Source organism: Chelon labrosus, assembly GCF_963514085.1.
Source record: "Chelon labrosus genome assembly, chromosome: 14".
Classification (NCBI taxonomy): Eukaryota; Metazoa; Chordata; class Actinopteri; order Mugiliformes; family Mugilidae; genus Chelon; species Chelon labrosus.
The window spans coordinates 20,865,182-21,009,360 of NC_140347.1; the positions used below are offsets into that span (position 1 = coordinate 20,865,182).

General features: G+C 42.1%; 5 protein-coding genes and 1 pseudogene across 8 annotated transcripts in view; 3 read left to right on the forward strand and 3 right to left on the reverse strand.

Annotated features, from left to right (window-relative positions):
- tbx18 (T-box transcription factor 18) overlaps nucleotides 1-5,840 on the reverse strand; it is an 8,348-nt gene extending 2,508 nt beyond the window's left edge. The window contains exons 1-6 of the mRNA XM_084559758.1: nucleotides 5,420-5,840; nucleotides 3,981-4,143; nucleotides 3,587-3,688; nucleotides 2,315-2,486; nucleotides 1,662-1,829; nucleotides 750-814 (exon numbers count right to left, since the gene is read on the reverse strand). Of these exons, the coding sequence (XP_084415884.1) occupies nucleotides 750-814; nucleotides 1,662-1,829; nucleotides 2,315-2,486; nucleotides 3,587-3,688; nucleotides 3,981-4,143; nucleotides 5,420-5,648 (899 nt within the window). The 5' untranslated portion in view covers nucleotides 5,649-5,840. The remainder of the gene's footprint in view (nucleotides 1-749; nucleotides 815-1,661; nucleotides 1,830-2,314; nucleotides 2,487-3,586; nucleotides 3,689-3,980; nucleotides 4,144-5,419) is intronic.
- Nucleotides 5,841-36,119: 30,279 nt separating this feature from the next.
- LOC311499847 (uncharacterized protein) lies at nucleotides 36,120-48,649 on the forward strand (the record flags this gene model as incomplete). Its single annotated transcript, XM_084560986.1, has 13 exons — nucleotides 36,120-36,176; nucleotides 36,448-36,452; nucleotides 37,025-37,316; nucleotides 38,631-38,753; nucleotides 38,855-39,024; nucleotides 41,430-41,485; nucleotides 41,619-41,757; nucleotides 41,845-41,972; nucleotides 44,718-44,853; nucleotides 45,434-45,611; nucleotides 46,639-46,722; nucleotides 47,048-47,345; nucleotides 47,432-48,649. The coding sequence occupies 13 exons, from the start codon at nucleotides 36,120-36,122 to the stop codon at nucleotides 48,217-48,219; spliced, it is 2,454 nt and encodes an 817-aa protein (XP_084417112.1). The 3' UTR covers nucleotides 48,220-48,649.
- A 9,083-nt stretch (nucleotides 48,650-57,732) lies between these two features.
- Nucleotides 57,733-69,944, reverse strand: selenoi (selenoprotein I; the record flags this gene model as incomplete). The annotated part of the gene is made up of 10 exons (XM_084560823.1): nucleotides 57,733-61,117; nucleotides 62,169-62,348; nucleotides 62,467-62,647; nucleotides 62,740-62,788; nucleotides 62,869-62,977; nucleotides 63,503-63,765; nucleotides 66,519-66,593; nucleotides 67,221-67,329; nucleotides 67,794-67,862; nucleotides 69,888-69,944. 10 exons carry the CDS (start codon nucleotides 69,942-69,944, stop codon nucleotides 61,010-61,012), a joined length of 1,200 nt encoding a protein of 399 aa, XP_084416949.1. The 3' UTR covers nucleotides 57,733-61,009.
- Nucleotides 69,945-70,474: 530 nt separating this feature from the next.
- On the forward strand, nucleotides 70,475-71,738 carry ost4 (oligosaccharyltransferase complex subunit 4 (non-catalytic)). The gene is made up of 3 exons (XM_084560009.1): nucleotides 70,475-70,478; nucleotides 71,177-71,314; nucleotides 71,614-71,738. Exon 2 carries the CDS (start codon nucleotides 71,178-71,180, stop codon nucleotides 71,289-71,291), a length of 114 nt encoding a protein of 37 aa, XP_084416135.1. The 5' UTR covers nucleotides 70,475-70,478; nucleotide 71,177; the 3' UTR covers nucleotides 71,292-71,314; nucleotides 71,614-71,738.
- A 279-nt stretch (nucleotides 71,739-72,017) lies between these two features.
- agbl5 (AGBL carboxypeptidase 5) lies at nucleotides 72,018-87,894 on the reverse strand. 3 transcript variants are annotated; one of them, XM_084559837.1, is made up of 18 exons: nucleotides 87,812-87,894; nucleotides 86,132-86,426; nucleotides 85,725-85,896; nucleotides 85,419-85,585; nucleotides 85,103-85,280; nucleotides 84,819-84,997; nucleotides 82,634-83,183; nucleotides 82,301-82,470; nucleotides 81,939-82,074; nucleotides 81,577-81,794; nucleotides 81,237-81,469; nucleotides 80,469-80,645; nucleotides 76,376-76,512; nucleotides 76,190-76,242; nucleotides 74,989-75,182; nucleotides 73,244-73,377; nucleotides 73,037-73,131; nucleotides 72,018-72,828 (listed from the first exon to the last, which is right to left on the reverse strand). In XM_084559837.1, the coding sequence occupies exons 2-17, from the start codon at nucleotides 86,344-86,346 to the stop codon at nucleotides 73,054-73,056; spliced, it is 2,991 nt and encodes a 996-aa protein (XP_084415963.1). In that variant the 5' UTR covers nucleotides 86,347-86,426; nucleotides 87,812-87,894; the 3' UTR covers nucleotides 72,018-72,828; nucleotides 73,037-73,053. The 3 variants fall into 3 exon arrangements, with proteins under 3 accessions (XP_084415963.1, XP_084415962.1, XP_084415964.1); XM_084559836.1 differs by having other exon boundaries at nucleotides 72,018-73,131; XM_084559838.1 differs by lacking the exon at nucleotides 80,469-80,645 and having other exon boundaries at nucleotides 72,018-73,131.
- Nucleotides 87,895-90,374: 2,480 nt separating this feature from the next.
- On the forward strand, nucleotides 90,375-94,399 carry LOC311499848 (poly(A) polymerase type 3-like; annotated as a pseudogene). Its single transcript has 12 exons — nucleotides 90,375-90,414; nucleotides 90,775-90,882; nucleotides 91,188-91,358; nucleotides 91,423-91,489; nucleotides 91,595-91,676; nucleotides 91,831-91,940; nucleotides 92,029-92,082; nucleotides 92,184-92,289; nucleotides 92,427-92,516; nucleotides 93,201-93,339; nucleotides 93,446-93,518; nucleotides 93,849-94,399. The product of its transcript is annotated as a poly(A) polymerase type 3-like (transcript).
- Nucleotides 94,400-144,179: the final 49,780 nt, after the last annotated feature.

The following is a 144,179-nucleotide window of genomic DNA, read 5'->3' on the forward strand; positions in this document are numbered from 1 at the left end:
GGGGAGTTTTTTTTCAGCCTTCCTGAGTTTAACTTTTATAGGGTCAGCTGTCAAGGTCCCTGGGTTATCCAGTTTGCCGTTCTCTACCTACCTCCCTTTCAAACTTTCTGTCTCACACACTCCCTCTCCTTCTCTCTCTCCTGCCCTCACCCCTGCTCTCCCCTCCTCTCTAATGATTTCTGTGAGGCCTCAGGGGAGTGGCCGTTCGGAGACTGTTGGAGTTTTACTGCTGTGTTGTTTTAATGCTGTGTTTATATATGTTTAGAAATGTGTTTATACAGATTTTCTTCAGGACACTCTCGACTTTTATTATTTTGCTGTTGATGTTTATGTTCCTTAGGCCGGCTGGAATCTGACGCTCCATTTATGTTTGCAGTCGAGGTTCCTTTTTTTTTTTCCTCTCAAAGCATGTGCCCGTAACTATGCAACTGTAGGAATTAATTTGCCTTTAAAGTTAGCACATTTAAATGAAAATGTATCACCAACTAACCATATAAAAGCCAGTGCCACGTCTTTTGAGTTTCGCCAATTTCTTTTCTGCCGTTTAGGATAGATTTAATTGGAGGCCGTTGCACATTTTCCATTTGAAAAAAAATAAATAAATACATAGCTTTACTCCCCATAAAATCAGACTGAAATAAGTAGTGACAAAAACCACGACCAGGCCAGAATATAATGCAGCCATGCATCCCACACTACCCCTAATGCACTAGATAATGTGAAAATCTCTGCGGTTGAAATGAACTCACCGGTTTCTGCCAGAGTCTCTGAAGCCTTTGGCAAATGGGTTCCTGTCAATTTTCAGCCTTGTAATCTGAAAAGCAAAATAAGACTCTAATTATTTTCAAAAATCTTGTTATTACAAAGTCCAAGATAACACACACACTGTGTAATGGAAGACTTTTTCCAGCCAAAATAATTTTGTTCTCTGTAATCTTTCAATCACATCTTTAAATAAATACATTCGTGTCCACAGTGAGCTGTCCTTTGTGCTGTTTGCATGCATGCGTTTTCTTGCACATGTATGTGAATTCTGTGTGGTTGTGGGGGCTGCCATAGGGCCGCTTGAGGCTGTGGGTGGCGTTTAAGGCCCAGATCTGTGACCCGCATCCAAAAGGACTTTTATAGGTAACGCCACCATGTTCTGACTCCAGCCATCATGTGCTGTGGGCCAACCTCAGCTAACATCCTACTTCAAAGCTCACACTAACTGGTCCAGTGCAAAAATCCAACAAAACCAATCAACTTTTTCTTTTATAAAATTATGACACACTCAAACAATAAACGAGTAAAAAAAAGTAGTGAGTAGTGACTAGAGTGAGTAGCACTGTCATTTTTTTTTTTTTTAGCAGTTAGTCCAATAAGTTTTTCATCGGCAGAACTGGTTAACCACTCTCTAGGAAAACATGCACAGATTTACAGTCACAGTCAGAGAGGGTTCAACATGAAGTTCTCATCATACAAAAATTTAAAGAGCTTCTCTAAATATATTGTTTTTCATTTTATGTTGCTGCAGTGTGACCAGCAGAAATTTATTTTCAATTTTTATCAATCAAGCAACAACAAACAGTACAAAACTACATTATCTGTAGTGGAAATGTGGGGTTGTCGGTTGAGGCGGCTGTTACATTGGAAAATATGTGGCAGTTCGGTTGTGCTACCTGTTGGTTCTGATATGCTGTGACGGTGGTGAACACAGTCTCTGGGAAGGAGAAGGTGCGGGTGCCTTCCCCGGCAGGAATGGCTTTCACTGGGGACAGCTCCTCTCCACACTCCTTACGGATTACATGGACCCGCGGCTGGTACTTGTGCATAGAGTGCAGAATGATCTGAGCAAGGAGGAGAAAATGACTGATTGAGTCTTGACTTACACAACAGCACTTTAATGTTAGTCATAAAACATGATTGTGGGAAATTAAATTGCACTCCTGTTGGTGCATAGATACATGCACCTGCACACACACACAAACATGCACAAAAATGCACCGCACATTACAGAGCTTATAATGTCAGAGCTTTTTTCACCTTAACAAGAAAATGTTGGGCATCTTGCATTAATTACACAATGCAGCATAAAAACGCAATTGCAGGATTTTATTGCCTTGTAAATGCAACGTTTTAATGATAACATATGCAGAAATATTTAAAGAATACTGCAGAATTATCACAACAAATATAAAATCTTAATTTTGAATTATATTATAATGTAGATGAAGCACGCTTAAAGTATCCACAGTGAGGCTGCTTAAGTAACAAATGTATATTATAAAAAAAAATATCCTATATTATTATAGTATTATGTCGTGATACATACATGTCCCTGGTCATCCAGCTCGTTATTGGTCAGTTTGAGTTTGTCGAAGCTGACAACCTGACGCATCCACGTCTCTCCTGAGGCAGGGGAGTCCGGGTGGATGTATACTCTAGGAGGCACAGGGGAGTCCGCATTCCCCGCTACCATCCACTTGGAGCTGTGATACACGTACCTTCACAATTCACACACATACAGGAAGAGTCAGCGCACTGTTCGTTTGATTTTTAAACATTGTGTGTGTTTTGTTTTTTTTTGTTTTTTTTTTTAGTTGAAACTGGAGGTCTATTATAAAAAACTATATTTTATTATTCAACTCAGAACTGCAATCTTTAGATTGCAGCTCTTTTTGTGAAACTAAAATTATGCAGTTTTAAACAATTACATCGGACTGAAAAAAAAATTATATCGAAGCTACATTTTATATGAAATTATATTACAGAGCCAGTAAGTCGCATTTTAAAGCAGGCTCAGAGTAATTTTTAATGTTTTATCTATAATCAGTTGAATATGTCTTGGGTTAAGACGATGCGAATACACAGCATGTTGTAGGGTTAATAGCGTACGGCAACAAATTTTTACAAACACTAATCCTTAGTGTGTTTGAAGGTGTATAGGCTACTGTGAATCACCAGCTTTTAGGGGTAAAAACCTGCAGAGTTCAGGCTACATCCTCTGCCCAGCTCTGCGTGCGTTGGGGCCCAAAAATGTGGAAATCAACTGCTCTCTACGCTCTATCTTGTCAGTCTTACCGAGTAATATGCTCTGTTTATATAGTGTGTTCACATATAAACGGGTTTTGATAGTTTGAAATGATAGGTCTGTAAAGTATAGCATGCAAAGACTTGGCTGCATGAAACAACACGCCGTTTTCTTCGGCTTTATAACGACGTTTGTTGGTTTGACCTTGTAGGGTGGAGAGGTTAGGCGTCCAAAAGGCCCTTTCCAAAAGGGACGGCAAAACCGCCGTGACAAAACACCGGTGCCAAGCGCCATTTGTGGAGAGAGGAGCTGGGATTTGCACAATTGAAAAATCTTGGGCTGTCGTATATGGAGTCTAAATAAAGACTACATGCTAACGAAAATGACTGTGCCATCCACATTCTTATAGGACATGCGTGTGAGGTTGGTAATTTACAAAAGATTTTTATTTTATTTTGCCTTTTGTCGAATGGCTTTTTAAAAATCCATAAAACGACCACAAGGTTTTTAGTAGCTAGTTGTGCCATCGTGGTATGTACTGCAGTGTGTGAGCATATACTTTGTGCATCTTACCTATATCGTTTGTTGTCCACGGGGATTATATCCATGGCAATGTAATACTGCTGATGTGGGTCCAAGCCCGTAATCTTCACACGCATAGCGGGGAACATCCGCCTGACAGGAAAACCAAATAAATCTTCTGCACTGGAGATTTCAGCCAAACACAATACACTCTACAGACATTTTTAACTAGTAGTATAATAATAATAATAATAATAATAACAATAATAATAAGAAGAAGAATTCGGTCCAAAGCCAGTCATTGATTTATCCTGATAGATATATTAAACATTTTACGCATCATTTTCTTTAGCCCCGATATAGCATAATAATCTCTCTACTTCTTTTATTTCCTTCTTTTTCATCTAATATTAGGCTGACCATAGACGTGTGAACTCTATTTTACCGTCCGGCCTTGGTGATAATCATCTCCGTGCCAATCTCGTGGAACCGTTTCCACAGGTCTGATCCTTGCAGGTCCACGCGGGTCTCCTCTCCAGTGCCGGTTACCGGCGCCGTGCACAGAGCTGCGGGCTGCGGGCTCTCCAGCAGCGCGTCCTCGCTCTCAGCTGCATCGTAACGAAACAAGATTTACTTTTTTTTTAGTAGGCCTATTTATTTTGGTAACAGCAACAATCAAAGCATCATACACTTAGCAAGGCATTGCACTTCGATTTGAGTTCGACTCATATACGTCTGAAATGTGAATAAAAACAATAGCATTACAGCAGACCTACATTTGACGTCTAAATAAATAACCAGAGACTTATGATCAACTATATTGTCACAAATACCCAACTCAGGGAAGTACTGCTATAAAAGCACTTTTTACAACATTATATCATATTTTTAAAGATTAAAAAGTTAAGTAATTCTGTGGTTGCATTCGTTCAATCCTTGTGCCCACAGTCTGTTACAATATTATAGTTATGAGTGTTTGTAAAAATTAAGATTTAACCTACACTTATTATTCAATATGTATCAGCCTAACACAACCAGTTTTGTGGCTGACCTCAGATATAAGCCCCAGGAGGAAGTGCATCATGATTTTCATCATCAGCACTTGGGTCTAAATCTATTTTAACATTGAGGATGTGTTTACAGGGCACACTAACAGCAGTGTTTATGTGTCTCACCGCTGTTGTTATTTGCGCTGTTCAACAGGCCTCCCCAACTAGTGGAAATTTATGGACAATAGACGTGGGCCTAACAAGCCAAACTAACGCAGAAACGACTCCTCGGCCAAACGCATTTTAAACACGCAGCAGATTTAAGTCCCAATTTGTCGGGGCCAGCCGGTTTACGCTCTCTGCAGACCTCTTGGTATCCTTTCCGTGGCAGTTTCCCTGCCTTTATACGCTGCTAATTGGCGTGTTTATGATTGCAACACAACTCATAAAGCCTCTCACATTAGTCACACTCACACCGCTCATATTTACTAGACCAGGGCAGTGATATGATATCACATTCCCATTGAAAAGCTCAGACTAAAGCGTATCATTGCTTTAGTTTTGAATCTGCTGTTTATTTGTTGCTGCATTTGCATTCGCAGTAAACAGAAGAGAGTGTGCGTAATCCTGATGAAAATAAAATAAAATCTGCTTTTGATTAAAAACACCAGCCAGTCCAAGGTAGGAGGTTTTTCCCTTAAAATATAGCATCAGAGCAACACATTTTTTCGGCCTATGGTTGATCGAATAATTAGAAGCAAATACAACCAGTCAATAGTTTCAGTGACAAAATGATAGGGCATGATTTAATATCAGTGCGCACTGCTAAATTGATAATATTTCTTTCTAAATGCAGGTATGGTAATGTCATTATTATTATTAGTTATTCACTTACGGGATCCGTCACATTCAGCCTCGCTGCCCCGGTCGCTGGTGCACGCTCTATCGGCCCTCAGTCCCGGGCTCCCGGTTAGATCAGACACATCCGTACCGTCCTCGTAGCCGGGAGACGCTGCATCCTCCTCGGCCGTCCTGCGCCGTTTTTCCGCTCCGATCAACGCTTCCACGGAGAATGCGTGCGCTTTGACACTGAGCGCACACGGCGAGCGCCGCTTCTCTGCCATTTCTCTCGGTCTCGGGGACGGAGAGGAGCGATGAAGGAGACGGCGTCACGAGTTTGCAGGGAGCAAGAAAAGTTCAAAACCCCGGCAGTCAAAGAGAGAAGGAATCCACGACGGGAGCTCCGTGCTATCGGTAGGACAGTCTCTCTGTCCTTGAGCCGAACAGCAGTGGAGACAGAGGGACCTGGGACGAGCTGCGACAGCGTCTCCGTTATCCGTAGGTGCCGTGCGGACTTTTGGAGAGTGTCAACAACTGAGCTTAGAGGAGAGCCGGGGAGAGGGACCTGTCAATCACAACGCAGAGCAACCAATCACGAGTGATCACAGCCCCCCGGAACATTTCCCAGGTCCCGCCCGCCGTGGGGGCCGCTCGTGCCGCCTTATGTGGTAAAAGAAGAGCTGGTGAATGAATCATATCTTCAGGCGGAGGAGCGCGAGGAGCGTCTGTCCGGGGCATTGCGCGCATTTTCACACACCGGTCCGACATGCTCTGCATATCTGGCCATTAGTGCCTAACGCACGGTGGTCACTTGGGGGCTCCATCGTAGAAAGAAGCATATCCCACACAGCATTAAGCTGCAGATTGAAGAATTACCTCAAACGCTTTTTGCACATACGATAATTTAAAGTGACTGACTAAAATAAATGTAGTTACCAAATGTAAAGAACAAGTCGCGATTCTCTTTGTTCTTTTGTTCTTTTGCGTGTGTGTGCCTTTCAAAATAAGTTTTGCAATTTTGAAGTCTACATGCCAAGTTGTCATGCAGCATGTTTCATATCTGAGGAACCTGTTTCGGACAGTAACACGCAGCACAAACTTTGTCGCACTATAGCAAACTTAAATTTTTTCAAAGTGTAGTTGTATATAAATGTATGACTTTAAGCCTAGCCCTAGTCTAGTCCTTGTCTCACTGCAAATGAAGTGCCCAACTGAAAAAAGAAAATGCCTACTGCACCACACAAAGGCCCAGCGATAAATCACATACATACACATCTATAGGCCACTTACGGGCTAGTGCAATAACAAATATATGATAAGTGCATTAAATGTTTATTTTTAAAATGTGAATTTAATTATGCTGGCCATAATTTAGCTGACCCAGTCTGTGCGCTTTATTTTGAGAAAATGTATCTGCGTAATAAAACATCCCAAATATGTTATAATTTCAAACTTGGAGTCATACAGGCCTAAACTGAATTCACTGAATGCATGGTCTGGTTAGGACGTGCTAGTTACGGAATCACAGAAGTGATATAAAATACATCCAGCTGAAGTGGGTTAAGAGATTAGTCGGAGTCTCTCACCACGTTTGGAAATAATCTTCCACACTTTCAAGGCCGCGTAAATGAGCGTGTGGTCACGCCGGGAATGCGTGTTGGTGCGTAGGCCGTTAAGATATGGAGGGATGAAGCTGGCTATAAATAAACAAGGCACTGAGGCCAATTGTGTGTGCGGGTTTCTTAATTTCTTGATGACCGTTTTAAGAACTGGTAGATTCCTTTGAACACACCAACTGACCGCAGAGCAGCTTAATATGCGCGGCTGGAATGTCTGGATCCAACCTGTGACTTAATTAATCTGCCTGTTTGTTAATTGTTACGGAATTTGACCATGTGCAATGTTATTATTAACATCAGGACTGAATTATTTGACGTTTCCTCCGCTGGAATTGTGAAGCTCGAGGCCTCGGCTCGCTCGTTGGTTAAATAAACAACGTGTCGTCGTCGTTTATTGGCATAAATTCAGCCTAAATGATTGGACGTCAAGGAGAAGCTCGTGCCCCACGTCCATGGGGCTTATCAGATCAAAGGTTCCGCGTTCCGCTTCCCTTTCTATTTTTCTAAAAGTCGCGTTACTTTGTAATTCCGTGAGAATTAAATAGGTTACGGTTTGTTTTGAATAAAATTCACTTTCAATCCAACATGACACTAATTTGGACATAAAAAGCCTGCACGCTTACAGAAGTGTTTAATCTCTCAGACAATACAAAATGACAGATAATTATTATTAGAATATAGAACAGCGGTTAGTAATGGCACCACGTTGTTTTGTCTTCATAAAATTTAAATGAATGTTGAGTTTATATAGTAAATTATCAAAAACCTAAAACCTAAAACTTTTAGTAATATTTGCGCTAAACTTCGTGTTATACTTAAGAGATTAATTTTCATTGTTTTGTTATTATTTCTGTGTTTTCGTAATTGATTGGCGGTGCATTAATATCATTCAATATAGCTAATCTTTAACAAAATACTGATTGGCTCAAGACATTTCTGTTCACATTATTTTATGGGAAAACGCTAAAAGTTCTTAAAAGGCGAACAAAATACGCACAAATGCCGCCATCTTGGAAATTATAGGACCACTCCGTTCAGTATTATAATAACGTCGTTTAATAACAACAAAAATAAAATAATGGTAATTTCATATTTGAGCTGCATTTCCCTTTTTATTTTTTTAATTTTTAGAAAAAAACTAATACTGCATGAAACTGATAAAAAAAAAGCAACAAGCCTTTAACCATAACATTTTAGGTAAGTGGTTCGTAATAGCCAAGACTCTGGGTCTGATTAGGCCGCATAACTGTAAATAGGCGTATAGCTTTTATAGCCTCATGATAAACCTGGCTTCAATCAGTCATCGCCAAGAAACACGAGAAAAAACATTTCGTTGTCTTTAAATATATACAGGATAATAATAAAAAAATATATATTGATAGGTAATTCTTATGTTTTGTCAGTATTTATTTTTCTCGTTAGCAGGCACCTGTATTTCATTGGAAAGATCTGCTGTTGGTGTGATTACTCAATATCTTAATAAAAATGTAATACGTTGAACAGCCCTTCAGCAAAATATGATAAATAGGCTATATCTGACTCACTGAACCTTTAGATAAATACATAAATACCTGAGGCAAATTTCTAGCATCCTGTGGACATGTCCAGAATAAGTTCAAAGGAAATCGGATTGTCGAAAAAGCTCGTCTGAGAATCTAAAAACAATAATTTTCTCATGGACTAGTCTGGATTTCGATCATTTTGAAATATTGCTTCTTTTCCACATTAATTACGAAAATACGTTCGTCTTGACGGGTTTATACCTTCCTTCATGCCGTTTTTTTTAGATCCTATAATACAGCAACCTATAGAGCTGTGTCAGTTTTGTTTAGTGTCTCAATCTGTCAGTACGTGACCTTGATTCATTAACCCGTTAAGCAGTCAGAAATCACGCTATAAGTTTGGAGCAATAGTTCGCTGCATTTATATGCGTACATTTTAACATACATGCTATTTTGGTCAAACAAGTGTAAATCACAGGTTGCTCACGGCAGGCTTCCTTTCCATTCATGAAACACTGCCTGTGCCGCTGCGCCTCTGTAATTGGCTCGGGCTGTTGCTTTGATTTATTAGCCTACTAGCATCCAGTTTGAACGATAACCGACTTTAAAGTTAACGAATTAAATTGAATAAATAAATCCAAAATATAATATAAAAATATTTTTTAAATTTCATTTTCACTTTTCATTAAAAAGACTTAATAACATTAACTGCTATTTGTAAAAGACAGTTTATATTGAGTGTGTTCTGGTGATATTTGCTAATTAGCCTAAATTATACAGTCACGTACAGGTGCGTATTTACGTGATGACTTTTAAGGACAAGCGCGTAATTCAGCCAATCAGAGCCCAGCACATTTATGCAAGGACCGTTTAAAAATTACATTTTGCCACTCCAAAGGCAGGAGTAGAGCATTGCTCACCGAATAGGCTGTTTATTAAAAACCTTTGACATAATTACCTGCCAGCTTTGAAGGGGACTCGGTGCAGGGTAGAAGTGCCCGAGCAGGGGAGTCTGGGTAATACATTGTTAACAGTTATTTAGCGCGTGCTAATGGGCACGTGGAACACTGCCAGGGCTTTTATGGCGGAAGTGGCACGAGAGCAGGGAAGGTGTGCGAGTTTCTGCCTGTGTGTGAGCGAGGGAGAAATAGAAAAGGGCATACTGTACAGTGCAGTGGAGCTTTTTATAGGTTTCGGGAGTGATACCTTTCCACAGTTTTGCAGTGTGTGATCTTTCCGGAGGACAGGCTGGTTTAGTTCTACAGCTGACCTCAGGAAAGAGCGGTAGGGATGTGGTGATATATGCAGAGAGAAATGCAGCATTCAGGTTCAGCCATCTGTCTCCCTCAAGATTTAAGGGTCCCTTGTCACACTTCTGTCCTGGGTGGCTGATTCCTAGCTGTGAACTGTTGGGCCCTCCGTGTGGCTCCACTAGCAAAGCCATAACTTGAACTCCACGCCTATCTGCAGTTACAGCAACACTGCAAACGGCTGGGGGCCCTGCGAGCGTATCCTGCTTATGCTGGCCTAGAGTCGCTCGTCGTCCAAGTGAAGTGACCCCCGCGCTCTTTCATAAAGTTAACCTTCCATTGAAAACGTGGTATTTACTGACGCGCTTGATGGAAATTGATGGATCTATGACATTTATTGAATTTTTTTATGAGCTGGTTCTGGTCTTGACGCCGTTTATTCAGGCCTCTGTGCGCCTCGGATGTTATTCAAGTTGAACTCCTGCTCTGGCTGCAATACACGAGAACACAGGCGCACACACGGGCAGACAGACAAGAGAGAGACAGATGACTCTGAGCAGCAGACTGAAACTGCTGGACTGGTGTTCGACTCATTCTCTTATTCACAGATCAAATATGCACTGTTGGGCTAAGCCAAGCTGTTGCTACACATCGTTATTTTCATGGGATAATAATGAAAGGCCTTTAGTATGATTCTTTCAATGTCTATAAATAATGTCAAAGGGAACTGGATTAATAAAATATCTTATATATCCATTAAACAAACAGTGTTTAGATGAGCAGACAGAGCTGTTAAAAATAAGGACAATGGTAGAAGGTAAAGGAAATGAGAAATCTTGACGAAAATAGCTGTTTATCTGATGGCATTGCATAATACTTTAAGTTATTCACAACACATCTTGCAGGAAATTTACCTGGTTAATGCACACATGCTGTATATTATTTCGGTCTCTTAATATGGGATATCACTGTTGAACATCTGAGAAACCAATCAATGTTTTTTGAGAGTTTTGTAATTTTTTGAGGCACATTAACCAAAGGAGACATGATTGTCCTTTGCTCCACTTTGAATCAGGCATTTATTTTAACTGTTGATGATGATGATGAACACTGTTTTTAATTGGAGTTGAGAGCATAGGATTGTGGTTTCATGATGGGAGGACATGCCGAATGACAAAGTCTGTATGTGGTGACTCTGGAGTGCTCGCAGTAGGAACAAAAAGCGCCAGTATTCCTCTTACTGATGTTTTGGCTTGTCAACAAATCATCAAGCATTACATTCTAAATTTCTACAGTGAATAAAAGACATTAGAAGATACTGCTCACGTTCATGACATATGTTTACATAATCACAGGGGAACATTTTTATTATTAGACTTTATCATGCAGGCTAGTTTTAGTGCGTGGAGCACTGATGCTTCCAGACTAGGATGACTACGTATTAAGAAGCATATGTGATGTCAATAGCAGGATTCTTAGAAGGTGGTTTTGAAGCTCAATGTGGTGGCTCTGGCCGTTGCCTTCTTGGCAGTGCCTGATTCGCCTCACTTCCGTGTTAATTCAAAAATGTGTGAGGTGAAAAATGAGAGGTGGACGTTGAGTGGAGCTGAGATGCGCTGGCAGACAGCTAGTAATCTCTGAGGGGACCCACCTGTCACTCAAAGTGGCCACGCACTTAATTAACGAATAACATTAACCCTTGAGAACATTTATGGTATATCAGTGAGTTTTGAAAAATCACCCCCCACAATGTTGTCATAAACATAGCCTAGATCTTTGATCAAACTGAACCCTAGTACAGCAATGAATGTCAGTGGCCACCTTTGCTGATGATGCTACATTTGTCCTGATTCCCTGAAATTCTATTTTTCCTGCAAAATTATGATCAGCTACAAAACTGATTGCATGAACGTAATGTTGAGGGCGTGTCAGAACTTTGTCTCAATTGCTTTGTCCTGATTGCCCTGTGAACACAAACAGATCCGAGGTTAAATACAACATTGTAACAATAACTAGCTCTGGGAGTAGTTGCCTCGTGTCATAGGCACTCGGCACTAATTATTCTGATTTAGAACGAACAAAATATAGCTGCAAAAGCACCTTTAGTGTGTCGCACTTCTGCACGGCCCTCTAAATGTCCAGTTGCCCCTCAGGTGCTTGTTTTGATCTGTGGTGCAGTCATGGTTGGGTAGGATTTGACTTTCAAAGCTCTACTGCGCCATCGTCTGGTTCTGTTCGCGTTCCCTTTGCACCCTTTTGGAGCCAGAACAACTCCGAAAGGTGCAAAGAGTACATTGGAAGGTTGACGTGATGTTAGGCTGCATAGGCTGCCGCAGACAGCGGAAAGCAGGCAGGCGAGAACAAGAACAAGGTCGCATAGTGGCCCCTGGGTGATGCAGTTTATTTTGGGCCATTAAGAATGGCAAAGGATATGAAGAGGGCAGCTTGTGAGAAGCTCCAATGCGCAAGAAAACATCATGGTTCACCAAAAAGTAAAATGTTGAGCCATACCAATGAATACCGGCTCACTTCAAGAACTGTGTCTGTACACTTAAAAAGGAGAGCGAGGTGCAGGGCTGGCAGTGGACACAAGTGAAAAGGAAGAGGGGAGTCACTTTGCTGAGAAGTAGCTAAACTTTGGTATTTGGATTGGATCACCATCATTTGTATTCGAACTGAGTGTTAGGAAACAGACGCAGATTAAGCCAAAGCATTTCACAATGACTCGCACAATATTCAGAGTCTGGGAACTGCCGTATTGAACATCCTCTGACTCCATATTTTTCTTTTGCCTCTACAGTAGAAATGAAATTGTTACCGAAGTGTTCGTCCCTATGATGAGATCCAACTGACAAGCTTTCTTGTTAACTCATCATACATCACACTTTTTTAACCATTAGACATTTGAACCAGTCTGGCTTGTATCTGATGTATTTCTTCGGGGAAGGGCTAAATAGAGGTAGCCAGAGGTTTATCTAGTGCTATAACAAATGGAGTTTATTTAGGGGTGTCGAAATGGCTACAAAAACACATTGCCAGGATTTATATGTCTCAACAAATGTGCTTCAGTTGGTGTTTTGCACAAATGAGAACACGGTGATAGCATCTGAGCGGTCTTATGCCAATTCTTAACAAGGCGGACGGGGTGCCAAAAGCATTACGTTAGACTAGTAAACAACTATACTTTCTACGGATGGCATGGTTTAACATTTGGGTACCACTGTTGCGTCGTTAAAGGAGGGAGTTTAACGATGCAAGAAGTCCTTCCTGATTATCTGCAGAATGCTTTATGTAGCTGTGCTGTAAGTAATTGACTCTGTGCTTAAATCAGGTCAGCGGAGGTCAACAGCTCTGCAGGATTGGCTCCAGTCATATTTACCCAAGTCAGCAGGAGACGCAGTTATACATGCTTCTCGGGCTGATCTAAGGTCTATTAATTACAAAGCATAGTCATAATTTGCGGAAGTAAACCATTTACGTGCTGGCGTTGAACGCACCGTAAATCGAGTCCACTTGCGTCCAAAGGACTGCAGTGTTGCCAAGGTAACCTGCCGATTTCATCACCTCATAGAATTCGTATGGATGATTTAAGCGCGTAGAGATCGTCAGCTGCTCGAATATGTTAAAGCTAGAAATCCGCTCCCTTGAGAAAAGGCGCCCAACCCTTACTTGTGCAATCTTTTTAAGGCGATTTTGACGAGGGTGAGGCAGAATGTAATGTGCAACAACTCATCTCATTACCTCACTGCCTCTTTTTCTCCCTTCAAAGACGGAAAGAAGGGGGGGTGGCTGTCAGGATGGGGAGAGAACAGGCGAGCAGGTGCTGTTTTTATGGTTTTCTCCATCCAGCGAAGAAGAGGTGAAAACATTTTCTCCTCTCATAACCCATGAAACCACATGAAGCCTCCATCTGAAAGGTGTGTGTTTGTGTGTGTGTGTGCATGAGGTCATTAGAAGGAAGGACTGTGTGTGCAGAGGTTTTGATTACACCCCAGCGTTTCGTCGCCAGATAGTTTTAAAACACATAGGTGTGTGAGTGTGCATATGTGGGCAGTCTATGATTGTGTGTAATCACCACCCTAGTTTCCTGTGATCGGGCTGCGTAATGAGCTGCTAAAAAGCACACAGATTAGAACGATGGTTAATTAAGCTCAAAGCACTTTTTCTTTGGATGTCCCTTTCTTAGTCACAAACGCATACACGCAAACACACCCTCCTAACGAGTGCAAAGCTCATCACAGGAACGCTGCAATTTGAAAATAACAACAATCATAAAAAACCATACAAACATCTGCAGCTCGTAACTAGCGTCTCCGGCCAACCCCAGCACACGTGCCTCTTAAAACTGGAGAACAACGGTTATTTTCATCTCTTAGATGTTTGAGTTTTATTTCTTTTCTCTTTCTCTGGCTCAACTGGAACCATTTAGATGTTTTTTGTTTTTTTTTTAATCAAAGAACGAAGTCGTTAAAATTGAGAATTGGCGGCGGAGGCGTCCGGTAAGCCCGTCTCTCCTCCCTGCCTGCACTCAGCGTCCAGGCCAGTGCTAACTAGCATTTAGTGCAAATGTAAGGAATGTTGTTTTATTACTGTATTTAAGGAATGTCTGAGTTAAAGTGTGCACAAAACATGCATATGTATATATCAACTTTTATTACCTTGTTATAAAAAAAAAAACTGCGTTTTTCTGCAGCGACGGTTTCTATTTTTAAGCCTTTTCTGAGTATCTAATTGGTCATAATGACACAGTTTTAACTGTGGAGGGAACAAACTTTGAATGAAACTCAAACAATCAAAGCCTTCAGAAACCTTTGCCCACTCTGATTCACAATAGCAAACACTCACACATTAAGAAATCCTTCTCACATCTATTAATCTTTAAGATGAAAAACCACAGGCTATTTGTCAGTGGTCATTTATAAATCAATAACTGTTATTTTCGTGGGTTGCCTGTGATCAGAATGAGCAGACCTACAGTTACACACATTGATTTAAATACATTGTGTCTACATTTATGCACAAATGCAAAGACCAGCTGATATTATGATGTATATGAAGCCACCATTGAGTTGTTGGGGTAAAGTTGGACCAGGGTCCATATTTGTAAAAAGATCAGCATCGTCCGAGAACATTTTTACCTTAAGTAATCACCAAACTGAGTTGATTTCCACTTTTAAATACCTTGGGCTTTTAATTAAAGACCAGTTATCTTGTAAGGCACATTTCCAATATGTTGCATAAAATGATTTTTTCAGGATTTTATTACAGAAACAAGTCTTGTTTTTCTTTTTACATGAAACAGAAACTGATGGAGTCTACCTTTTTTATGGTGATGTGTTGTATGAACACCTCTGCTCACTGTCTTCATATCCTGGATAAGCACGTATCATAGGGCTCTGAGATTCATCGGAAATTGTGGCTCTCTCACTCAACATTGCGTGTTATATTTAAAAGTGAACTGGCCTGCTTTATGTGCACGCCTACTTAGTCATTGGTAAGTTTTTATTTACAAATCCATTCTTAGCACGATTCCCATGTGTTTATCTTCTCTTTTAAGCTTGAAATGTGGAAAATCCAGTCTCCGTTCTGAGGACATACGGCAATTTGTGGTTCCTAAGGTACGAACTGGATAGGGAAAGACAGCTTTTAGGTTTTCTGCTCCTGCTGCAGGGAACAACAGACAGTCTAATCTCAAACTTAAAACCTGGAACGAGTTTGAAAAGATGCTGACATCTGTTGCGTCTAGTCTGTCTGTGTGCAAATGTTTTACCTGGGTATTTCTATGTGACGCAAGTCTGTGATTTTATGTTACGTTTTCATATAAAGTCTTGTTAAAACTGTGTCGTTGCCAGTAGGCCAGTAGTTATTTACCGGTTTACGAAGCTCAAAAGAAGCCACAAATGAAGGTCACTTAAATGGAAATTGGTTCAAATTGAAACATGAATGAATACCTGTTCCACTGAAGCCGTTTTTTACACCAGACTTTTAAATCTGTTGTCTGTGGCGACATTACTGCATGGGCGCACATGTACCACTAGAAGTTACATCAAACGGCAATGACTGCCATGAGCTGAAGAGGGGAGCAACTGTAGTGACCGAGACAGGAAAACCTAGGAAGCGTCCAAGAAAGTTTTCTGAAGCTCCAGGAAAAAAAAGAGAGACTCTGCTTTGAAAAGAAGGATTACAGTCTAAAAAAGAAAGTGACAGATTAATGTGGCTTTTCCTTGTTGGAGAGGTAAAGGGACCGAGGGACTGTAGGTGTTTGTGAGCAGAAGAAAAGTGTCAAGCAAAAGAAGCTAGAATTGTATAAGTCTGGCCCTACCACTTCATGCACTGGCAGACCATTCTCTGTTAATTCTCTGATAAAGTCCGTCATTCTGTGCATGTGTGCACATACATGCACGTGTGCACACATCACTGTGTCTGTGGCCAAATTGCTGCAGTGATACAGCCTCGGGGAGAAATGTGTTTTCGATATAGAGTCTCTTCCTCTCCCTGCATGCGTCTAATACTCTCCCTCTTCCCAGGATAACAGGGTCACAGCATGGAGACCTCGACGACTCCACACCTGGAATAACACCACCCAGAATATCCGCTCTGCTCCGCCTGTGAGCTTTTGTGTGTGTGCGTGTGCGCGCGCAAAGGAGATAGGGAAAAAGTGGGGAGAGTGAGGGGCTTTATGAATGACAGAAAGGAGGTGGTCATGTGGTGCTTTCAAGTCATCTGTCTCACTAATTTCTCTTTCTTTTCTGTCTCTCTCTTTGACACATACTCAGACACAAACTGAGCCCTGGTGTTTTTGGGATGGCCTGTTTTGCAGCAGAGGAAATATGAAACACCCTAAGGCATTTGTCAGTGGTCAGTTATATGTTCTTGCTCTTTCTCGTGTGTGTGTGTGTGTGTGTGTGTGTCTGTGTGTGTTTCCACGAAGCACGTTTTAAACTCGCCTTTAAACCCGCGTGCGTCACTGTTCCCCCTGACACACTGCTGAGGTCTGATTAATAAAAGATGAGTTTAGGGGAAGTATGAGTGTTTTGATTGCCCCCCCTCTCTCCGCGGCAAAAAGAAAGGAAAAGACGGGATGAAAGACGGAGAGAGAGGGACCGAAAGCGGAGCGAGAGAGGGCAGGGTCCACTGCGATCACCCGAGGACCACACTGTGAATGGGCCGCTGACCCAGAGCCAGAGAGGGGACGGACAGAGAGAGAGAGAGGCATGAAGTGAGGATGCAGCGAGAGGAAGAGAATTCATAAATCCGCCGCCGTTTGATGCCTGTGGTGTGCCTGTGTAACTGAAGCCCTTTTTCTTTAGCTTGCTCCCTATTTTTCCCTCCCTCCTCTCCCCCTCTTCTTTTTTTTTTTTTTTTTTTTAATATCCCTCTCTTTGCCCTCTTCCTGCTGATCTGTGCCAACCACCATGAAACCACCGCCACATTAGAGCCTTTAACGGGCACTGCCTGGCATCCTGCTCTGTCCAAACATATTTTAACACACACACATGGAGGAGCGTGTACAGGCGGCGCTACATAAAGTTTCTGAATTCACAACTATAGGGTTTTGTCATATATTAAGGGCTGGGGGATATTTTTCGTCCCTACAAAACTGCCACGTGTCATTGCGACTCCAAATAAACTCCAAAGATGTTCACTGCTTCTAACAGATTGTGGACGGAGAAGGCGGCAAATAAATGGTTCCCATACACAGACTGAAAAATTATAATAAAGCTGGAGAATTTACTAGGAATATGGTTTAAACTGATGTTTATAGAGTGGAATATTATTATTACATTCCTACTCTGTTACATACCAATGAATAGGACTGAGCTTAGGTTGTGGCTTTTGCCCGTCCATCAATCATCAATCCATCAGTTTACCCTCCAGCTTCTTCGTAGCTCATCTGTGTCATACTTGTGAGAAAATCGAGAGTTAATTCCATCCAAACACCAGCTCATAAACTCACACACTCCTTTCCCTCTAATCACTTCAGAAAGCTACACATTTTAACTTCAGCTGTTTGCATGAATCTGTGAGCTCACAACTGTCCTCACCATGAGCTGGCCAAGTCTCTCAGCCTTTCATCTCTCACATGAACGCACAAACACACACAGCATGCAAACCGCACAAGTCCATGTGAGGATTTTGTGATTTGTTAATGAGGCGGCGAGGATGTTGCTCACACCCAGCTGAGAAGGGTGCAGCTGGACGGCACTGGCCACACCGGCTGACATCAAGCTAGCACCCCAAGTTGAAGCTTGTTTGTCTGCGTATTGCCTGAGTATTAGAGATTAGATAATAGTAAATTAAGAAGGAGCTTTCCTCTTACCATTTTAGCCCCCGCCGTGTACTTGATGTTCACCTTTGACCTCCTGGAGGACGTAAACCACAATTTGGTGCTGCAATCTGTACAAAAAAAATAAAAAGGTTAAATTCTTGACTTAAACATGTAAGATGCACAGGAGCTATCGCCAAACACTGGTTAATACACAGCTTTTATTAGAAATATATGAAACTGTCCACAGGATGGATAACATTATGATGTCTAATGTAAAAAAGCGCTTGCTTGCACTGTACGAGGCCACATATTTGTTAATCTGTAGTTCTCATCAATTCAATCAAATGTTAAAGTGTTGTTTTGCCTTTTGTTTTGGTTTGTTATTCGGAATACTCTTTTTTGATTAAAGACAAAGGGAAAAAAAAGAAAAGCTGACTGATGCAGTTTTAATCTTACTTTGCTTAAAACCTTTGCTTACAACCTGGACCTTATTTCTGGCATAAAATGCAATCGTTTACTCACCCATATAACTTTTGTGTCATCTGTAGTCCTTCGGGAGATAATTAGATCTGTGTACATCCATGTAGTGGGAGTGACTGGGGCAGCGAAACACAGCCTCTAAATAACGCATTATCTGCCACGAAACTCGTTCATTTCACCGATATTTTGTTATCCTACGCTAGTGCTATTCCCTGTTGAGTCCAGAGTTACCTGTCATCTCTGAGTGCTGCGCGCACCCGTGACGGTCAGCTTATTTACCAGTAATTTGCTACTGCTAGGTTTTTTGCAACATGGCTGAATATTTTTTCGATTCTGAGGTTGTGGACGAACCATAGCAGTAGCAAATTACAGGTAAACAAGCCGACTGTCGCGGGTGCGTTCGGCACTCAGAGATGACATCATCCAGGTCAGAAGACATCATAGGTCAATCTACAGACCCCAGATGATGATAACAGGAAACTCTGGACTCAAGGGGGAATAGCACTAGCGTACGATAACAAAATATTGGTGAAATGAACAAGCTTTGTGGCAGATAATGCGTTATTTAGATGCTGCGTTTCGGTGCCCCATTCACTCCCATTATATGGATATACATGGATCTAAATATCTCCCTGACTACTACAAATGACACAAAAGTTATATGGGTGAGTAAACGATCGTATTTTATGCCAGAAATAAGGTCCAGGTTGTAAAAAACAGTAGTTCCCCTTTAAAGCTGCAGAGTCTGCACTTTAAGACCATATTCATTGGATAAGTAAGAAAATGTAGCAGTGTTGAAAAATGCATGAAGCTAACTGTAAATGTAATGTAATGTACGTATATTAAAAACTGATACATACACGATATGATTCGTGCATGATGGATGGATCATAATAATAGTGAAATGGTCCGTTTATTACTCACAAACCATTTTCTTCTTTCTTTGCATGTGAGGTGTGTTTGATGACATAAAAAGGTACATGAGCGCCTGTGTGACATGGACAAACACACACGCTGCGTCTTTTGCAAATGATTCATCACACAGGGCCGCAGCGTCAAAGCTCAGAATCAGACACCCTTAAGTTAAATCTATCCTGACTGTGTGGTTCTACCAAAGCCCAGTCTCAGAGGTTTCTATTACCGGTGAGCCAAGACAAAGTCCTCTGGTTAGACATGCAGAGACTAACAGCCGGCATTACTGTCAGGGAGTATCACTGTCCATGTCCTTTGACTCTGTGGCTATGTAAACAGCATTTAAAGGTTTATTAAGAACACCCCCGTATTATTGGAGGTCATAGGAACAGTTAGTGGTATATGTGACAGTTTGTTTCCCTTTCATAATGGACTCTGAGCAGAGCAGGTAATTATAACAGGCAGTCTCCCGGGCTGCACAGACTTGAATGTGTGTTTACCAGCTTATAATATGAATGTCGGAGCCTTAAAATATTGGGGTATCTTATTACTGACAAACATGCCAAACACAGTACCTAACACCCTAATGATAGTTTATCCTTACTTATTATACTGTCCTGTCAGTCTTTTGATTGCTATCCTGCATTTATAGTTAGCTTTATTCATTTATCTGTGTTTATTTCATAACTCAAGTGTGTTGAGGAGTGAATACGGAGCAGGAGCAGCCATGCCTTCAGTGGCTATCCACAAGCCTTAGCATCTCCAACTATCCACTCAGGAGAGGCCAGTGACAGAGACAGAGCTCTGATATATGCATTTTTTCGTCTCACTATAATACGTTATATTAAATATTCTTTTGAAGCTCGGGTTATAGTCAAACCTATGATTTACAGCTAAGACCGTTAACCGTAGTTTACAACCTTAAATGGGTCACGCTTCTTTTCTGCTGAGTTTTAAAGTGCTTTCATCAGCCTTGGCCAAGCGGCACGAAACACATATTTTTTTATGCGAGTCCTGATTTGAAAATGTTTGGAAACCTTAACTTTATGGAGCACACAACTCCAGGACGTAGCAACAGAGACCGGTCGGGATGTTTTCCCCTGTGGGTTGCTCAGCAACACAACTGTTGCATGAGATGGAGATGAGTGAGAATAACAATGTTTTTAGTTTTGCTGGAATATCTGGGATTTATACTAAACATCAAGAAAGACAAGTGGTGAATGCTGAGCGGTAACTGTTGAAGGAAACATCAATGAGTCATCAAACAGAAAAAAAAAATGTATATATGTGCATATATCAGTGTACAAAGCAGAATGCATGATCCTCTCGAAAAATAAGTAATAAAGATAACTGCTTGCCTACATAGTTTTAAGTATATATATATAAATGCTTTCTATTATCTCATTGCAGGAAGTGAACTCTTGAGGTACTCTAGCAGAGACTGGAGTTTGAATTCAGTAACAGTCCAACAGTTAATGGCACAGGACACTGACTGACATTTAAACTAGACCAATGTTCACTTTTCTCATAATACAATATTTTCCCAATATCACCCACATCCCAGTGACCTCTTTAGATAACACTTAAGTACAGCCAGTAGCTTAGATTTGATTTGAAAAGAATAGAAACAGAGGGAAGCAGTCTTCTGGCCTTAGTCATACAAATGCACAAAGTGTAAGAATAATAGCTTGTGGTTTTACACACAACAGTGTGACTTTCTCAGCTTTGCTTTTAACCTATGGACGCAAACAGGCAAATTAGTTTCTCCTGCCACCAGTCTTGTGTGCATTCAGACATTAAAGAGACTTTGATATTTCCATCTGACTCAGCGAGCTCGTAAAATAAAATGATTTCCACTGACCGTATAAAAAGATGGACAAACCCTCCGTCACGTCACCCACGGGTTTCCCAAAGAGTGGTTTTGAAGCTCAGTGCGGGTGGCACAGACTGTGGTATTAGACTTCTCCTAATACCTGGGTCTACAAGCACTGAGTTGCCTTTGGAGGCAGCCTCAAATGGCCATTTGGTGATCTGCTTCCTTTTCCAGACTCGTGGGTCGCTTCTCGCATTTTTCCTGAGATGTCACACAATTTGTTGGACAATAAAAAAGGTTGTCACGCATCAACACCATCAAGGTTTACCAAAACGATCCAATATCAACATTACGTCTGGTTTCTATCCATCACTGAAACGAAATTTAATTTAGTAAATCTGCAACTATTATTAAGGATCACCAAACTCCACTCTGTAGCTGGTGACTTGGAATAGTTATTATTATTACTGTACATGCGTGGTACAGGTGTCTTGGAGGATGCAATTGCTTTTCCACGTATCTTGACAAACAAGAGAAGAAACTGAAGATTGGGTTAAACGCACTAGCTGGTTTGGAAACCACATGGGATGTTATCTGTCGTTCAGACTGCTCTGTGGCTGACTGCAGCAGCTGAATCCACCTAAATACTGTGAGGTGGTGAGAGGACCAAATCCAATAAGCAATCAAAACACGGCAGAAGAGGCTAAAATGGGAAAGGGAGAATCAACTCTGTGGACACAGCAAATTTACTCCTAATAGACTATGACAAGGACTCGTTTTTAGTCTTGCGGTTTTGGTTTTGAGTGTGCGACTGTGTAGACAGTCCAGGAAAAGAGATCATTGTCTTGCGATGAAAGATGGAGCCCGAGTGTGTGTGCGTGTGTGTGTGCGCGAGAAGACTACTCTTAAACTTGCTCACATGTTTTGCCATGAGTTCAGCGTTTGATATGAAGGTTTGCAGCAGCTCTGTTTTCCCTCTGTCCTCTCCTGGACATGATACGAGTGGATTTCTCAACAAACGGAGGCTTTTTCTTTAGTTTCCATCGTTTAATAGTCTCTGCAGAAACAGCCCTGCATCGCTCACGGCATTTGAACTCCTTTCGCTTTCCGCCTCTTCACTTTCTTCAGTGTGTTGGGTTTTTTTTAACTGTCAACAGCCAACTTAAAGAGCAAAGTAATAAAAGGATAAGAATTTAAATCAGGCTTTTAAACAGTCCTCTGTTATTTACCCTCCAAGGAAGGTTTCTAGACCTCCATCTGTCCCCCTCTGCTCCCCTCCACCGTTCTTTCCTCCTGCCCACCTCCCTGCTCTTGTTGAATGCACTCATGCATGATGGTCTGAACTTGATAGGCGTTCAGAGGGCATAGGCAATAGAGCTGTTAGCGTGTGCATGTATGCATGTGATGGATAAAGTATGTGTGGTCTCCCCGATTTGATTTCGTACGTGTTTTCCAACTCTTTCTTTTACTTATTGTGTTCCTGCACACACACGCACACATATATCAATCTCAGTCTCAGATCTCGCTCACTTTCATCTCTAGCTTTCGTTTTATTCTCATCTACTGCGAGGAATGTGTTAGTTTTATGTGAAGTCAGAACATATGCCAACGGGCCTGTGATGTCGATGCCAAAGTATGATGTCTCCGTTCGGGCTAGCTGTCAGACATTAGCTCGTGATGGATTTGCATGAGTAATCGTGAGGTAGTAGAGAGCTGTGCAGAGAGATGGGGAGTTTGGGTGTCTGCGCCTGTCATTGCCTAATAAAAGTTTTCATGCTTATCCTGGGAAAGGGGGATGGAAGACAGAGAGACAGGGAAGGCAGGGGCTGAGCGTGGGGTGTGTAATTTAGGCAGAGGGATTTTTAATGAGGGGAGATCTCTGCAGGTAACTTCCTATGCTCCCTCTCCCCCATCGTACCCCAGTGCGGGGGGGGGGGGGGGGGGGGAGAAACCCATCTGGTTGGACTAAACAGCAGATTAGCACATTAGCACTGGAAGACGGGCAGGCAGGCACCACGGGAAAGACCCGAGCTTACATATGACACTGGCGCACATGGTGTACGACTCATTAAAGGCAGACATAAAAGTTGCACTAAATTAAAGGCAAGCTCCATCCGCCTTCGTTAACAGATGGTAAAAGTTTGACTCACGAACGCAGATTTTATACTCAGTACACGGCGATCTCAAATGCTGCACACATCTAAAAGGGGGCTGGTTTTTTTTTTTCAACAAATGAGGTGAGCTTAGATTTTTGTTTTAAATCAAAGCGTATGTGATTTAATGTTTGGTGCACATTCAAAATGATCAGAGTGAGGAAACATCAACGGTGGAGTGATTAACCACATGGGCTAAAATACCTGTAGCACCCAAACCCTGACCGTCTGGATCTTTGCCACACTTTATCTTGCAGCTCTCTTTCTCACTGTGCTATCTAATAAAAGCAAAATCACTAAAAAATATTCTTTAAATTTCCTTACACCAACCTTGCTCACTACCAAATTATCAGGCAATGCACTTACAGATCCAGTCTTAAACTCCTGTATCACTCACATCATCTAGGCTGCCCTGGCTAATATCAAAAGTTAAATTAGTCTACAAGGACACGGAGCAACCTAAAGTTTAAGATTAGCAAGAATGTGGCTGACAGATACTTACACAGTCAGTTAAAATCTCACCTCCGGTTGTTGTTGAATAATAGACATCCTGTGTTGATCCATACTTGATAAGTCGGCCTTGTTTTCTTTTCTCACTGCAAAGAACTGACATCAAGTTATTGCACCGAGTTGTGCATTCAATGCCCCCAGATCTAGCATGATAATTTAGGTAATATTCCAACCATGCACTGTGCAAGTTTGCAGCCTGATTTAAAAATCAGATTGGATTTTTTTGGATTTTAAAAAGACTTGACGTGCACAAAAGGTAAGTTTCTACTCTATCTTTAATCTCTTTTATCTACTTAGAAAAACACATTACCAGTCAAGAATGGGGATGTGGGACAACTCTGCAAACCTTTGGAACATGTTTAAATTCCTTTCTCTCTTTGTGCAAAATCTGTGCATAGCAGCTACGGTGCTGAGGTTAGGGAAAGGTTGCGGTTACAGTTAAAACAAAACATACAAAAAGCAAACATTTAGCACTGGGTCGCGATGAGATTCAAACTCTGGTCTGGCTCAACGCGGGCCAGATGTGTTTGCATTGGAAATAAGTTATGGGATGCGGCATTGTCCAACATGAATGTTATTCTTAAGGATAGTGGGCTGCAGAAACACTGGTAAGTAGGATGTTATATATATTATACTGCTTCTGACCATGCCGCTGAAGCCACTGAAGATGCTTATTACATGGTTTTGACTTTCTGTGAACTGCCTGAATCTGGCAGGATTTTGCCTCACAGGTGAGTTTCTTAAGGAAACAGTACAAATGATACCTCCTAAACCGTGAGTTGGTGAAGGTGAGAAACCATTGGACTTGGTTCCAGGACAGTTTTTGTCCCATTTTGTCTATTCTCAGATAAACTCGAACTTGCCTCTAGATTGGTATGACTGAAGCCTTTTCTCAGAGCATCTGCTTATTTAAGCATCAAATAAGATTTTAAACGTGTAGCCGGTGGTTGAAGTTACTTGTTAAAGAGGACTGAATTAGTTAAGCGTAATATACACTTTTTTTTTCACCTTGCCATCTAAGTGTGAAGAGTGATTTAAGCTTTTCACAGGTTTGATTTTTTTTATTTTTTCCTTCTTGCCCTCAGTTTTAATGATTCCAGAACCGAGCTGTGAGAAACTACAAAGTTGCCAGGCATGACTGGAAGGGGTGCTGTGTGTGTGTGTGTGTGTGTGTGTGTGCGCGCGCGCGTTGTAATAAAGTGTATCCCGTTGCGAAGGTGTGGAGTTAGAAGCTGCTAAAACAGCCACATGTGAAATTGCAGCTGTGTGAACACAACATCATGTGTGCTCCTGGTGATAGGTGGGCTGTTGGGGGAAACTAGTCCCGCCCTCCTCATGGCTGCTAGTAGAGGCCCCGTGATACTTGTCAGTCAAAATTAAAGCTACCCTGTTCAACGTTTCTGTATCAACAAAGGGTCGGGTGAACATGTGTAATGCGAAGGTGGTCGCTTGTAGTGACAAATCCACGGAGACATGTCACCAGATTCTCCTTTTACCCATTTAGGGTCTTTCAGCACATTGTTTTGGTTCTAAGCTAACTGTTTAATTAGCTTGGGTAAGTCAGTATGCTACATGACAGCACCTGACGCTAATGATATACAATACTTTATACTTTACCTTGGCCTGGAAATCAATCAGATACAGGCCCATAACATAGTGTTAGCCAATCAGAATGTGTTACCATGGCAACTTTAATCAAGGTACACGATTGTTACTTTAACCGAACTGCTAGCTTATCATGCTATCGTCTCACATGCTAACGTAGCCGTATGAAAGTGTAGCAGTACTCACATACACACACGCACGACTTCTACATTCACAAACATAGGCCTGTCTTTGTTAAGTGTGAGTACACAAGCTCAGTTGTGCACCACTTTAACGACCTCATTTTGCCTGGCCAACGAGGTGTGCTATTAACAGCGTAACACATGCTTAATGAATGCACACTCACGCACAAGCTCTCCGGCGTGTGTTGTCACAACACTCCGAAATGTTACCTAGTTAACAAAGACACAGTTTAAACTCGCCTAAACACACGGACGCAAACTAATTTCGCCAGGCCGTTTTACCGCACGCTAATGAAAGGGAACCAGCTTTATTAGCTCTCTTTAACAGCCAACGCCCAACCCAATCATGTTCGCACAAACAGAAACACATGCACATTTTTCCTACACCAGTCAAAACAGCGATATTAAAGACGTGTAAGCTGAGATTTGAAGCTCAGATCGCTGTGAATAATCGCCCCATAATTCCATTTCCTGTCGGCTGAGGCATAGGAACTCGGTGCCATCCGAGTATCCATCTGGTTTCCGTTTGAATCCCACGACTCGGCGCTGCACCGCCGGCCCAGGCAGCACTACCATTACCAACACTGCACCCTGAAAATATTCAAACATGATGTACGACCAGCTTTTTTAGACCATGGAAATCAAATTAAAAGTAAAGTGCGATGAAGAGAAACATCCTGCCTCCATAATCTTGATCTGGCAAAAAAGAGTGCACTGTGTGCATTTACACTAATGACTACAGCTTTAATAAATTCAATGATAAGTGGACTTAACTAATCTCCATTTCTGCAACTCTAATTGCATTGCAATATTTGCTTAAGCCTACTCTGTTTTTTTTATTATTATTATTTCTCTTGCAACCGCACAGTTTTCCTTCAGGAATTGTTTAAGTTCCATCCAATCATGTTTTAGCTTATCTCATCCTCAGGCAGAGTCAGAGGTGCTAGTAGCCAGCTGTCAGCTGGGACAGCCTGGAGGGAGGGAGGCAGAGAGAGGGAGCTAGAAAAGTACTTATTGAATTTAAGTCCTCGCAGAACAGAGGCCAGATGAACATAAATCTCAAGTGATCGAAATACGAGGGTGCAGATGATGAGGGGAAAAGCGCAGGAATGCACAAATAAAACAGGCTAACCGCTTTGACTAATTTGCAGGGTAAAGACTCATCAAAATGTAATATCAATAAAAATAAAAATAATTTTGATCATCTCTGACATTTGCAAAGTTATCCATGCTTTCATCTATTTCTAGAATCTATTACTATAACTCTCTGTTTACCTGTTTGAGTGGCAAAGCCTGCTCACATCACAAAGAGACGTCACATAAACCACAGTTTCTTGGGCATCCGCGCGATTTTAAAATCTGTTCTGTGTTTTTATCCGTTACCTTCAAAGCATTCAGTGGTCTGGCGTCAGCTTTAGGCTCAGTTTTTTGTTGCACAAATGCCCACTCGCAACTTCAGATCTTGCAACAAATCTTATTTAGCAGTTACCCTGTCTATTAACTCAAAGCTGAGGCTGTGTATTTGATATGAGGGCCTGCAACCTCTGAACAGAAGTAAGTTTTGAACATTTATATCTCTAATGCATTAACTAATTAATTTCTAGTAAAATTATTTTTTTTATAAATTTGCATTGTGTCTTTCTGTGCCTCGTCTGTTTTAACATTGTGATTAATGTAAACCTTTTTGTGCCGGCAACTTTATCTTTGTATTGTCTGTACACTAAAGACTTTTTAAAAAGATTTTTCTTGAGATCTCTACACGGTAGGAAATTTGTGGTTGGTCCTACTGTGCCTCCATTTTGTTGCTTTATTGTTCGTATGTGTCCTTCTGTTGCTAGTTTCCTTGCGTTTCAAAAAACGCCATGCTGCAGAAACAGAGAAGAAGCAGGGTGCCGGGTTTTACTTTACTATGCTTTGAAAAACACTTTGAGTAATTTTCTGCACATTATTCACACCCTTTAAACAAAGACTCCTCACTCATGACACATCACGATTTTTGGAAAACAAATTATGGGCCTTGCTTTTATGGACACGGGGCGTAAAACAAAGTGTGTGTCTCGAGCAGTTTGTGCTCATGGGAAAAGAGTTAATATAAAGTGGTCACGGCATCGTGGCTGGCAGCGCCTTTACTGTCCAAATTAAAACAGCAGAAATCACCACAACAATTGAGAACAGATTTTCACCAAGGTGCCTTAATGACACTGTCAACTCCTTACCATACAAACACACACACACCGAGAGGCAACACATGCTAACGCTAATGATCCACTAGCTTTGAGCTTCAGGGCTATCTCATCAGTGAACAGGTTGTAATTCATAACAAATTGACTCGTTTCTGTGTGTGCGTGTGTTAAAGCATAGCCCATATAGGGATGTATCTGTGTCTGTAACGTGTGTGTGTGTGTCGTAGGCATCAGAAAACACACACCCGCTGTTCCAGTCTGTTTCCTCCCCATAAAAAGCAACACTTAGCACTTCATTCTCGAGCAGTTCTGACAACATTATACAGGTTAGTTTAAGAGAAGAGAGGGGAAAAAAAACAAAGCCAGAGAAACCGGAAAAAAGAAAAGGAATGAAGTGGGGAGGAAAAAAAAAAAAACGGAAGCTTGGTCACTCAGCTGGGAATATTCAGAGAATTGTTTTTAACGAGTTAAATAAATTCTCCCACAAATGAGGTGAGGGAAAGCGAGAGGGGCGCAGCAAGGTGGAGGGAGCTAGAGCGAGCGTGAGCGAGAGAGAGAGGTGAAACTGGAGTGAGTGTTTGGCGTGGTGTTGGGAATATTTTACAAGCTGCATTAATGGCTGTGCTTAAAACACGGCTATTAAGGAACGGCCATAATGCTGTATATCGCGGGTGATTATGTTCGCGTACACAGGCTTACACAGCTAAACACTCATTACGAAAACACATTCGCAGGAATGCACAAGCCAAAGCACTGCAGCGTGTGCTGGTCCAACACCTTTTGTGTAAATAGCAGCTTCCTCCGACCCAAACAATCTGCTCAACTCGACAACGCACAATGTGGCTATTCACACCATCCTGCTGCAGCTGAACACATTTCTGGAATAAAAATAAAATATTTGAAGACAGCAGCTTGATGACACAAGCTGACCCACATTGTGTTTGTCCTGTTTAATGTCAAGACTAAATGTTGGCAGTGTGATCCAACATGAGGCCTGTGCACATGTATGGCCACCAGATTTAGCTAGGTGTGTCTGTGAATTGCCAATTTGTGCTAACACTACAAGTGACAAAGTTACAAAATGGCCAAGCCTGGCTGGCTGCATAGTTGTTAAGTTATCAAAGTGTTGCTCAAAGAGCTCGTTGGTTGGTTGGTTGGCACCTTGTAATTGGAGCACTGACCAAATTTAAAAGTAGTTCATCTTTGATTTGTTGCGCATCACATCTGTCTAGTGGCTACAAGCGTCAGTTTGTAATTTCACCAGAGGCCTAAACACACCACAGTTCTATGTTGTGACTACTGCATTACAAAATGGCCGGGCGTGTCGAGCTACATTGTTGTCGAATTGTTGGTAAAGTGCTACTCAAACACTAGTTGTCGTCACGTCACCATAAGTTTTAGCTTTTGTTAGCATTCATCGAGCTAGCTTTGGTTCAGTGCTGCTACCTGCTAGTAGTACAACAATTGATTTTATTATCCAACAGCAGTAAAGCCAATTCTCATGGCTTACCATTAATTACAGAACTAGAAACATATTAGCCTACCTTAGCATGCTTAGCTAACAGTGCTAACAAAGCTACAATGTAACTTGAACAACATTTTCCAGTCCACCTTGCACATAGCCTTGTTGCGTCTCCGGGAAATCATTGCTCCCGTTCGATAACTCCCAATAAAACTACAACTTTTACTTGAGTGTTTTTCTACTTTAAAGAAAGTAACATTGACATAGCTTTCCCCCTTCCTTCCTCGTGCTAAGCTACGGTGCTTCTGCCTCAGTCGTTTATGCACACAGATGATAGTCAACACAGTTCTATCATGTCATGAATAAGGCCCACGGTGGATTCTCTGCCTTCCCAGCTATAACAGTGTTCTGGCCTTAGAAGAACCTGCAACACCCCTGCATTATTTCCCCCAGCAGTTACTCCTGAAACAGCTTTATTGAACTGGCAGAAGGATGACTGGAAAATGATCTGATTGTATTTCTAAGTTATAATCCATGAATCATGCGTATATGAGAACAGAAGGGTTGGAAATATTAAGACATCAGACATTATGGAGCAGTGAATATTTTCTTTGTTATTCTAGGCGCCAGGGCTTGCTCCTCGAGGAAGTGGTGGGCATTGTGGTCAGCAGCTGAGTACAGTATGGAACTGACCCAGTGTGCCTGTGTGTTTGTGTGTCCTGAGTGGTGATCGGAGGTGTGGCCATCAGCGTGTCAGGCTTCTCTCGCTCGCTCTCTCGTCTAGCTCCTGCTCACTTTCCTTCACTCTCTGCCATGTTGCAGACTTAAAAAAAAAATAATAATAATAAAAAAATCCAATTAGAGTAATAAACCACACATTGCATCCACCCCTAAAACACACACACACACATTTCCCCAGCAAAAATAAATAGCACACACACACACACACATATTTGTGCACACAGGTAAGCACACATGCACAAAAACACACAACCTCAGTTCCTGCCCCCTCCTGTCTTCCCGCCTCCCCTGGTTAAATATCCTGGTTATTAAGCAGAAATGTGCTGCAGATTTCTGAGGCTCTGTGTGCGACACATCTGGCCTGGGCCTTCAGGAAACGACTGGTTCACTTCACTCTTGTCATCACCTTCCAACACGTTTCTTTCACATTTCAATTTGGGAGCGGCACAGCAGGCAGCGAACAGCACACACATTCGCACACACGTACACACATGTGCAGTCGCACACAAGGACGCACATCTGGGCGCACGCACTCAGGCGCAGACACACACACACACGCGGTCCACATTAGCGACAGTGGGAGTGAACTTTCTGCTGCTCCATTTTCAGCCTCTCAGCTCAAAGGGGTGGGCTCTTGTTCATCCCATTCTTTCTGTATTATTATTTTTCTCTTTTTTTCTCCCCCTTCCTTTCTGTTCTCTCTCCCCGTCAGTGTTTTGTTGACAGTAGAAAACCTCTAAACCACCCGTGACACAAACTCCCATTTCAGGCTTGGTCAGGATTCTGTGGGATTAGCGCAGTGTGATGGATTGAAGCTCTGGGAAAGACATTTTTATGGATATGTATTGTGTTAGTGTGTTTGATCCACGACGCTAAGGCAGGACAAATAATTTTACAGTCAGTCAGAGCTTTAAAAAAACAAGGACGGCGACATAAGGAGCTAGATAAGATAGACAATTATCACCTGCAGTTACAGTTAAATTACACAGTGTCTGTTACTTTTTGGAGTCTGTATCTATAATTAGGAAAAACAGCTCATTTAAATTGATGAAGTGATTTAGTGTTCCCTTGACAAATACACAATATATAGTAATTGAACAGTAAAATGAATAAATGTCACGTGATAAAGGGTTTTTTGGTGTCTAGTCAAACATTAAAAGGCATGTTAGGGGCATTAATAGAACTGATACAGTACATTGTTGACTTTAGTATTTGAAACCGCAGCTCTTTTGCATTTGAAGTGATGCTGTAGACAAGACTGCCTGATGTTTAAACGCTTTAGTATCTCTACACTGTCTTTGTCTGGACTTCAGCAGCCTTAAATCAAGCCAGTGTTATTTAATTTTTTTTGCCCTTTCTTCATTTCAGTTTTTCTTGGCATGCGGTGCTTTCAACAAACACACTTCCCCTAACTGTTTAGAGAGGTAATTCAGTACCCTTTCTGGTTGAATTCATGGCTGCAGCAACCCGATCTCACTGAAATGTTTCTGTGGGCAGCGACGGTTTGGTCTGCGAGTCTGCCGTCACAATATGTGGGAGACACGCGGCTTAAAGTCTTAGAACCCCGGCTCGCCGAAGAAGCCGTGGAGGGCCAATTCTAATCGGCAGAGGAGACCGCAGAACATGAGAGGTTTAGACCACGGCAACATGCAGGCGCTGACTGATGACACGTCTGCTGCTCTGCTCTGACTGATGATGACACGGTGAACTGATGGCAGAGTGCCACTGACAGATGATGACATGTCAAGGAGGCCGCTGTCACTGAGGAAGCCATCAGGGATTGACAGCCAGCCGCTGCCAAATGACAAAACCGGATGAGTGATAATTCACGAGTGGGCAGTGACATCACCACAATAAACTCCAGTCTTAATTATACTTAATCAAAAGCATATGAATGACCACTGCACTGCTTTTGTCCGTCGATCCTTCTTTAGTAAGTGTTCTTTATCCCTGTCATTTGTTTTTGTCTTTTTATCACTCCCTCGTGAGTCCATCTCTTGCTGTAACACCATGTTTACTCCTCTGCAAGCATTATCTTGTGAAATAACTCACTTTCCCTCAAGCTGCATTGCTGACTTCATTCAGTTATTTCCTACATTTCCCCAAATCCCTACTGACAACAGACCTATCGCAATAAGTGTAAGCGTGTCAAACACTGGTTTCTCTCAGCTCCGGGCTGCATTTGTTCAACAGGTGTGAAAACTTGTAAAGCAAGAGAGTAGAACTGACAGTAAGCAATGCTATTCTCTTGTGGGACTGATCCTCTGACTGAATATGTTGCAGATGCATTGCCTCAGATTTAACTAATAAGACAGGCTTTCATGCCCAAGTTATCCGGAGGCACAAAAAAATGAGACAGTGGGAAGATTGGCTGTTGGCTGTTGCCTGTTTGTCTGCAAATGAATTGGTTCCCCTCAGCTCAGCAGTTTGATTTGCAAGCAGCGGCCTTGCATCAGTGTGCTGCGGCCACAAGAGGGCAGACAGGGACAGCAGCTCTGGAGAAAAACGGACAGAGGTAGACCAGAGGTAGACCAGAGAGGACCGGAGAGGACGCCTCTTTCTGACTAAACAGTGTCATTTTGTACTACATACAAACACAACGCCGGATGGTTGTTCGGCCCAGCAGAAAAATACCACATTCTGACAAATTTGCAGAATGAAAAATCGACTCCACCACATTTGCAAATGACTGTAAGTCAGTGTTCTCTAGGCCAGAGGGAGCCCACAAAACACTCGTAATGACTGTGAAAAAGCATAAGATTCCAAGGACTAGATCTGTTTCATATCATCATAATGTATAGGGTAATTAGCTCAACCAATAAACTTGTATACACGTGCATACAACAACCGATTATTTTGCAGCATTTGCACGGTATGTTAAACCGGTATTTTAAACCGGAGATGAGAAAAAGAATCAGATATTTGTTATTATTTGTTACAAGTGCATAGTGTATCTGTTTTTTTTCAAGGTGTGCAGTCTCTGACAGACTATGAGTTTCACACATTTGTGCGCACATGTTTTATCTGAATGGGTTGCAATAGTTCTTCTAGCATAATCATTTAACTGCACTTCGGAATCATGAACCCTGGGGGTCCTCGTCTTGTAATCAGAACGTGGGAATGTTCCTTTCATTTCACTGAAACCAGGGTAATGTGTAGTAAATTACTCCAATCCCATCGTTTTTTGTTTTTTTTTTGTGCTACACTGCAAAACTGATGCATGCCGTTTTGAAATGTAATATTTGCAGCTTTTTTTTTTGCAAAAACATAACTCAAATGTCTGCAATAGAATAATTGAAAAAAGGTGAAAGAAAAGTACAATTTTAGAGTCAGTGCCTCTCCTTTGCTGAGACAGCCGAGAATTATAACTTTCATTAAACACTCTTACACTGTACAAACTATGACTGTAAAGTACATCATGCTGTGGCACCAAAAGGATCTTATTTTAACATTTAGCTCCCCTTTTTTGCATGAAAGTGACACGGTAATAGAAGAAATGACAGAAAGAGAATAGAGAACAGAGAGAGTGAGAGAGATGGCGGGAGGGTGGGGGTCGACTGTGTCTGTTCTAGTGTGGTTTTGGGGAGTTATTTGGTGTTAAAATATGCCTTAATGGTTGCTGGGGATCCATTTATTACAGGCAGGAAGCAGAAGGGGGTTTCTCTTCTCATTTAATGTGACCGCCGAGAAGCTCGCCAAGTTCTACAGGCAAGCCAGCATTCCTCTGCACCAACGCTGCACACACACACACACACACACACACGCTGGACTATGTATATGCTGTTAATTATACTGTAAGGCGTGTAAATGAAGTTTATGCATGCATGTGTGCACTGTAGATGCAAATGCGCATCATCTCAAAAATATACACCGTTCGCAGCACTTTCAGAAACGGCTTACAAATATGTGTGCGCTCATAAAAGCACACACAAATAGACTGTGGTCTCTGGCAGTGAGAATGACCTTTTCTGAACCATGGAAACACACACATTAACACACACACATACGCACAGCGAAGCCTCTGCAAAACATTTAAGCATGGCAGTGCCGAGGTTATATAAAAAGTCTCTCGAGGGCTTATTAATTCACATTTGTTTTGCAGTTGTGAAGCTCGGTTTCTCTCCTTCTCACTCATCCTGTCTCCCGCTCTAGTTGCTGGGTTTCACCCACTTCCGGACCCTCAGCCCTCACTTTCTCAGACTTGGACAAAGCGCGCAACTTCTTCCCTCTGCCACCCTTCCTCCCCTTCTTTCTTTATTCCTTTCTTCTTCTATGCCCATACAGCACACAGCCAGATACAGCTTGACACCCTTCCTCGGCATTAGGGACGGTGTGTTAACACCTCCTCCTGCGCACACGCCAGGGCCTTAAGACCCGTTTATGAAGTGTATGGCTCCTGGCATTCATACACACGTGAAGAAGAAGAGAGATTTAGATGTATGATTTGACTTGGGTTGGGAAAGTAATGCTTTTCTTGAAGGGATGTGGTGAGTCATTTCACAGCATTTTGACTTCTGCCGATGTGAAACCATTAATGGCCACTTCTGTGTTTTGTGACTCATATCAGAATATTGAGAAAAAAACACTTTTGACACCAGTGCAGCTTGGACCTCATCTGGTCTGTGATAGTCATAGTATCACAAAGAGTTTTTAAGAGTTTGTTGGCATGGTCACCTAAAGGGAGAAAAAATGGCAGACAAAGTGTTTTGATTGTGATTATACTAAACTCAAAGCTTGAGTACGCACAAGATTGTCATAACTGCTACAACTGTGTATTTGGCCCGAGGGCCAAATCAGATTATACAGTATCAACGTGTTTAGAACAAGGTAACTCTAGAGGCTTCAATCGGTTACCACGGTCACTCACTTAAAGCTTGCGTAAGGTTGTGTGTGTGTTTGAGCGTGAGTGTATTGAGTTACATGGCGGATATAAGGCTCTATCCCTCCTTTCATCAGCTGAGTGAGGGAGAATTGAACAGCAACGCAGTGCAATCTGACTCTGACGTGCACACAGACGTGCACTTTAATACGCACAGAAGCAGAAAAGCAGACATGCTTCTGATCGTGGCTCATCGGCTTAAAGCCTCACTGCTGCTTTCCGTTGACCACAACCATCATAGCATGTGCTCCTATGGCTCTGATCATTTTAGACGGTATTACGTCATCAGTTCATGATATTTGCCAAGCAGGTATGTCATCTGATTAAGAAAAGTTGAGAAAAAGATGTTTGGTGATGTAGACACTGGATCTTCCCTCTGTTCTTAATCCAGATATCTACAGGGACACCAAAGCAATTCATAGGTCAATTCAGAGGATACGCCTAACCTTGAATCAAGAGATCTCCACCATCTTCGCTGCTATGAATGCATTTGCAACAATAAAGGATAGCTGGCTAGATGTTGATCAGCAAACACTAGCCAAGCATAGTTACATCACTCACAATGTTCAGTCCATGCATTAAATTTTGACGTTTGTAACAATAATGTATGAAATGTATTGCTGCATTTGCTTAGTTAATGTTAGTTGCCCTGCAGCTAACAGATACCCTTGGTAACAACAGTTAGCAAGAAGGTTCTGAGAGGAGTCTGCATGCTCTCCCTGTTCCTGTGCGGGGTTTGTCCAGGTGCTCTGGTTTCCTCCCACTGTCCAAAGAAATGCATGCTAGGTTCACTGGTCATTCTAAACTGGCTGCAGGTGTCGGTGCATATTGTTTGTCTCTGTATTAGCCCTGTGACAGACTGGTGACCAGTCCAGGGTGCACCCTATACTCTCTCCCAATACCAGGTAGTAGTTAGAGATAATCAATGGGTGGATGTTACTGTAGCTTGGAAGCGAAAGACATTCCCCAATGCATACAGTGATGCAGTGTTGTTCTTTGTCTCTAGCTTAAATCCATTGCAATTAATATGTTATACCTATTATTTTCAATCCAAACAAAAGTGTAAAACCCTTTTATAGTAAGAGACACTATTTTTGCATTGCTTTGTATTTAGCAGCATAGAAACATGACATGGGTTTCAATCTAATTTACAGGATGAAAGCTAATAAAGATAATTCCAAAAGTCTATCAAAAGATGAAGATGGAGAACAACTGGTTGGCCTGCCCTGGCCACCCGAAGGATCAGTCATTGGTATGTATACTTTAATATATATGAAGCAATAATACTTGGACTGTTACCTTCCTACATTTGTACCTCATTTGCACAGAGAAGGGCTGGTCCTTACTCTCTCTGTTCACAAGATCATTTGTTACTTTCTGTTTCATTTGCCTGTACTGAATCGGGTCAAAGGGCTTCTGTCCACACTTGAGGCCAACTACACAATATGCACTTGTTCTTATTTGCCTTTTGTTTATGTTTTAACTGTGTAATTTTGTAACCGTGTTTTGTATTTTCTCACCAGTTCAGGTGAGTTGGTTGCAGCAGGTCTGCAGCGCTCATATTGCAGGTAAACTCCTTGTTGCTTCTGATTATCAAACTGAAATGCATAGACATAGAAAATAAAACTTCAAAGGGGAATCAAGGAAGTGAGGTAAGACCATTCTAAGTGGTTACTGTGTAACTGTGTGCACCTTTACTAGGTAGGGAGGGGGGTGATCGCAGTGTAGAATGTCCTCCTCATCACTTGAGCTGACCTGAGAACACAACGGTTAATCATCCACTAACCGGCAGAGAGAGACAGAGTGAGAAAACCAGAGAGGAGCCAGCTGAAAGAGAGACACTTTGAGGCACTTCTGTTGGTTAAAAGCTAAAATGAAAAGGGAAAGAGAGAGGAGTCTGGAATAAAAGATATACTTACCTGAGTGTGGATAATAGAAATCTGCAGCTGAGGAGCTCCTCTTGAAGAAGGATTTGGATCTTACCTCAGTTTTAAGCGGCGGTCCACCTCCGTGTCCGTTTGTATGCACCTGTGTGTGTTGGCATGTGTGTTCTGCAAAGACTGTCCTGTTTTTGGGTTTAATTGTGCGTGTGCGTGAGAGGCGACCACATGGGACCCGGGCCTTGTCCGGGATGCCAGCAGCCGCAGTGAAGCCCGCTCTGGACGATATGGTTGCAGAGGGAGGGGGCGCATCAGAGCGCGGGGTGTCCCAGTGGGAAGCCCCTGGTCTCGGCCGGGAGCGGCTGCCTCTGCCCTCCCTGAAGGTCCCCAGGGAGCTGCTGCGGAGCTTCCCTCACTCCAAACGGGTGGGATCCTACCTGGTGGGGAAAATGATCAACAAGGGCTCGTTCGCCAAAGTGATGGAAGGGCTGCACATTGGCACGGGGGAAAAGGTGGGTGGAAGCCGACATGCTTCGGACTGTAGGGAGAAAAAGATCACACACACATACAAGATTATGATTACATGGTTACAACCAGCGCCTTGTAACTGATCATTACACACACTTAAGTTTAGGTAGTGGTCTGTAATTATTCTTGTTAGGTGCACAAAAAACTCTGTCAGTCCCATCTATAACTGCCTATTTCATAACTATGACTCTTTTACAAGACAACATTTGGTGAGCAGATTTAAGGAGGTCTGAAGTGGGTGTGTTTCTGCACAACATATTAGTCGTTATATTATGTGAGTGTTAGGAAAAGGTACACATTTCGTAAGTAATTTGAGCAAAAAAAGGATTCGCCGGTCTTTCCGTGTCTTCCGTGTTTGCATTCGATGTTTGATGGGGGCTCAGGGCTGGGTTCAAGGTTTTCCTTTGTCGCATGCATAATGCACAGCACAGGTTCAGCAGCAGTGAGATGACCGCTCAGTATGTGTGTACCTATTGTGCAGTGGAGCCAAAGCATGTGCGTGTGCGTGAGAGTGTGTGTACATATATGCATCATTTTCACCGGTCACTGAGTCCCTGACCCTGGCTATGTACCTGACCTGGTTGCCGTAGCAATGGCCAAACTCATCTGTGGGGGTGTTTGTTCCTCTTAGTCTCTGTTACCCTCGGTGAAGGTGAAGTCTGTGAATATGCACTCATTGGTGGTGGCGTTGGGGTACCTATGGAAAGTATTTTATTTTTTTTAACTTAAATAATTTAGCCTTTATAAGATAGACAGTTGCACATGCAGTTGGTTCTGTGAGAACACTTGTGAACTTTCTCAATTGGGAAAATTGTTGAGAAAACAAATAGTTTCCACAGAAAGAGAACTGAGCATCATAAAAGTTGATGTCATTATTTTGAACTCCATTTGCTGTCACAGTTCTTTATAGTTTGCTACCTGTAAATTCGAAAGTTGAGGGTTTATTGTGGAATGCAATACCGGTGCTTGAAATAACAACTGGAGGACGGCGCATGCCTGGAGGCTGTTGGCTCAAGCCTCTGGTTGGATGGAGAAAACGTAGGCTGAGAAGGCGATTGCGCAATGCGCTCTGTTTCCTAATGACTGCTGCAGACGTGCCCTTGAGCAAGGCTCTGCAGTAACAATGCCATCTATCATTAATGGAGTGTTATACCGCGCGTTCGTCGGGTTACGTCACGTGTGAACGGGCTGACAAATTTGTAAGGAGGCTTTAGATTAGAAAAACACATGCAGGCGGATCATCTAATTTGCTTTTAAAGTGAGGCAATAGATCATTAAAGCTCTGTACGTGTGTTTAGGTAGCCATTAAGGTGATAGACAAGAAGAAAGCACGGCAGGACTCCTACGTGTTGAAGAACATGAAGAGGGAACCCAGAATTCATCAGATGGTCCGACATCCTCATATAGTAGTCCTGTTGGAGGTAAATAAAGCACAAAACACATATTCACCTTCACAGATCACCACGGATTCACACGGATAAGCAAATTCGATTAACCACATGTGACTAACTCTGTGTGTCAGACCCTGGAGACAGAGAACAGCTACTACATGGCCATGGAGCTCTGTGCTGGGGGAGACCTGATGGACAGGATCTGCGAGAGGAAGAGGCTGGAGGAGAGGGAGGTGCGCCGTTACACTCGACAGATCCTCTCTGCGGTGGAGCACCTGCACAAACATGGCATCGTACACAGGTCACTACACACACACACACACCGGAGGAGCACGGGCTCAGAGCGCAGCACTTTTACACGTAGAGACATCTGCCTCGCAATGAGTTACAAACCAAATAAACCGTCGTAGAGGTCCTCTAGCTGCTGCTTTTCTTTATCTAGTCCTCTTTGTGATTGATTTTGTTTATCTTGTTCCCAATTGACCCTCCGTTGGCCTTCTGATTGGTCTGCTGACCACCAACCAGAGAGCCTACCCTTTGTCAAGTCATGTTACTGTTGCTAGGTTAGACAAACAGCAGCAATGTAGAGGTCCATTCCCACAGAGAAATGTTGAAAACCCGAAAGGCTATTGTTTATCTAACCTAGCAACAGTAACATAGGAGTTGGAGACCTCTGGTTGGTGATCAGCAGACCAATGAGAAGGCAAAAAAAGGGCAATTTGCTGAGATGCTTTTTAAGGTAATATAAGAATACAAGATTATTTATAATTATTTGTCGCTATTGATTTACTTTTCTTGGACACTTCCTTAGTTTTTGTTCACCGCTTTGCCACGCTTCTGTTTCCTCTAGGCTACTCACCTCTGTCCATTTCTATGGTTTCTCCTCTCTTCAGTTCTGACAAATCAATCATTGCGGGCTCATGTAAAAGGCAATGTTGCCAGTGTAGAAGTGTCCCCACTGACGCCAGATTTAAAACTCTGGTATACTGGTATACAGCAAAACATGTGATGAATCCATCTTGGTTCTTTACTAAAGCGCCCCAGCAGAGCTACTCATCACATGCGGTCATCACATCAAACTGGCTCCACTCTAGATAAAAGGTTGTCATTGGCCAGCAAATCTGTCTGAGATCTGTTTGAACAGGAGGGGGTCCAGGCCCTGTTCCGCCAGAGCAAATGAAATGAGCTCGGATTCATCTGGTTCCTGCGGGTAATGGAAGTCAATCATGGTCCGATATGTGATTTACACAAGTGGGTTATGAATCCTCTAGTGCACACACGCTGAGATGTCTTGGCATGAGATTTCCCAAAACCCTTCTTGGTAAGTCAGGATAACATCAAGGAAACCAGGAGACCTAGATTTAGAAAGCGGGTCTTCAGATTCAGATGTTGCTGTCAGTCTTATAAGTGACAAGAGAAAATCCTTTAGCAAGCAGCAGCTATTTGTTAGACCTTGTCCCACACATGCACGCAGTAATTTGCAGAGCATTAACAGCCTGCAGAGGAGGAAATGCCGCATGGAAGTCGTGTACGCCACAGTGCAGTGTGAGCGACGAGAGTGGCATTTGAGCGGCATGCGTAGGTGTTAGAGTCCCAAAACTCAAACACCAACACACCCATCCATACACACTTCGGTTTAAGACCTTGGCTCCTCTGAAGGTGGGAATGTGATTACCAGGCAATGACCTCATCATCCTGCGCCGGCGCCATGATTCACACATCATCACAACATCATGAACTTCCTCTCTAATGAAGTCCCTCAACGACGCCGACATCTCGACCCTTCAGCGGCACCTCCCTCTGTCACACACACACACGCCCGCGCGCTCGCACACATCCACGCACGCACTCGCTCGCTCTCACACACACATTCTGCGCCACGGTCCCACGCAGAAATGATTAAACTGGAAATAACTGGAAAATTTGCACTTAAACGCACCTCCTGCCACCCACGTTCAATAGGTTCACCGCATACATTTTCTCCTTTATGACAATGTCTGCTCTCGCTCTTTCTTGCCCGGTCTCTCTTTGAACTGTTCCCGGGGTTGTGCGAGCGGGGTTCTCTGGATTTTTCGGTGTCTGTTGGTTAGATGAAGGCGGATGAAAGGAACATGGCGGATTCCCAGGCTGCAGTTTATGGGGGCTCTCTCGCTCCTGACCGCAGATTTTCATTTAGCTGGGTAGTTTCAGAGCAGGCAGCAGCGTGGTTGGTGGTGAGTCTGGGGTACTTTTTGGGGGAGTGAGGCAATGTTTTCAGGTGAACACAGGGATAGTGCTTTGGTAGACTGCAACGAGTAAGTCAAGAACGGACTTGAAAATCACGACGACTGCAAGTTTTTAAATTAAACCATTAGTTTGTCCAAAACAAACTAATGTCCCAAATGACCACTAAATGTTCCTTCTGGGAGGAAAACTTCTTTTCAGCAATTTTTTTTTAAAAGCTTGAGCTTTACCCAAAACCCAAATTTAGGTTTCCTTTTGCTTCTGTGGGTCCAGTTTGGTCCCATCTCATCTGGTTAGCCATAAATAAACTGAACGAGCTTATTGAAGTCAAACACACACAGCAGGAGTCTCTAAATTGAACACCATAATGTCATAATGTCAAGTAAATTGCTCCAAAACACTCTGAAAAATAATATTGCAGGATTTAAGACAGAGCTCATCCAAATACTGCCACTAACAGATTTGACTTAATTTCTTTTGCAGAGATTTGAAGATTGAAAACTTCCTCCTGGACGAACATAACAACATAAAGATTGTGGGTATGTTGGCCTTCGTGCTTCCTCCTGTAACTTCTGACGGTGTTGAGTGCGTGTGTAAAATTGTCTCATCTGATGTATGTCAAAGTGTCCTGTAACAAGAGCTTACTGTAAAAACGGATGATGTTTCTCACAGACTTTGGCCTGAGTAACACTCTGAAGGCCGAGTCTTTATCTCTGGAGCTCCTCAGCACCCAGTGCGGAAGTCCTGCCTACGCCGCCCCCGAGCTGCTCGCACACAGGAAGTACGGACCCAAAGTGGACGTCTGGTCTGTGTAAGTGTCGGTTGAAGAGGCCTGTTTGTGAGGTTACTATACATTAGTGCGTATGCGCAAGATGCGTTGATGTTTTTCCTTGTTTAGAGGTGTGAGCATGTTTGCCATGCTGACAGGGACTCTCCCGTTCACCGTGGAGCCCTTCAACATCAAACATCTGCACCAGAAGATGGTCAATGGAGAGATCTGCAGCATCCCCAGCGACGTCAGCAAAGGTACCTGTTCCTGTCAGAGTGACTTCTTCACCAAAACAAAGGTTCTGTCTTTGTTCATATACTTTTAACAGGCATCCTCATATTTATTTGGTTTAATATTCAGTAATTGCATGCAGTAAGTTTAGAGTCAGCATCATTTCATTTGGATTAACTCACTAGTATCACTTGTTTCCTTGCACCAAGACAGTCCCATCAATGGGTGATGGGACAGTGTCTTTCCTCATGACAGTTCTCCCCAATTCACGGAGATGCTGAGAATGGAAAACAACCCATTTAAATCCTTTCATGGCTATTTCGGGATAATCAGTCTTGACTTGATCAGGAGGTCCCTAGGTCATGGATCCATCCCTTGGTATTTTTTGCATCTATTAAGTAAAGGTCATCATATGAGGATGGTCCAGCCTCATTCTCTCTCAACATCCCATCGGATATTGGAAACAAGTCTGATACGTGTCTGTCCACTCTCCGTCCCCATAGTTCTAATTTGGGTTTAAATGTTGACACTTCTATCAGCTTGTATACAGTTGCCATTCTCTCTTTGAGGTTTGCTAGTCCAAAAGCCAGACCAACTTCCCTAGCCACAATTGTTTTGTGGCGGAAAGTCAGTCTAGAGTCCGTCCACTGGGAACTGATCAGGCTCCAGCAAAGATATTTATGTGGTGCTTTAAGTGGTGATGGACAGGAGAGTAACAGCAGCCTAGACATACAGGTCACCTGATCATTGTGGAGTTGGCTCTGTTTGGTTGTGGGACAATCCAGTTTTTTCCCCTCAGTATTGGTGAAACAAGCCTCATAATGAAATCTAAATGCTGTGTTACCAGATTCATATTCTGCTAAGCCCTGAGTTTTCCTATTCACTCTTCATCACTGAATTGTGCAGCCAGAAAGAAATTTTCAAGCACCCTGGTCAGCCGTGGTGAGGGAAGGTGGCCATGCCATGTTCACTGTAATTACTGCATGAATTAGCCTATAATGTTATATTTTTATTATTCAAGGGTTCTTGGTGAATCATTCTCAAGGTTAGGCAGCTAATTCTTTTTAGCCTGCAGGTACTGGTCCGTGGTCGGGTATTTGTCACCTGTGCGCCAATACTTACTACAGATGGGGTTGATTGCGACGAGTGAAAATGAATAAAAAAAAAAAGAAGACTTTGAAATAACTGAAAAGTATATACTCTGATCAGCCACAACATTAAAACCACTGTCAGGAGAAGTAAATAACATTGACCATCCTGTGAAAATTCAGTGTTTTGCTGGGAAACTTTTGGACCATTCATGTGGATGTTACTTAGACATGTAGCACCCACATGTCTAAGGTGTTGACCTGGCCTCCAAATTCACTAGATCCCAATCTGATCAAGTATCTGTGGGACCCAAAGGCCCCCACTAACAACATTCTGTTGCCAGACACCACAGGACACCCTCAGAAGGACCATGTCCATTCTATGATGAGTCACAACTGTTTTGGAGGAACAAGGGAGACCTACACAATAATGTTGTGGCTGATCGGTGTATATACCCAATAAATGGAAGAAATAATCTGTAATTTTTGACTTCTTCTGCTTGTTCTCTACTGAGTACACCATGGCTTTAGCGTCTCAGTTTCCCTCTACTTTATTTTGGTCTCTCCCTCACACATAGTCACTCCATTACACTCTGTCACGGCGCCATGTCACCGCAAACAAACATAGCTCCTGTTACTGTGGGGAAAACCTGCACGGCTCTGATGCTCTGAAACTGTGACAACATCAGATTAGCGGCTGTGTTGCTGCCACGTGCGGGCATCCGAGTCGGACTTTATCGTGGCCCTAAATGGGGTTATTTGTCTCACCGTTTGTTCCGACACTTTTACTAATCGTTTTTCTCCCGCCACAGAAATTCTCATCCGACCGGCCCTCTTTGTTTTATTTTTTACTTTTTGTCTTTCTTTTGCTGGTTGGCATGTTTTGGTGATGTCAGCTTTGTTTTTTTTGTATTTCTGAAAATAAACTGTGTCCATAGAAATGTTTAGTTTATGTCGTAAGATCATCAAATAGCTGATTTTGATTCTATCAATTCCACAGATATTGAGTTGATCTTGGTGAGACGTGCTCCTCTGTCTCTGCAAGTGAGGATTATTGACAGCAGTAAATGGAAAGGAGCAGTCTTGGCTTACATGTCTGTGAATGTGACAGGTGTCCCATTTTAATCCATCTCTGCCTCCGGACTGTGAAGCTTATCTGGAATCAAACTCTCAGCCATGCTTGGCTGCCACTGGACAGCTTTGTGTCACCAGTTGGTTGGTTCACCTGAAGGGAAACCCTGCCTCTGACCACACTGTTGTCTCTGATACAGTTTCAGCGAAGCCACAAGGAGTGACATCAGTCTGAAGTAGCTGTGCAACAGTTTTAGTCACTCAGCTTGTTTGGTTTCGTCCATTTGTCCCACTGTCCAAAGACACGCTCGCTAGCTAAACTGGTGATTCTAAATTGTCCATAGGTGTGCATGTGAGTGTGAATGTTTATTTGTTTATTTAAAAAGGATCCCCATTAGCTGACGCCAAGGCGACAGCTAGTCTTCCTGGGGTCCAGTCAGTAATATTTAATAGAGCACAACAGGCATTACAATCTCTGGTTGTCTGTCTCTCTGTGTTCGCCCTGTGATAAACTGGCGACCTGTCCGGGGTGTACCCCGCCTCTGGGATAGGCTGGGACGTAATAAATCAAATAGTAAATAATTAACAGCTTTATCTCTGCTTTTGCTGCAGGTGCGGTGTCATTTGTGCTGTCTCTCCTGGAGCCAGACCCAGCTAAGAGACCCAGCGTCAGAGCGGCGATGGAGGAGAGATGGATCAATGAGGGATATGCCAAGAAGCCACTACACACACTCTCTCATAAGAACAGGTAGAGATCCACTGTGTGACAACAAACTGGCTACAAACACAACTCAAGTCAGTAGAAATACTGTATATTTTCTTTAAATGCAGATGTTATGTATAACACATGTATTGCTTTATTATTCGTTATATATTCTCTAAAGGCATCTAAGAAACATAAATGATATCATTCTAATAAAAACTGCACTCAATGCGTAATATAAGAATTCGTATGTTTTTACCGTGAGAGCAAACAGGGACACAAAGACTCTTCTCTGCTGAAGCTCTGCAGCGTTACAATGTGGTTGGAGGAACCAGCGGGGAAATCACTGCGTGCTTTTGAATAAAATGAACATTTTTGTGGCCTGCAGTGTAGAAGCTTTGTATGTTATAGCACGACTAAAAGGCTTTTATCACTTCACGCAGTGTGGAAATGTAATCATGTATGGCTCCTCCTGGCTATAAAGTTTTTTTCTTTGTGAAATCCACATAAATGATGCGAAACTGTTCCAGCCCTCAGCTCAAATCCTTAGCTAGAAGTCGTTCAGTACTTACTGACCCGCTGGATTTCTTTCCTTTGTCCATCTCCCTCCCTTGTTGTTTTCCAGGTTGTGTGCAGAGGACCTCAACTCATCTGTGCTGGCATACATGACAGAGACGCTGGGCTACTCCCTGTCTGAGGTCATGCACACGCTCACCACCAACCGACCCTCTGCCATCATGGCCTCTTATCACCTGCTGCTCAGCAAGCTCAACAGGAACCAGAGAGGAGCCAAGGCCAGCAAGGTTTCATCGCACATACCTGAACATCGTGAAATATTAGTAAACACAACTACTTTTAGGATGCAAGAAAAATGTGGTTTAACAGCACAATGCAATAAAAAAAATAAAATTTGCTTTCAGACAGCAGGAACGTTTTCATAGTTTAAAAGGTCAAAGGTCAAATAGGGGTTTTATTGTCATTTCACCCATATATAGCAGGTGCAGATCATAGTATGATTGGTCCTTCAGGACCGTGGAGCTACATGAAGACATAGAACTAAGCACAACGAAAGGGACTAGGACGTAATACTTATGTACAAGCTTATGCAGACAGATAGGACAAAACACTTGGGAGACAATGCACTTGCAAAAGACACATTTTCTCCCAAGCACGTCCTCTCATCTTACTATGAACCACACCAGCCATATTGTGGTTGAAATGACACTAAAACCTCTTTGACCTTTTGAACTATGAAAATGTTCCTGCATTCTGAAAGCAACAATAAAGAGTCCCCCCGCCTAATCAGCAGACTAAGAGAGTATGAGTTTGGGTGATTGTAAACATTTGACTGATTAGCAGCATTGTGTGCGCAAAAACGCAAAGTACCTGTAACTGAGAAAGTACCTCTTTTATTCTTACTCCTTTTGCACGTCTCTAGGGTATTTTTTTTTTTTAGCTTCTAGGTACATTCCCAGTACAAGAGGAACAAGTGAGCATTGCTTATTTGAACATGCAAATGTTGCACCAGTGTCCACTATTAGAAAGAAATGTTTGTAATGTTGGCAGTGTAAATGTTAGCCTAGAAAAATGGAACAAAACACAGAGGAATGGACCAACTGTGAGGTCAAGACGGTAGTTGTGTTGAAGTGTTGTTGTTGTTTTGCCGGCTTCCTACCAGCTTTAGCGCCACTTCAGAGTTCTTCTTAGCGGTTCTTGAGGGAGCTCTCCAGTGGCTAGTTAAACTCACAGGGTCCCCAGAACAGTTTGTTCCGAAAAGTGCCTAAATCACGCACAATTTGGTTTGCACAACAACTCTGATTTATTTGGCAGAAGCTGGAGAGCAATGACTGGACTCTTCCCAGCAAGAATACATGGAGAGAGAGGAATAACACTGAATCAAAGACTCAGCAACAGGTAATGCTAATGTCGTCAACACGACTCTTCTGTTAGAGGATGAGGCTGAATTACTCTGGGTTTTTCATCTTGTCATCATATCAAATGGAGTACTAGATACTAAGTGGGCTCTTCAGTAGAAATAGTGCATTAGGGTCTATTTTCAGCTGTGGGTTACTTACATGACAAATATGGGATATGTACAGCTGACTCAGGTCAATTACAGTTTCTTTGTTCATCATGGTAAAGGAACAAAGATTAGTGTCCCTCACTCATGTGTTTTGAATAGCTTTAGTACAATAGTATGGTTTTCAGCTCAAATAAGTATCAATTAATATGTTTTCAGAGTGAACCAACCAATGAAAAGAGCTCCAAGCAGTTCAGCAGGCCCCTGAGGGCCCAACAGGCAACTGAATGTCAGAGCAACAGGAAGAGGACTGAAGAACTGCACAGAAAAGACCACCAAGAAGATGATGAAAACCGTCCACCATCTCCCTCTCTGCCCTTGCTTCCTCACTCTGTCTCCCCCTCTTTGCCCCCTCGCCTGCCCTCCCCCTTACCTGCCCCTCCGTCTGCAGAGGATGGGGCTACTGATGAGGAGGTTGCCATCACGTTGGACACCAGAGAGACACTGTTTCCTGGAGGTACGGAGTTATAAGACGCAGAGACATAAATGCTGCAGCCATGCTATGGTGCATCCCATACTATCCTGTATGTTTGTGTGTTCTAGTGTCAGTGTTTGGAGACAGGGAACTGGTCCATCTTTCGCCTCCCAAAAGCTCTGCATCTCAGCTCTGTGACTCCGCCCCTTGCCAAGTCCCCTTACCCGCTGAGCCAATCAGAGACAGCAGCACGTCGAGACCGACCCGGCACACACACCTGCTCAGGACAACTCAGTCAGACGGGGCGGCAGACCCGGGGTCAGACTGCTTCCATGACAACCGCCACCAAGATGATTCTCATCGGCTGAGCATCAACGAACGGCTGGAGAAGCTGCACACGTTTTATTCTTCAGAGAAAAACGGCATCTCTCCCAGGATGTTCCTCGAGGTCGACACGCACTCCTCAGACAGAGGGCACCTGGGAGCCATGGAGACGACGCAGACCTCTCCCTCTTCTCCCCTCCCTCGCCTGCGCAATGTGGGGCTAAAAGACGGACGGGGAAGGAAGATGACGTGGGTAGGGTTGACCCGACCTGGGCCTCCAGGGCTCCTCGTGAATGGATCTAAACCTCCTGCTTTCCCTTCTCAGAGACAACATACTTTGGTCATCAAGAGCCTCAGGCAGGAGAGAGGGAAGAGAAAAGATCTGTCTGCAGCAGGAGGAGGAGGAGGAGGAGGAGGAGGAGGAGGAGGAGGAGAAAGAACAGGAGGAGGGATGAATGGACCCAAGAGGAACTCAGTTCAGTTACGTTCATCTCTCCAGAGGCGGGTGGCGGACCTGAACCTGCCGCTGCTTCCTGCGTCGCTGCAGGGGAAATCTGACAGGAAGAATCAGCTACACAACATGGAGTACTGACACACTGATGACAGAGTGGCAGAGAGAGAGGCCAGAAAAAAAGCTGCGACAAAAGAAACTAGGAGGTTAGCAATACGTTTGGAAGGAAGATTAGTGTTTAAGAATCACTGGCCTAGCAGCAGAAACAGCTGGAAATGGCAGCTACAAAAAAGATACGGTACTTTTTACTCACCAACAACAAGACTCCCCATCATCACACGACATGTATCATTTGTGCTGGAGTGCCAAAATACAAACAAGACAAAAAAAACAATATCCTTTAAGCTGATGAAATGAATACATGAAGTCTTTAGCAGCTACAGCAGGCTTCGGTCTAACTCATGTCAACTATTTCCAACATGCTAACCTCCACCCATCACAATGTGAAGTGCAGACTGCACGCTGTATTTTGGTTCTATTTGCATTCTTAAATACGTTTTTGTACTAACACTGAAAGCGAAAGTAAAATTCAAAGTCTCAGTTCTGTTCAGAGTTCAGAGTCTTATTTTTTTATTTATTTATTTTTTTTTTTGCAGTTATTGTTCAGTTAAGAAGGAAAGAATGAATTCAGAGTGCTTTGACAACTAGCTTGTTGCTCCAAAACCAGGAGCTTTTCCCCGCCAGGTCGGGTCATTTGGGCTTGTGTGGTCTTGCAATGGCTCCCATGAGCGGTTTGTTTGCAGATTGTAATTTTTTAACCAAAAAGTGTACCTGTACGCATCTTTGGGAGAGAGACTGTCAGGCGAATAGGTCGTCACATGCCTCCAGAGTGCGTCTTCGCGCCTTTAGAGGTATGATCAAGATTCAGTATAGTATGGGTCACGCCGGAAACAAAATTCAGCTTTCACAATATTCGTCGCGACTGGCTGTAGCTGAAACTTGACACAGCCAACCCCAGTAAAAGCCCCATGTCATTGGTAGCCAACTTAGGATTGTGTTGCCCCAAGTCAGATGTGCTGTTTGGGCATCAAGTGGAGGCGCCAAGGCAGGGTGAATTTGTTTTTCCACATTGTTTGCTGTCTTGTGGCCTTGGGGTCAGATTGCCAGTCTGAGCCAGTAGTTAGTTCACTTTAAAACTTCTGTGATCGACATTTGTTGCGTCATGTACTTAACCTTAGCAGTTGAATTTGACCTAGTCAGTGCTACCATACCTTCCTGTTTGGTAAACTGATGAGCTGACTCTTCTTAAATTACAGTTGGTAGTGTTTTGTGGTGGCGGCAATACCGTAGTGTGTAACAATTCAGATATTTTGTACACTTTTAAACCAACCTATGACCACACAGCTTTGATTTTTTTTTTAAATTTAATTTAATTTTAAATTTAAGTTGACTCTTTTATGTATTTAGCAGGTAATTGCACACAAGCAATGCTTTACTTGGACCACTGTGAGGTCATCGGGGGCCTTCTAAACAAAGAGCTACAACTGTGAAGCCAATTCACGTTTTGTCCCAAATCTCTGGCAAGTGTCTTCTTCCTCCTTCTATTCACTATTCTTTCCTCAAGTCAAGGTCTTTGGATCATTAATATTCAGATGCAAAGATGTGGAGGAATCTGGTTGCCGCTTGGTGGTACTCATCGTGGCTGCTAAATTATTGACGGGATGTTACCCGATATTCTGTTTGTGAGCATGCGTGTGTGTGTATTGGTAGCGTGGATGTTCTGTGTGTGCCCAATGAGGACAGATTGAACCACTGAGTTGGACACATCCCCACACTCCAGTTACCTCTCTGGCTACTTAACAGTGATATGAACCAGTAAGCTCTGATACTGTATCACGCACACACATTCACGCTGCACAATGGCAGTACGCTAAACAAGAACAGCAGGGTGACAGCAAGCTCGCCAATTCAGTGGAATGAGGTGACATAAGCTCTTTAAGTGCACATTAGCCACGTTAAATAAATAGACTGGATATAAAGTTTGTTTCAGATGCTGGAGATGTTGGTGTATCTCAGAACCAAGACTGAACCTGAACAGGCTGTAAGACATTGAACAAACACGGTATGGAAATATGATTAATAATGCATGGTGTTCATAAAGATGTATCCACGACTACAGGAACATTGCCTCCATGCTACAGTGAGCATTGTTAAGCCTGATGAGCACGTGCCCTTAACAATGACTTTCAAAGGGGATTGAAATAACTGCTTATCAGTGATACAAGTTGATCTGTAGTCTTAGGCGTAATCACCCCTTCAATCTGCTCGCCCTTCAACAAAACATGTGATTGAGAGTAGTTTTCAGCGCGAGTTGAGATTTGGCATCTGTGGTCGCCTAACTCTGCTATGTAACTTTAACACACCTTGTTGTAGATGCAAAGACTCATGTGGAGGCAGTCTCCTTTGTTATGTATGGTCCAAGTTCTTCGGCTTCATGAAGTAAATCACAATGTCATTCTTCTGCATCGGATCATACACCACAGCCCGACTTGCACATCTCCAGAAACGTAACTACACATCCTGACGCAGACCCCAATAGTAGTTATAGGTCCACAGTGCATTTCCTCATCCATGTCTCTCCAAACGTGGCCAAACAAATGCAGAAAATTCACCGTCCTCTTGTCTCTTTCATGTTCTTTCATGTGCTAAGATGTCATCTCTCTTTTGTGCGTTACAGTAAGTTCAGTAAAACTGTTCTAAAACTTTCAGTAAAACCGTTCTTTAACTTTTCCAGTATTAGCTCCAACATGAGCCATTCAGTTTCAATTGGTATAGTCTGAAGTACACGGAGAAACTAAACAAGCCACCGATCGCGCTCAAGCATCGATGCTTACGATGGTGTGGGCAACTTTTACAGCTTTGTGTAGATCTGTTGCAGAAGTATAAACCAAGCACTGTGGGAAATGTAAGATATTCTGGCTTCAACTGATGATTATTCAAGAGGGGAGACACGTGAACTTGGTTCTGTTCGTGGCTCCCAGTTGCTAATGCAACAGAATGTAGGTACAGTTGCGTAGATGCTATAGACATGGGCACAGTTGTGGTCACTGTTAGTTAGTCATCTGTGTGTTCACCAAACGTGCCTGGGCTTGTCTGCCTACAACTGCTTCTTTGTTATTTTTAACTTATGCTAGTTACTGATTAAGGAAGCCTTAGAACAAACAACCTTATTTGCTGTTGGAATCCAAACAATGGGATTTACACAGGTCCTAAATTATCTCTGTCATGCTTTTTCAACTTCCTAGGGGGTCTGTTGGTTTAGGCAATCTGGATGATCTCATTCCAGTCGAGTAAGGGCCGTAACATGCCAAGCTGAGAGTTAGTCATTGGCCACTGTTGTGCTGTCAGTGAATGTCGGTGACGCTAGGTTTGTGGTGTGTCCTACACACACTAGTTGAACCTGTGTCAGCAGCTTTTTGGCCAACTGAGCATGCTGAATCAGTGCCCAACCTGTCACTGAGAGAGGTCACTATGATTGACTTTTCAGCACTGTAAATTAGATTACGCAAAGAGAAGCCAAAGTCAGAAAAGCAAACAAACATCTGGCTTCTTGATCTGTTAGAAGATTTTAGATGGCGCTATCTGTTATGTCACTGAAGAAAGTGAAGACTGACTGGTCATATTATTACATCCATAGTCCTAGCCCTTCTGGGATGAATGGTGCAGGATGTACGTGCTAGTTGGACGTTGGTTGCAGACTTCATGGTGTGCTCAAGTTCAAGTTTTTGGCCCAGACAAAAGAAAAAAAAGACCTTCATAGCTGCTGGTTCTTTGACATTGGTTTGGTGTGTCTGGGTCTTAGGTATGTCTGTTTCTAAAGAGCAGACTCTCTAAAGAGCAGAAAAGCTCCATCTGCCTGTCAGTGGACAACATGAACTAATGCATTTGTAGTAACTAGATGTGAGTAGTTGCGATTTGTTTCTGGATGATTTCAAAGCTGCATTGCTTTTTATGAAAGGCTACTCTAGCGTAGGCAATCTGGCAGGTCAAACTAAATATCAGTTTTATATTGTGGGCGGTTTTGTAAGTGTTTTGTTGGTTTTTGAACATCTTTTGTGTGGGAGACCATTAGCTGTATCTGGCAACGCAGTGTGCAACAAGCTTGGGGTGTTTGTGTGGCAAATCCAAATGAATTAAGAACTCTGACTTATGACATTTTTTTTCCCCCAGTGTTTCTCCTATTTACACCTTGCCCCAGTACTTTTGTAGAAACAGATCAACTGTACATGCATTTTTTTGTTTATGTTAATATGTACACCACCCATGGCATACAACACTTATTTTACAGCATTTAGAAATGTTGCTTCATGTTCTGTTTCAGCACACAGTAGTCTACAGACAGACTAGCTGCTCAGCAGGTGCTTTGAGCTAAATTAAAATAGAACCTGCACATAATTACAGAACTACCCTACTGATGCACAGCTGGTGCATAACATGTTTACTATTTTAACTTATTGTTTCAGTTTGCCAACATTTGCAGAAAACATAAAGCTCTACAAGTTTTGCAAGTATTTGGTGATATACTACAGTAAAGTAAAGGACACATTTGAGTCTGTACCAAAGTGGTGAAACAACCAACAGTGCCACCCCTAAAGCCAAGAAAGTGAATAGAGACGATGATGGAGTGGCAGAAATGGAGCACACTGATAACTGACGTACCCGGATTTCAGTCTGAAAGCTGAGACCATATTGTAGGTGAAGCCATCATTTAATGCGCTGCGGCTCAATCCCCGTGTTAATGACCGACGAGAGATGTCCTTTGGTTGCGCCCCTACCTGGAACAAAGGCAGGATTAAGAGCTGATACAGAAGGACACATATGCAGCTGACCCTAATGTCAACTTAGAGATACAATGGATAAGAAACCCATATTATATAGTACTGGTTCTGTGTGAGTTATTAGTTAGTAGTATCATAATTTGATTTTAATTTGCTAATAATGACACTGATATGGATAATGGTGGTTACCTGGAGGCCACAGGGGTTACAGGTGCAGTGGTTATGGAATGAAATGAATGGCGTCACTCCATTAGCACTTCAATAGTCTTGGGTGTCTCTGAGAATAATCGCCGTGCCCATCACAGTGTTTATGTGTGTGTGTGTGTGTGTGTTGTGCCGTGTCTGGTTTCTAATGATGGTCATCCATAATTGAGTGTCGCCTCGCAGCGGGAGCAGTCCGGAGCTGCGTGGTAGTTAACTGGGCTCCGGCTGCTTGCCATGATTGTGTGTGCGAGCGAGTCACGGGGGTCAGCGGCACACAAAACGTCCAGCGCCACGGGGCGGCAACCCGAGCCCCAACGCTGGTTAATAGATGCCACGTCTGATTAACTGTCAGTTCAGGATCAACACCAGCTAATTCGCTAAAAGACGCGCCGACCAGAGGGACACTGTGTTACTCAAACCTCAATACATAGGAGCTTAACCTTTTCAGGAGGCTGACATGCAAAAAGAGCTTGGGCTATCAGAAACATATTTATCTCTGTAGCAAAAGTTTTTTTTTTTTTTCTATTAAGCACTACAAAGTTTTGAATTATAGATGAGGCATTCATAATATTCTGCACAAAGTTTAAGCTTATATCATCATTACTGAAGGAATTATCTTAAATGGGAACTACTGTTTTTTACAACCTGGACCTTATTTCTGGCATAAAATACGATCGTTTACTCACCCATATAACTTTTGTGTAATTTGTAGTCGTTTGGGAGATATTTAGATCTGCGTATATCCATATAGTGGGAGTGACTGGGGCACCGAAACGCAGACTCTAAATAACGCATTATCTGCCACTGCTATTTTTTTGCAACATGGCTTAATATTTTTCCGATTCTGAGGTTGTGGATGAACCATAGCAGTAGCATAGAGTTTCGTGACAGATAATGCATTTTTTAGAGTCTGCGTTTCAGTGCCCCAGTCACTCCCACTATGCGGATACATGCAGATCTAAATATCTTCCGAAGGACTACAAATTACACAAAAGTTATATGGGTGAGTAAACTCGTATTTTATGCCAGAAATAAGGTCCAGGTTGTAAAAAAACATAAGTTCCCCTTTAATATCCTGACCTAAGGCCACTGTTGAGAACTGAATAGCAAACTTGATGACTGCATTGTGTATAATATATAAATTGAATATATATTTTAATTATTTGTGGGATATTTTGCAGGAAAAATATCTCGTATTTTTAACTTCCTGCTTTTTTCTATCAACAGAAATATGGATCTACATCGCTATCAGATAATAGCTGCTGATGCAAACAGTTGCTGCAGTTGCAACTTTACATCACAGTCATTTAACAAACGATCATTTTATTTAGTGGATCAGTTTGAAATATTTCAGGGAGTAGTGGAAAAAGAAGGAGCAGCTGTTAGATCGCCTTTCACGTGGTGTGTGCAGCATAAAATCAAATCACAGTCACATTCTAGGCTAAATATAGTCTGACTTCTTTATTATTATTATCATTGACCTAATGCCCCACATTAGGTCAGTGTTTAAGTTAACCGGGTTGTGAAACGTCTCTTTCGCTGATGATCAATAATAGATCTTAATGACCTGAATGAATGGTAATTAGTTATATCCCTAATACAAGTTTATTCATTTTCAGCATCCAGTTAAGTCCTCTATTTTTAAATGTTCATAAATCACTCACAACATGATTTATTTTATTTTTTCAAATATCCGTCAGCAATTGCTGTGCAGAAGTTAGAATGATTGGATTGTAACTTATCTATAAAGCGCCATTAAATTGTGATAAGGTTACAATTTATAAGGTCATTATTAAGGTCGACTTCTTACAACGTCTAAATCTAGGTTTCTAGGAATAGATCACGTAAAAATATTATTTTTCTCCTAGACTTTTTGCTTGAAAGGGTTTGGAAGACTATCGGAATGTTTTTTTTCTCTCAGTAATTATATTCTTTTGCAGACTTCTTGGCTGTTTGAATCCACCCTAAATGTTACGAAAAAAGCTCTATTGTAGTCAGTAAAGTAGAAAGCTATAAACATTTTAGCAAGCCTGGAGATTGTAACAGTTGTTAGTCTGATTCTAAGAATGCAGATTTTTGTTGCTCTATTCCTTTAAGACTGAAAAAATAACATTTCTCATAGAACATAGTGTCACTTTTCACTGATCTACTGACATACAAACACATGTTTTATCTTTATTTTTCCCTCAAAGTGTTTTAATTGTGTGATTATGGTGCATTGGCCTTAGGTCAGACAGAATAACAAAAACACAGTGAGCCCTGCCGCATTAGTCCGTTCCCAGACAATCGAGTGGATCACATACTTAATGGAGCAGCAATCCCCTGGCTTGCTCTCAGCTCATTGTTTGGATGAATCATTGCTTGATGAGGCTTACATTTCTAGATGAAAAAGATCTTGAGCGGCCGCCAGCTGTTTTGACAGACCGAACTCAACACCTACACGCGCACAATAGAGGCTGATCTGAGACGGACGTGCTTGGGCCTCCACATTCAGATATGCTGACTGTTAGACGTAGAAGCATTTATTAACAGCAAACTCACCACTTAGTTTACCCCATTAATGCGCTCTGCCAGATTCTCTTAAAATTATTTAGGGGATTTCTTATATCTCTCTTTTTAAGTTTTCAGCACTCCCTTTAAATCTTCTAAAGCCAGGAGACATTAATTACTAACGAAGTCTGTAACAGAGAGCAGGGCCACATGAGTGAGAGGTGTTAAGTTCAACACACACGTTGCTCATACGGTGGAGAAGACTATAAAAATGCCAACTGTTACCTGTGAAACTCATTTTGGTGTGGACTGTTAGTTGAAATGAAAACTTTTATGGTTCTCAACTGTAGCGTCCAGATAACACAAGGCAGAGAACCATGTTGGGCACGCCATCTATTGATCTACAGCTCCACCTGCTGGAGGATCTATGTACTGCAGGTTGTTACTTCACTGCTTTTATTAACTTGAAATGTTTGCATACTTTTAATAAGAGCATCATCTTAGATTCTTAACATCTTTTGGAAAATTTGTGAAGATTAATCCACCAGAGTTTTGCCACTATTTCCTTCCTGCTTCCATATAACAGTTTATTTATTTTTAAAAGTCATTTATAGGTAGAGTCTGAAAATGGTCAAGTATTTACTCGTTTTTATGGCAGGATTTCTTAGAATTGCAGTTCTTGGGTATCCAATTTAATCTGAATTATTTTTACATTTGTATCCAGTGGTTTGTGATAGATGATGACTTCATTAATGTAAATGCAGATATAGTATAAACTCTGTGACACAGCTAGTATAATTCTGTAATGATGAGATTATATTGTTAGTATAGCTCACTACATCATACTGCATATCGTGCACACCTGACATTAAAATATGTTTTGTGTGAACCGGATTGTGATCCAACTGGCAAAACCACTTCTGGAGGCGGCTGACATTCTGACACTGGAGATGTACATCTACATTCAAAACTACTCGGGTGGAAGAACATGACTGTATGTGACAGTAGTGAAGGTAGGAGCTAGGTAGGCAGCTGCGAGGAGGCTAGCCGGTTGTACACGAATCAAACAAAGCACTCTTCACGTATAGATGTTAATTAAGACGTAGTCGGAGTATTCTGAGTGAGATGGACACAGCGATCAGATCTTATCACGATAATTTTTTTCCCTGGAAATATGAATATAAAATAGAAGAGGAATCAAGTATATAGAGGTGTGTCTGATAGATCTAGTGGGGTGGTACAATTTGACATAAGTTTGGAGTCAGTGGGTCACTTGACATGGAAGCTATTGAGAAAACTACTGATTCTTCCATAAGCACATGAATATAAAAATGAAAAACCCCTTGAATGCAGTATATAGAGGTGTATTTTTTTGTCCAGTGTAGAAGTACAATTTGGGATACGTTTGTAATGAGTGCAACACGTCCCATGGAAGCTAAATAGTGTGCTACGTGAGGCCAAACATGTATATTCTTAATCACAATGCTCACTAACATGTTTATGCGGGCATGAAGATATTGAATATAACATGGTTTTGTGTCATTTATTCTGTGATTTACTGAAGGCAACACATCTCTGGATCTGGAGTGAACGTCTGTCGAATATCCAACCTAAAACTTGCTTCACCGCGGCTATTATTAACACCAAGTGTGAAATGTAATCAGATTAAAATCCTATCAAGACACGATCAGGATGTTGTAAATGGACTCCATCTCTCTGTTCATATCCTGTTTACTGATCAAATCTACCCAGTGTGCTGTCACTAATCTGTGGTATAGATTACAGATACAATATAAATGACTGTTAACCACTTAATACCGAGCTTTTACGTTTCAGACAAGTAGCCAAGACACCCAGTCAAATGCTCTGTGCTATGTATTTCTTTTGACTATTTTATTTATTGTACTGCTACTATTTATTGATCCTGAGTATCTCTTTTCTCAAAGAAATAAGAGACAAGGAGTAAGTACTATTTTGAGATGATGTGCTGTAACTGCTTTACCGGTTGAAGTGTATCAGAAGGTCCAATGCTGCTCTCTGGTGGCCCCAAGGAGACAGACTGCAGGCTTTACTACACACTCTTCAATGAAGTTCACGCTTCTGGCAACACACTGCAAAACCGTTAAAGAAAACGACTTTTATTTATTTCTGAACAGTCCTTTCTTTCAGTGGTTAAGTACAACATCACAAGTAGCCACGTCGAAGCCCTGGAGTGTTTGCCAGAGCAGTATTACATACAACAGCTTAGTCCACTGATCCAGGTGGGGGGGGGGGCTTTTAGACTGTTATCCTCTGAAAGTGATGAGTGAAGCTGGGGAACACACCACGAAGAATGTCCAGAAAACTAGCTGTGAAAATGAACATTAAAATCTAAAGAAACTAAGGAATCCATCTGCAAACTGAGTGACGGTTTGAATGGCACGTTTCTCTCCCAGCTCTCATTTTTCTATGACATTAACTCCTTTGCTGCGTTTAGTTTGTAGTGTTTGTCGTTTCCAAAAAGAAAAGAAAAAAAACACAGAGCGTAGACCAATCAACCAGTAAAGCAGAAATAAAATTTAAAATTCCCACGATTGTTCAAAAAAAAACAAAAAACTACATTAACGGACTGTTAACAGCTTCGTAGTTTTCACTGCTGTTTGAAATCACATCCCAGTCAGGACCTAGAAACGATCTGCCAACCAGACAATGATCCCATTTGCAGTTTGCTTTTTTAAAAACAAACAAAAAAAAAAAAACATAAAAATGAAGAAATAACATATTTACACAGATATTCACACATACATAAGCAGACCTGTACACATGGAGCTGTACAAACAGTGCATATACACACACCACAGTTCACCATTTCGGTGTGAAATCTCAGTCACAGTTGTTGCCATGTCAATACAATCTACCGTCTGGAAAAGTCACAAATTGTGGGGCTTTGTTTTTGGAAAAAATAAAATAAAAATAAATTAAAAAATTAAGCTTCATGAAATCTAATCCAAATATTATAATGTGCTTATGGTTGCATTCAAGACTTCCCCACATGTGGTACTACTGCAAACCACATCGAACCGTTTAGCTGGGTATCATGGCAGTTACAGATCGTTTTTGTTCCTCCCAGAAATCCAGGGACATTATAGTTTTGATCTAAATGTTCAGTTCTGCGTAAAATCTGCTATGTACAAAACTTCTGGTTTAAAAAAAAAAAAAACATAAGTGAAGATGAAAGTAGGTTCTTCATGCCCAGTGTATGTTTGTTCCCTATGTACCTTTGATAACAATGCTCTAGTGTTTGAGATGATTATCACTGTGACTGGACACTCGTGTTCACCTAGATACAGGCAGACGTCATCAGCTTCCACATTAACTTGCCATTCCCAAGGCAAGCACAAGTTTGTCGAGTTTGTTTTAGCATTGTTCCTTCAACCGCTGAGACCCGTTTGTGTATAGCAGACTGGGTCCACCTACTGGACAAAACTGAGGCATTAAACGCATACCAGAACCTTGTCCCATCCCAATCTGGACTATTTTCCCCAGGTTTGGTTTGAGGACTTGAGTTATTTAAATAAAAAATAAAAAAAACTACAGAGGTGTCAAACAAGATATCCCATAGTTGTGACAATCTGATGTGAAATCTGAAACAGGACAATCTGCTCACACAAAACTGGTCACATTCAAACAACAAAGGTCAAGTTAGGCTCCAAGTAAGTTCCTTCCTCCAAACAGTCCATGTTGTTTAGTTACTGACTTTTGATATAAGAGGTTACACAGCTGGTAAATAAGGCCTAAGTCATTTTGTTTGGCCATGCTTTGAATACCAGGTTGATGAAAAGTCAAGTACTGCAGAGTGTTCTTCACCTAGGAGACGTAGTTTGAATCACACACAGGAAGTGTTTATCAGACTGGAAAAAAAAAATAAAATAAAAATCAACAAGACGGTATAAAGAGTTGGATTATATCTGTTCGAGCAGGAGAGTGTGACGCCAGGCAGTGTTGTAGCGTTTGTGGTGTCCTGTGCGACGGCTTGTTCCCTCAGAGTGAGCCCGCTCCGTTAACGGCTTTTGGAATCACTCTTCATTCAAGCCCTGCGCAGCTTTACCATACATCATTGCCATGGCAGCAGACAAAAAAACAAACAAAAAAAAGACACATGTTCGTATAAAAAGAAAACTATAGTATATATATATATATTAAAAAAAAGAACGAACCAGCATGAAGACACGACACCTCAGAGGGAAAAGAAAACCGAGAGGCCAGTGCTCAGACAGAGGTCAAAGTGGAAGGTCAGCCGAGGTTACCCTGGTCAAATCTCGCCCTGGTTAGTCAACTCTGTTCGTGGCAACGTCCCAACAGAGCAGAAATTAATTAGGGGGAGATTTATACAATGTTTTACAAGAGTAAATTTTTTCTCAAAGTTTCTTTTCAGTTTAGAATAAAAAGTCCCAAACCACCTAACCCATATAATGTGTGTGTGTGATTATATATATATATATATATATGTGTGTGTGCATATATATTTATATACAGAAATAGAAATATATATATATACATACATATACACACACACACAGCTATTAACATTTATCACGTTTCCAACTGCAAATCAAAACGCTGGACACAGATGTGTGAGCCACATCTGACCAGAGTTCCCGAGGTTTGGTCAAGTTTACCGTGACACCACTTGACGCAGTCTTGTTAATATAGAAAAACTGAAATGGCGATTCCCCAAGGCAAATCATACATTCATAATACTATGTGAGTATATCTGTGTGAGTTTGTGTCTGTATTAATACACCTGACACGAAATACAAATTATCTGCGTTAAATCAAAACTCTGTAGGTGTGCGTGTGTGTGCGTGTATAACCGTACGTGTGTACGTCTATTTTTGTGAGGACCGGAGTGAGTTTTTGACTTTAGGGACATTTTGGGTTACGACCACACAGGCAGTTTGGGGGTTAAGATTTGGTTTTAAGGGTTACTCAAATGTTAGGATAAAGGACCTAGGGAACCGTTAAGTGAATGAAGTCCTCACAAATATATAAGTACAAACGTTTGTTTTTAAATGGCTTGTCTGGGCTCCTGTCCTCATGACTGAAGCACATTTCCGTAGGAAACAATTGCACCTCATTGGCTCAAACAAAGTAGCCAATCACCAATGACGGAAGCCAGAGCCCCTGTGCCAACCCCATTGCTGAGACCAGAGTTTGGTGGCTGGTTGGGGAATGTGTGTGTGTGTGTGTGTGTGTGTGTGTGTGTGTGTGTGAGTGTGAATGTCGCATGTGTGTTTGGAGATGATGGAAATGAGGGCCACAGTCCATTCCACTTGCAGTGTCCTCATGGATGGAGAAGAGGGGATGCGGTTTCCGTGGTGATGAAAGTGAAGTGTCGGTAAGTCATACAGGGGAGAGGCCTAAACCTCTGCTCCTTTCAAGCCGATTCGCTCCTCCTCCTGTCAGTCGGTGTTGGGCTTCTTGAGGGAGAAGGCGAAGATGTTGAAGTGGTTGCTGAGCTGTTGTACCTAGCAATGAAAATAGACAAATATATCAAAACTGAACATATCATTTTCATTCCTGCAGAAGTCCAGATTCATTACAATGAATACTTACAAGTCCCACTGGATGTAAGGCTGCAGCCCACAAGAAAGGGTTTGACAATTTGACAATTTCCAGTGTCTGTCTTTTTACAATAGGCATCAGATATAACAGCACTCGTGTAAATAACGTATATGGTAACCTGTGTGAAATTACCCTCCACCGTCTATAAGGAGGATAACTCATTTATATGTCTACTTTGCCTTGATCACTATGCTTTGTGTTGGTTAAATCTGTTTTTGTGTGTTTATTGTGGTGTGATAAGTTTCTTTTTGCTGCCAGGTCTCCTTGGTAGCAGACACACTATCTCTCAATGGGCCCTTTTTGGCAAAATTATAGATGAATAAATAAAACTCCATGAGACGTGCAAGTCATAGTGGAGATAGTATCCGCTGAGAGACAAGTGCAGATGTTGCAATTGCTGATCATAAATTTGAGTATGACTCCCACATACATAGTCCCGCAGGGTTCAATGCTTGGACCACTGCTATTCAACTTGTACGTGCTTCCTCCAGGTTAGGCCTCACATGAAATGGCTAATCACAGTAATTCAATTCGACACTCAGCTTTACTTCGCTCTCTCACCGAGTGACGACGGCCTAGTAGACAGTATTGCTCAGGGAAGGTAAATGCTTAGAGCAAACTGCATCCTCCTCTGGTGTATTTTGCTGTATTTAGGTCAACTTAAAATGTGTAGCTTATGAAAACACTGTAATGGTTCCATCCATTTATTTCAGATTCAATAGGTGCCAAATACCATATCATTGTCTTTCCAGGTGCTTAAATTGCCTTTAAGAGCTGCGCGTGACTGCAGTGATATAAATGCTGACATAGCTGATATGCAAGTAGGACAAACCACTTCACTTTGTTTTCATAACACCATTCCCCTGTCCCATCCAGTACTTTTGCACCACCTGCACTCTCATTTTGACTCTCCTGCCCGCATAAGGTCACCAAAATGTTTGTGTGTGCTCTTACCACTGATACGCCGTAGTGTATGTGTGCTAGTATGACAGCAGCTGTCCATAAATAAAGCAGCAGAGTCTCGTTGGTGATGACCCCGGTCAATACTGACAGCACCACTGCCGTCATGGGCAGCAATAGCCAGGTCAGCGGCTGGCAACGCGTGTTACTCATTTGACACACAATCAGCTTACACTGAAAAACAAATACAAGCAAAAAACAAAACATGATTAAACATTCTACTCAACAACACACTGCAGAAATTGCGTTTTGGAAGGCAGTTAAAAAGCGCAGGAGAGAAAGAGAAGCTCACCGTGACATTGGCGAAGGCTGTCCCCACCATGAGGTAGAAGATCCTGGGCTGCAGCTCAAGGATGTTTGAGGGAGAGAAAACCACCCATGTGGTGGACAAGACAAAGAGGAGGACGGGGGAAATGAAAGGCAGGAATGCTTCGTACAGGCTACTGTGCTTCAGAGTATTACTCCGGTGAGCCCTGAAAACCCAACCCAGAAGGAGACAAGTTCAGAACACTGGGTTAAATACAATTAACACATGACATAAAATGCTAATACAGGCTGTACTTACTTCAAGACATTGTAGAGGCTCATAGGCAGGGTCACAGTGAAGGAACAGGCTGGAATTTAGCAAATATTAATGTTAGCAGCTGCTTCTGGAAGTGAACTAAGGTATTCAGAGTGACCAAACACAACTCACCTATGATCATGAAAGTAAAAAGGTCCCTGTAGAGAAAGCGCCACAGGACTGGCTGGTACCAGGTTTCCACACCCACCACAGCAGTGACCAAGTAAACAACGGAGATTGTCTGGAGATGGGACATAAAACATGAGGCAGTTAGAAGGTTAGCATGTCGAGATTGCAACCATTCATCCTTATCTTATCTTATAACCAGAGCCAGCAGGTCTGCCCAGCTTTGGATTCTCCACATTTTGAAAGATATGATTTAAAGAGATTAGTTAAATTTGTTCATAAGCTCTAACATTAGCAGCTACAGTTACAATAAACTAGAGACTAGAAAAATACCTGTTTACGCAAATACAGTCATGGTGTTGTATTCTCCCACAGTGGATGTTGGACTTGGATGCTATGATATCATGCTAATGTAAGATTAGCTTTTAGTTTTCACTCCATTTCCACTGTGGTTATTTCTCATTTCTTTTTTTTTGCTTACATTGTTAAAAACACATACAGTATATTATTATCAGAACTAACTACCTCTATACAGCAATACAGAGAACAATGATATTCCTTTGTATCCATGTCTTCTGTAAGGATCATCAACTGGCCTGAGGAAAAAAAGTGGCAAAAAGTGAGTTGTGCGTGTTCTTACCACTTGGCTGATGTCGTATCCCCAGGGCAGAAACAAGATGCCAGTGTTATATTTCTCCCAATGAGACAGGATGAAGGAGAACAGCACCACCCACAATATGTAATAGAGTGTGCCCACACTCACGCCGCTCTCCCCACGGCCAAATATTGAATATACAGAGGCCACAAAGAAGATGCAGGCCCAGCTGTCCAGACCGTGGTCAAAGAGCTCCCCTAGAGGCGTGGAGGAGCTGGTGCGCCGTGCCTGTTTACCATCAACACCATCTGTGTTAAAAAAAAAAAAAAACAAAAAAAAACAAAGACAGATATGGATCATTAGACACAGTACATGCTTATGGGGACATTTATGTATGAACTCATAAACATATAAAATACTTTTTAACGTATCTCACATCTCCACTGAGCTAAAGCTGCTACCCACACTCACATAACTGTCCAAAGTCAGCCACATTCCTTCTTCCCACCACTGAATTCAGTCTTCCAGCGACTGATCTGAACTACGCTCTTTTTATCCACACATGAAAGTATTCTGGAAGCACATCCCCACCAGAAACACTAGCACACTGTTTCATTTTAATGATTCACAAGGTACATGTCTACACACGAGCACACAGTGAGTTTGACAGTAAATTAAATCTGCATTTTCTGACTAAAGTCAAGATTAGCAGCCCGTGGCAAAATATGAGGTGATGTGAAGGTGAATGTGAGGGGATGGGACTAAGAAACTTTAGTCTTTGTCAAAATAAATTCTGTTCCTGTGGGCGTGGAGGGTTAAGTTCATAATTGTGAAGTGAATTTACACACAGCAATCTACCAAGTGATGAGCAGCTTTGCTCAGGGGCTTGCGCAAACATTTCAGCTTGATGTCACACCCTATTGTGTAAGTATTGCTCTGTTGATAAGATTAATCCTGCTTGAGACACTCGGGTAGAGAGTATCGGGGGTGCGGCACAGTCAAACATGTATCTTGTATGTTACACACTCCTTTAGATGTATCGGGGGATCAGATGGTAAACATTAAACTGACTGTGTACAGTGAATAGTGTGTTAAGAGTCAACTGGAGGTGTTTCAGGATGTCACAGTGATCAACATCCCACATTTGTAGACAGAAGTGTCTTGCTCAACAGCTGTTCAATGACAGAAGAGTAACTGATTTGTTTCCATGTTCAGATTTTTCCACATTCGTCTCCCGCCTTGTTTCTTCTGACACACATTGACACACAATGTAATCTTTTCTGAAAGCATGACAATCACACTATGATCAGGCCAACTCATTGAGAAAACCAACATATTGTGTGTCTGAGATCTTTTAACTCTATACACTGACCGAAGTGTCTTATAATAAGTATCTACACACTTTAATTTGACAGGCCGCTCATTTACACAATAAAAGCAGAATTACAGCAATGTTAAAAGAAAAGAAAGTATGTTGAGGGAATAAATATTGGTGAAATGTGGAAAACAGTACACATCAATTGATTAATACATTAAAATTAATTAATTAAAATTAAATAAAGAGAGGAATCAATGTAAAAGGTAAATTAATACAGAAGCAAATTATAAGCAAAATACAGTTTATGTATATATTAATGAATGAATGCCAACATTTATTTGTAAAAGGTGCTCAGATCAAATCGGCCACCGATCGTTACCGGCAGATATTCAACTTAAATCGCCTGATCTGCGACCTCCATAAAGGCTGATCAGATGACACAAGAATGGCATGATAACTTCCTGACACCCAACCAAAATGGCCTCAAGCTCCAGATATGTGCTCTGCTTTGTGATGTCCTGGCCACCGGACCAGAGCAGCAGAAAATTAGCAGACACTGGCACCTAAAGAAAGCACCATGAACTGGCTTTTTGCAGGCTGTGTATGCTGACATCAGCAGCCAAACATCATCACAGATGAACATCTACCTATCAGAGCCAGTCATCCTTCAAAGTGGACGCTTGTTTTTTGGTTGCTTTCTCACAGGACAACAAAAGCTGCTTTTCTGCTTTGGCCCAAGTAGATAGAGAGTGACTTCTCAGCATGGCAGGTCATATTGTGGATGAGAAGAGGACTGCTTTCCTTCAGCCAACAGGAATTCAAAGGAGTGAATAAATAAGACTGCTGTGTTCCCTCTTTTAGCCTACTGGAATTTATTGTTGGGGCTTCAGTATCATTTCTTTTTAAACTTAGTGTTGTGTGCAAAATTACAACACAGGAAGTAGGGTTATATTTGTCATGCTTTCAAGTGTTATAAGTGTGTAGGCTGCTGTGATCTACTTGTAACTTATTGTGAGAGAGATGTATGTGGTTGCATAGTTGCCTGTCCATATACTTATTATACACTTATATATGTCAATTCATGATTCTTCTTCACTCTCTTACCAACCCTAGCCTAAAACACTTACACTTTCTATCACCTATCAAAGTTTAGTATTCCCGAAAAATAACACACAGTAGTTTTTAACTCCTTATTGGAACCACACTCTGTGCGTCAAAATAAAGAAAGCAGCTCAAAATAAGTATTTTTTGGAGCGGCTTCAGGCAGACAGAATCTGGAGTGAAACCTGTTTTAAGAGCATCTTTGGTTGACGGAGATTAAATTAAATATATTAATGCTTTCAAGGATTTTATGCACAGTATTGAGAGAGATCAGCTTAGTTTTACCTCATTCTGCTTATGAATAGTCTTATTGTTTTAAATTTGTCCTTAAAAAAATCCTCTATACATGTTCAGCAAAGTCTGGCTTCAAACAAGTTGCGATGACATAAATCTTTCTGAAGTCCACACCTTGAATTCAGATTTAAGCCGACACACAATCCACTTTCGGCAGGGAGTATTTGGAAAGTTGTGTGGTTCAACAACTGAGAATACATCCTTGTGTACAGTTAATATCCAAGAAAAGTATGAATGAGCAAAGTGTAACTTTTAGAGGAAGGGAATCGTGCTTCCCCCGTGACTCTCAAGTCACTCTCAAGTCGAAGAACAAAACAACAGACAGGGGTCACTGAGGTTAGAACTCACCGAGTGTATAGGCTAAGAAGTTGAAGATCCCTGCAGCTACCCAGACCCAACTAGGCACGTGTTCATGTCCTGCAGCTGTGACAAAAATAAACAGCACATTATAAGAACACAGTGGAAAACTGAAAGTTATACATTAACCAGACAGATTTGCAACTATTTTAATTTAATCCATATGAATCTAATCTAAAATGGAAAAGGAATCAACTAATAATAATATTTTAGGTGAACCATTAACATGTGTGCTCAGTCTTGTAAGGACTCTTGTGGGGTCAGTGTGACTGACCTTGATAGGGATCGTAGAGCTTACAGTTGCTTTAGTTTATTTCATGTGTGCCAGTGTGTAACTAACTGGTTAGATGAGACAACAGACATGATAGAGCGCAGTATCTTAACAGAGTTGTGCGTCAGTCAATGTTTGTTTATGTTCCAAAAGATTGTGGGGTTACCGTAAATGTTAACAGTAACAGATGCGTAACAACACTGTGTGCTGTTGCGTGTGCGAAGGACATAATGGGTTGTGATTACCCTGAGCAACCATGGATACGTGTCACATTTCAGCAAGTGATGGACTTTGTCTTTCATAAACAAAGTTCCACGTGTCTCGTTCCCTCAGCCTTTACTAAAGAGCAGTGGTGAACTCAACCAGCTCGTAGTATGTTTTAGCACACGATAAACACGGGATGGATGATGAGAAGGACCTACCGGAGGCTGAGAAGTCGAAGTCAAAGAAGGCCAACATAACAAAGTTCAACACGAGGAACATAAAGCCTGTAAATGTAATGAGGTTTGGAGCCAACCATGTCGGTAGAAACTGTTGAGAGAGAGAAAATAGACAGTGAATAATAATTCATTAACATGTCGCTCAGCCATTACACAGACACGCCTCAGTTTATTAAAGACAGATTAAATAGCTGGACATTAAATACTTTGGGGACACTTTATGGACAGTTACACAGAGAGGGTTTTAGGGACAGTGGTTAATGTCAGGCAGACACTAACTTGAAAAACAAAGCATTGATACAGATAAGTAGATAAACATATCAGGGGCTATTGCATAAGAGAGGAACTGTCTGTCCATTTTATCAGGTACATGGCCGCATTCAAAACAATAACGTTTGTCCAAAGTCGATAACAGACTACAGCAGTCAGAGACTGAAGTGGTCTGACACAGATAGAGAAAGCGGTTGCGGTGTGTCAGGACGTCTGGTTACTGTATCACGGCTGGAAACCTCATTAATGATGTAGTGCACACAGAGCTGGACAGGTCTTTCTCACCTTCACCACAGAGTTCCAGAAAGGATGCATGACGTACACGGACAGGGGATTCGAGTCCACTGCGCTGTACTGCAAAAAGACACAGAATTTCACAGTTACACCACGCACACGCATTTGATTCATTTCATCTCACTGCAAGTAAACCAATGTGTTTTTAACCAACCATATGCAACATGTTGACTGGATAATATGGGGTTCCCTGTCATCACGCAGATCAAAACAAACCTGATTCCAGCGGCCAGTCTGTAACTTTACCCAGTCGTGACGAGCACGTGTGCCCGATCCAGCGTAATGTACCCTCACTATGGTCTTCATACAATTTAAGAAGCGTGTAAGGCTTTCCTATGAAGAGTAAATGCTGCCACTAAGATGTCGCAGTTATAGATTTTCCTTTATTGTCAGTTCGCTTAGTTCAATAGGGAAAGGGTCAAGGCTTTCATTTTCTAGTGACTACAAAAGGCTTGGCTATTGATTTATAACTGCAGTAAGCTCTCTGGAGTTCAAGTTAACCACTACAGTGTTTACTTTGGATATAATGTAGCGGGCGAACTAAGGTGCCACATTAATACTGCATAGCACTTTTCAAACACTTAATTTAGAATTCCCACTACAGATAATGATAGTCATAGTATTTAGCATTATACAGGGTGTTTATCAAGTAAACAAGAATTAGCAATGTGATTAATCATCACCACATATACAAAAATGTACTATAATTCACACCATCCTAGTGCACAGAGAAACGCACACGTGGCCACCAATGGGGGTGGCAGTGCAGCGAGGTGTGACAAAAAAAATGTGCGAAGCGGAGAGGTGGATGACAGCAAGAAAAACAAGCCACTCAGTAGAGGAGTCTTCACGCTGCTTTCCGCTTGTGTTGTGTTAAGTGCACATTAGTCCACCTTTTGAGAAACCAACCGCTGTGTGACAAAGAGCAACAATCCTTCCCTTCACTGTCATTTGTCCCTCAGCAACCAGTGTTTAAGGCACAGCAGCTTACGCGCATAGGGCGCCACTTAAAAGGCAATTATTGGGAAATAGGCCTCTCATAATAAATAGCTCAGGGGAGTCATTTCATGCAGTAATAAAAGCAGAAGTTAGTAAACAGGCAGCTGGAAAGGTTATTTTAAAGATATAAGAACACCACACATTATATAAAGTTAAATTATGGCCTCTTGTAGAAACTGATTATCACACTGATGCTCATCTTCCAGGGAATTAACCGAGGAAAATGTTTCAGTGACATGCAGATTATGTAAATCTGTTTCACCGCCTTTAACAACACAACTTCATGGTGACTGGAAAGCCTTTGACAGTGATTTCACATGACACTCCCATTTTTTGCTGGTGTTTCCCATCGCTGCACTGGTTCAAACTGACCAGTCCACTCCTCAGTTACTCATTCTTTCTGTATTTGCGATAGTAAGAAATAATACAAATAAAATAAAATATAACGAACTGGTTAATCACATAATAACAAAAATGACATGGGGCATCTGGAGTGTATGAATGGGCAAAGAAACATTATTTCAAAGCAAACGCTGGCAAATAAAGAGTCGCTAGCTCATGTGTGCCTTTGTAAAGCACCGCACAACAAATAATGACACTTCCGACCAGACCTTTCAAAACAAAAGTATTCAACATTATATGTAAACCTGTATTATTTAAATTGAACAACACTGTTCGTTCCGTGTGTTATAATCGACCTTGTTGTTACAGGCGAGCTACTGAAGTACTGAGCAACACTTCACAACTTCAGTGTTGCTTTACAGGTAATGCCCACGACTCGCGCTCACGCCAAACAATTGTTGGAGCCTACAAGTTAACCAAGCAATGTATATCTGTAACAGCATAAGAAAACAGATAAGAATGAACCAGAAATGACCGAACTGTACAGTGGTTATGAGTGACTACTTCTATTTTTTAACAGGAAATTAGTCAACATCCGTTAAGACTTTAGATAAGTCTGGCTACCTTCACACATTGTGACCAGGGAAGCACCCTGCAGATCGTGACAGCTAGCTGTTACACACACACACACTGTCTGTTCAGCGGCTAGCTGCTAGCATGCTGTTACACTCTTTTAATCATTACCTTGTATTTGTCGAAGCCCGCGAGCTGCTCCTGAGTGACATACTCGTAAAGAGCCATGGTGGTGCGGTCTGGCTCAACGACGAGATAAACGGATATCTCTTTCCTTTGAAAATGCAAATCCCCAACGTTAGCTGCCGAGTCGAAGCACCATCTAGCTTAGCCGCAGCCGTTCACGCCGGGTGAGGTGATGTCGAACCACAGAAGCCACTCCCACTCCCGCAGAGTCAAACCTCCTCAGATAACGTTAACCAGAGCTCACTAGCGCCCCTCAGGCCTGGAGGATAGCCCGCAGACACATCTGTAAATTATGTTTTATTAAGCCATATTATTGGGTATGGTGTCATCTAAAATAGCAAGAACATTTACTGTCAAATACCATACTGTTCCGTATAATTTTTTAATAGTAATAATAATTTAATAATGATAACTGACAAACCTGGTGGGATCTATCGTCTCTATTTCTAGAATGGCCTCTGTAACTTGACGTGGCTTTCCGCTTCAACCGGAAGAGACACTCTTTTTTTCCTGCTTGTTCCTGAGCAGCTGGAGTACCGCTCGAACCGACACTAAAAGCTCAATTTAAAGAAACATGTAAGTGTTAACAGTAGCTGAAATGTATTGAAATGGGGTTAATTTTGTGATTTTTGAGGGGAATTTTATATGCAGCGTTTGTTATAGTGTCGGATTTAACTACCTGGCTATGCTAGGGCTAACGTTGCACAGATTGATGGTCCACTCGTAAAATTGAAATAAAAAAAAATAACCGTCTGGTTGTGGTAATTGTTACTATTACTGTAATGGTTCCCCACTAAAATATTAGAATAGCACGTCTGCTGGCGTGTTAATGTGGTCAGAAGGTCAGGTTTGTCTTCATGTTGGTTAGGTGCGTTAGCATAGCTTCACTGCACAGTATGAACCATTTCATAAATTGTATGTGGAAAGCATTTTCACACCTTTTATGTAACTTGAAATTATACAAATGTCATACAGACACCTGTATCACTATAAATACAAAGCTTGCTATAGTTATTGTATTTAGTTTATAATTTAGTTTTGACATATTACTGTATACTGTCGTGGCATACCCGACTAAAGCCAACATCTATTCAAGTATTAAAGTGAAAGGTCCTCAAGTTTATATGCATTGTACTTGGAAAATGGGCTAAGATCTTACAACATAACCATGTCTTAATAATAAAGACCAAGACAAACAAATAAATAAGTCTCTACTCCCATCATCCAAAGACCTAACCTTGTCTTCTTCCCACTTGTTCTGTCTACCTTTGCAGAATGGTGACAGACGTGCAGCTGGCTATATTTGCCAACATGCTTGGCGTGTCGTTGTTCCTGCTGGTTGTATTGTACCACTATGTGGCTGTCAATAACCCCAAGAAGCAGGAATAGAGTCCCCCAGAATGACTGGCGAGGTGAGTGCATATACAGTTTTTGCCAGAATCTTATTTTGTCATTCATGCTCTGTTGTAACCGTAAACAAATCATGTTTAACTCAATGCTACAGTGTTACTGAAGCATATTAATGAGAGGAAGCAGCAATGAAGTATGAGCTGATACTTCATCACTGACCATTAGCAAAAAAATGTGGAGGAACTATATTTAAATGTGTAGTGATTTCCCACTTATATCTCATTCATCGATGCAAACATGGGCTTTATTTTCCTCTAACTCGTGAACCCACTTCAAGATCTTTTTTCTCCCCTCCACACAGGTGAGATGGGAGTGTAGGCCACCACCTTGGAAATGACATTCCCCCCCATCCGGTCCCCTTTCCAAAAGATGAATTTGTGTATGCACAATGTTTTTTCTAATAAAAATGTTTGACTTTCACCAACAGTGATGTTCAGTGAATTCCTTAAACTGTTCAAAATGCATGCAAGAAATTAGCGTACACTTAAAACATAAGTCATTCAGCATAATAATCTGTCAGTCACGATCAAATGCATTCAGAAACACCCAAACATAAAATGCCAGCTGGTGAGGATTGGCAGCTCTGTGGTGTGGATGGAACTGGACAGTTTAAAAGCATTGAATCTTATGCTGCTGCGTCACCCTTTCTCTTATTGGGCATTAAAAAGGTACATCTTATGTGGTAAAATAAATGTCTCAAGTCAAAGTATTATGAGCTAAAGTAGGTTTTACAGTTCTTCAGTACCTTACTGGGTGTAAATTCCTTCATTAATTTGAGCCTCTACTTCCAAAAGCCCCTCAGGGCCGACTACAGAGAAGCATTCCTATAACTTGATGTTGCTGCTGTCACAGTTCATTCATTTTAAAGGCTGTAGGCAGAATTTCCAGCTGTGCAACATTTTCTGGCATTTTTATGAACCTGCATTTAATACTGGTAGTTGGACCACAGCTGCATTAATCCTAAAATAACACAAGGTGATTACAAACTAGTATCAGCGTTCTACAACACCTTACAACCTTTTTTGATTTGAACTCTATTTCTTCTTTGGTGATTAGCGTCACAAAAACAAAGAGAAAGTCCTCTGGGATGAAAACATTTTTATAAAGCATTATATGCAAAACACACAGAATCTGGAATAATTACACACTTAACTCAAACATTTTTCTACACCCACAATGGATATAATGAGGTTAAAAAGGTGCCGTTGTGCTCATCAGCCACAATAAAAAACAGCCCTTTGCTGTAATATTACAAGTGGCTGACTGAAATTATTTACAGTGCGTTAAAGTATTGGTCAGAGTGTGTGGAATACACTGTATATTTGTTGGGAGGGGACAGCAAAAGGAAGGGACTAAAAACAATTCAGAAAAAGAAATGTAGCTGAAATGTTCAAGGATATTTCAAGTATAGATTCTTGCTCAACTGGAAAACTTCAAGGGGGATGTTTTGTGCTACTCCTCTACCCCAGCCACTTTTGTAGTGTCATGGAGCGAGGCACTTAACCCTGAGATGTTTCTGAAAAGAAAACAAAAGTTTGTACTTAGAGTTTGTAAAGACAAGTTTCTGATTCTGCATGGCTGAAACAACATACCTGTCCAGGAACAATAAAAATTGTTCTATTGCACATTGTCATGTCCCATATAATCCTTCTGTATCTACAATGTCCCCTCTTATTTTGAAATAATTTTAAATTCACTTCACACAAAGTTAAAACAGTACAAACAGTCTTCTTTGCACTTCCTAGGCTTCTCCACACAGGGTCACTGTTTCACACATGTTCACAGCCTCAGGCGCAGGTACCGCTTGAGTTTCTTCCACCTTCAAGAACAACATCACAAAGCATGGTCAAGGTTCAGTCATGCGATTCATTCATGTCGAGAATTAATTTCCATCTGAATATGTGATCTGGCTCGCTTATATCTGTTTTCACCTCTTGCTGTGTTCCATCTGTTTCTGCTGCAGATTCTAAGATAGCATTTCCCGTGTGGTGCAAACTCTTGTCCATGCTCTTGTTCATTAGAGTTTTAGAGGTCAGCTGTATGCCACCGTCTTTCTCTGATACACCTGTAGAGTGAAGTAAAAAAGTGATGTTGTGAATATGTGTAGTTCACATTCTGGAAAAAGAAACGTCATGAAGACTTACATAATGATGGGACTCATTTATGGGAATTAATAGTAAAACTGAGTGATCACAGGGTGGACATAAGAACCAGCAGTTAAGAATATCCACAGTGTGTTCATGAAATGTCACAGCCAGGGGCGAGTTTGAAGATTACATCACTTGATGATGGACTGAAACAAATCTTAGCTTGAAGTGTTAGCATGCTAACATTTGCTAATTAGATGATAAAGTTCAGGCACGACCAAAGCAAGTACTGGTGGGACATGAACGTCTGCGCCAAATTAAGTCAACGGCTATCAAGTGACTTCCCTCAAAATGTCCACCTAAACCCTACGCCTGAAGGACAAGGGACGCTGTGGACGTCCACATTTTAGCCAGAGAAGACAGATGAACAAAGGACAGGGGAACTGGACTGAGATATAGTCTGCCATCTGTTTACAGCACAGGCTTAACATCTGTCCCCAAAAGAAAGGGAAACACGATCAAAACAGGTTGCTCCAATTACAGGTGAGTATCTGGTCGTTACAGACACCAATCGTGTGAGTCTCATTTAGAACTGAACTGAACTGAACTGAATTGAACTGTCTTCACGAAACCCCACGATTTCTGTTGTTCTGTTTGTTTCAGCTTAGATTTATTTATTTATTTATTTTTAGATTTTTAGATTTACCTTCATTTAAATGAATGAAGTCAATACATGACATGGGGACCATGAATGTGCATACAAAATTTCGTGCCAGTCCTTCTAATGCACAGGTTTCAAACATACGGCCTGCGGGCCAAAAGTGGCCCGCCAGACAGTCTAATCTGGCCTGTGGGATGAATTTGCAAAGTGCAAAAATTACAATGAAGACATTAACATTATTTTTTCCAAAAAAAGTAACTGCTATTCCTAGGGTTCACACAATTTTATCAAGAGTTGTGGACATAACACAACATGGAGACATAAAACTACACAGAAATTGCAACTGTTTTTCTTAAGAAAATTATTATCTGGATAATCTTATCCGGTTGTTCAATACCTGTTTTGTAATAGTGCAGTTCATTAAACGTAAACACTTTCATAATGTTCTTCTTTGCACTAAAACACAGGGAAACATTTTTAGTTGTCGTTATTTATAGGTTAATATGCTATTGTGTCACTGGTCTGGCTCCCTTGAGATCAAACTGGGCTGTATGTGGCCCCTGAACTAAAAGGAGTTTGACACCCCTGTTCTAATGGATGCTGAGGTATGAGCTGATAGCTGAAAATATAGGGGCTCACCAAAGTGAGTAGGATTCCACCTCTAGGAAGCATAAATGCTTGTACAATTTAGGCAATCCACCCAAGAGTTTTTAGATATTTCAAACAACATATTCAACTGCAGGGTTCTTCAAAGTTTTTGCAGTAACAGTTCATATATTGTGGGGCGTTAAGGCTGTAGTCATATGTGACCATGAGTTGTATGTTACATAAATGGACAAATCTCCCTGTATGCTATGTACCATCTAACTTTCTATTAGTGACTGGTCAGCTATTTTTTAGGCAAACATTACAAAGGGGGTGTACATGCCTGACAGTGACTGGTGTTTGTGGAGACTGGGTCTGAACAGCTTCCAGACCTTCATGGTGGCTGACACCTCCTTATCTGCAGGTGGAGCTGGGTTATTGCTAGTGGGAGATGTTTTGCTGTTGCGTGTGGGAGGAGTGTCCATTGACCCCGCCCTCCGGATGGGGATGCGGCTCATGTGAGGCTGCAGCTCACACCTGGGAAGGGTCCAGAGAGGTTAACGTTTTCACCACTGCACATGACATGACATGAGGAAACAATATTAGAGCTGGCCTGGTGTAGCCAAACTCAACTCTTGTCAGAATATGAGTCTGGTAACACTTCTACAGACAAAAAAAAACAAAAACACTTTTGAATAGTCTTACAACCAGTCAGAGCCATTTTCTTGTAAACTAATTCAACTCCACGCCTCTCTGATGACATAAATGACTACATTGCTGTTACACCTCTGTTTGTTACCCCATAAAACACACACACATCATTTGATTGGCCAGGCAGAGCTTTGCAGGAGCATAATCAGTTCCCAATGGAGGGGTTCCAGGCCAACTTTCTGCCACGAAAATTTTGTGAGTGATGGAAGTTGGTCTGGTTTCCAATATATACTAAAGCTTTGTATTGGTGAGAATCTGGTGATGTGGTGACGATACATACACCAATCAGGCCTAATATTATGACCACCTTCCTAATATTGTGTAGGTCTCCCCTGTGCCTCCAAAACACTTGTGACTCATCAGAGAATGGACATGGGCCTTCTGAGGGTGTCCTGTGGTGTCTGGTAACAGAATGTTGTTAGTCCTCTGTGGATCATCCCACAGATACTTGATCAGTTTGGGATCTAGTGAATTTGAAGGCCAGGTCAACACCTTGTGCTGTTCTTCATGTTTTTTTGAGTTGTTCCTAAACTGTTCTTGCGTGTGTGCCTGTGTCAGGCTGCATCCTGCTGGAGATGGCTGCTGCCATCAAGGAGTGTCATTGCTATGGGGTGGGGGTGCTTGGTCTGGTCTAGGTGGGTGCTACATGTCTAAGTAACATCCACATGAATGCCAGGTCCAAAAGTTTCCCATGAGAACCTTGTATTGTCACAGTGCTGATGTTTTATCTATTTTTTTTCTTTTGTGTAAATTTTACATCATTAATTCTATTTTTGAGATGCCAACCCATAACATGAGAATGTTCCCAGATACACAGGAAAGATTGGACTTACTTGCTACATTTGATGGAGGTAAGGATGTGCTCAGGTCCCGAGTCTTTAGAAGTCTGTGACAGATGGAGACATTACAGCGAGAAGTCATAAACCAAGTGTGTATTGCATCTGCTGTACACTAGAAAAATTGGTAATTGAAGAAATGAGGCGATTTGCTCTGTGAGTGACCCGGCAAGGTAAGCTAACCTCTCTAACAGCCTCTGTGGGGTGATGAGTGATTGTAAGAGTTTGACACCCTTTTCCTCCACGCCCAGGACGCGTTGGCATTCTGGACCAGCCTGCAGAACTGGGTCCACCAGCCTGAAAGTCTGGACAGCTGATGCCTGTCGACCAGATGTAAATACAGGGAGTAGAGAGAGGAAAGGACGAAGAGTGGGTGGAAGAAGGGATATTAAGGAAGGAAAAACTTCTAAAACTTTAAATGTAACCCATGTACTGATGGCTGAAGGGTTATATGTCAGTGATGGGAAGAACTCGTCCCAACCAGTAATTTAACAAACTCTCAATCAATCTCCTAGGTTGGAAGCTGAAAAAAGAAAAAAACATTATTCATGCACAGTCCAAGGAGAGCAGAGGACCCACACACAGTACTTGCTTCACAAAGGGATAGTTTTTATTCCAGAGGTTAACAGAAAGGTAAAAGACAGAAGCACATTCAAGAAAGATGATAACTGTAAAGACATTACAGGGACAAACACATGACTGTAGTCTGGCATAGAAGGTTAGCACCACACTGAAGGAAACTGCACAATTCTCATAAGGGGTATAAAGCTGAAATACCTAGTGAGAATGTGACTATGCATACAGTGTTTCCACCTAAAGCTGATTTTGTTAGATAGATGAATAATCTATAAGACTGAAACAACTGGGACACAGGACATCAAAGATCACAGTGAGAAAGCTGAATACTACAGTACAGCACACTCTCTCCGTTTTGCGGAGCATTGATCTAAAATGAGAGCTCATAATACATCCTCCCCACTGTGCTGAGCGCAGTAGGCATAAGCTACATGCAAATCATCATAGCGATTTTAAAGAGCATGAAGATTTCACTCCCGGTGACTTCGTTTGCTGCAATTTCCCATTTTTCTCAACCTTCCCATTTATGTGAGAAGGGATGTTTCTGCTAGCCTAGCATAGCCAGACTCAAATGGATAGTCCTAGAACCAATCAGAGCTATTGTGGTGTCAACAAGTAAGACTCCACGGCGACTCCAGCTTTCTCTTCTGTCCGTCCAGCATAAAGCTCGCCACCAGACCAACTTTACCCCACAAAAACATTGTGGGTGGGGGAGGTTTGGGCTTACTTCCAAGCTATGTTTCTGCAATAGTTTTGCAACATTTGTACTTTTTTTTTTTTTTTTTTTTACAAAGGTCAACAAAAGAAAGAAATACGTTCCCTCAAGTTTAAGTTTTTATGTTTCGTTTAAGCATACAGTGTTTTTAATAAAGTTTCCCATTTTCAGTGCAAGTTTTTCCAGATCAACAGCAGATGAGAAGGCAAGATGGATACCCTACGAAATCACAATATGACCAGAGGCATGAAAACCTACTGATTACGAAAAAGCAAGGCACACCATAACTACAACGTGTCACAGCACTGGATCAGACAGTAGCTACAGTGAGGCAAGGTCAGGTTTTCTCAAAGCTATTTTGATCCAATTATTGAGCTGATTTACTTGCTTCTCATGAACCCTCACCAGGTCACAGATAATCTACCACTGCACCTTCAGTGAAACTAACAGGTCTGGTCCTACAACGCAGGCCTTTCGTCAAGTACTTGGACGAAAGCACACAAAACTGAATTACAGACAACGGTACAATAATTCCACAACCTATCAGCGAGGTTTATATATAAACCAATACAATGTGGTCATTTCTCATGTCTGCTAATACTAAATATACTGTATTAGCTTTGACCAGTCTACTACATATCTGCCATTTGCACAAGTAAAAACATCTATCTGCCATAATAAATAATGATCAACATGTTCTTCACCAGTTTCATGAAACATGTAATAAAATAAAATAAAAAACTACACTTTATTTTCACCAAAACCAATATGGAATCTTATTAGAAATGTATAAACACATTGACACTAGTTTGAATAGTTAATCAAACTTTTGGAACACTGAGCCATATAAATTGTATTTTAATCATATTGCTTGTCGGCCAACAGCTCCATAAAGAAACCCTTGATGCAACTCTAAGATTCCAACACCCGCTAGGATTTAATGATCCACACGAGGTGTCTGGCAGTAGGCTACTCTGTGAACATAATAACGTCACGACCAAAGCTGGTCTGACACTGGAATGGTACAGATTTCATAGTTATTACAGGATGAATCACTGATGCACATACAAAGATGAAAACAACAGACGCTTTAAAGGTAGTCTACTCAGCCTAAGTGAACTGACTTTGAAGGACTATAATGCAACGGTGCGATCAGTCTGCGACTTGCACTGTTTTACATAGGAATAGTAGGGTGAAATACACACACAATAAAAAGAAACAAAAGATAAGAAGGTGCTTTGAGTGATTTTACAGAAACTGACTAATTCTGCAAAAAAAACTTTCTCATATATAAAAATAAAACAAATAAATAATTCAAAATGAAAAGTGCAATACTGCAAAGGAATCTGATTTGTACACTGAAGCTGGTCATTAACAACAACCATTAAGATTTTGTGAACAAAAAGTAAATCTACTGGCAACGTATAATTCTGGCTACTTTCCAAAGATCAGCACAGTAATGTGGTAATGTGTCTTAACTTATTACTTGAATACAGACTGAAAAAGAAGCTTGCTCTGGATGTAATCCATATTAAAATATATCCAACATTCATACACACACCTACTATATATTCTGCAAATCCCAGGGGACAGTACAGGTTAGATAAGTTAGCAATGGTCCTCCTTCGCTAGACATATTCACACACTAACCACTCTTCCTAAGTTGAGAATTTTCACGAGAACTACACCAGGGTAATTGATTCAAAGTTGGTGGTAAAACGAACAAGTTTCAGTCATAGGTGAAATTAGAGAAACATTTTTATTCTCTATTGTATTAGTGAACTTAAGGGTAAATTTTGGTTACTTTTAAGTAGGGTTGTGGATGCAAAATGTATTTTAAAATGTATTTTATCCAGCTAAAACAGGGTCCATCTAAATAAATAAATTAATATCTAGTATTTAAGTGAAACTATATTAACATATTATGACCACTTTAACTATCCACCGAACGAGGAACTGCAGCTGTTACAGTACTCACTTTAAAGCCGCCACGACATCATTTTTATGTTGAAGAACTAGAGAGAATACCGCTGCCTTGATAGATGAGTTAGTTTGTGCTATTGTGTGATTTACACACATCAGCCTGGATCACAGTTATTATTAAAACACCAAAGCTACACAGCAGTAGAACAGCAACTCCTGTGTTCTCGAAGGTAAATTTACAGATTTTTTTTAATGGAGTCTGGAGGCTTGGATGAAAACATAGATAGTGGACCTTGTTTTATGTGGCTAAAATCCATTTTGTTGCTGACCCTGTACATTTATTGGCTTTTTGATAGCCCTGTAGGAAGCTGACTATGGATGTGTATACACAACCCCACTTGAAAGAAATCAGCCTGTCCCTTTAGAGGTGGAGAAAGCCATTTAATCCGATACACTTTTGCCAAATTCAGTGAATATCTCCCTACAGTCAGTTGACAAACCATTCTGTGTTGTGAAAAAAACTGTTTGTACACAGCCATGTTTCTGCAATTGGGGAACACATAAAGTGAAAATAATAACAATAAAGTAAAACTGTTCAAGCCAACCAGCAATAGGGGCCATCTGTGCTTATGCATAGGAAATAGGGAAAAAGCGAGGGAAAGGGGCCAGAGTGAGTGAGAGGAATGCAACAGAAGAAAACTTCTTCTTTCTCTGGAATGGCTTCCTCCACCTTTTAATGTGCTAATAATGTACGTACATGTAATAACTCAGATACATGGAGAGGAACAGAAATGTTTGAGGGAAAGTAAGAACTAGCACCAATGACGTTTATTTTAAGACTTACTCAATCTCAAACTTACTCTCTCTCACACACACACACACCCACATGGTCTCACAGCTTAGGTTAGATTCAGTCCGGGGTGGGCCCAGTTGGGGTGTTGGTGGCGGGTGGCAGGCTCTGAAGGAGCAGGGGACTCAGTTTGGAGAGCAGACCAGGGCGGGGCAGAGCCTGCAGGGAGGGGAGCAGGGTGGAGAGGCTGGGGGGCTGGAGGGAGTACAGACCTGTCATACTGACGGAGCCTGGGAGTGGACAGGAGCCTGCTGCACACACAGAGGAAGACGAGGAGGAAGAGGAGGAGGGGGGTGATAGTGGGGGATGGGTGGATGTGTGGCTGTTGCTGGGAGACCGTAGGATGGAGCGGTGGTGAGGAGGGCGTCTCTTCTCCTGAGGCTTAGTGTCTACAGAGAGGGAGACACACACGCACACCAGCTCAGAGACGTGCAGGTAGTGTGTGCTCACCCAAACATAGAGTGGTGACGGATCTCATCCTCTCGTTTTAGAGTCATGCACTGTGGCAGACAACAAATTAAAAGTGAGAAAATTGTTGGGACATGAAATCCAAAAACCAAATACAAAAGATGTTTTGGATCTGAATGTTTTAAGAAGTTTTAATCCAACAATAATTGGGTCTAGGTGCTTTAGAAGAAAACCAAAAAGTCATGAGTATTTTTTAGGATCGTGAGATGACAAAATACAATGTACAGCCAACAGCAGCAGGTCATGCTGAGGTCATGCAGGAGTCATGCTGGGGTCATGCTGAAATCTAACTAATACCAAGTCTGAGACCCATTTTAATGTGACCATTGCAGCAAACCTGGAGCTTACTGTCACACAGACAATGACACATCCACCAGCCATGAGCCGTTCTCAGCTCCAACAGCAGAAAGCGAGAGAGCACAAGAGAAATAGAAGACCAGAGAGTCACCCAGCCAGAGGCGATAGAACAGGCTAGCCAGCAAAACAGGCAGACGGTCGAGAGATCAACTTACCCCTGACTGGTCCGAGTGTCTTGTTGCCTCCACGTCCGCTACTGTGCATGCTGTTGTGCGTGCTGTTGTGCGAGCTGTTGTGCTGTGTGTGAGTTCGTGGTGGGGGGCAACCGAAAGTAAAGCTCGGGGAGCTGCGCATCTTTGGAGAGGGCGTCTGGCTGCTGCTGCTGTGGCTGTGGCTGTTGCAGCGAACACGGCTGAGGGTGTTCTCCGATGCTGATCCTGACAGACAGCTGCTCCACAAATCAGAGACAAAAGAACCAACAGTTATCTTTGAAAAGGGCTATTGAAGAGACGCGAGTTCTCTTTGGGTTTAATAAAGAGGTGTGTCTGAACTCACTTGTTGAAGCTCTTTGGTGGTGACACCTTGCTGCCATTGTGGTATATTCTTGGGGGAGGGTGAGCATTGACGTGCGTGTTCAGACCTTTGGTGTTGCGTACGTGCTTGAGGATCCAGGCTCGGAGATTTGCCAGGCAGGTGTGCTCAGACAGCACCAGTCGTGGCCAGGGGTTACACTCGGCCATATCCAGGGCAGAGATAGCCACAGCGCGTCCCACCTGATGCAAAACACCAACTGACTTTACTTAAGAAGCTGTGACGTGATCTTCACAGGTATTGCGGTTGTCAAATTTCAAAGATGCATAAAAATAAAAATAAAAAGCCCGTGCAAGAAATTACAGATTTGAAATGTGACTTCCTACCTGCTCAAATATTTCTGGAGTGTATTTTGGAGGGAATGATGGAGGTGGAGGAGGGGTTGCCCGTCCGTTGTCATGGCAGGCAGGAGGAATAGTGTTCATGGTTTTTCCTGTGTTATAGTTGCACTCCAACGTGTAACTGGTGGGTACCCAATAACAGAAACATGACAAAAATACATTTATTGACATTCCAGGTAATGCAAAGAGAAAGAAATAGTAGTTAAAACAAAAAATCCTTGTTTTTGCAAGTTAATTTGCACTGGATCCACATGAAGAGCATTTGGACCTTAGGACACAGCTGAGTTAAAGCACGGTCAATCACATTTATTTTGATCCAGACAAAAACTGATTTGATGATGTCTGACCTGTGAAGCAGCCCTATTGCCTTGTGAATGGCCACCCGACCGCTGCCTTCTTTAGACTGGCCGTCTCTCTTGTCTCGTGCATACATGTTTTTTTCTGAGAAGTTACAGCCCAGGAAATCAAAGTGTGCAGAGTTCACAGCTATCAGCCTCGGATACAGCATGTTCTCTACCTTTAAAGAGACAAAACCAATGTGTCAATGGCACAGCAAATAGAAATCTGACAAAATAAATATGTTGCTGAAAACAATGAATTGAACATTATTTGTTTATATTTTTCCAAAACACTGCAGAACGGAGGCAATTAAAATGTAATAGTAATAGCTAATAATTCACCTGCTGGCTCTCATCAGTAAGGCTATTTCCATACATGAAGCATCCACGTTTTGAGGCATGTCCATGTAAGTCCACGTAAAATGCAACGCCTCCCTCACGGGGCGGCACTAATTCTCGTTCCTCCACCTGTGGTGCAGTTACCTCTACTGCAACAGAAGCTAAAGGAGCTACAGGCGCCACCGTCTCTGGTGAGCTCGAGGAGATATTCTGATCTCCTTTCCCCATGTCTGTAGTGGCCCAGGAGTTTTCCTCCATCACCATGGGAACATCTGGCTGCGCAGGATCTGCATCTTTCTCTGCATTTCGTTGGTTCAAGCTGACTTCAAGGGCAGAGAGGGGAGGAGCTTGATGCTGATTTGCGGGTTTAATGTTGAAGGGCGTAGGCTGTGAGTGTGGGGGGCTGGTGCGGTGAGTGCTGGACTGTGTACTGTACAATCGGTTGTGTGTGTGGTGGTAGAGCAACAGCGCTTTGGCTGCATAGATGGAAGGGTGCAGCTCAGGGCTGGGGTTCAAGTATTGTCTGTTCAAGTTCACACCCCTGGAATCGGTTCTTCGAAAAAAGAGAAAGATGGCAACATTAAAAACTGCCTTTTATCATTGTCATGACAAAGTACAACAGAAAACCTATTGCAACAGATGCACCCTATGCTGCACTTCAATGAAATTAAGTTATTACATGCTGGTATTAAGGTAAAGCAGAGATGCTACAGCTGTACATAGATTTGATCATTCAAAGTAGAGACAGCGCACACTGAAACACAGAAGAAGCACTGTCACTGTTCATTTATAAGCCCTATACATCATTATCTGACACACAGTGACGCAGGCTTAACCTGCATCCACTGAAAGGGTCAACATGTGTCATCCGACCTGACTCTTACAACCTCCTCATGACGATTATGTTGATGAAAGTGCTCTTAAGTCACCAAACTGCAGTCAGTTTTCTGTAGTAACTTAATTTCTTAAGGTTTCTACATTATGCTTGTAAAACTTGATCTCTCGGTTACATTTCCCCTGGAAATAGTTTATTTAAAATATTTTATTGGCCATATATACAGATGTATGGGTTTCTTATATGCTTTTAAATGTACGCTATGCAAGACAGGAAGTTGCAATGCAGCAATACTCAATGGAAGATAATTCCACCTAAAGTTAAATGAAAACCTATGAATATTTGTTCAATTCTGTCATATTTACAGACATAAAAAAAAAAACACTCAATCTTGTTATATCCTTTGCCATATCACTATGTACTGCATGTGTGTCTCATGTATAAAAGAGGTCTAAAATGTCCACTATGAAGTGATACCAGTGCACTACAATGCAGATGTGGAGCCCAACTCTGTGTTTTCTTGTCTTTACCTGTTGACTGATCGGCTTTGTGTTCTGGCTAAAACCACAAGACAACAACACTGCTGATTATCTCGTCTCTCAGTTAACACTTACATGGATAACGTCACCGGCCACATCAATGAGCACTTCAACTGTGACTCAGACATAAAGTAGCTAGTATGCTCACAGAGTTGTAATTTTTGTCACTCGTAGTGTGAATCCGGAATATGGAAACATTCTCACTAGCAGCAATAGTGCAACACGCTACGATACATTTTCAATGGATGTTGGTGATATTAAAGGTCACTTGTTGCTACGTGATGGGTGAGACACAATACATATTCAAGTTGAGCTGGCTTCAACTTTTTTTCAATGCTCCATTCATGTGGTGTGCATCAACCAATCACATAAAAGGATGATGTCATTACCAACATCAATGAGAATTTGAGCAGTGCTACAACTGCAAACGGGTTGGACCATCTGATGCATAATAGTGTTCATGTTGTCTTTACGAAATGGTCAGTGTAATCTACCAATATGCTAACTACATAGCTAGCTACACTGAATGATCAATAGCTTTCAAAGCTCCCCAGACTGCAGACTGTGGTGTTTAGCTTGTAAAAGACAGATTTTTTTGTCTAATCATCTGCCAATTATTAATTTGGAAGTGACTGCTCTTTTCAAGCAGTTTCTAGGCATGATAGACAAAAGATTAAGAGCTGTGCTGCATACTGCACTCATGATAATTACTGGGAGAATGATTTAATTACAAATGACACACCCAAAAGACAAGGGTATAAATGTCAAGAGTCACATGATGCATACATTATGGAGAGGATGGTGAGATTTTTACCTGTAGTGTCCGCGGACAACCCCATCTGGGTTGAGCATGGGAATGAGCTTGAACACAAACATGTTACGCAGCACGTGTGCACGTGGGTCATCTCTTCTTAGAATTAAGTTGAGGAAACCGTTAAACACAAAGGATGAGGGGGTTTCTCCAGGATGCACTCTACTGCTTAGGAAAAACACCTGTGAAAACACGCAAGGGCGTCACGCTTTTGCCCATTATTAAGTGACTTATATGCTGTCATTAAAGGGGAATGATTGTGTGTTTATATATGACTGAGGAATTACCCTTTTGCAGGGGAAGCGGTGTGGTCTTGGAGTGGTGGTGTCAGGAAACAGCTTAGGCAGACGGGCTTCTCTTTCATCCTTCATCCCGTTGCAGTTGGTCACAGTGAGCAGGTCCACCCTATTTCCATCTAGAGAGTGGCACAGCAACTCCCTATGGTAATACACAGTGCCTGGTGCACTAGTGGGAGCAGCCACGAAAAGAGATTGGTAGAAAAGAATTACACTGCCAAGTAAAGTACCCTGAATAACAAACGATTCAAACAACATGTACTGTGTGTTTGTGTGGGTGAGGCATTTGTGTATCTTTGTGTTTTACCTGCTCGGACTGAGTTGAGCAGCATTGGGGTAGTTCTCATCTAACTGCTGCAGCATCTCCTGGCACTCACTGTAAGAGAACGGGTAGCAGAAGGAGAAGTAGGTGGTTGCCCCTCGCACTTCCGTCACTCGGTGAGTGAATGAAAGGATGAACTGGTTATCCACAATCTGGAAAGCAGCAGAAGACCGGAAGAGGAAACATATTATTAGAAAGATAATAATAGCCCGACTGACAGTACTCTGCTCATCGCCCTCCTGATGTCCGTATCCTCTCCTTGACGGGCTCAGTGTGTGTGTCTGTATATACCTTAGATGTGGGTCTGTCCCGAATCCTTTCCCACCGGTTTTTGCCAGGTAAAGTGCGTACGAGAGGAGCCATGCCCTGGCTGTAGAGCTTCCTCTGGTTGTTCATGTTCATCACATTGATCTTCAGTAATTTGCCAGGTGCTGCTCCCCGCACACTGAAGTAAAACCATGATCTAAAAACAAACACATGACAGGGGACACAGTAAGGATTGTGTGCAAATAAACACATTATCTAAAAAGAAACATTTTTCATGCCATCTGTATTGACTGTATTTCTGTTAGTCATGATGCTCCTTGTCTTTGCCAGGACATTTTGTAAATTAGTTCAAGAGTTTTTATCTTGGTTCAATAATGGTTCTTAAACATACCTGCTAAAAAAAGAGATTTCTTTTTTTTGTTTGTTTTTACCTGTTTCCATTCTCATGCTCCGTGCCTGCGCAATCTGGCTGCGTCCATACGTTGAACTCATAGTCAGGGGTAAGGTTTGACCCTGAGGGGGAACTCCCACTAGAAGCTGTGTCAGAGGGAGGGCTGGATTTGTCTTTCTCCGCCTTCTCCACACGTGCCAGGTTCCCTGAGTCAAACTTGGAGCTAAACACAATATTACCAAAGCGAGCCTCCATGGCTCTTAACTCCGGCCTCTCTCAGTTTTCTGCCCTCAGCTTGTTTGTGAAGTGCCAGTTGGAGGTCTGACATAGACAACCTGTGATGGAATCAGGAAAAACAAACATCTTATTACTCTGAAAAAGAAATGTGGCACTCTCTAGTCTTGCAGAATGCAGACTACTACATGAATATATTGTATTAGCTTCTAACTGGGGAGACTAAATCATATTTCTAAATGATTTCTGTATCAGTGGCTGGAGTTAAAACTTATAAGCAAGCATAAAGATACTGCATGAATGGTCGCAGTAAAAAGTTTAACTGGCATATGCCACTGTAGATATCTGCAAATCAGATATAAGAACAACAGATACTTTTAAGCTCCAAGCAAAACTATCTTCGGTCTTACAATTTGTTAATCATCATGTAATTAGACTGCATACTCACTTACCTATTCATTAGGGACACCAGTGAAAACCAGTGTATTGAAATGTGTGTAACAGTGTGCTGCACTAAATCCTCTATTACATCTTCTCTTACAGTTTACATGGAAACAGTGTCAGAAAGGTGACAATTCACCCGTATGATAATTTTGGATGATATCGTTAGTGGTGCTGTTACACTGGATTGAATTAAAAAGAAAATTGACTAAAAACAGAGATACACTGACTGAAGTGGTGTGGTCAAAATAAAAGAAAAACGTGTCAGTACAGTACAATAAAGTTCAACAGTGCTACAAATGAAAACACCGGTGAACCAACAGGTCTCTCTGTTATTTTAAACAAATGCTGAATACCATAGGATTGAAGAAGCTAAGGTTTAGTGCAGGATATTAGAATGTATTTGTTTTTTTACTAACGTACCTAATGAAGTGGCAAGTGACTGTCCATGACAATGCAAACGTCTCTTAGAGGCAAATCAACACATAACAGCGACACCCCCAGGGCCGTGCATGAAACTACAACCATGGCCACAACCAACAACATACATTTTCTACAAACCCAATGTTAGCTCCATTCGTGTACACCCTATCACTGCTGCATGACTGCTAGCTTATCATTTAGGATAGCGAGGCTGCACTTCAATAATGGTCCTGTTTCTAGATTTAAACCAGAAACACAATAACAACCCCAGCTGACCGAAAAAAAAAAACGAGCTCATAGTGAAAGGGGGAGTGAAGGGGGAGTGAAGTAACGGCAACACTCGTCATACTAAATGCTTTTCGTTTCACATTATTTAAGCTAAATTGCATTGCGCTAGCTAATATTTACTAATACGGTAGTCTAGGTGGTCAATGTCATACCGTAAATGTTACACACAGCTAATGACGCTAGCTTACGTCTCTAAGCTACTGAGGCTAACCGAACTAGCAGTCGTTGCTCGAAACACACTTTTTGACGAATGCACGGTTTTTCGTCTTTAAATCGCCGCTACATGCAATGTGCTCCAGTGCCTTTACGTGAAAATAGGAATTAAAAGTCTTACAGGGCTATTTACGGCAGATGTCCATTTTTGTTTTCATCGTCCTTCTCAACCCTCAATTCATCAGTGCTGCGTTCAGGTTTCTCTGGAGAAATGACGCTGCCTGGAAATTTCCCTGTCGCTATGTAACATGTAACAGGGTGTTTACTTCCGATCTGGCGACCATTGTATTATTAAACTAAGCTGTAAAACTCATTCTGTGTTTTCGTCTAATTTTCTACAGTTAAAACATAGGGCCTAATGAAAAACTATAATTGTAAACGCATAATAGCATGGTAATTAAGTGACAAAATTAGTTGTTAGAAGCTATTGGAGCTTATGTAGGTGGCTATACAAAATACACCACGCCATCAGCAAATGCAATAAGAACTAAAACAACATATTGTAGAAAAAGTAGAATAGGAAGAATACAAATCAGATCAGAAAACTCTAAACCCAAGATAAATACACAATGAAAAACGAGACCTCCTTTCTGACCCCGAAGTTAGCAACATATGTGACTCCATTAGTTGATAATGATTACAGAAGTATTATGCCTAAACAGAAAACACTGAAAAGTCTCATCTACACAGAAGTCCTGCACATTGCATCCTCACCAAAACCCCACAGTCAAAGGTCAAAGGTCACTTCCTCTGGTCAGAGTTTACCAAAATCATTAACAGGTTTGAACAGATTTGTAACAAAGAAAGAAGAAACTGAAACTAAGGCGACTGGACTTGTTGAGTGTCTTCTAGACGTTACTCATTTAAGGGGCTTTTTTAGTTGTACCTGACTGGTGGGGAGTTTAGGTTTTATTATGAACAGCCGTGGGTAGTGCACACCGGAAACTCCCACCCTTACACACCTTACAAGTAACTTACAAGATAAGAACAAAATTGTCTCATAATAACACATTAACAATAACACACATAAAGAAAACAAAAGACATTTGGCAAGTAGTAATTTGAAATAAAAACTAGATGTTGAACTCGAGCGACTTGACTTAATAAATGATTCTCCTGCCTACATTACTGCCAATGTTTAGATAGATAGACGACTTTATTGATCCCTTTGGGAGGTTCCCGCAGGGAAATTGACATTTGTTTGACGTTTGTGCAGTGGTTATTTAAGACAAGGCTGGTTTTAAAATTCTTCTTCACGTAATCAATGTTGGAAGTTGGTCTGGTTTCCAACATATATTAAACCTTTGTATTGGTGATCCGATACATACACTGATCAGGCATAACATTACGACCACCTTCCTAATATTGTGTAGGTCTCCCAAAACAGTTGTGACTCATCAGAGAATGGACATATGTCCATATGGACCTTCTGAGGGTGTCCTGTGGTGTCTGGCAACAGGATGTTGTTAGTGGGGGCCTTTGGGTCCTTTGGGTTGAGGGCAGGGGCCTCTGTGGATCTGACTTGCTCCAGTGCATCCCACAGATACTTGATCAGTTTGAGATCTAGTGAATTTGGAGGCCAGGTCAACACCTTGTCCTGTTCTCCATGTTTTTTTTTAGTTGTTCCTAAACTGTTTTTGGGTGTGTGCCTGTGTCAGGCTGCATCCTGCTGGGGATGGCTGCTGCCATCAAGGAGTGTCATTGTCATTGGGGGTGGGGGTGTCTGGTCTGGTCTAGGTGTGGTACATGTCTAAGTAACATACACATGAATGCCAGAGAGCCCCCCCCCCCCAGCCACACAAACTGGAGATAAGTAATCTGCTAGATAAGTAATCAATAACAAGTAGCCATAAAGTCCAGAAACAGTCAGCTAAAAAGTGTAGGCTCAACATTACAAATGTTGTTCAATATTTTCATTTTTGCTGAAAATCCAGCTGTGTATTTATCATATGGGGTTTTGCTCAGTGTCATTATTCAATGCTCCTGATCACTGATGATTTGATATTTTTGCATAAGCATTTTTCTTATTTTCCTTAATTCCTTGAAAAATGGAATTACGAGTATTTATTGTGTTGTTTATGACTGTGGTCATACTGACAGAAAGTGTGTCACCTACACTACAGTCTGGTGCAACTGCTAGCTTTGATACTTTGCTTTGTAAAGGTGCATTGGTCCATAATGTTTTCATGAAGTAAAATTCTCAGTTTGTCAGCTGACCTAAACTATGGAGTTTAAAATGAGCTGATGTGACATATTAAAAAATGCACTTGTTTTTTGAAATAAGATTACATGATGAGAGCTGTATACTGTCTATGGATGAGAGACACAAACATATGAATGAATGGAGTGTATTTCAGCAGCAAGTTTAAATTAAAAAAAAAAAAAAAAAAAAAGGCTAAATCCATTTAATTTGGAATAGAAATGTATTACTTGCCTTGGGATAGATTGGCGTCCTGTCCAGGGTGTACCTACCCCGCCTCTCGCCCGATGGCAGCTGGGATAACCTCCAGCCAGCCTTCACAGGACAAGCGGTTACAGAAGATGAATGAATGAGTTAATTAATTTATTACTTGATTCTAAATTGTCCGTTGGTGTGCATGTGAGTGTGAATGGTTGTCTGTCTCTCTGTGTTAGCACTGCAGTAGACTGGTGACCTGTCCAGGGTGTACCGCGCCTTTCGCCCGATGACGAGACCGCCCGCCGCGGCCCTTCACCGGACAAGCGGTTAGAGAAGATGAATGAACGAACAAATATTACTTGCAGAAATATTTCACTCTATGGGTCCCAGATAGATGGAGCCATGTTTATTAGTAGTGGCAAATGAGTTAAAAATCGTTTTTATGAGAAAACTATTTTGCTGGGTATCATTTTGGTAAACGGAACGGTGCCAATAGAAAATGAAACATTGTGAATTATGTATTTATCACATTAAACTGAGGAATGAGACCTTAGAACTCTGCAGTGGGTGATGTCGTTGTTTTCAGTTGTAACGTCCATTAACTGATGGTTATAACGGTTATAATATAATAATATAATGAGGGCGCCCGTTACAAATCTGTACAAATCTCATCTTGTCCCTCTAAGTGTGTGAGCTGAACTCCTTTCGCTGTGTTTTACTCGGAGAAAACGAGACATTTCCCAAGACACGATGCCGACGTCCAAGCAAACGTGTTTTGCGACAACGGCTCTTTGGTGAGTACTTTTCTTGCTTTTTAGTCGCTTTTAACTAAGCTAAAATATAAGCTAATTCATCAATACAGGACATGTGAGGCCTTGTTTAATCTGTTTTTGTGATATTGTAAATGTTTTGGATTTGGTTTTGTTTCCTGCCTTATGATGGAACGACTGCACATGTTTTGCACAGTTTATTTCAGATTTATTGGCACAGTTAGCGCTTAGCATTAGCTCTCAAGTATCATTTTTTCTTTATACCATCTGAATAGTGCATTTAAATTCTTTATTATTATTATTATTATTATTATTATTATTATTTTCAGGCCAAACAACAGCCAAGAATTAACATCCTCAGGCTTTTCCAAGTGCTATGGGATCACCAGTCCCATCTGCAGTGATTTTCCTGAGGAGGATGAATTGATCCAGACCAGAAGACTCAGCGACACCATGAAGTGTTATGATGTGTATGAGAATTACTTGGAGCTTCAGCACAGGTATGATGCATCTATTACCCATCTCACCTTGGGCTAGACTAGCTACAAAATGTTTTATTTGCAGAGAGCTGGTCATGAAGAGACTGGAGTCACTCTTTAATGTGTGGCTGCAAGAAAAGTGTGAAGAAATGGTAAGAAACTGTTGATACCCTTTTCTATAATATTGGTCATATGATACTGAAGAGATGTAGTTGAATAGACGGTACAGTTTTATTATTATGCTTTTTGATTTTTAGAATATACCTGAAGTGGTGAAAGACAAGATTGGAGGCAAGATCTTCCCGTTTGGCTCCTATCATCTGGGAGCGTACTCTAAAGGTAATTCCTCACCTTAACTCAATGCACTTTAGAATAGTTTTTTTTGTTCATCAGCTGTTACTCATCATCTCCTGTGGTGTATATACAGCAGTAATGGCAGTAGTTGTCGATTTTCCTGACTTTCCTTTCATACGAATGGGTGTTTTTTTGACAGGTGCTGATATCAACGCTCTCTGCATTGGCCCAGGACTTCTTGAGAGGAAAGACTTCTTCACCTCCTTCCGTGAGAAGCTGAGAGCTCAGAAGGAGGTCAAAGACATTCATGTCTTCTATGTAAGTGATTCACTTAATACATGATGGAGTGTAATTTTCTCCTTGTGGTGCAAAAGACTCACTATATTGTTCTCCGTAGGCCACTGAAGAGGCGTTCGTCCCTGTCATCAAATTGTCCTATGATGGGATAGACGTAAAAATAAAAAGATCCACTGTCTACAGTATTATGCTATAAAATCAAAAAAATTTTGTTTGCATATGTCTAATATTTTTTTGTTTCCTGTTACTTTCTAGATTGATTTAGTCTTTGCCTGCATTCAACAGAGAAGCGTTCCTGAGAATCTGGACATTCTCGATAACAACATGGTGATAGATGAGCGTTGCATAAGGAGTCTCAACTGTAAGCATTCGATTAAAAACCCTAAAACCCTGCAGTATTACTACCCAGACAACTCTACTCGGTTTGCTCTTTTCTACAGTGACTGTTTCCATACTCATTCTTAATTTATTTTTTTTTTTCTATTTTTTTTTCTGTAGGCTACAGAGTTACAGAGGAGCTCATCAGACTTGTGCCAAACATTTACACCTTCAGGGATACTTTGAGAGCCATCAAGCTATGGGCTAACCGTGAGTTGAACACACGGGCCTAGTTAAGCTGGGTATTCGCGGAGCAGACTGTGAATGAGTGGGTGAAATATTGCTGCCTTGTGGTGACCTTCATTCAAAACATGTGAAATGAAGTGCTTTTCTTTCTGCGATTTTATTTTAGTTTCTGTTCAGAAGAACACTCAAAACTCCACGTAGTGCAATATTAGACATAGTATTTAGTTTACCAGGCCTCAGGTTTTTCCAGTGTCCAGTTTTTCCAGCTCTCACCAAAATTCAAGGATTGTAGAAAAAGTCAACACACTGGAAAAACTTTTGTCTCCCACTGATCATCTTACATTGCTTTTTACTTAAAAACAATGTCAATATTTCTTGCACCACTAGTCAGCAACTGTCTCACATATGTGTAGATGCACCAATGCCATGAAATGACTATTCAAAATGTGACGTTATAAAGTCAAATTTGATTAAAAAGTTTCTTGGATGTGTGGTTAGGTCTCCTGTTTGACAGATGTAGACCTTGTCTTAATCCTGCTTTGTGATACCATTAGGAAGCAGTGGGAATGTGACAAAAAAACAGAGCTATCCAGTATTTGAAACCTCTCACTTGGTAGCAGGTTACAGTACAAGCTAGAGCAGACCATTGTTAGCCCACACTGTGCTCACTAAAGTCCTTTTTGTTCACATCCCCTTGATTCTCTTCAGGCCGTAACATTTACTCCAACACGCTTGGCTTCCTGGGCGGCATATCATGGGCTATAATGGTCGCCAATATTTGTCAGGGGTACCCATACTCTACATCGTCTACCATCGTGGCGAAGTTTTTCAAGATCTACTCCACATGGTGAGTCGTGCCTGCACGGCAGCCTTCCTTGTTAAAATGAAAGTGGAAATGTGGATGCTCGGTAAAATCTGCTGATCTGACAAAAATATCTTGTTCTCTGCGTCAGGAAGTGGCCGACGCCGGTTCACTTGAAGGATGTAGAAAACTGCTACTCCAGCCCTCACTTCTGGGATCCAGTGGTAAGGCCTCAGCAGGTCTTTCAGGATTTTAGCCTACAAATACAGAATCGCTAGCATGGTGTAGCCAGACTCAGAATATGAGTTAGTATGAGTTAGATGCTGTTACTCTTCTGTCCATTACCACATAAAGACCACCTAAATGATTTGATTGGCCCGGTCGATCTTTGCTAGGACATAATTAGTTCCCCACAGAGGGGAAGTTCAGACTGGCTTCCAAGCTTGCAGGCTATGGAATTGCACAAGTCAGTTAATTATCACCATCTGATGTGGAGGTTATTATTTTTGAAAAAGCATAGCTAAGCTGAAATATGCACTGTTCTTCTCTTCTAGGTCAATCTCAGAGACCGCTGCCACCTAATGCCCATCATCACCCCAGCATACCCATGCCAGAACACCTCAGTCAACGTGTCTCACTCCACCTTGACTATCATGAAGGGGGAGATCCAGCGGGGTATGTAGAATAGTCTCTTACCTGATAACCACTGAAAGCTGACAGAAAGAAAAAGCCGTGATCACAAAAAGGCACTGAAACTTCAATCAGTATTCTGTAACTGGAATACGTTTTAGGCCGTGTTACACTCGCAATTTCAGTGATTCTGTTCCACTGTTTCGCTTACTTTAACAAGATTTTCCTTCCTCATTCACAGGCCTTGGTATTGTTGAGGAAATCCAGCAGAAAAAAGCAAAGTGGTCCAAACTCTTAGAGAGCCCAGACTTTTTTGAGAAATACGAGTATGTATTACATGAAAATCGACATTACCCTTCATGGATTACACTTGAATACTCACTACATGAACTTTTTTGTATTAGGCCTTTTTCTGATTGTTCAACATTCCCTCCACACGAGGAAGAGCTTTGTATGTGTTGCCATAATGGAGCTACATATTAATGTATAAAACTGCTTCTAAAATTAATTATTATTTAATTAATTTTGAAGGTTATCGCCCACATAGTGATAGAATAAGATTATATATTAGTGAATATCTATGCTATGTTATTAGTGGTGTGCTATGGCCTGACTTGCTTTAAATATTGATCAGAAAGTCACTCAGTGGAAACTATGGTTAAATTCCATCATATGTACAAAGACACAATGCTGTGCTGCCTGTTACCATTGTTTTTGTCTTATGTTTCAAGGCATTACGTCGGGCTGAAAGCCTCTTGTGCTAGAGAGAGCCAGCGTCGGCAGCGTTGGTGAGCACACACTGCAAGGCAAACCTGCAACACATATCTCTGTAGATAATTTCACGAGAACACTTGAATACTTACTGTATCCCGTGCTTCTCTTTGAGTGAGAAAACTGGCTGAATATTTCATGCCCAGCTACTGCAGTGTTATCCTCTTCCTGAATTATTTTCTCTTTTGTTCAGGATTAGCCTGGTGGAGCTGAAAATCAGGCTTTTGGTGGGAACTTTGGAGAAAACTGAGCACATTTCCCTGGTGCATGTCAACACCGCATCCGCGATGACCGACGATAAGTAATAACACGTGTTTGCTTTTTCTTTTTGTAGCTGTACGTGCTTTTGTTTTTGTCCACTCACTGTCCTGTGTTTTTATCTGCTTCAGAGATGGACTGAGCACAATGTGGCTGATAGGACTTGTCTTTAATATGAAGACACCTAATGAAAAGTCCAACTCATACAATATGAAAGAATGTATTTTCTCCAGCCTGAAGTCCTTCACTGAAAATAGTACGTTTTTTTTCTTTTCAGATTTAGTAAAAAAAAACAAAACAGCAATGTTGTCTGAAATTACGACGCATATCTTTATTGGGTGCCGTTTCAGTCTACAGAATGGCAAAGAACTGCAATGTGTATGAAAAGGGGATGACCATATTGGCCACATACAAGGACAACCGAAAACCTCAACAGAAGCCCGGAGCGAGCCGCCCAAGCTGTGGAACGCCGCCACCTAGTTGCGTGCCACCTTTCAGTGCAAGAAACCAAGGCACAAAAAGAAATGACACGCCTCCGTTAGGCTTGCCCTACGAGATATTCAATGCTGACAAGGTTTGCAGTTTATAACAAATAGTTTTCAGTGTGAAAATGTCAGAAAATACTGCCAGCAGCCAGTTAGCTTATTATATATTGTCACATTTTATGTGATTGGGAAATAATCTGGTTCATGTGTAAAACTAAGACATAATGCTTTTAAACTTTTAATTATTAAACGTTATAATCTTGACAGAGGTAGCTGTGTCTTCCTGTTTCCTATCTTTATGCTCTCATCAATTTCCCATCTAACTTTCCCAAAATTTCAAAATACTTATTTAACATGTTACTTTTCCTCCTTCCCTAAAGCCAATGGCGTCCGTGACAAACGTCCCTTTTGTTCAAGCTGCGTTCACTCCCGGCAGACGTGCTTCACACTCCGTGATCCCACAGGCTACAACGAGACCTCGCTCCCCCTGTTCTGAAGCTTCAACCGAGAAGTTCAAAGCTGCTGAGGAGCCGGCACAAGAGACAAAAACTACCTGCTCTGGCGAACCCTCTCCAAGTGTCTCAACGACATCGCCTCCTGGCGGTAGCCCAAGCGGCACCAAGAAGCCCCTTTCTCCTGAGCTTCAGACACCGGCCAAGAAATCCAGATGTGACCTGGTATGTTAAATTCTGCTCAAAGGTGTTGTCTTCTCAGCTTGTACACGGGTAAAGATATTTTGTGTTGATGAACTTCACTGTGTGTCCCTTGCCTCTCAGGACGTGCCTGTGCCTGAGCTGTGTGAGTCGCCTCCCCCACCGATCAAGAATGTTTCTGTGAGGCGCAACATCAAACTGATACTCAGGTACAGCATACACTTGCAAACAGAAATCTCTTAATCGTTCACTCTAGTCGCGCAGAATTCTTCTTCTACCTCGTCAAGACCCCCATACGACAGACAAGCTCACATCACAGCTCATGTGTTGACGTTCATGGAAGGCCTGTTGCAAGGTCGACCGGTAAAGCTGTGGTGAATTTCATCTTTTCACCACAAGAGGGCAATGAAGACTTTCTGCTCAATTATAATGAACCCATCGGTACCCAGATTGTCTGTTCAAAGCCCAGTCACTTGGTGACAGCAGAAACTGCTGCACATTAGAGAAATGGAAGTATCTGTACATTCAGAAATCGCCTTACATGTCCTTGGCTTTTAGGAAGGATATAAGGGTTTTAAATTCTTGCCTTTTTCACTTTAACACGCTAATTTGGAGACCAGATCCTCGTAATGACGTTCTGATTGATACTACTTTTCTGTTTATGAGGATGATCTATCATGATGTGTTTATTTATTTTTTTTCTTTCTTTCCTTCTTTCTTTTTTTTTTGGCGCCGTTGTTTTTTGATGATTTTCCTGGAAGCGCTTGCGCCCAGAAGATCATGTTTTGTCAGTTGACCTCTGCGAGCACTCTGCGGAGCGATGCTTTTAAGTCGTCTGTTGTCTTTGATTAACTGTAATTAATGACAGGGAGAAACAAACATCACTCATTATTGGATGGTAATTGTTTTGAGGACGATTTTTTTGGATGAAGAGGGATAATAGCAACTATGCTTAAGATTTGAGTTTGGCAAAAAATAAATAAATAAATAAATAAATCACACTGGAGCTACACACTGTAGTGCAGACAGCTAGATGGACTTTTGCACCACGGCAAATGTAAATAACATGTTCTAAGTTTAAGATTTTCATTCGAAGACATTTCCTGATAGATTTGGGTTTCACCAAATGACACAATTCTGTCATTCAGTAAGCCCACAGTAATGCACAGTTGTAAGCAGGACTCTAATAATTATGGGAAATCTGCATAAGACTTCTTTAATGCACCTGAGCCATCAGAATCTTCTCATCAGCTTGATAATGTGAAAGGGACTCTGAGTGCTTGAGGGAGAACAAGAATTAGATAGCAAGGCTGACCAATTTATGACCTTTTAAGTGTATGAAGAACAGCACTTTGTCATGTACAATTAAAATGAGAGCTTAAAAGGGAGTCTTGTGTGAGGGAATAAGACATTTAGTCCTGACGGATATTTGAACATTAATTATTTGATTTGCAATCACGCATGTACAATTCGGAACTGAACTGAAAAGCGCTGAGACTTGGTTTAGCGAAACACCACGAGCCGGCTTTTATTCTCTTTATTGTGTTTTGTTGATATGCAGTATGTATCATTAGGGGGAGATTTGTGCCAGGCGAGACACGCGGATACTCAGCCATAGGGAGCAGCCTCATAACATGGCCTAGTTAAAGGTTTTCTGTTGTTTGCGTCCCAATCCGGTCAAAATTTCCCAAGATACGGCTTGTAAGAGTGTGTATGTTGTTGCTAAGGAACAGTTTTTCCTGTGCCCCCAGTAGGTGGTCTCTTTATGAATATCATTACATATCCCCATTCAGGGGAGGCGAGACATCTTTATCCCTTGCAGACCATGTTTGTGACTATTTTTACCCTTAAATTTGGGAGGGATGTTTATGCTCACTGTGTAGAGACTCGCTAATAGATTCAGTTGTGATCCAAAGTAACTGCTGATACAGAGAAGATAGAGCGGCACTATACAACTTTTAAATAGTTCTACAAGAGGCTAAATGACCAAATCAAAAGCTAGCCTATTTCTTACAGTAAGCGCTTGCTTACATTTGTCTCTAATTAATCACGGACAACATTAGGACTTCATCCAGAGGTGTATCCACAGGAGGTCCAGTCTAGGGTATGGGTCTCCCCTATAGTTGTGGCCCCTCTTACTCCTGCTGCGTGCACTCTGTGTGGGGCAGAGGCTCAGGGCATGGCCCCCTGTCTTCCTGCTGGGCCTCCATCTGCTGTGGAGGTGGTTAGGTCCCCGGATTGATGGCGAAACAATGAGTTTATGACATGTGTCGCAGTGAGTGACAGAGGGTCCCGTCCCAACTGGGCCTCCCGACGACCACGAACCTCACATTTGTAGTCGGCACAATGCCAAGGCTAATGGGAGGAGTGATCCTCCTGCTGTGGAATGGGACTTGTGGTTTACAGCTGGCTGGTAATTCAGGACACAGAGCAAATCTCACTGGCTTCTGTCTTTGTGGAGGACTGGCACCGGCATGCTGTCAAGCCTTACAGCGTGCAGCAGGACCCGAAAACAATAATCTGTGGTAAAAGCAGGTATCCTTAGAAGCAAGCCTTCAAACTCCTGATTTGTACACGAGTGTTGATAGCTGCTCTGCTGCCTGTGAGTTGATCGCTCGCCTTCTTCAGAGAGACTTTATGAAGCCTTCTAAACTGGTCTCTGAAGTTCCCCAGTTGACCCAGCAGTACTCCTTTCACACATCTGTCAGCGTGCTGTTTCTTTCCACTTTGGTGGGTCCAAGTTAAAAAGAAATCTCTTCCTTCATCTCCCACTCCTCTCCTCCTTGCCCAAAACAGGATGATAAAAGCTAGAGTTTCACATCTGAGAAACTGCAACAATGCTACTGTACCTTCAAAGGGGAAAGATGCCACATTGTGAGATGACAGGGTATTGATATGAAAGTGTTGTCTCCTTCCTGGGTGAGATCAGAAGAGGCCTGGTAGATGTGTACTGTTATGTTGCTGTGAGTGATCTGACCAGTGTGGTGGAAGAGAGGTGTCAATCTCTGGGATGTGCGCCTGTGTCAGTTTTTCCTTGTAGGAATTCAGTATTTGGCAAAGGCGTCCAACTGCTAGGATTTATTTTTTTTCCAGCTAACTTTGTTGATGATTGTTTTTTGGCACAGTGAATTACTTTTAAATTTCTGGAAATCTCTGGGGGAAAATAACACAGTTAATACCACCAATGAAGATTTACTATCTGGTTCACACATTGTAGCTGTTAGTTCGTAACTATATAAGCCTGAAAAAGTACGCTAGTAGCTGATCTCTTGCACCCATAGATGATTAACTGAGCTCTGCTTCTCTTACAGCAAGCACAAGTGGCTGACTCGTCGATGAGCCTGAACAGGCATTTCTGCTTGCTTTTTGCGTGTTTTTTTGTGTGCATTAAAAAGAAAGAAAAAAATCACATCACGATTGGTACTTTGCCTGCAGTATAGGCCCTGGTTGTCTCCCTGGAGTTGCATAAGTCGAAGTCTTTCAAATAAGAAGTACCTATTGCATACCTATGGCTCCAAGGTAAATGTCCCTGAACACTTACTCTGCCTAGCCTGCAAAGCCTTCAGGAGGATGTGAGAAATGTGGCTAGAGTGACGTGTAAAAAGAGGGAAACAGCACAATGTTTGATAGAAAAAGAAAATGAAAATAAATTTAAAAAACAGTTTAGTGATTAAAGTTAAAATATTGTCTGTTTGCAAAATGTAACCTGTGGTGACCCTGAAGAATTGCATTTATTCTTAAGACTGAAAAACAAAGACACCTGCACTTACAATAATGGATTAATTATGTGTAGTTAACACGTGAAAAGATTAGATCGGTATCTGAAGCAATGTTTCTGGAACTCACAACCAACCTTCCTCTATCAGGCTGACATGTGAACTTCAGAGCATAGCTTACCATAGTGTCTGGACTAACTACTTTTACTTACAACTACTTTTTAATGGTGATGTTACAACAAATACCTTTCGTATTGTTCTCCTAACACAGCACTTTAGTTTGATGTTCGAATGTAGATGTTTGAAAAGGTGACTTGGTGTTAATCGACAGGTGTCAATGGTTTGTTGTTTACTTCCTGATGAAAGTTCTTGTAAGTGTTAAACATACACTCATGGACAAAACACAGATGCACGCATGAAATATTGCTTTATTCAATCTTACCTTCATCCTGTAGACATTTTATGACCGGCTTGAAATTCTGTGCTACGCTCTTACTTCTAACTACCTGTACCTATATATATATATATATATATATATATATATATATATATATATATATACGGCACGCAATGCCGGTCATCAGATACCCCGCTGGGATCATAAGCTGGCCAAAGGAGGAGATAGAAGCCACAGATATCAAGACAAGAAAGCTCCTCACCATGCTCCTCACCATGCACGGAGGGTTTCACCCCAAATCCAGCACCCTGAGACTGTACACTAAGCGAAAAGAGGGAGGCCGAGGACTAGTGAGTATCAAGGCCACTATCCAGGATGAAACATCAAAAATCCAAGAGTACATCAGAAAAATGGCTACGAAGGATGAACTGCTAAGTGAATGTCTCAGGCAACAGAAAACCGATAAGAGTGCAGAGGAAGAGGAGCAGAAAACCTGGAGGGACAAGCCCCTACATGGCATGTACCACCGCCAAACTGAAGAAGTGGCTGATATCGAGAAGACCTACCAATGGCTGGAAAAGGCGGGACTCAGAGACAGCACAGAGGCACTGATCATGGCAGCACAAGAACAGGCCCTAGGTACAAGAGCCATAGAGGCCAAGATCTACAAGAGTAGATCAGATCCAAGGTGCAGACTATGCAAAGTCCAGCACATAATAGCAGGGTGTAAGATGCAAGCCGGGTCAGCGTACATGGAGAGACACAACCAAGTGGCTGGAATAGTACAGGAACATCTGTACCCAGTATGGAATAGAAGTACCCAAATCCCAATGGGCCTCACCACAGAAGGTGGCTGAGAACAACAGGGCCAAGGTGCTGTGGGACTTCAGTTTCCAGACTGACAAACAGGTCCTGGCTAACCAACCGGACATAGTGGTGGTAGACAAAGAGCAAAAGAAGGCGGTGGTGATAGATGTGGCAATACCAGCAGACGCCAACATCAGAAAGAAGGAACACGAAAAGGTTGAAAAGTACCAAGAGTTGAAAGAACAGCTGGAACAGATGTGGAAGGTCAAGGCGAGCGTGGTCCCCGTGGTAGTAGGAGCACTCGGGGCAGTGACCCCCAAACTGGGGGAGTGGCTCCAACAGATCCCAGGAACAACATCAGAAGCCTCAGTCCAGAAGAGCGCAGTCCTAGGAACAGCTAAGATACTGCACAGAACCCTCAAACTCCCAGGCCTCTGGTAGAGGACCCGAGCTTGAGGATGACACAGATACCACCCCAAGAGGGTGAGAGATACGTTTTTTATATATATATATATATATATATATATATATATATATATATAAATATATATACGTATATATATACACACACTGCCTGTCCAAAAAAATAGTCGCCACCTGGATTTAACAAAACAAATAGGTACAAGCCTCCTATTGTATAATTACTGCATGGGTGATTGTCTTTCATTTGGCAACAAGTTATTTAACCCCAACTGATGCAATGAATAGCTTCTCATTTCTTAAACAACCATGTTGAAAGACACATCCCATGGTCATGGAAAAGATGTTTGAGAAGGGTCAAATCATTGGCATGCATCAAAAAAAGAAAACATCAAAGGAGATTGAAGAAACTACTAAAATTGGGTTAAGAAATGTCCAACGCATTATTAAAAACTGGAAGGGTAGTGAGGAACCATCATCTCTGAGGAAGAAATATGGTCGAAAAAAAATCCCGATTGATCGTGATCGGTGATTATTTAAACGTAATCAAATTAAGGAAAAACAACAGTAGAACTCAGGGCTATGTTTAATAGTGAAAGTAAGAGCATTTCCACACGTACAATGTGAAGAGAACTCAAGGGATTGGGACTGAACAGCTGTGTAGCCTTAAAAAAAAACACTAATCAATGAGGCTAACTGGATAAAAAGTCTTCAGTTTGCTAGGGAGCATAAATATTGGACTCTGGAGCAATGGAAGAAGGTCATGTGGTCTGATGAGTCCAGATTTACCCTGTTCCAGAGTGATGGGGGCATCAGGGTAAGAAGAGAGGCAGATGAAGTGATGCACCCATCATGCCTAGTGTCTACTGTACAAGCCTGTGGGGGCAGTGCTATGATCTGGGGTTGCTGCAGTTGCTCAGGTCTAGGTTCAGCAACATTATGTGTCCAAAGAATGAGGTCAGCTGACTACCTGAATATACTGAATGACCAGGTTATTCTATCAGTGGATTTTTTTCTTCTCTGATGGCACGGGCCAGGATTCATGGGGCTCAAATGGTGAAAGAGTGGTTCAGGGAGCATGAGACATCATGGAGTGTGTGGCAACTTTCTTTTTTGGCCAGGCAGTGTGTGTGTGTGTGTGTGTGTGTGTGTGTGTGTGTGTGTGTGTGTGTGTGTATACTGTGTAGTCTGTTTAATGCAGCAGGCTCATTTATTTCCTTCTCGCTGTTGCAGCAGTCAGATAAATTTGCCACAGAGTTAAAACCAAACCTAGCCAAGTTAGCAGCCGGGCAAATGGGCCAGTATCTGGAGCTGAAGTCAAGCATTCAAATGTGCACGCAGAAAGAGTTAAGCTCAGAGCGAAGCTCCAAAATGATCCCAATTTAAAAGCAACCTAAAGGATGTAATTGAGGCCTACGGACACCATAAGCACAACATGGAGGAGCACCTGTTCCTGGATGGCACCCTGCCACTGCTCTCTGTCTGCCTGCTGTGGAGGCTAGCTACCCACTGATGAGGAATTAGAAAGTCATTAAGGAACACAAATAGCAGGATGGCACAGTCGCAACCAACTCCAGACGAAATTTGTGTCTTCATTTATAGACTCATGGGAGAGAAAAAAAAAGAACCTTTTTTTTTTGTCCCTTATTGATTATATTTACATTTCAGATTCAGGTTTTTTCTTTTCTTTCTTCTTTCATTAAAATTTCACCTTTAAGAGCTCAAGCAATAATATAAAAAGTTATATTTAAATTTAATAATAGTTTTGTTTGTTCATTGAAACATGGTTTCACATCTTGTGGTTAGAATAGATTAAGCGTACTGACAAATTCTCATAGGAATCTCCTATGTCCGTTGATTGTGAAAAATCACTGCAAAAAATAACTAATTGAAAACTGTTTTCATTTGTCACAAAGCAGCAATGCTTCCTCCATTATGTACCTTCAGGATTTTAAATGAAACTTAGGCACCCAGTGTGAATAAGAATAAGGCAGGCTGACTTTGCAAAGCAGCACAAATAGCCTAGAAGAAAAGTCGAGAGAACACAAAAGTGATAGCTGTTCATCCTGTGGGGGAGCACGAATGTCTGAACTAAATTTCACAGCCATCAATAATAGCTGTTTATATAACTAGACTGTAAAGCAGTGGACTGACCAGCCAAAAAAAGGCACTGACATTGCTATCCTTAGAGTAAAACCGCTAGAAATAATACTTCCCGTTGTCTAATATGAACTATTTTAGCTGAATATTAATATGACATGCCTCGCTTGGGTCGTGTGGAAAATGTATTACAGTTTCCCTGGTGCCATCTGTCTGGTGCTCACTGGTCACACTCCCCCCTGCACAAGTGCTTGTGGTACCTAATTAAAGGCTTCAAATGAAGTTGCAAATGAAGTTTTGCCGTTGTCTCCGCAGCTGGAAAGGCTGGCAGCGCTGCCTAAAGGAGTTCAGCTGCAGGGCAACCGGGCCAGAGTTTTCTGGTGACAGGTTAGGAATAAGAGACTTTAATGTCTCGCTTAATTTCTGACTGGAGCTGCAAGGGTCTAGGGTGAAGAGTGGGTGGAGTAGTCTCTGAACTGTTAAAATATGGTTTTATTCAATTATGAAAAGAATTTAAACCATTGACAGCTACTGCCAAGTTTCCATGGGAAAGCACCTTAAACTAATATCAACTCCATCCACAAATACAAACTGTCTGCACACCTTGGAAATCGCAACCGGTGTTGGTCCACTGACACCGACTCAGTGATTGAGGACTCACGGACTCCGGAATTTTTAGATTTAAAATCCAAATGAGTTTTTATTTGTCTGTAGGCCTTACAGCTGTGAATCATAAAAGGTCTACTAATTCCAGTAAAGTCACCACTGGGGCTGTCAACATGGCCTTGCAGTTGTTCAATTATTCACCATCTATGGAGCAGCTCCAGGACTGGTCTCAGATTGACACCACTGCTGGAATATTGTGTCTCTGCTGTTCAGTAAAAAGGAGCAACATCATATTTACAAAGGAAACTGAGTTAGGGGTATTACTGATATATGACATTGCAAATGTCATATATCAGTAATACACTCACACTCTTATTCTGACAATAATTTTCAGCAGGGTTTTCATTTTATGTTAAACAAATTACATTTAAAGATGCATTAATCAAAATTTTTATAATAACTGATCTTCTACCACAGGGTATTCAAAGTGCTTTACGATGTTTTTCATTCACTCCTTCACGAAAACTCAGGCAACATTGATGGTGGAGCTGCCATGCAAGGTGCTTGCCATTGCCATTGGGACTAACTTAGGGTTTAGTGTCTTGCCCAAGAACACTGTTTAGTTTAGTCTCACTGCTCTCATTAAGCTTGTTTAATGCCACAGCCAGCTGCTGTTTTCAGTCAAGAAGCTCAGACAAAACCAGTGTAATCTGCCGAAAACATGCCAGAAACATGCCTACAAAAGAATCTTACTGTAGGCAACTGCCTGCATGCATTACAAGATGTAAATACCTAATATTAAAGGACAAAGAATCAAATTTAACTTTGACTACTACTGTATGCAACACTAGGTTGTGCAGAGGACAAAGTGGTGCATTTGCATCAGAGCTTAGGTTAGCTTAGAGACTTTTGCATAAAACCGGGTGTTTAGACCTCACCATTTAACCCAGCCAATAGCTCAGTGATTCATATGGACCACATGTCCAGTAACTTCAGCAGACTGTGTCTGATCACTATGTGATGAATGTCTGTTTCACCCAGGCCCTCAAATGCGTCAAGTGCATTAAAGCCCATTTCAGGCCGCACTGCTTGAGAGGTCAAGGCATACGGGAATCTGACAGATATCATGAACATGGCTATAACTCCTATCTTTTACACTTAAATTCGGGAGTCATAATGCATCGTACTTTGAGAGTTACCCCAAGGCTCACTAGCCGTGTGAGTCATTGACACACCAGTGACTCTGACTGCACAGTCAATTACCCATCTACCTTTCATGGGACAGGAGTGGAAGACAGGGAATGAGTTCATCCATGCATTCAACCTACAGCAGCCATGCTTCCACCGGAGGTGAAACACATATGCAGACGGGAGAGACAAGAGGATATTGGGTTAGTTTTTTTTTCTATGTGGAGAATAAAGGTTAATAACAGTCCTTTCCTGTGTCATATTTGACATGACCAGTCATCGCAGTAATTACAATCATTACACTCCAAAGGATGTCTAGTTATCCCTCTTAAACACAGGCCGCACAAAGGAAATCAATTATTCAATCAGAGCTCTCCCATTCATCCCTGCCTGAGTTCACTTAATTTTGGGCCTGGGTGAATCTGCCGCAAATAAACCCCACGACCGGAGAAGAAAAGACGAACAGGCCCCTAATTTGTACCCTTTCAGGCGGTCAATCACTTTTCAAAGGAATGCAAGCTTATTCTGACAATCAGGCCGACGTGAATGGGAATGGGTTTCATCTGCTACTTTACATAAGTTATCTGGTGATAAAGAGGGCAGAAGAAGAGAGGGAGGGGTGAGCTTTCTGTCGACAAGTGCAGCCTGTGGCCCCCTCCGTTCACACTCTCAGCCCCCTCTCTCCTTTCTCTCATCCCCCTTTCACCTCATCTCTCACCCATCCTCCGCTCCTCATCTTGCCCGTGCCCACTAGGATTGGCAGCATGTAATTTAAGAGCATGGGCACAAAGACCAAATGCCAAGCCCATAATGGAAGCTGGATGTGTTCTGATTTAAATGGGCTTCTCTGCTCAAGGCCCAGGGCCTGTAATTAAGATCACGGGGACAAAGGAGAGGAGACAGTCTCACAATGCAGTCGGGACCTGGTTGAAGACGAGGGAGTGAAAATATCAGCTCCTTGCACCCAAAAATGGAAAAGAAGTTTTTTTTTTAATGGACATTGGAGAGTTCGGGGAGGTGAAGAAACTTAAGGTTGAAGTTAAAACGAGCAAGATATGCGTACAAATGCTGTATATGTGTAGTTAGTTCCCTTTAAGGATCTGATAAATGTACCTGAGTTAGTGGTGTCCATTCATTAAAATGACAACTTGTAGTTGAAATTAGTCTCGGCTAACTTTCAAGGATTCACCACAGTACATGCATCTCTTTGATTGCTTATGGAGTATGTCACATTGCAAAGAGCAGCTTAACTTCAGAGAGAATTACTATTACCGAGCACTGACTCCATCAGCATTCCTGTAGGGGTATTTGATCAATCTGAATGATGAAAAGACTACGAGAGGCCTTCATATCCGGATAGAGAGCTGGTAGTCTCGTCCTCCACATCCATACTCCCTCCATCACTCTCTCCTGAGCGTTTTTTTTGTTCCCGAGGACACACTCTAGCTCCTGGTGCTCTGGGTGGTTGTGTGTTCAGACCTTTTTCCGTTTAATTAGATTTGTTAAAACAATTTTTGGAGTGCTTTATTCGGTAAAAGCTCTCAGGGGTTAATATCCGCAGAACACTTCTGTTCAGCTTCTTTTCACCAATGGAGCATAAATTATTTAAATTATTCAGAATTGTGCGACCTTTTATCTCACCCCCTTTGAAGGCAGCAAATTAAAAATGCAAATGGGCTAACTAATTAATATGCAAATGCATTCATTCCCAGTTAACAATTAGCAATTAAACCTGCAGTGTCTAGAAAGAGCACTGACAAAATTAGCAACTTATTTTTTCATTTGAAAAATAGTCAGTCCGAAAAAAAAATTGATTGACGAAATGACTTTTAGTGACAACCACCTGCCTTGATATAAACAAAATTAATAGGATGTCATGTAGGAGACACAGAAATCTGAGTGGAGTCATGTCACAAACAACAGAAATGTGTGTCATTTTTTCATGGTTTCCTTTCCAAGACTTGCGTATTTCATAACTCAATCAAACGTTAATTGAAACATTAAAGTCTGAGAGGGATTCTGTGTGTGTGCGAGGGGCTTCTTTAAGGAAGGGAAATACACAGCCGGATGAAAAGTGAGGCAGACAGAGCTACAGATACAGAGTCTGAGTTACCACATTGCGTAACACAAATTAATAGCAGGTCCTAGTTTTTATAGCTCTGGTCAGATATCCACGGCACAAAAAGACCAGCAGGAAACCATAAAACACCAAGCGCTGTCAAACACTTTCCTATTTCCTTCAGCACGCTCTAACGCAATCTTACACTTCACCCTATCTTCTATATTACACCTTATGATACCTAATGTTACAAACTCGACATCAATCATGCATGCCAAGCCCTGACTGTCTCTCCAGCGTCTGAATTTAACCACATCCAGATCTTTTGATGTGATAGCGGGAAGGTGCGTGGGCCGGGAGGCGTGAACTGCACCTCCTTGTAAAGGTTATCTGTGATACACAGACCCGGGGGCACCTGCCTCATGCGGAGCTCACGCACGTCGCCTCTATTCAGACGAGAACATACACAGTGATGTATGTGTGGAGATCACTGTCAGCTGCGGCGCTATGACAATAGAGGTCAGTCAGTCAGTCAATCAGGGAAACAAGAAGCGGAGGAGAAGGAGAACAAGAAGAAGCCCCCACCCCCATCTTCTTCTTTTTTTCTTCTTTTTTTTTATTAACATCCACAGCTTATATACTAATAATCACTGTCAGTGTTCAACTTGATCTCTTGTCAGCCTTCAACTCCAGCCAGAGGGCTCAGCAACACGATCATCACCTTTCGACAAATGCTCAGTGATTGCCGAGCCTTTAAACACGATTCTTGTGTTTCATTAACTTGCATTAAGTGCCCACGTCCCATGACACCCGAATGCTATATTGCCAAAGAAGGTTCATATTTTATTTATTGCAGTTTAATATTGTTTTTGAATATTTGCCGTGCCTTTAGGCCTGGCTCGCAGTCACATTATGCTCTTTAATTTCTCTTTGGAATTCACTTTCTGTTGCTGGGAGTGACGTTTGATTAAAAACGTTTCCTTGCATAAAAATGTAAACGAACGTGAAGTTATTCTCCATACGGCAGCTGTTTGCAACAATATCTTTAGATTACGCTCACAGTATGTATTTAATGCGCTTCTTAACTGCGTTGTTTATGTTGCACAATCTAGCCTGAGCCGTTTAAGAGCGTCTCACCTTACTGACCGTTTACGCCGATGGCACCCTGCAGCTCTAATTCGCTTGCCGGTTTTCATATACATACTGGTAATATACTAGCAACTGCATAATTACCGCACTCGACACAAGACACTCCACATGCATCTCTTTATCCGCTCATTCGTGGAATAAATAGAACTAAAACACAAGAAATGCAGCAAAGAGGCTCTTTCAAGCAAATAGGCTGGGGGTGGGGTAGATAATTAATTCTGAGATTAATGTACTGTAGCAGTGGTGTGTTATTAAAACGCTATTTTTAAATTACAGCTCAGAAAGCACCCCCTTGGGATTAAGAGTGTTAGCCACTGATCTCTGCTTAAGTTATGGATAGAAAAGGAAAGGGTGGTGATGGTGGTGGTGGTGGTGGTGGGGGTCTATTCTACATGCCCAGGTCTCATCTTATGGCTCATGCTGTGGGGCTGACACCGAAAATCTTTTTGGTGTTTGTTCGCCTCAGTGACTCACTCAAAAGCCTTTAGTCCCTTTATCAGTGCAGTTAGAACTTGTGCTTTTCAATAAGTATTTAAAGTGCCACTGCTGGCGCACAAGTGGCATTTGATTAATGGATCTTGCTGTGTCTATTGTAAAACACTTGTTTGCCGAGCAAGGGAATGTTGGAAGGTTGCTGTAAGATAGATGACAGATACTGTGGTATTACGCCACTTAAAAGGTACACAACTCAGAGCAGGATCTGTCCAACATAAAAGACAATGCTAGATTAATACATCTTGGGTTGCATTTTTCCAGTTTTGTATGTCTATAGGTTATGAAAACATTCTGCGTGTCTACATTAACTCAGACTCTAAGGAGTGGTTTGTACCTCTGTGGCACCTAGACGGCGTAACCTTCGCATGTAGCCTACGCCGGTGCGAGCCATTTATACCTGTGCCTCGTCAGTCTGGCTCACTCTGTAAAACGCCAGCCAAACACCAGTCGGGTTCATTTTTGTTTCTACTTCCTGCTTCACTTTCAACAATGGCGACTAAAACTTTTGCCAAAATTTCGCTGAAGGTGAGTCATACAAATGTTTGTATCTCCAAACCTCTTAAGTTAACCTTTGATGTGTTTGCTCTTTATTGATCCAAAACAATCAATTTGAAAATTGCTGGAAGATGGAGAAGCAGCCGGAAATACTAAATTGGAAACGCGCTACTAATAAGCGGACCAATCACAGCTCTTGTGGTCTCCATCACCATCGTGCGTAGTTACATTTCTGGCCTCCAGGCCCATTAGGGTCTGTGTAGGGTCTGCATAGGATCTGGGTTTAACACAGAAGTATAAACCGGGCATAAGGCCGTGTTCAGACTTGGTACTAACGTGCTTGCTGAGTGATCCAATTGCAAGCGACCAGCAAGTACAGGTGTGAACACACCCAAGATGCGCCTGAGACCTGATCACTCAGACCGCATCTGGAGGCGGTCTGAGCTGCTTGTGACCACATTCCTTTAGTAGTGTGAACACACACACCTCCTTGCCACACTGACGGACCACTTACTCAACTGACATTCTCTCATTCAGAAAAAAAAAACCGCACCCCTGCTATGCTATTGTGAATGATGAAGAGCACCATAAGTGTTGTCTGTTCATTAATAACAAGAGCCTTTTAATATTTTGCCCTTGTAGCTCTTAACTAAACGAATAAATTAGTCCAAACTAGAAACAAAACCGAATCAAATTATTGCATGTGAGTATGATGTGTGTAATTCCGTCATAAAAATGTATCAGAATGTGACTAATTAGCGATGTGTACATGTTGATGTATGCTAAGTAGCCATGTGGAGTCAGGTTATGTATTTTCTAAATAATGATCAGTATCTTCATTATACGAGATTTTTCTTTCATAGCTGCAAACAAGTGTTGAGCAAGAGTGAGACCAGTCTGCATATGATTTCGTCCAGGGTCCTAGTTTTAATATGAGCTCTGTGCAGATCTCAAAAATGTTCGTAGTTCTGAAACAGTGGAGCATGCGCCGCGCAAAACTGTGATTGGACCTGAAGTCATAAGAAAACATCTAGGATTTCCATAGTGTATGTGTTTTGTTATGTCCTTCCACCTTTATTCCCTATCTAGGTGCCAGCCCTCACTTCAGCAAAACAGCCTTTTTCCAGTAGTGAGAACATGCCCGAATAGAAAATATCCTGGTGTGTGCTATATGTATGAAAGGTTTCTGTTTGGGGCTGAGCAGGTAGCATACAGTTGGCTTTCCTTGTCTGCCTCAGCTGGGAGCCTGGTGGAGGAGAGTTATGGGAGTGACTCTTAACAATGAAGTTATATCTAAAGCAATTAGGTTTATGACATTGAACGTTTGGAGAGTAGGGTGATGCTTCCCTGTGGCTTTTGTCACTAGTAGCAAAACTTTTCACATAGCAAAAAGGCATTTAATCCATCGATATAATGAAGCTTTCAAGCCTTTATGATTTATGTCCACATGATCCTGCATCTTTTAATGGTTTAACTAGAGATGGACAAAATATTTACCACTGGAACAATTGCTAAAATTATAATAATTTGTCACAGTAAACCTTACCATTGGAAAAAGTGTTGTGTGCTGTCGCAATGTACAGGTGAGTCCGTTACAGAACCAGCCAAATGTTAGTGTCATATCACTCGTGTGATTACTGTTTGGTATTAAAGGGCTAACAGCACTTTAATTTCGAACAAATATGGGAAAAAAGGCTGTGTGGTGGGGCCATCTGTGTGAGATGACCACAACATGAAAGAGAGAATATTGGTGTCTGCATGTGTGTGTTTGTCAGGTCCTTTTCGTGTGTGTGTGTGTGTGTGTGTGTGCAATGTTCTGTTTTTAACATTGGCAGTGAGTGCTTTGCACCTGTGGCTGCTGGCAGACCATCCGGTGTGTTGCAGCTCCGGAGGGACCTTGAAGCCCGTCGCAGTGGGAGAGAGGAGTCCGTCCTGCTAACCGTAATTAGCACAGGCCTGTTGATTCACCGATAATGAGAGGGAGTTCATTAGCGCCACGCTAATTGCTGCCTACTTCACCACCGCCACCACAACTGCAGCCATGCCAGCCCCAAAACCCCTTGCTCTCCAAAAAAGTTTGTCCGTCTATCACATTAGTAATGAGAAAAATCACAAAAATCAGTAACTTTTCAGGACTTTGGAGTGGAAGCAGATGGAAGGGTGGCTTTGAATGAGTTCAGACTTATTTGTGTATGCGTGTGACAAAGAGGTAGAGCGCCATAGAGGCAAGGGAGAGAATTGTTTTGGTTATGAAATTTCACTGTGATAAGCATTAGAAGCGTTCTCCAGAAAGGCAGATGCATGCAGGTAGGACAGTTCTGTCCAAGGACACGATGGAGGTTCAAAAGCTAATTGCAAGAGCAAGCAAACAAGAAAACGCACCGCTTGCTGATTCAGCTCAAACATGACCTCATCAGCACCTGCGTTGTATAACAACTGTCACAGACGCATTTGTGCTTTAGTCCAGTAAGGAATTTACTCCCAAACTGAAACTACCACAGACTAATATCACATTTATTTACAATGAATTATGCGTACCATGAATAAATACATCAGAAAATCCAAAACAATGACAATAACTACAATAGAAAATTAATGGCTATGGTTGCAACCTACACCAATGTAATTCAGGCAAATAAATCAAAGCGAGCGTCCTTCATACAATAACCTTACTTTTAATATAAATTACTTTGATACATCTAATGCACGATGTATGTTATCATGTTGAAGGGATTCTATCAGGGAAAAAAACTATTGTCGACCATTTAAATATGGGGTAAAAAGTCATTTTTTTAAAACTGCTGCACAGTCCTTTTGAAACATGCAAATGAAACTCTGTAGTGCACAGGAAGACAAACCATACTCAGCACTTACCGCCTAGCTATTGTTCTCCTGTCTGGGAATGCAGATCTGTGGTAATTGCTCCTCAAAGCTGAATGATGTCATTAAATAACGTTGGCCAACATGAATGTTCCCCGAGTTAAATCTGTGAGCACAGATAATTCCTTGTGTCTGTATATGTGTTGATGTACGTACGTCACGTACAAGAAGGAAAAGCGCTTACCTTTTGAATTTCTATGTAGCATTTATAATACAACTGTAGTATTAAAGTATGATTACTGTCAAGAGTAACACTTGAGCTGTTGAGACAGCTTTGTACACTGTCATTTTTCATGCCCCCCCCCCCCCAATTTGCTTGTGATATTGCCAGAAGCTCTACATGCTGAGCTAGAAAACATCTGTTTTGTCCCATAAAGAAACCTCTTTTTATGCAGTGAGATAATCAAGATTTACCACAAAAGCTGCTGGCACACAATGGAAAACACAGTGTCAAGGTCTCGCTAATGGTCTGTAGTATCCTCCAGCTCTACCAGGCATTTTATTTTTGCATCTCACCCTCGTCATTCTCATCACTTGTTTCAAATTTTCAACAAAAAAGCCCCACAAATCCACTGCACATCAACAAACAGACAGAGCTAGCGACTAGCGGCTGAACCCAACACTACATTTGGTAGTTAAAGAGCCAGAGATTTCTGGACTTGGAATTGAAAAGCGCAGTGAGTATTGGACCAGTAGTTTCTAGTAAGATGACCGAAATAGCCTCACAAGTCAGACTTGTAAAGTTGGAAGAACCTCACCAACCAAAACCTCCAAGTTGTGGCAGAGTCGTGGTGGGTGAAGTCAGTGACGGAGGATTTGAATTTGGCATTGACTGTATATAAACCACGTCAATAGGTGAAGCAAAGGCATGTGATTGGTTGAAGCCTCACGGCGTCAGAGGAGCGACAAAAAACTACTGAAACCTGCTCAACTTTCATGTCGACACGCAGCAACAGGTGTCGGTCACTTCATATCGCCATCTTCCGTAGAAAATGTGTTGCAGCATGTCAGTCTCTCACTGCTAGTGTGCATTAGTGGCTTCTTGATGCCACCAGATGCCGAGCACCGATTTGGACCACTTAAACACCAAACATTTTGCGTGCACGACTTCACATGTCGTAAACACAAGCTCACAAATCCCATTTAAAGGAAACATTTGTCTAACTTAACCAGTCACACATGCAGTGCTGTCCAACATCTGTCTGTGGACATGTCTCTATGGAGTTTGTGTGATTTAAATACGGTATAATGCATTGTTACAAGCTGCTATTTCTAACAATGACCTGGATAGAGAGCAAACCCTGGTGTATTCCAAAAGAGCAAACAAAGGTTTTTAAGGGGGCGTCCATCTTGGTTTTCCGACTTGTTGGAACTGGAACTCGGTGAACTCTGGTGTGATGTTATTCCCAGATATGACTTCTGAAATAAATGAAACTCAGGGTTACATTCTTCCAGTGATTAGAAACATGAATCCAGACTTATCGCTTTGCTTGTTCTGTCACTGTCTTCACTCAGCGTTAACCAATATCAGCTTTACAGTGAAATAATTAAGTTTGTCAGCGTTTTGTATGGCGTCTTGTGCTGGAGGCAAACAACAAATATGTAGGTTTGGATTATGTATCCTTACGTCTCAAAATTAAAGTTGGAACTATATATTTGAGTTAAAATGTTGCGGAGTGAAACATTCATCGTAATTATTGTGAAGCTGAAGCAGTCTGCATCTTATGGTCCCCGGAGAACACTTCACGCTCAACCAGGGGAGATGGCAGAGATGGATGGAGGTATGGATGGAGGATGGAGGGATGACAACCCGGTCCGAAAGTGCCATGGTAATATCCGTCAGTGTTGTGTATTTCTACATAACAAGTGTCCATCCACGAGGCAATCTCACCTCAAGAGAGTGATCTGTCTCTCTTCTCCCCTCGCTAAGAGGCTGAGGCTTTATCAGTGAGGCCATGATGAATTCTCAGCAGACACCCACTCTGTATGGGCCCTGAGTGAGCATGCATTTAAATGAACCCTCTCTTCCTCTGCCTCATACTACACAAGGATTTCTAAACTCTCTCTCTTGTCAAGCACTACATCAAACACAATAACAACAACAGTCCTCGCCCTCCTTCATCCCCTCCCCTCCATTTTCTACCTTCTCCTTTATGTCATTTTCTCCTCTGACATTTCTCTTTCTTGGTCCACATCACCAAAGACTTCTTTCATCTGCTATTCATGATGGACTGATCTACATTTTTTTTTAAAGCACCTTACGTCATATCCGAGTTTGTTGCTGCTCTCAATCAAACCACAAAGAGTCTGAAGCCATCACTCTTAACCACCTCGTTTCTTGTCTTTTTTACTTCTCCCAGGCTCTCGAACCAGAAGGTGAGAGGCAGCGTCCTGGTGATCAGAGCATCAAAGCTGCCAGTCAGCCCTGAGGCTGGTGGAATATTCGCGGAGAGAATTACAGCGCAATGAGAGTCCTACCTCCATGACCACCTCGCGCAACACGTCAACGACTGTTTTAATTGCTATAGCCACGTTTCAACCCAAAGAACTTTCAGGCCCTGGAATTTTCTTCGAGGAACTAAGAGGTTCCCTCAGGTAATCAGTTTCCACCACTGCTGACATACTATACGTCATTTCGACTATACAACATGCTCCACTCCAGTCCAGTAGGGGGCAGTAATTCAGAAGACTATGAATTTATAATGCCACATTGGTTTTAGCTGAACTTTCCTTGAACCGTCAATTGCTCCATATCTCATGCATAAAGCAAATACATAACTGTTTTATAATTACTGAACAATGAAAGTTCCCATCCGTTTTTCATCTCAGCTTTGCCAAAAGTGACATTACAAAACACCAACATTTACACACCCGTAGGTCATTCAATATTATTCAATATTAACACGGACAAACAAAAAAAGAAAGATATTGTGGTTTGACAAAGTGCCAGACCACAGCTTGGGGGTATTTACGGAAAAGCTTAACACCTGGTGTCATCCTTAAAGTTAAGATGCAGAGTTTGCATGCCCAAACAAAACCTGGTTATTCCTGACTGTACGATTAAAGGTTGTTAGCATTGGCAAATTAGCTAAGAGGACGTTATATTAAATAAGCTTTTGGTTGAAGCTAATCACCGTGTCTCTCCTCCAAACATATGGAGAACAAACATTCTGATCATTCTCTCTACATTTGAGTTCTTTTAAATGATGTTGTCACCTCAGCCAAGATGTATAAGTATTTCTACGGACTATGCGTTGAGCATAGTTATAAAGGTTTTCTTTAGAGCTGGCAGGTATTACCAAGAAATAGATTATCCATGAATTTGGAGCAGGATGATGGCTAGTATAAATGCCTTCCATGTCCACTGATTCAGCATATAGCACCAACCTCCAGCCAGCGAAACACAATAACTTCACACCACGTTCGGATTTTCCTCAATTAAGCCACTGAAGTCATTGTTTCACGGGAAATTGAGGAAAGTTCCAGAAAACGTGTGGTAATTATTCATAATCCCAACAATTTGAGTGCAGCTACCTCATTTGGCTCAGTAATTTTGGCTTTTCTGAAAATTTCTTGCATACATTTGCACATTAATGCGGCCCGTTGCATGCGGAGAGGCTGCGTTTTCCTGTGTGATGTCTCGCACAGTGGTGCGGCCCAGTCGGGAGGCAGGGCCAGCTGAGACACAAAGATTGGTTTTGTTCTGCTTTCGCTGTGGAGTGCTTTAACACATTCAGCGTTATTGCATCTTGTCGGTGGTGTGGTGATGGTAAACAAACAGCTTTGCGCGCGCGTATGCATGCGTGTGCTACTGTGGGCCATAAAACTAATATTCAATGGAACCCAAGCATTTCATCACGGATTGTATCATTCGCTAATTGTTAACTTGCACCTGTAGAGTTACTTTTAGACATTTTAACAAGGTTAGTCACTTTTCTGCAGGAAAAACCAAATCCTTACATAGCGTTCATCCGTCTGTGACATCCATATATTTTGCCATAAGCTCTACATTTCCTAATCTCCTTGACTCTTTCACTCCACTCTTCCCCTTGCCACTCAGTCCACGTCTTTCATGTTTTCCGCATTTTCCAAACTAGTTGTTGTGCTGGCGGCGAGATATGGCCAGCAGTGTCTGTGGCCGGCTCTGTGTTGTGCTGTGACTGTCTCCCCGAGATTTGCATAAATAAGCTCCCAGTCCCAGCATGCCCACGCTGTTGCCCAGGTGCAAGGACATTTGCATATAGAGCTGTGATAGGGCTCCCCTGGGTCCCCTCGGCAACTGCTGAGCGGGTAGGGGGCCGGCAGCACCACAAATGAGTTCTGAATTGGAACCTCACTGCTGCCCTCCATTTTATGTGTGTGGAGGCATGGAGCAAGGCAGCGGATGACCAGAGAGAGAGAAAAGGAGGAGATAAAAAGAGGGAGTGAGGAAAAAGATAGACACACGGAGATGAGTAGCATATGGCAGAAGGCGCAAACAGCAGCAACACAGACCGCTGGTTAGATATGAGTAACCCGTACGTTTGATCCATAACTTGGTTTGTCACTGAATTTTGACTCCAGGGTGGATCAATCAGTTGTTTATCTACATCATATAATGAATCCCATAATGCCTTTCAACGGCTCCACTGATATATCACCACATATTGTGTTGGACGTCAACCAAAGCAATATCACCCCCAATATTTCTTGACTTTCTCCGACTCCCATCATGCCGTTCCATTACCATGGAGTCTCGGTGGCCTTTTGAATCAGCAGAATATGGTTTGGGAGGCAGGGAGCCGAGCCCAGTCCTGATTAGTCACATGCCGTTCCTCTGACAGTACTCTCTCCATCTGAGCACCATCGAGCCGTCTCTCGTTCAAGAGACGAGTTCTGATGGGACGCCCGCCAAAGGAGTCTTATGGGATCTGCAAGGAGCTCCTGCCAAATGAGAGATGCAAGGAATCACACAAACACAAATATTATACACAAATTAATGTATTGACAATTTGTTTGATCATCCCGCTCTAAATATCTTCAGATGTTACATAGCTGTATACAGTCGGGTCTTTGCTATTGTCTCTGAGGCTGGTTTTAATGGGTAGGTAATTAGGATAGCACTAAAACTGTCACTTCTTCATCTTGTCATTGAAATATGTCAGAAAGTTTTTGACTTTGGTTAAATGTTTTTCATCTATTTGCAATTTACACCAGCCACTTTATGTAATGAATAGATACAATTAACATGGGAATGCCTGGGCAGGACCGGGGCAGGAGCAAAAAGAAAAAAACTTGCAGATTATGTTCACATTCTAAAAGGCTACTGCACCTGGTCATGACTTATGAGAGAAAGAAATATCAACACGAAGTCAACATATTGCGCAGTGTCAACCGCCGCGAAGACATTTTGACCTCAATTACCAGAGGGTGTCTGTCTAAACAAGGGAGCGAAAACGCAAGGCCAAACAATGAGGACAGCGAAAACCCTCGTTAACAGTTTCTCCATTCTGGGCTGTAAATGTTTTACATTTAAAAAATGGCTCGAGAGAGGACGAGGGTGACCCCCGCTAATCTAACTGTGGCTAGGGTCACATGCAGAGTGAAATGCTGCAGCATACAGGGAAGGCACACAATAAATCACCACACCATAAAAAAAGGCAAATGAAAAAAAAAAATTTAAAAATTAAAGTTATGTTCGCTTGAGCCAAAAAATAATGTAGAAAGCATACCTTTAGTTCCGGGGTAGAATATTAGAGACGCCAGGCCAGTACTCAGACACCATCAGTGACCTCAGTGCTCAAATATTCAATTTAATTAAGATTTCTTTGACAACATAACAAAAGCTGAAGATTACAGGGATCAGAAGTACAGACTGTTATGTATTCATCTACATAGATGCTACTGTACAAGGGTACCTATTAAAGTTGTGACTGCTTTATTTAAATATAGAGAATCTTGATGTATTAAAAATGCATGCGAGCATGGAAGTTGTTGGAATATTTCAAACAAGATGGAGCGTTTCTGCGTGTAACATGACTTCAGGATCACTGGCCGCACTTCTTACAGTGAATTCTACAGTTACGGTTAGATGGAAGGATCGCAGCACTAAAAAGCAGTTCAGCAACTTTTTGTCATTTACTTCTTAGCAGCAGTAAATCTACACAGTAAATTAAGTGAAACCGACGTCGATAATGCAGACGTTTGTATCCCGTCATGGCTGACCATGCGAGGTATATGCATATAGAGCCGTGAACGAAACTCGATTCAGATTTTGATGCTGATGTGGAACATATTGCTTTTTCAGTGTCTGTTAAGTCTGCATAACAACGTGTTTTTTAAGTCCTTGAATACTTTCCCTCAGGCGTCGAATATGCATAACCAAAAAAGTTCTAATCAAAATTAAAGACTGAAATTAATACTTCACAAGTTATTATTTTATTAACACTTGAAAGTGAAGTCTCAGCAGGATTGTGTAGATTTTGTTTATCACGCTTTAGTGCAGGCCCACGGTTTATCCTGCAACCCTGCTGCTGTAGTCAAAGTTTCAAGATATTGCCCCACTCCGCCTCAGACCGAGAACAAAAAAACAGAACAAAAACGTCTCATGAAATGATCAGCTGTTATAACGGACAAGATCGTTTTTAAGAGCTACTTTAAGTTTTTGAAAAAAATTATTTGAAAAATTTTAATGCTTCTCTTATATTCCTTGGCTTGGATTTTATATGTATATGTATACACATGTACATATGCTGTACTATATAACTATATTTACAGTAAACTGTATTTTCAAAATGGGGACTTACCCATTACAGCATTGTCAGTAGCGCCCCTAGTGGCCAAATCTCTTAAAATAATATTACAGAAGTGTAAATTTGAACTTAAGTCTTAATTTAAAACATATTCACACATCGTTTCCCCACATAAACACCCTGGTTTTGTAGCTGTATATTGGCCGAGCCAGAAGGGTTTTCCATGGAGCTGTCAACTGTGTATGATCAATCAATTTTCCGTGCATGATTGATACAGTATGTTTTGTTGTGTTAAAGTGTTTCACGGTGCCAAACAGGCTGAAAATCGCTGGTCTAAAAGACACCAAAAGCTCTGCCATTGATGTCTCTCTGCGGCTGGCATGACCTCCACTCCAAGTCTATTCAGGGCCTTTTGTTTGGTTCTTTGTTTGGCTGCAGGCTCTAATGGCAATCAAAAGGGACACGGTGGTCGTTCTCAGTCCTCAGCACTAATGACATTGGCACCGAGGCAGACAGACAGTGTTCATCCAATCCGCCGGCCTCCCAACACGGTCTCGTCGCTGTATACACCGAGCCTCTGCAGAGTCTCTTCGGAGAGCTCCCATTTAGCCATTCTCTGTGATTTCCCTCTCAGGAAACAACCAAATCATTTTCTCATAGACACGCTCATTAGCTGACAGCCCGTTCTCTGCCAGTTTCAACATTTGAATATTCCCGTGTGTACCTCTGCAAACATCGGAGGTCTCGTCGTTTCCAACCAAAGCCAGAGCCGACGTGCCAGCAACGCACTCCAAGGAAAAAGATCTAGATGCCAAAGCAATAAGACGAGGAGGAAAAAAATAATGGCTCAAATGTTATGATACTCAATGACATGATGAGAATATGTCAGAATGTAATTAGACATTTGGTTAGAAGGAGTTGCATATTAAGTGAAACCGTGGATGCTCCCATGAAGATAACCTGAAAATATTATTAACAAAATTTAGGATAGGCGCACAGACACTCACACGCACACCATCGGTTTCAGTGAGTTTAGAGGCTGAGACTGATTTTTATTTCCCTAATATGTTCTGCAGTAAATCTGCATTGTCTGTGGCTATTGAAAGACAGAGAAAGAGAGATCAATATAATAGGTTTGGCACCTGGCCAAAATCATCCCTGACAATGTGCGAGGCAGGCATTTGAAATCATCGGTGCATATCCGGCGTGTTTGGGGGATAAAAATAATTCCTCGCCTCTTTGCCAGGGAGCGAGAGGCACAATGCCCAGGTCTGAAGGGAAGGGTGCCACATGGGTCTGCAAATTGGCTCAGGCGATCAGACACGGGCATCTCATTTTGTAGAGGAGAAGAAGAAGAAGGGGTGGGGCGGTGGGTAGGAAGAAGGAGGAGGAGAGGGAGATGAAGATGGGAGGCGTGTGTGTTGTGGCGGTGGTGGTGGGGGGCGTGGGTAGGGGGGGGCGTGGGGCGGGGTGGAGTGGGGGGGTAAACAATTCCAATGATTTCCCCAACCTGGCACGGTCCAGGATGTGGATGGCTGCACTGGAGAGGAACTGCAAAGGGTTTATTTGGCTCTCTGTTTGTTTCTTTATTGGGGGGAAGAGACGGAGAGAGTGAGAGCAGAAAGAACGAGGAGGGGAGAGGAGGAGGGGGGGGGGGGCGTCTGTTTCTTGTCAGAGCAGTCAGACGAGGGAGGATGTTCAGCGCAAATTATTTCATTCAGATGTGCTGAAAATCATTCCTTTACATTTGCAAACATACGCCGTTGAAGTTGCCAGTCCGGAGCATAAATTGCATTTATGAATACCTGAATGATGGGAAAGTAATTTCCTTTGCGGAGGCTGACTGATAACATTAACCTCTGGTGTGATGTCAATTTTAATGTCAACCATTTTAACTTGGGGCAATTACTGCACAGTTGCGAAAAGAATGGGGCGCATTCAAACGCTCGATAGTAGTAAATTGCACATACTGTACATAAACACCTTTACATGCATCTGCACATATGCATACACGCAGGTATCTTGCATCGGGATGTTTTTTTTTTTTTTTTTTTACATGTCGGCTTTCATGTGCATGCACTGACACACGCTTGGCTAACCGGGTACGCCTGAGCACAAGCATGCAAAGCGCACGCACGTGCACGCGCACGCGCACTCCCACGTGCTTCACCATGCAGGTACCTTTGGCACCCTACAGACTAGGCTGCTCCCGAAGAAGTCTCAGCGGGAGTGCTAGATTAAAAATGACAATCACTCGGGGTGCACGGCAAACACCACAGGAAACGCAGGTGCCTTTGTTAAGAGACACCCAGCGCTCTAAAGGGCCTAATTATCTGCTGTTATTTTGGCAGTTATCAGGCAGAGAATAACTCCCCTGCTCAGACGCAGACTCACACAGCGAAAAATTACTCACTCGCTCACAGTGAGGTATTATATTGCACCACTGACAAGGTATGAATATTATATGCTGTGCTGGAATTTCACTTGAATTTTCACAATACGTAGAGTGTTGTGGTTTCCTGTTTTGTACGGAAAGGAAATTATTAGTACCATTAAAAAGCCCCAAATGTAATGACTCTGAATTGCGCACAACACACTTTCCAAAACAACTGCCAGGTGGAAGATATGAAAATTTGGCAAAAAAACTTCGAAGGAAGGCGCAAAATAACGCCGGGTTCACGGCAATTTCCTCACGGTTCATAAAAAATGAAATGCAGAAACAGAGGAAGGTATTAAAGACTCCTTCCCCCCCTGCTCTCAAGGGCTAGGTGGCACTGTTGGGCATGCTTTCAGACGCACGCATACATATCCTGCCCTCAGCTCATGAGCAGATAATTGGACAGTTTTATGGAGGATATGAACTCTGAAGGGGAACTTAAGCCATCTAATCATTGGCATTCAGCGTATGCTATTCATATGCATAAATACAAATAAAACACATTCTCTGTCTGCACAAAGGGAGCCCTCGCTGAAAAGGAAGTCGCACTACAAAACACCCATATTTCTCTGAAATTGAACCAAAGATTATAGGAAGTAAATGACTTCAGGTAGAGGAACCTTTAGATATTTTTTCCCCCCAAAGCACGTCTGAGTTGGAGATTAATCAATATAATATGTGACCCACAAAGACATTATTTTTTTTTTTTAGGACTTGAACAATAGAAGTGCAACAATGCTCCTCTCTGATGGCGGTGAAATGTGTGTGTGTGTGTGCAGGGTTTCTGAATGTTTTCATGCAGAGGCACAGAATTCATATAAGAGGCGAGGTTCGCGGAGCATTTGCAAACTTAAGTGTTTCTGTCCCTGATATGATTAAATCAAAATGTTTTGGGACCTCAAATGTGTTTTCGGTTCGGCTCCGTATATTACAAGCACTCGCACTGGGCATCACTTGAATCCAGAACAAGGTGCATCAATTGCAGCTCAGCATAAATGCATAAATAAAGCGTTTATTTTTTTTTTATAGTGTTCAAAACGCATTAAACGCACTTCTCTTTTTTTTTTTTTTTTTTTAAATCTGGTGTTTTTGTGTTTACAGCATCATTTAGGCCTCTTTCACCTTTCCGTTGAGACTTCCTGCCCGTTTCCCCGCATGCTCTTGCCACTAATGTAACCAGCCCCATATAATATGCAGATAATGGCGCATCAGTGTGTCTTCTCCGTGTCGCCCTCGCTGCATTACAGTGGATCACACGACGCGGCCTTGCCCTGCAGGAATACAAGCCCCTTGTAATTGAAATGAATAAGAGAGGGAGGAACATGCCTACAGAGAGCCCAAACTTCTCGCTCTCTCGTCAGTATATTCAGTGGGGATCCAGCCTTTAGCTGGCACCGCCAGTCTCAGCAGCTCCGTCATGGGGGCTGAGGCTCGTCTGTGTCGCTGATCGGAAGTGGCACGGTCGAGGAGAGGAGCTCTCAGCGTGGGGTGCAGGAATGGGGACAGTCCCCTACGGTCTCCTGCTCCCTCTCCCCCTCTTTCTGTCTCTCTCTCTCTCTCTCTCTCTCGTGTGCAAATGCATATCCATCTCTTATGATCTTTCAGTCTTCTTCTTTTCCCTCGCTATGATCTCCCTCTTCCTGTTTCCCTCCCACTCTCTCGCTCCCTCTATCTGTTTCCTTCTATCTTTGTTTCTCTCGCTCCCTCCTTCCCCACGGCCCATCTTTCCTTCATCTTAATCCCTCTTCCTCCTTGAGTTTCCTACTTCTTATTTCTTTTTTTTTTTCTTTTTTTCTTTTTTAAGACATTCATAAGGAAAGGAAAAAGTAGCCCCGGTGTGGGTATTGCAGCACCTGTTAAACTCGCTGCGCTTTGTAGAAAGAGTAATTCACATCTTTTATCCCTTATGCTTGTTTTGGACACATGCACACACTTTTCAGGCAACTTTTTTTTCCCCCCCTCCTCTTCTTGCTGAAGTTTTAATATTTCACAGTGACGTTTTTTTTTTTTTTTCTTTTTTCCGTTTCGCCCTAGATGTGCTCTTAAGTCATTTGCTTGAGGTTTCTGCAAAAGCAAAATAGATGCACATTCGGTGGCTCGTGCACCCATGGCACACTCTTGCTCCCCGCCTCTTCCCCACACCCGCCTCTTTCCTCTTTACTCTTCACCCATCTGTGGGGGCAATTATGTGCCCCCCTCTCATCCCAGCGCAGCCACACACACTCAGCAAAACCACATTCATCCCTCAGTGCACCTGCATCCCTCATGTTTCTAACAGTCCCACAATGCCCTCCGTCTACCGGCCTACAACACCCCACGGTTCCTGTGAGAGCAGATCGTTGTCATCTTTCTCTTTCCTTTTTCTATCTGCTCCCCTCTTTGGTGACATACACATTATTTATTTTATGACTAAGGACTCAATTTAAATCCCCTCTCTCCATCAGTCACATGCCACGCAATTGCTTTCTCCTTATCTACTGGAGTGTCCTTTTTACAACACATCAGGGCGCCATAACACGCCAATAAATTCTACGGCTTCTGTGTTCTTACCTACTGAAACTTGTGGTTTAAATTCATCCGGATGGGGGGGGAAAGAGGCTATGAGAAAAAATATTACAGTTTGCTCCTCCGTATGTCAGTGCGATAGCTGTAAACAAGTAGCTCCTCCTCAACTTTCATTCTTTTTTCTTTTTTTTTTTTTTTCACGCTTTGTAAGTTTTTTAAAGGTTCCTGCAGGAGAGGAATAAACAAGCTGATTATTATTATTTTTCTTGTTATTCGGGAGCTTACTTGTGCAGCTCCGCCGGCGCAGAGGACAAGCGCGTACACGTGTCGGGGTGACATTGCTGACCATGTCCAGCGGCCCAATTACCTCTCTCCAAATATGGCGTACAAAAGCCGGGCCGGTGTTATCTGTACACATGGTGTCTGTTACTCCCCAATTATTCCTGCATAAGCAGATTGTGTGGAACATCAAACTGGGGATGTGATGGCTCGTGTGCGGGCTGCCTCCAGCAGAGTGCTCTTTCTTTCCTATCATTTGATCTCGTATTGTAATCCCAGGTGCTTTGAATAATTTATAGGATACAGCTTCTCGTTAAACAATAATTTATATGTGTCTATGAGAATTGATTCCAGAGGAATGCACATCTAAATAATGAGAGAAACTGCTGCATTTCATCTATAAGAAGAAGCAGAGAGATAATAATAGCAAAACAAAAGCACTTCAAGAACAACAACACCGCCAGCCGCAACAACAACAATACTAATAGTAATGGGCAAATAATAATAATAATTTATTATGATAATTTAAGATGATTTTATTTGCTACTGCCTCAAATGAAATGATCTAACTAGTATTAGTTATATGAATATAAAAAGATCTATTTTCACAAATGCAAACATTTCTCATGACATTGGGCACGACGTCCACATTTGGACTCTGAGGCCCATCTTCATCCCTCTTTCCCTTCCAAGCCAATATCCCGCATTTTCCTGCTCGCATCCACTTATCAATTCGCAGGAGAGGACCACACTCATGCATGATAAATTTATTGTTAATGCAAAAGGCTTGTACCGCCCAGTGCCGGCGCCCTAAGAGAAATGATGCAACTGATTCCTTCTCAGGCGGAACAATCAAAATGTTCATCAGAGGAGAAGATGCAAAAGGGTGGGGATGTTCTGCGCGAGTGAACCGGAGGTCGCACGGTTCGGATGATGCGTTTCCGGATAGTGAGAGACCCCACGAAGAGTGTGAAATTTAAAAGAAAAATAAGTTTTCAAATGTTCTCTGCTTTGCGGCTAATGTACCTGGACATCTCAGTCCACGCTCGGAATTATCTTCTAAAAAGAGACGTTTAAGGCGCTCAAACCTCTCGCCCTGACGCACTGTTCTCACACGTTCTGAGAGTTTGATAGTGACTAAAATCTGCCACAAAAAAAAAAAAAAAACACTTCCTGTGCAGTTTACATTATGGCTTAAACTGTGCAGTGTGGCATGCATAACAGTGAATAAGAAAATGTGGTGTTGGTTAAGGTGCAAAACTGTGAAGAAAGTTTTATTGGGACCTTTGTAAAAGGAGGAAGTTTGCTCGCTTTTTACAGGAAGTGCTGGGGACCAATTATCCAGAAGTGTGACGCTGTCAGAAGTCTCCAGGTTTTGTCAAGTCTTCTGACACCCTGCCAGTGTTGTTCTCTGGGAAATGGAACTGTTGAGAGATTTTTTTTTTTTTCCCAAACGGGATGGGAAGAGAAAAAAAATAAAAATGACTGCATTCGTGAGTAGCCTAAGGGCCTGGGTTTAACATCTCCTGGTCGATACATTTTTAATTATCTTTTTTTTTCTCCGAATATGTGATAAGCATTCTGTGTTTGTTTGCAACTAAACCTCAAACCCCCCAACCCCCCCACACCTCCCTGCATTTTTTTGCAGAAATTTTACAGTGTCTTGAATCGGAATATCTGACATTAAAACGTGTAAACGTCCCTCATTAGTGACAAGATTCGAGATGTCATCGCTATCACATGGAAATCAGAAAAATAAGATGATAAAACGTAGATTAGCATTTTAGAACTGCCTGCATCTAGTGCATCATTCTGCTTCAAAGAAGAAAAAGATAAATGATGATGCCATTAAAAGTGAACTAATTAAGGAATGCTTCTTTTAAAAACTCATTAACTGCACCCTCATTTACATAATGATGCATATTAATTAAGTTTTAATGAATCTGAGCTTCCATCAAGTCTCCTCTCCTTGGCAGTGGAGCCATCTCTACAAATGAATAAACACTTCTCTTAAGTATATTTCTCCCTGCAAATGGGAAATGGGTTTTAAACAATAGCAACAAACAAACAAAAGCCTTCAATCTCTGCTCAATAGAAAAATGCACATAATTCAAGGTCAAACTTCAGCAGCAGAAAAAAATAAAAATAATAATAAAAATAAACATCTACATAAACTCCTACTGGTTAAAGCAAAAATAGCTATTAACTGTAATTCTTTCCAGGGGAACATATTTATCGGGAGAAGCATTTCTGCAGTGGCTTCTTGAGTTTCGCGAGAAAATTAGTAACTCCACACCGCGTGTCTTTATGTAGAGGGAAGAATATAGTGACAGGCTATGGGTTGCTTCTAATGAGATGCATTTTAAATTAGAGCGCACCTCTCACATTGCCAGCTGGTGCCTGCTCAGGTGCTTCTGTGTTGTGAATGACGGAATGCGCGCACACACACACACACACACACACAAACACAGGCGCACACACACACCCCCACACGATCATCATCACCATCATCATCCTCTGTCCCTACCATAACACATAAACCCTCCAACAAAAAGAGATTTTCCTCTCAGTGGTGGCTGTCTGTGAGCGACTTGAGTTAATCCAGGCTTTTGCAACACTTTAATTATTGCATTCCTCTGAGTGGAATAGAAATCATTACAGTTCTGAGAGACAAGTTTTCTTAACTAAATGGAATGAGTGTAAGTTTTCCTCAGAGTGGGCATCTTTTGTTTAAAAAAAAAAAAAGGGGGGGGGGGTGATTTAAGATGAGTTGAGCTCTAGGTTTGTTTGCGAGACAGTCGGTGTAGTTCTCAGAAATAGAAACTCAGCATAGCTAAGTGGAAAAGAAGCAATCACTCCGCAAGTTTCAGTTTTGCCTTTTCTGAATTATTGCGTTTGAAAATGAGTAAATTCAATCAGATTTCTTGGCAGGAATAACAACCGCTGTAAAAAAACAAAAAAAAAAAAAAAAAAAGGCACAAGTGCGGCGTCTGTGTTCCAGATGAACACTGTCTCGTTGGTGTGTTTGTTTGCGTGCCCTCGCGCCTCCCCCAGCTGGCGTGTGGCAGGCAGGTAAGCGGGAAGGAAGGGCTGGCGGGCGAGGCAGCCGGGCGGGCCGATCGCAGGCGCGCTCCGAGGCAGACGAGCTCGGCGGGGTTAAAGGTCATAACGATCAGATGATTGGAACTACAGAGGGAAAGGGTGTAGCCATGTAGGGAAAATGGGGGAAGCAGATGCCCGTTAATTAGGGGAAATGTGACGGACAAGATTTGATCAGCGAGGGGTACGGCTGCCTCCTGCAGCACGGCAGCTGTTGCGAGGGGGGATGCTGGTGGGGCTGGTGTGCATGTGTGTGCGTTCCCGTCCCCACAGGGCACCGCCACACTTCACAGACATGCCAGGAACCGTCCGCAGGCCAATACAGTGCCCTACGGAGAGAGACTATTTACAGCACAATAGAATTCAACTCATTAAACTCTCAGATGAAGTTGTATTTGTCAGTGTTGACTCTTAGTAGGAAACTTGATTTGTTTCTATAACATTTCCACATCCAAAGCTTTGCTCTTTTGTAAGTTTTAAAGGGAAATATTTCCAGTGTACATGCAGCTAGCAGGCAAAAGAAAATATCAACTAGGATCAATTTCAGTCACAGCTCCAATCTGTATTTCATTACGTGTGTAAGAACGGGGTTTAAACTTTTATGGCTGTGCGGAAAACTGTAAAGACTTGCTTTTATTTTGTTTCCAAACTTCCCCTCACCCAATTCTAAGATATTTTCTTGCCGTGTGAAATTATGGATGCCACTCTGTGGGCAACAGATATCAAACATTTATCATGTCACGCAACTACGCAAGGAGTATATTATTCAGTCTACCTGTTTTTTGGAATTTGGAGTATGTCACAGTCATACCTTGACAAAAGGAACTTTCTAAAAATAATTTACGCACCTATATCATTCTTTCAAATCTTTACCTTTCAGTTCTGAGTCAGACTTTGATAACCGCTGACCTAGACATTTGCCGGCAGGCCTCCGCTGACGGCCTCTTTGTCATTCTGTTTCTCAAAACACGAATATCCCACGCTATCTGTCACTTTTGTCCTTTTGCTTGTGAACACAGTCGAGTTTCATGCGAGCTGAGTAACTTCTCCACCGACGACTCTCTTTCTGTCTGTCTGTCTTTCCGTCTCCGCGCCTTACTTGTCAGCGCCTGTGTCGTCTACCGCGGCTCCCATCCGCGGTCGTGTCAGGTGTTCATGCTATCTGCCCCTGTTCTGTTGTTTTTTTTTTTCTTTGTCTTACGCATGTAATTAGCATGCCCCGAGACACGCTGACGTGACGTTTGACGACACTGACAGACATTAGCGGTGCGCTGACACTCGGGGAGACTATGATTCTTAAAACATGGGAAAGTTTAGAAATAGTTCAGCCATTCAGGGGTGCCGTTAGTTAATAGTTCAGACAGTCTTGAAAAAAAACATACACTGTTGCTTTAAGACCAAAAAAATAAATAATGAACTTTGTTTCCAACTCTAAAATTATTAGATTTTCTAGCCGTTGGGGTTAAGTTATCACTTAATTCATAATCAATTAAAATAAAGTGTCGCTTTTTTTTAAAGCAAAACAACAATCATCAATTGTTAACAAGAATATGCATCAGTTATGAGAGGTTAATGTACCAAAAATGACAGATGACATCATATGTACACATTTTAAAAGTCGCAATAAAACTTTGAAAGTGTTTCACACTCCAAAAAGTTCATTCCAAACAGTCAAAAGAGGAAAAACAGCGACATGTCCGACGTTCTTCCGATGCGTATACTGCTCTGATTCTTACTCTTTTTGTGTGTGTGTGTGCGCTGTAAGTAATGAAAAGTATCACTGTGGTTATTTAAGTTTTTTTCTTTTAAAAAAAAGTCATCATTTGCTTCAATAGCTTTGATACACTTCAGATGCTTTATGTTAAATTTATCATTTCATCGTTACAGGCAGCAGAATATGGCATGCCTGAATAAAAAAAAATAAATAAATAGCGTTGCTGAGAAGATTCCCCTCCTACCTCCTCCCCCTCCTACACCCACACCACCACCACCACCTATTAAAACTTATCTTTCTTTAATCAATTGTTAAATGTCATAGACAATCATCATTTAACACTGCCTTCCTGTGTGATTCTTTTTAATCTGGCTGTAAATAGGGCAGCCCTGTCTATCACTTCGGTTTCTGCCGTACACCAGAGACTTAAGGTGTTTCAACAATAGCTCACGAAAAAAAAAAAAAAAAAAGAAAACAGGAAAAAAAAAACAAAGAAGCACTTTTTTTTTCCTCCCTCCTCATCTCAAATCCCCGCAGAGAACACCAAAGGTATGAAAAGTGAAGAAAGGAGGAAATAAATCCAGGCGATGATGAATAATTTGAATGTAGAAATGAAGCTGTTTCAGGAGTGAGTGAGATACCGCACAAGGAGCAGCCATGGGGAGCGTACAATTAGGTCACCCAAAATAAAACGCTATCCTCCAGAAAGTCTTTCTTGGAGTTGTCAAATTCAATATATTTCACTGCCAACAGAATTCTTGATTTGGCTGTGAAGTGAGAGGGCGAAAGAAAGACAGTGAAGGCCTATTTGAGGGAGACAGCTCAGGACTGCATACATTTCATAATTTATGTAAAAAAAAAAAAGAAAAAAGAAAAAAAAAAACTGGTGGGGGGGACTTTTCAGTTAAAGTCAGACTATCCTCTTAGGAGGGACAACAACCGGAGCCATATTGTCAAGCATGTGCCTGAGAAGCGTGACGTGTCTCAGCAATAATATCTGGTGTTTTTTTGGGTTTCATGAAAGCACACAGACACATTGTTTGCTCTCGGTGGCTTTATATTAGATTTAATGACACTCAGAAAGAGGCCTAGCCATTGAGCGCACGTGTGGCCGCCACGGCGCCTCATGTTCTGGGAGCGTGGCAACAAAACTTTGGGGCGGTGGAAAGTTTACAAAGCATCAATGCGGTGACAAAAGTCAACAAACAGCCCCAGCCAGCCAGCATCTCTCTCTCTCTTTCTCTCTCTCTGTCTCTCCCTCTCTCTCTCTCTCTCTCTCTCTCTCTCTCTCTCTCTATCCCCACGACACCCAACAGGAAGGCGAGGCTCCTCCGGAGAGCACGATACAGCGCGTCTCCAGGTGACAGATATGTCACACCACCTAAAACCCTGTGGCACAATTATACCTCTGTCGCTCTGAAGGGAGAAGGGAGGGGGGAACGGGGAGGAGGGGGGAAAGAGGGGGAGATGGCGGGTACGCAGCGAGAGTGAGTGAGTGAGAGGAGAAGTGGAGGGTGTGCGGGGTTGGTGGTGCTGGTGGATGCTTTACTCCTGGCTTATTCAAAGAGACAGCCCAAGGGATGCCTCTCGCTCTTCTAACAAAGCACTTCTTTTTTTTTTTTTCCTTGAGTATTGCTGGGTGTGCTCCAGTCAAATCCTCTGGGCCCCAGTCTTCCCCCTCAGCCATTTGAGGATGCCTCAAAAACTTTTTCTCGCAGACATTGGGCCTGTTTCAGCGCTGATGTTTCAAATGAATATTACAATGCCACTGCGGCCAAGCAGAGGGGTGACTTGGGGAGTGAGGATAGATGGCGGTTTAATGTCAGACTCGCAGCTGAGGGATTGTCACTTAATTCCGCGCGGGGTGAACTGCACGGTTGCAGCGACAGCCCGCTTCAGTTGCGTTTAAAAATTATTTCATAAAACGTCCTTGATCCTTGATGAGTTTTTCTTTGGCTGAAACTTAGCCCATTTTTTTAATTTTTTTTTTAATTTATTTATTTTTTGTCCTCTTAATGCAAATAAAATCTCACATTTCTATTCACAGACACACACATGCACAGTTTGTATTAGCTCCTTCTGACATGTGATGACTTGGGAGTGCCTAATACGGGCCCACGGCTTTAACAATGCATGAGTGAGGGAAAGAGAGAGGGGACGTGCTCGCACTCCAACTAGGTCAAACTGTCTAAGGAACAAAACAGAACAGACCTCAAGTTTGCGGAAATCATTACAGGAAAACAAACTTGTCACCAGCTTGACACCCTTGACTGTTTTGCTTTCCGAAGCACAGAACGATAATAATAATAAAAAAAAAATAAAAAAAAGAAGGAAATCTCCATTGCAAATTAGCCTCTATGGTTGTGAAGTTTTCCCCCGTTTGAAATGCATATCAAAAAGCCAGCCAAAGCCACAACTTACCTTGTCGTTGACATCGGGGGACAGGAGAAGAAAAAGCGCTTTTCTCTTCGAGAGCTGGTTTCGATTGTATACACAAGCCCCACAAAGGAAGATAAACCAGAGGCATACATTCATAAAATATACATTTGCTTCTTTGTCTTTCGTTAAGATCTTCAACAAATAGTGCTGATGCAAGAAGGACAGAAAGAGAGAAGGTTATGGGGGTGTTTGAGAAATGGAGTTGCAGCAGCGTGAGTTAACCCCTACGTCTTCTTTGTGAATTACCGCTAATCATGAAAAGGGGGACTCATTTATACTTAAAGCGGCTCTGAGGGCATTTTCTGCCACACTTCTCCTCAGGTTAGGAAGCAGACGACTTCAGTCCCTGCGAACTCACTTCAAAATGCTCTACTTCCACGCCGCCACACTGCCAGACATCTGCGTCAACGTGCGACACTTAGTTCGCCATTATCTTATAATACATGTTGATTACTGATATCACCCATTTCCTGGTAGTTTATTAACACCTGTCAGCTGAATTGCTCCGTCAGTTTGAGCATTGCAGTCACTACCCAGGAAGCCGCTTCAGGAAGCGGCTTCCTCACCTTGCCCGTCCACGCCTGCAGCGCGTGGTCACGCCACCGCCGCCGCCGCCGCAGCCGCCTTGTGCGTGAGCTTGTATGTATATGCGTGCGTATGATTGCCGGTACAGGAGAGAGCAGCAGGAGTGACAGCGCCCCTCCCCAAGGTCACGTCCAAGGAGAGTCGAGCCAATTACTATGCAGATCAGAGCTGATGGCGTTTAAGGGGATTGCTCCGATGCAATCACATTAGCTGGCCAGAGAGGAATCTCCAGGCTGACCCCAATCACAAGGGCTACAGCGCCAGGGTCAGCCAGGATGGAGGACTGCCGCCCATGTTTTCTTTTCACAAAACACTTTTTCCTTATCTCGAGAAGGCACGTGATTATCAAGCCAAACAAGCCTCCTCCACCACCCCGGGCTTCCAACAGGCGTGCACTTGCATATATATATATATATTTATTGTTTTATTTTTTTTTAAGAATGCATGCGGGTTGCCACACGTACTGTAAGCCATAGTTCCAGGCCATTTTAGGTGACAAATAATGCTGCTGGATGGCAGACTGGCACACAACCCACAATCTTCACAGTTGACCACAGTTATCCGAAAGACATGTATTCACACTTTTCCTACCATCTATTTTTTCCCTTCTCCTCTCTTTCTCTCCCACTCGTCTTTCAGGTGAACGCCTGCCTGTGATCCGCCGCGGTCTTGGAGGGCAGATTGCAATTTACTCTCTCCCTGTGGGTGAGGTGTGTGTGTCCAGGTTGTAAATATGCCTCCTCTATCTCTTTTTTTTTTTCTTTTCTCCCTCTGTTGCAGCTCCCCCCCCACCCCCACCCTGCCCCCACCCTGCCCCCCTCTCGTCAGTAGTTTCTCTGCTGCCCGTATGGCCAGTAATGAGACTGAGTCTGATCAGGTCGCCCCGGTGTTCCTGGAAAGATCTCACTTGAGCCACTGGCCCGTAATGGAATCTGCATCTAATGCATACATAAATCACACCTCTTTCAGGACATTTTCATATGCATAATGTCTTTCAACCCCCCTTCCTTCCCATTCCTCTTTCTCTCTCTTTCCACCCAATGAGCTTTGTATGGAGGAATGGGGGGGAGAGGTGGTGAGATAGAGAGGAAACGGCGAGATAGAAAGAGAGAGGTGATGAGTCCCTCTTTTCTTGTGCTTTTTTTTTTTTTTAAAGAAAGAGAGACCCGTCTGTAATTCTGTCCTGTCTATTGTGCTGACAAGACTGGCTGAGTGGTGAGATGATGCTAAGATTGGGGAGGATCTTCTTTAGGTGGCTGCTCGACATCTGTTCTCGCTGTCTGTATCCTGTGTGAATGTATGTGTGTGAAAGACGGAGTGAGAGAGGGGAAGGAAGAAAGAGGCTGAAAGAAAAGGAATAAATAATAATAGCTAAAAAGCGTGGCGAATTTGTCAATTCTGCACGTTGGTTGGACTTTGCGTGATTTGGGGAAGGGCAGTTGCTATGGCCTCTCTCTCTTTTTCTTTCTCTTTCTACCTCTCTCGCTCTCTCTCCCCACTCGGAGGCTTTGTTATGTTAATGCAGACGGATGTGGCGGATTCACAGTGATTTTTCATCTGTCGGTGACGAGAGATAAAAGGCGAGTGACGAGGTGTCGCGATCGTCCTCACTGTTCGCCTCTCAGTCACTAACAAGCTTCTGCATTGTACCTCCGCCATTTTCCACGTGCTCCATTTGCATCTGCAAGCCTGCACTTCATCCTCCCTCCTAAAAGTTTATGCCTCCTCGTTAGGGCTACGTAGGTGTGAGATTAAAATGTTGGGCACACTTTCATTTTCATAAGCGCACTGACTGTGTGCGAGTGCGTGCACGTTGCATGTGTGTGGCTGGCGACGTGTGTTCTTAAGTCTACATGTGTAGGGCACATGTGCATCTGTGCATGCCGTAAAAGAGATATTACCATACCAGCATCTATGCTAGTCAATGTTATTTATTTATTTGAGTGCCTCCTTAGTGCGTGGCACTTTTTCCCCCCCGTAGGTGCTCTGCATCTCTTTAGATGATACAAGCTGCCATATCAGCACAGGCTAACCCATTCTTAATCACATTTGCATTTTTATTTTGAGATATTCCTCAAACGTTTGCATTATTGAGGATTTATGATGAGCTCTTCGCCTGATCCTCCATCAACTTCACTCATAAAGAAGGTTCTCCATAACTCATAGGCGAGTGGAATATGCTGTCCCCCCCTGAAGTAATTAGATAGCAGAATTCTGATATGGAAAGTTTGAATAAATCACTTTGTTTATGAGTGCTGAGGCCTTGAGAACAGGGGACTCAAAAGCGAGGCCTATTCACACCGCGCAAAATAAAAAAAAAAAAAAAAAAAAGCCCCTGCTTATGGTTTTGCTACAGCGCTGTAAGTGTATAATTTGATTTTGATCTTTAGACATGAGGCATCTTGTACGAGATAATTGTGGTGTAATACACCTATCTATCTGCTGTGATAATATTGTTCTCTCATGTCTGCATGCAACACAGTCCTGCGGGGCAAAAAAATGACTGATAAACCTCTGAAACCAAACGTGAGCACAATCAAAATGCCTGCACGTGCACATCTGTGGCAAGTACAGCAGGTCAAAGTTGAACCAGGAAGTTTATCTGCAAAACGGGAGATTTTTAAGGGACTGCTATGACCTGCAAGGCAAGGATCATGGGATCTCTTGGTCCGTAAGCTAGTTGGGGCAGCTATGCCAGACTTCTTGCCAGTGTGATTTTTAAGATAACATTGCCACGCTAGCTTGTAGCCATTATCAGCACATTACATCGCTCCAGGGTGGCGCTAAAAGTGCTAAAAACTGCACTTCTTCAAACGGCCACTTGAGGCAGGCATCAAACGTGAATCAATCCTCACAGACTTAAAATGTTCAACTTTACCACAAAAATGTACATGTTTACATTTCCCTATTTGTCTTTTATATCTTTATATAAGAGTCTGTGAAGGTTCTCAGTCATCCAGGTCATGGTATATCCAAAATAGCGTTTACAAAAGGGCAACTGGACTTGTAGAGTTTTTGAGAAGACAATTCACCACTTATTCGAGTAGCTTCTTCAGTTATAAAGTTATCTTTGTATAACTTTATGTTTCATATAACTCCCTTTTAAGTTAAATTATGAATTCAGGGCGTGGTCCACCAAAAAAACTGTAGGTGACGTCCACCTTTACAATGAGCCCAATAGCAAAAGGAGCACTCTGCATGTGCTTGGGTGCACATGCAGACTTTATCTTTTAGGTTTACTTTATGTAGCAAACAGAAGTGACAAGGAGGCGCCTTCACGCAAAATACCATTTCAATGGAGAGCGATTTTTTTACCCCCTCTGCTGTGGGTGGGACTAATTGTGCATTCATGTGATGTCAGAATAATTGGAAAAATGATCTACCGACCAGGAAAATTCATGTGAACGCACCCACGTCGCAGCGCCAAGGCTGGCGAGTCTTTGAAGATTTTGGGACATCACTGTCGTCAAGTTGCCAAGTCGTCGACGCCGCGCGCGCCGAAACATGGCGGGTGTAAGTGACCCAAACTTCAAGCTGCAAGTCCGGCGCTCGCAAGCGGCTAAAATCACACCACCGCTCGGATACAGACGTTTAAATGATGGTGTAATTTATTGTTGTGTGTTGTTCAGAGCAAAACAAAAATACAACACATCTGGTTTGTAGCATTCAACTGGTTTCAGCATTCCAATACGAAACCACATGAATACACCAGAAAAACAACTGCCCAACTTGAGAAATAAGACCGTCCACGGAGGACAAGAGCAAGTGTTTAATAGCAGTCGGTCTCGATTACAGCAAATTTTCAAAGAGATTAATGGGGAGATGTGCATTTACTTCTCATGTTTAATTCAACTTGATCCATACTATAATCCAGGTGACCAAAATGTATAAAAAAAATCTGATACAGACAAATGAAAATAAGTTTAAAGCTAAATTATTCTTCGAATGCAGATACTTTAAGATGTTTTAGAAGAACCCAACTATTTACCATTTAAAACATCTGTAACTTTCATAATTTGGGACAAAGACGTTAAACGGGCAGAGACTACTGTCTCATCCTGTCTCTCTTCTCTGCAGAAGAATTCAAATGATGTTCTCTCCAATTCAAAATGAGTGTTTTTGGCAAATCTATGGGAAATGAATCAAGTCGGGTTTTATTAAAAAGGATTTGAATATTCAAATGAACGCTTGACTGATCTTTTGTTTAAGCCCTCTTCCTGTCACCAGTTATTAGCTCAAGAGGGTGAAAAGTTTCCCATATTTTGGCGAATTTCACATTGGATTTACACTGGAGGGGATTTTATTAAACCATTATTTACATTGACTCATTTCCATTTTGGTTCCCTACAGAAAGTTCAAGCTTGACATTTTTGAACAAACTTTGTGTTTTTTTTCTTATTAGTTTTTATTATAGATTTGCAACGATGCTTCAGTAAAAATAGGATTTCCACTCACTGTTTACCGAGATGTAATTGGCTATCTGGAGAAGAGAGGTATTTGGCGTGGGGCTGAACTTTTGGATGAAACAGAAATTACTGCCTCAGTGCCTCTGCCTAACTGTAGGTAGTTATTCTACAAATAGAAATCTCTGCCTCGTGATAATTACTGCCACGCGCTCACCGAGCGATGCGATATGAATGTGTGAAGCCATTGTACGTGGGGATCAAAATAATGACATGTCGACCCATGAGAGGAAAGGATTAAAAATGAGATGGATTGTTTTTTTGCATGAAAAGCAGTTCAGTGGTGTTGAACAAGTGGAATTCAGTGCAGTGATTCAAAAAAGGACAACTTGCCCTCTGTGCGAGGCGCGTTAAACAAACCAAGTAATAGTGGCAGACTTCCCATTAATTAAGCTTGAAGGATTCAGTTTCAATCCTCCATTTGTTGATGGGGAATTGCATACTTCACAGCCCCTGCCCCTTTGATGGTAGTTTTGGGACCAACAAATTGATTGATGGATAGCTATTTGCATGTATCTTAAAATGCATCTTTTCTTCTCCCCATTTTCATTGAAAATAATGGAATGGAAGTAAGTGTGTGTAGGTGGGGCTGGTCGTGCGCGGGCAAGGGGGGGGGGACTGCTGGCTTGTTAAGCAGAATTCATTTTCCACCAGATCATAATGCAATCATAGTTGGGCCCGCTTTATTGTGCCAGTCAGCACATGCACACACACACACACAAATATATCTTACTCTGTTTTGGATTTGATTTTATTATTCCATCTGACTGTGTCCTATTCAAGCATGCACAACAGCCAGACATTCCTATTTATTTATTCTCAGACTTTTATAATCAGCCATATCGAGCATGTGCATTGCTGTTACCCATTCCCTTCATGTTGCATGTGAATCACACTGGTTTAAAGTAAAGCGTCACTTTGTTGCCTGCACAAAAACAGGGCTCGATTACATGTTGGCCTGGTGTAAGAAAATTGAAACCCTCTGTAATCCCACCTTAAGGAAATTACTTTGATTTCCATGTTCATGGCAATTTCATTATTGATGAGGCAGAGTGAATTGGCAGAGGTGGTGTCCAAAGACCTACATTAAGTGCAATATTCAAATTGTCCCCCCTCTCTCAGTATGAGCTGTGACCTTCGGGTGCCATGAAAGCCCAGCCTTATAACCAAGGCAGTTAGTTTGCCTAAGGCATATGAGATATAAGCATATGTATATTGATATATTGAGGTAGTTCGTCCCTCGGCAATGCAGTGAGGCGGGATATATATTTATATCTAGGTGTCCGGTGGACGCAGTGCCTGTGTCCGCTGATGAGAATGGGTATCTGGCTCCCCAGCATGTGGGTGAATTTACTCGAGGTAGTGTATGCAGGGGTTTCAATCTCCCTGCAAACCATTTGAATATAGGCCGCTGATTTATTACCTTATTTGGTCTGTCTTCTGTATGCAAATGCATTAGTGGGGGGCGGCTGGCAGCGGGGTTGAGGGTGGCGGCGGCAGTGGTTCTGTTGGTGGTGGGGGGGCACACTTTGGCTGTATGCATAATGAGATTCCCAGGGTCATCCCTCCGGTGTGTCAGGGACCCGTAGTGAAGCAAGCCTCCAGGGGATGTGAAAGAAGATGGTGGGTGCGGGGGGGGGGAGGGGAGGGGGGAGTTAAGGGGGAGGTTGCAGGGGAATGGGACCCGCTAGGCAAAGTCCCCAGGTGCCACCAACACCACTGCCACCACCTCCGACTCCAGCCTCCATAACCCCTCCTAAACTCCTGGCAGTTCCTCTTCATATCCTCTGCCAGCTCCGTCTACACAACCTAGCTTGTACTAAGTGTCTTCTGTGGCTCTTGGCTCAGTGGAAGTGCATTAGCCCTCATGACAATATGTCCCCCTCCCCCGCCAATTATGGATCTGATCTGTGTGTTTAATAATTGCCCTCTTCAGACGCATTCAATTGTGTCCAAATGGGAGTGGAATTGATTTTTTTGTAGGATATTAGCCGATTACTTTGAGTGCCCCCCTAATTTGAATCGATTTGAATAATGGTTATTCATGTGATCTTTGCCTTTGCTACCGTGCCGCGCCACGTCACGCCCTCAAGGTGCAGCGCCGCCACTGTGATAAGTACACCATATACACAAGTGTTGGCATGCACACGCGGTTTGATACTACACGGCCTTTCAAATCTCGAGAAACATAAAGTGATTAATGCATTAGAGGCTAGGGGGATACAAAGGAGATTGCAAGGGCACGGATTAATACAAAAATCTTAAGACTCATCCTTTCAGCCGCAGATCAAAATGAGGCTCATGTTTATCATCAATGAAGGCAGATTTGAGACTGGCCTTTCTGTCGCCTAACAGGAGCTCCGCGAGAGTGGGCCTTTGATCGTCGACGCCGAAACTCCAAATAAATATATGGTTTTCATTTGCTTGCTTACACGTGTGCCCTCCGAGCGCATAAAGCTGCTAGATCAGAATGAAAATTTATGAAAAGATGTCGCGCCCCGACTCACTTTAGTTGAGCATATATGCAAAGTGCAGACCTGGGTGCTCTCAACCGTAACAGAGCGAACGCTGCACCGGCCATCATATGTGTTTCAAAGAGACCTGGGGGACGCAGACAGTGATTTAACCCCCCTCCCCGATAGATAGACAATAGGCCCTGTCTGACACTTAAAATATTAAAGAGTGGAATATGCACCGCTACGTTGATCTTCACTATCAATATTTAACATCCTCTTATGCATGTATGCTGAGTTGTCCAATTTCATTAAGGCCATTTGTCATCCTGGAGGGCACTGGTCTTGGGCCCTGAGGAGCCCAGGGACAAACCGAGGGGGGCTCGTGTCACCAGCACCCATGTGGGGGAAGCGACCTGCCCCTTCTTACGGTACACACACAGGAACGACAAACAAGTCAAACCTCCACTCAGACCTCAAGTGTTAATTTCGCGAAAAGGTAGTGAACAGTTGAAAGTCGCCTTGTCGAAAATGAAAAATATTTACGTTGAGATCTGAACGTTTCTGTGCGCCCACTCCTCTCCACGCGAGTACATAAGTACGTCATCTATTTCTCAAATCTGTCAATGCTTTGAACAACTCAACATTTGGTTTTCATTTATGCTTTGAATGTCATTGTGTGGGTACACGTTCCTTTTTCTGTCATTATAGAGAAAATGTATGAGTTCCTAAGAGAAAGGTGCAAGGAAGTATATAACCACAAATTGTGCATTCATCAGTTAGCGTCTGTTCTGTGGGCGTCGCTCTGAGCACGTTGACTAAGACAACGTGGTATACATGGAGCTCTATTTGCTACCCCGTACATTTGGCTCGTGTTTATCACATTTCCTCTAACAATACATCTCGATTCCTAAAGGCACAGAATCTCAAATGTGACATTTTAACAACCCTTATTCCTTTCACGCTGCACCATTTCCTTTTTGCACTTTAGTGTCATTTTCATTCCAAACCTGAATTACCAATTTGTCTTTGTGGCACGGGCAATTTACATGCATCCGTTTCAGTTTTTTTTTATATGCAAAATGCACTAAAGTGTAGCATTTTTCCCATCACAAGGATATTTTCCCGGGTCTAATTTCATGGTTTTGATGGTGAGTGAGTCTGTCTCGGAGGAACTGTACCTCTTGTTCTCATAGCTCCTGGGTGACGTCTTGATGACAAGTGTCTTTAATATGCATGGAGAATGGCAGGTCCCACATTTTGTCCCTACAGTTTTGCATGTTGAGGGGAAATTGCCCGGCATTGGGGCTGTGGTTACTGTAGGAGACGAATGTCAGTAACCATTCAGAAGGAGACCCTGGCTTTTTATGATTATTGCCTCTGTGTACCACCATTAAAAACAGAGTGGGGGGAATTGTCCATGCAGCATTTTTGGCTCTCTGTCTAGTGGCTAGGTTCCAGTCGGAAGACTTGCACAGACATTTCCCTCTTGTGAAGGAGGTACAGTGATCCCATGCCAGACCCAGAGGCCTGTGTCCTACAATGCCACAGCCGGGCTTAAATGGAATCTGAGGGCTTGTTTGCTTTCAGGAACACAAAACCACGTTTATCAGGTCTGTAAAGACAACAAAGGCTTGAAACGCCACACACATTTTCTATGTATCCACGCTGTAGTGTATGAAAGGAACGACCACAGATATTATACACATATATCTTACAGTTGAGAATGGCGGATTTCCACTAGTATCAGTCTCGGGTGCAGGTGTTTTGGCGGCGTGGAAAGATGTGCACTGCAATCTCAAACCACTGTGGGCTGAATGCAGCACACAGACTGTTCTTCCTCTGTACCAGCTTGTCAGTATCGTACACTGCGGTGATCAAACGCAAATTAAATTAAATGTGAACTTTATACAGACAACGTGTGTGTTAGAGTTAAATCTGACAGAACGTGAAGTTGTGTTTAAATTCTGATCTTTTGAAGTCAGCTCAGTTCAGTGTATGTTACATTGGCCATTAGTCGATTTACAGCCTCTGGTATTGCAAGGCATAACAATGCTGTTAATAGCCTTTACTGCGCTATTTTCAATAACTTCTTCCAGTTTTGCTCAGTATTCTTCTAATTTCTACAGCCATTTTTGGGAGTAACACATTTTTCTGGTCAATACCTTCTTTACCTTGTTAGCATTTCAACTATTGTGCTCCGTTTGTTTTTTTTGCAGTTTTTTCTTTTAATCATTTGACAGCTTTTACTTAAAGTAACCGTGGAAAAAAAATAATAATGCAACATTTGCATGTCTAACATATAACCTGCAAAGGGGGGGGAAAAAAAGTAAGGTTGTTATCAGTGAGGCTGAGAGATGAGCAGTTGTTAACCCTAACCTTGCTTTGAGGAGCAAGAAAACTTGCTGCACCATGTGTTAAAGTTGTATAATGAGTAACTTTAACAAAGAGTCAGTTTGATCTGTCATTAGTAACTTTTGAAAGTGACAATCAAAGGACGACAAGAGATTGTTTTTGAAGAGCGCCTGGCACTGAAAAATAGAACATAATAGAACAGATAACACACATAGTTGAAAAGAAATCTTCTCACACGTCACATTTAGTGCCATACTTAGTGCTGAAATCTTGGTTTTTCTGTAAAGAAATTGATCACTTTTGACAAAGTGAACATGTTCTTGTGATAATTTCTCAGGTATTTCTATGCAGGATTTGTTTAGAAACAAGTATCTCTGTCTTGAGACGAGCCTGAATAAGACACGTCACTCTGACATTATATAGAAGAAGACAGGTGATTCCCAATTACTGAAAGCTGGAGAACTGTTGAAGTATAAGAATGCATACTAAATAAAGTTACTTGTTGGGATTGTTTTATGTTTAACGTTTGATTTACTCAATCTGTTGAATTTGTGCGGTTCAGATCTTGTTTGTTTTTTCCTTCTTTCTTCAACTTTTTTTTTTTTTTTTGCACCTCTCGGCTCTCCGGCGCGTCTCATTTCTCACCTGAACGACACTCTCTGCAGTCCACCCAAACACGCATGCACACATCGCACGTGCACAAATGAGCACACTCGCACATGGCACTGCACTCCGCCGGCACCGCACACACTGGCTCACTCGCACCGCTAACCTCTTCCCTTCTCTTCCCTCTTTCTCACACACACACGCACACACACACACCTCTGGTGGCCATATCCGCCACACTTCTTACTGGCGCTAATCAATCTTACAATACATTCATCATCAGCACCCCACCGCAGGCTCTGTCCTGCTGAGTGAAATCTCATTTAGGCCTCTTTGGATGTTTCACTGCGGAAATACGCAATTACATCACGGACATGGAGGGACTCGGCCTGGCAGGGAGCAGCCACTGACAATTAGACACCAAACAGACCAGGTGTGAACTGCACTGCTGCATATTGCGGAAAAAAAGATGAGCTCCGTGCTCTCAGGTGTTTAAAAACTTCATCTGTCTATCTATAGATATAAATAAAGCCTCAGAGTGATGCAAGGAGTTTTTAGATGTTTTATTTCAAAGTATAAGAAACAATATTTTAATTTAAGAGTACTCAAATTGCAAATGAAAGCATTAACAGATGACTAAAATGCACTTATATTAGTTTATATTATAATCACATCATTTTACGTTTTTGTCATCACATCATACTACATTTGCATTATATTATGTCTAAGCATTATATCACAGTTACAGCTGATCAAGTTGTGTGTTACTGGCTAGTGTAATATGCAACAATTCCCTTTAGATATCATACGTTGTGAGTGTCATTGCATCATTGCAGAACAGGAAATGCGGAGGAGTGAAAAGTAAGAGATTCCCCCCTGAAATGTGAATTATAATTAGAAAGTAGAATACAGACAAAATACTGAAGTACCTCAAAATTACATGCAATTACACCGCTTGAGTAATTGCGTTCCACCACTGGTTAGTCATCAAACGTGGCCTCGGTTTTCAGAGGAATTAGTCTGTGAATTAGCTAAAAGGTCCACTATCAGCTCTGTGACTTTTACTCTGTAATTGAGCCTGGCGTTGTGAGAATTGTTTCGCCAAACCTTTAACTTTACTGGTACGCGCTTTTAATCAGTTTATAGAAAAAGACAAATGGGTAATCTTTGTAAAACTGGTGAAAGTAGCCACAGCCACTGGTGTGGGCCTTTAGAGCGCCTAATAAACAAATGAACAGACACATTTAGGAGGACACAACAAGCACCTAAATGCACTATTGCGTTAGAAAAAGTAGAATCGTAATTTACCTTAGGCCCAGCATTAAATGACAGTAACAACCGTAGAGAATTCATCATTTGGTTTGTGAAAGAAGAATATACGTATATATGTATAAGGGAGAGTGTGTGTTGTGTGTCTGTGGCGATAGAAGAATAGAGGGAATTCCAGGTAATTAATGCATTTTTTTGTGCTTATTGTCTTGTCAGCAGCATTAAAGCATTAAATGCGGTGCTCAATAGGCTGCCCTGGCAGGCAGTTCAAGGAAACTCAAAGGTTCATCTATTAATTATCACTTTTTTTCCCATTAATGTAAAGAAAATGTAATTGATAGAGTTTCACAATGACACAACTGGACTGTGACTCTAATGTGACGGCCAGTAATGAAATGTGTCCTTCACATGTTTATATGTGTGTGGATCTCTGCACACACACACACACACACACAGACACACACACACACACTGGCGACTCTAACATATGATCGTGAATGAGCATGCAAAGCAGGCATCTATATAGTGCAGGTGTGTGCGTGCGTGTGTGTGTGTCCGTGCACGTCTGTATGTGTGCAGGGTTCACAGGCCCAGGCTTTGACATTCACGCTACACCACCTACGCGCTGGGGTCCCATCTTGAGGTCATTTACATATCTTTGAAAGACAGATTGAAAAGAAAGAGAAAGGAGGGGTGGAGGGATGGTGGAAAGAAAAGAGGGGGGGAAAAGAGATAGATGGAGAGAAAGAGGGTGATAGAGAGAGTGAGAAAAGGGGGAAAAAAAGAGAGAAAGACCAAGCCCGGAGATTACATTCCCCCCATCTAGAAAATGAGGGGAAAA

Bases quoted from the DNA above. Each gene is read 5' to 3' on its own strand.
- ost4 (XM_084560009.1), top strand. From the start codon at position 71,178: ATGGTGACAGACGTGCAGCTGGCTATATTTGCCAACATGCTTGGCGTG.
- agbl5 (XM_084559837.1), bottom strand. From the start codon at position 86,346: ATGGAGGCTCGCTTTGGTAATATTGTGTTTAGCTCCAAGTTTGACTCA. The intron at 81,470-81,576 runs GTGAGTTCAGAC...TTTGTGGAGCAG, and splicing joins CCACCAAAGAGCTTCAACAA to CTGTCTGTCAGGATCAGCAT. The intron at 75,183-76,189 runs GTAAGTCCAATC...GACCCTTCCCAG, and splicing joins ACCTCCATCAAATGTAGCAA to GTGTGAGCTGCAGCCTCACA.